Below are 144,179 nucleotides of genomic sequence, written 5' to 3' on the forward strand. Positions count from 1 at the left end.
CCAAGAGGAGTGGTGCCAGGGATCAGCACCAGATCTCCAGTGCTCCCCCACAGCCCGGTTCATCCTGTGCCTGCTCCCAGAACCAGGCCTCCTGTATGGTCTCCCCAACCTGGTGGGCCCTGTGGAAGCCCCACGCACCAGGCTACCTATACGTCTCCTCCCACCAGTGCTGATCCATGGCACAAAGCCTCCAATGATGATCCATGGCACAAAGCCTCCAGTATAATGTACGCTCACCACGCTACGCCTTGGTCCACTTCTTCCGACGGGCGCGACAAATATTACTACTCTGAAGCCAATCAGTAGAGTTCACAAACATAGCTGTTAGTCAACTGATCATCAAACCTGGGTTCAACTATTATTTCAAATATTTCAATTACTTTCACATAAATATTCAGATATTTGTTATTTGAAAAGACAAGTAGTTGAATATTGGCAGGTATTTTAAAATACCCATTACACAATGTATTTTAAAATTAAATTAAATTCTCCCATGTATATGAACCCAGGTCCTAGGAGTCTTTGAAAAAACTTTATTTGGAAATATGTATTTGAGAAACAAATCTAATAGTAGGCTATTTATTGAAGATATTTGAAAATACTTTCAAATACTTCCAATAGAAGTAGTTGATTATGGCCACAGTATTTGAAAGTACTCAAACACACAGAAAGTAAATATTAAAATAGCAAAATACATGTATTGATACCCAGATCTGGTAGTCATGCATAATCATCTTAGATTTTGTTTTTGTTGTTTGTGCCACTTGGAAAATAAGGTGTAATGCATTGTGAAACATGTGACAGTTATTCATCAGAATAATGCCATGTGTTAAGAGGAAAATATCACAGTATTTGAATTCTACAAATGATGCATAATTCATACCATTAAACTTCTCTTAATCATACCATTCACCAACCACTCCATCACCATCAATAGGTAATTACTGTTCTCAGAAACCCTTCCACAAACTGAAACAAATACTACAAAACAATCATTTTAAGCAGGGATGGGCAACTTTGATGGGGGTGGGGGCCACAAAACCCCCCAGAACTTATCATGATGGGCCGCAAAGCCCCTTTTTTTGTGCAGTTTTATAACTAACTTCCTGCCATTCTACACGTTTTGCCATAGGGTGGAGGCAAATTTTTTCAGTTTTTAATATGATAACTGATAATCAATGGGCCCCACCCTGGTCAGTAATTAGAACATTCTTACTACAAGTTTAGATAGCTGGCCACTAGACTAACTTAACAATTGAAAAAAAAAAGTGTTGCAATGGGCTAATTGAGTGGCTGCTGATGCACAACTACATTTCAAAATTGCACCTTGTGTATTCTATTATTTTAAGTTGAGATCCCGACTGAGTTCTTAAAACCTTGAAATTGGTCCTCGGGCCTACCAAAGGGGAGCCGCAGGCCAGTTGTCCATCCCTGATCTAAAGAGCCCAGGTAAATACCACACCAACTGTTATCCATCCACCCATCCCCCGCTCCACAGCAGGGGAAGGAAAAAAGGAACTCAAGGACAAGTTCCAGGCAGCTAGCTTGACCATTCAGCAGCTCTAACTTTTTCTCAGAATGAGTAGGAGTGGGAACACAAAGGCAACTCTTTGCCTTTTCTCACCATTCAATCCGGTGCCTCTCGCTTGCCGCTTATTGAATAGGGCCAGGGTCCTTCAACACTGTACTGTATTGCCTCCTGGGTGCTCTCACTCTCTCTCGCTAACTCTCTCAGCTCAGGTTACCATAGGAACCATGTGTTCAGCTAGCTAGTACACCACACAGGTAAGCACGACAATCTTTAAAAGCGAAATTAGGATGGAGGCTTGGCTGAATCAATATTTAATACATTAGACCATTGATAACAGTGAACAGCACTGGTCAATGTACACAGGGTATTGTACATACAAACAGTGTAGGGTTTGTGTGGGACCAAAAAATGGAATGGAACTACTTCAACATGGAAGTGACACCAACGACCAAGTGGCTTAAGTCCTATTTACAAAAGCACTCTGTAGACTCAGTTTTACTCTCTTCTATGTGGAGGGGGAGAGACACATTATCAGGAGTGCTTGGTGTACTTTTAGCGTGTCTTTAAGTACATGCTGTGTAGAGAGAGAGAGAGAGAGAGAGAGAGAGAGAGAGAGAGAGAGAGAGGAGGTGAAGGCTCGATCTTGTCAGAGCTATAACGTAAACCGAAAGACAAGTGATTTGCTGTGTAAGGCTATCTGACACCAGCTCTCAGCCATATGTCACTTACAATAGCTAGAAAATTGCTCTTCCGACAGTGCTATAGCAATTAAATCCGTTCTTAACGCTTGAAGTGATGCTCCAGGACCATACATTTAATTTCAGCCAGTAGTTTTGAAAGTGGTGCTCACGAGGAAAAACGCGTCCCTGTTTTGTGTGTACAACGTCATCCAATTGTGTACTATGCCATCCATTTAATTTGATATGTTACACCCTGCATCATTTTATTTTTTATTTTTTTATTTTTTTTCAATTCGTATGACACTGTATGTTAAGGATCCAATCCGTACAATATGTTATTAATTTGTTGTGCTTAAGAACCCGGACTGCATCTTTAAGATTTAAAAGGAGACCTGTATGTAAAATGAGGGTATTTACAAGCTTTTCTTGTAATTGCAATTAGGCCTTACCATCGAGAGAGAGAGAGAGAGAGGGAGAAAGAGAGGGAGAGGAAGAGGGAGAGAGGGATAGAAAGAGAGAAAGAGCAAAGTGGTGCAGTGGTATGGCTACCCCTTCAATAACAAAAGGGCCAAGACGTGTCATGGATGACTTGCTCGGATGACTTGAGTTTAATTGGTAGTTTATGCTATGACCTTCCTCTTCTGAGCACAAAAGCCCCTGGCATCTTTCACTTCTTAACACACAACCCTGTCTTAACCCTCTCACTGTCTCTTGCGCTCTTTGGCTTTCTCTCTCTCTCCTCTCTCTTTGCTGTATATACAGTGCATTCGGGAAGTATTCAGACCCCTTGACCTTTTCCACATTTTGTTATGTTACAGCCTTGTTCTAAAATGGACTAAATCATTTTTTCCCCTCATCAATCTACACACAATACCCCATAATAGCAAAGCAAAAACAGGTTTATAGAAATGTTTGCTAATTTATTCCAAAAAAACAAACAGAAATATGACATTTACATAAGTATTCAAACCCTTTACTCAGGACTTTGTTGAAGCACCTTCGGCAGCGATTACAGCATTGAGTCTTCTTGGGTATGACGCAACAAGCTTGGCACACCTGAATTTGGAGAGTTTCTCCCATTCTTCTCTGCAGATCCTCTCAAGTGCTGTCGGGTTGGATGGGGAGTGTTGCTGCACAGCTATTTTCATGTTTCTACAGAGATGCTCGAACGGGGTCAAGTCAGGGCTCTGGCTGGGTCACTCAAGGACATTCAGAGACTTGTCCCGAAACCACTCCTGCATTGTCTTGGCTGTGTGCTTAGGATCGTTGTCCTGTTGGAAGGTGAATCTTCACCCCAGTCTGAGGTTGTGAGCGCTCTGGAGCATGTTTTCATCAAGGATTTCTCTGTACTTTGCTCCATTCATCTTTGCCTCGATCCTGACAAGCCTCCCAGTCCCTGGCGCTGAAAAACATCCCAACAGCATGATGCTGCCACCACCATGCTTCACCGTAGGGATGGTGCCAGGTTTCTTCCAGACGTGACCTTTGGCATTCAGGCTAAAGAGTTACATCTTGGTTTCAAAAGACCAAAGAAACTTGTTTCTTTTGTGCCTTTTACTGAGGAGTGGCTTCCGTCTGCCAACTCTACCATAAAGGCCTGATTGGTGGAGTACTTCAGAGATGGTTGTCCTTCTGGAAGGTTCTTCCATCCCCACAGAAGAACTATAGAGCTCTGTCAGAGTGACCATCAGGTTCTTGGTCAACTCTCTGACCAAGGCCCTTCTCCCCCGATTGCTCAGTCTGGCAGGGTGGCCAGCTCTAGGAAGACTCTTGGTGGTTCCAGACTTCTTCCATTTAGGAATGATGGAGGCCACTGCGTTCTTGGGTACCGTCAATGCTGCAGACATTTTTTGGTACACTTCCCTAGATCTGTGCCTCGACACGATCCTGTCTCGGAGCTCTATGGACAATTCCTTCGACCTCATGGCTTGGTTTTTGATCTGACATGCACTGTCAAATGTGGGACCTTATATAGACAGGTGTGTGCCTTTCCAAATCATGTACAAATCAATTATTTACAACATGTGGACTCCAATTAAGTTGTAGAAATATCTCAAGGACAATCAACGGAAACAGGATGCATCTGAGGTCCATTTAGAGTCTCATAGCAAAGGGTCTAAATTCTTATGTAAATAAGGTATTCTGTTTTTTATGTGTAATGCTTTTGAAAAAAATTTGAAACATATGTTTTTGCTTTGTCATTATGGGGAATTGTGTGTAGATTGCTGAGATGTTTTTTATTTAATCCATTTTAGAATGGACGTAAAAAATATGGGGTCTGAATACTTTCGGAAGGCACTGTATATATTTAAATACAGGTGAAGTCGGAAGTTTACATACATGTATGTTGGATTCATTCAAACTTGTTTTTTAACCATTTTCCACAAATGTATTGTTAACAAACTATAGTTTTGTGAAGTCAGTTAGGACATCTACTTTGTGCATGACACAAGTACTTTTTCCAACAATTGTTTACAGACAGATTATTTTACTTAGAATTCACAGTATCACAATTCCAGTGGGTCAGAAGTTTAAATACACTAAGTTGACTGTGCCTTTAAACAGCTTGGAAAATTCCAGAAAATGATGTCATTTCTTTAGAAGCTTCTGACAGGCTGATTGACATCATTTGAGTCAATTGGAGGTGTACCTATGGATGTACTTCAAGGCCTACCTTCAAACTCAGTGCTTCTTTGCTTGACATCATGGGGAAATCTAAAGAAATCAGTCAAGACCTCAGAAAGAAATTGTAGACCACCACAAGTCTGGTTCATCCTTGGGAGCAATTTCCAAACGCGTTCATCTGTACAAACAATAGTACGCAAGTATAAACACCATGGGATCACATAGCCGTCATACCGCTCAGGAAGGAGACGCGTTCTGTCTCCTAGAGGTGAAAGTACTTTGGTGCGAAAAGTGCAAATAAATCCCAGAGCAACAGCAAAGGACCTTGTGAAGATGCTGGAGGAAACAGGTACAAAATAATTTATATCCACAGTAAAACGAGTCCTATATCGACACAACCTGAAAGGCCGCTCAGCAAGGAAGAAGCCACTGCTCCAAAACCGCCATAAAAAAGCCAGACTACAGTTTGCAACTGAACATAGGGACAAAGATCATACTTTTTGGAGAAAGGTCCTCTGGTCTGATGAAACAAAACTAGAACTGTTTGGCCATAAATGACCATTATTATGTTTGGGGGAAAAGGGGGAGGCTTGCAAGCCGAAGAACACCTTCTCAAATGTGAAGCACGAGGGTGGCAGCATCATGTTGTGGGGGTGCTTTGCTGCAGGAGGAAATGGTGCACTTCACAAAACAGATGGCATCATGAGGGAGAAAAATGATGTGGATATATTGAAGCAACATCAAGTTAAAGCTTGGTAGCAAATGGGTCTTCCAAATGCACAATGACCTCAAGCATAGTTCCAAAGTTGTGGCAAAATGGCTTAAGGACAACAAAGTCAAGGTATTGGAGTGGCCATCACAAAGCCCTAACCTCAATCCTGTAGAAAATGTGTGGCCAGAACTGAAAAAGTGTGAGAAGCAAGGAGGCCTACAAACCTGACTCAGTTACACCAGCTCTGTCAGGAGAATTGGGCCAGAATTCACTCAACTTATTGTGGGAAGCCTGTGGAAGGCTACCTGAAATGTTTGAACCAAGTTAAACATTTTAAAGGCAATGCTACCAAATAATACTTGAGTGCATGTAAACTTCTGACCCACTGGGAATGTGCTGAAAGAAATACAAGCTTAAATAAATCATTCTCTCTAATATTATTCTGACATTTCACATTCTTAAAATAAAGTGATGATACTAATTTACCTAAGACAGAGAATTTTTACAAGGATTAAATGTCAGGAATTGTGAAAAACTGAGTTTAAATGTATTTGGCTAAGGTGTATGACTGCTTTACACACTATAGGCATTCTCTCAACCAGCTTCATTAAGGAATTATTTTCCAACAGTCTTGATGGAGTTTCCACATATGCTGAGCACTTGTTGGATTTTTTTTCCTTCACTCTGCGGTCCAATTCATCTCAAACCATCCCAATTGATGCAGCACTCCGTCACTCTCCTTCTTGATCAAATAGCCTTTACACAGACTGGAGGTGTGTTGGGTCATTGTCATGTTGAAAAACAAATGATACAGTCCTGCTAAGCGCAAATCAGATGGGATGGCATATCGCTGCAGAATGCTGTGGTAGCAATGCTGGTTAAGTGTGCCTTGAACAACACATGTGGAGATCATCCGTTCACCTACTCCGCGTCTCACAAAGACAGACCAAAGACAGATTTCCACCAGTCTAATATCCATTGCTTGTGTTACTTGGCTCAAGCAAGTCTCTTCTTATTATTGGTGTCCTTCAGTGGTGGTTTCTTTGCAGCAATTCGACTATGAAGGCCTGATTCACAAAGTCTCTTCTGAACAGTTGATGTTGAGATGTGTCTGTTACTTGAACTCCGTGAAGCATTTATTTGGGATGCAATCTGAGGTGCAGCTAACTCTAATGAACTTATCCTCTGCAGCAGAGGTAACTCTGGGTCTTCCTTTCCTGTGGCGGTCCTCGTGAGAGCCAGTTTCATCATAGCGCTTGATGGTTTTTGCGACTGCACTTGAAGAAACTTTCTAAGTTCTTGAAATTTTATGCATTGACTGACCTTCACGTCTTAAATTAATGATTGACTTCTCTTTGCTTATTTGAGCTGTTCTTGCCATAATATGGATTTGGTCTTTTACCAAATAGAGCTATATTCTGTATACCACACCTACCTTGTCACAACACAACTGATTGGCTCAAACGCATTAAGAAGAAAATAAATGCCACAAATTAACTTTTAACAAGGCAAACCTGTTAATTTAAATGGATTCCAGGTGACTACCTCATGAAGCTGGTTGAGAGAATGCCAAGAGTGTGCAAAGGTGTCATCAAGACAAAGGGTTGATACTTTGAAGAATCTTCAATATATATACAGTGCCTTGCGAAAGTATTCGGCCCCCTTGAACTTTGCGACCTTTTGCCACATTTCAGGCTTCAAACATAAAGATATAAAACTGTATTTTTTTGTGAAGAATCAACAACAAGTGGGACACAATCATGAAGTGGAACGACATTTATTGGATATTTCAAACTTTTTTAACAAATCAAAAACTGAAAAATTGGGCGTGCAAAATTATTCAGCCCCTTTACTTTGAGTGCAGCAAACTCTCTCCAGAAGTTCAGTGAGGATCTCTGAATGATCCAATGTTGACCTAAATGACTAATGATGATAAATACAATCCACCTGTGTGTAATCAAGTCTCCGTATAAATGCACCTGCACTGTGATAGTCTCAGAGGTCCGTTAAAAGCGCAGAGAGCATCATGAAGAACAAGGAACACACCAGGCAGGTCCGAGATACTGTTGTGAAGAAGTTTAAAGCCGGATTTGGATACAAAAAGATTTCCCAAGCTTTAAACATCCCAAGGAGCACTGTGCAAGCGATAATATTGAAATGGAAGGAGTATCAGACCACTGCAAATCTACCAAGACCTGGCCGTCCCTCTAAACTTTCAGCTCATACAAGGAGAAGACTGATCAGAGATGCAGCCAAGAGGCCCATGATCACTCTGGATGAACTGCAGAGATCTACAGCTGAGGTGGGAGACTCTGTCCATAGGACAACAATCAGTTGTATATTGCACAAATCTGGCCTTTATGGAAGAGTGGCAAGAAGAAAGCCATTTCTTAAAGATATCCATAAAAAGTGTTGTTTAAAGTTTGCCACAAGCCACCTGGGAGACACACCAAACATGTGGAAGAAGGTGCTCTGGTCAGATGAAACCAAAATGGAACTTTTTGGCAACAATGCAAAACGTTATGTTTGGCGTAAAAGCAACACAGCTGAACACACCATCCCCACTGTCAAACATGGTGGTGGCAGCATCATGGTTTGGGCCTGATTTTCTTCAGCAGGGACAGGGAAGGTGGTTAAAATTGATGGGAAGATGGATGGAGCCAAATACAGGACCATTCTGGAAGAAAACCTGATGGAGTCTGCAAAAGACCTGAGACTGGGACGGAGATTTGTCTTCCAACAAGACAATGATCCAAAACATAAAGCAAAATCTACAATGGAATGGTTCAAAAATAAACATATCCAGGTGTTAGAATGGCCAAGTCAAAGTCCAGACCTGAATCCAATCGAGAATCTGTGGAAAGAACTGAAAACTGCTGTTCACAAATGCTCTCCATCCAACCTCACTGAGCTCGAGCTGTTTTGCAAGGAGGAATGGGAAAAAATGTTAGTCTCTCGATGTGCAAAACTGATTGAGACATATCCCAAGCGACTTACAGCTGTAATCGCAGCAAAAGGTGGCGCTACAAAGTATTAATTTAAGGGGGCTGAATAATTTTGCACGCCCAATTTTTCAGTTTTTGATTTGTTAAAAAAGTTTGAAATATCCAATAAATGTCGTTCCACTTCATGATTGTGTCCCACTTGTTGTTGATTCTTCACAAAAAAATACAGTTTTATATCTTTATGTTTGAGGCCTGAAATGTGGCAAAAGGTCGCAAAGTTCAAGGGGGGCCGAATATTTCCGCAAGGCACTGTATGTATGTATATCCCTCTCTTTCCTCTCTCTCTTTCTCTGACTCTCTCTTCTTCTCCCTCTGCAGCAGTGCTACATGCATAGTGTCTCTTGTCAATGTCACTATCAGGGGCTTTTTCAAAAGATTGAATTGCATGATCTTTGCTTGAATATTCAAATACTTTCCGTCTGCATTGCAATACTGAATCATTTTTTCCATCTACGGTTCATTTTCATCTCCAGAGTAATACCTACCGCACAGTAATTTATGTTTAAATATTGAATTTCACAGTGGTTATGTAGCCAGGCGGAGTTTGACCGAGAACACACTAGAGTGTGGTGCAGTACACTCAGCATCACAATGCTTTCCCCTACCAGATGCCCAGAGCATTGGCCTGACCCTCACCTTTAACCTCTAACCAATGACCGATGTCCACTCCACAGTGTGGATGGAACAGACTTGACTAGGGGATATACTGTATATGTTGTTATTGTTCCTGAGTTAGCATACTAATGGCCTTGAGATAGCTCTGTTGACCGTAGCAATTAACTCAACCCTTTCAGTCAGCCTCCTCTCGTCCACCATTCATTGCCCCTGGGCTGGCTTAGTGGGCGAGAATGAAGACATGCCAGCGTTCCACTTCTACTGCTAAAGGCTCTGACCTTGTGAAAGCAGGTTCAGGCACGCACACACACACAAGGGCATGCAAGAGATTGCATAATGGTAGTGTGATTGTGTGAGCAGCCACCAACCACATGCTGTGCAGTCTTAGAATTATGCCAATCATGACAGCCTGAAATATGGTGAGGGTAAAGGTCTAAGGATATAAGGAATAGCCCATGACATAGTAGAGCGATTGACAAGTGGATCGCTCAACAAGATAACTACACTGCTGTAACAGTAGGGGAGAGTGGGGTAAGTTGAGCCATTTTGTATATTGAGCATCACTCCGTCAAGGGAAATATAATATTATTTCTAACAAATGTATCTACATATGTTTCAGGATGTTGTGTATCCCGGGAAATAATGTGAATTCACGTAAACATTACAGTTTTGAAAACGTAGCTTGTCCAAAATAAAGTGGTCTCTTGGCACAGGTTACCCAGGGTATGGGGTAAGTTGAGCTGTGGAACAGGGTAAATTAAGCAGCCTATACATTTCTGTACTGAATTAAATATTACCACTATCTTTTTAAAACCATGTCTGTCTTTATTTCCCAAACACAATCACAGCTGCTGTTTTGTTTTTTAATTATTTTAAGCATCATTAAAACACAGGTTTAACCCCTAACAAAAACGTTTTTTACTTTTTTAAACACTTTTAACATGCGTATGGGAAGAAAACACTTACATTTGCTCAACTTGCCATTGACTCAACCATTGGCTCAACTTACCCCAAGGCAAACATTTTCATTATTTAGCCCAAACAGCTACAAGGATGGGGAAGGGGGATACCTGGTCAGTTGTACAACTCAATGCATTCAACTAAAATGTGTCTTCCGCATTTAACCCAACCCCTCTGAATCAGAGAGGTGCGAGGGCTGCCTTAATCGACGTTGACAGCGCCCGGGGAACAGTGGGTTAACTGCCTTGCTCAGGGCAGAACAACAGATTTTGACATTGTCAGCTCGGGGATTCGATCCAGCAACCTTTCAGTTACAGGCCCAATGCTTCTACCCACCTCTCATTTTGAAACTTATATGCTAGGTTTAGAACCTCATATCGAAGCTTATAGAGACCCCAACTAATGTATTGAACAATCTTTAAATTATCTAATTTGGTTTAGATACAAGCATCTTGAAACCTCTTAACACAATAAATTAATTTGACTTTTTTTTTTTTTTCAATGTGGTTTCTTCCTTCAAAGACTCCATGATATTATGTTATTACCCCAATCCCCTACATGAGAGAAAAACGTTGTCCTGCAGTTCACCTTACATACCACTAGACAGCGGTCTTTCCTCTCAAAAGGAAGGCACTGAAGTAACTGCATGAGCTATGACCACAATAACAAAGTACCATCTCATGGATAAGACTACCACACATTGGCAGATACTTGAACAGATTACACTCTGATAGAACTGAGCTCAGATGTGAATATTTATATGTGTCTGCAAGTCCAGGGGGGTCTTTCAGATAAGGCTTGCCCTGTCACACACACCCTCTCCTCCTCTTGGCATACAATGCCATGGGGCACAGATGTTATCTAAAACAGGATCTCAATCGTGTGGAATGAGAGAATCAGCTTTTGCGTCAACCACGAACAGCATTCTAACCAAATTGTTGGAAGCTGAAGTTGCATTTTAAATCATAGTGAATAAGCGATCCTAGATCAGCATTGCTACGCTGAAACGCTTTGTCAATACAGGCCATGGTCTAAAATGCAACATCATATTAATGGTGATCAGACCATTATCAGCCTGAAAATGTCATCCTGGCACATTTTTGCAAAAAGGTCAAATGTCACAGAAGCTGTCGTTTTTCTCAAAACATTGCAGTCAATGGGATTTGATGAGTGTCACAGGGTTGACGTTTTTCTCAACACATTACAGTCAATGAGGTTAGAGTTGAGCCAAGATGTGGAGATGAAGCAAGGGTTGAGCCGGGAGTTGATATTAAGCTAGGGTTAGGGTTGAGGCTAGGATTAGGGTTAAACCAGGATATGGACATGAAGCTAGAGTTGGGGTTAGGGTTAGGATTACGGTTAGGGATGAGGTAGGAGTGGGCATGAAGCTAGGTTTCGGGTTAGGGCTTCAACCCTAGACATAACCCTGACCTTAATCCAATTAACAATTCATGATTTTGCCCCTCCCCCCCACTACATGAAAGGTAGGCCTCACTTGAAGCCTGACCGACAGTTAATGTGCTTTTGAGTGACATCGGCAGAAGGGTTGAGCCAAGATGTGGAGACGAAGCAAGGGTTAAGGTTAGGGTTAGGGTCAGCGTTACAGTTAGAGTTGAGCCGGGAGTTGATATGAAACTAGGGTTAGGGTTAGGGGTTGAGGATAGTTTTAGGGTTGAGCCAGGATGTGGACATGAAGCTAGGGTTAGGGTTAAGGGTTGAGGATAGTTTTAGGGTTGAGCCAGGATGTGGACATGAAGCTAGGGTTAGGGTTGGGGTTGAGGATAGTTTTAGGGTTGAGCCAGGATGTGGACATGAAACTAGGGTTAGGGTTAAGGGTTGAGGATAGTTTTAGGGTTGAGCCAGGATGTGGACATGAAGCTAGGGTTAGGGTTAAGGGTTGAGGATAGTTTTAGGGTTGAGCCAGGATGTGGACATGAAGCTAGGGTTAGGGTTAAGGGTTGAGGATAGTTTTAGGGTTGAGCTAGGATGTGGACATGAAGCTAGGGTTAGGGTTAAGGGTTGAGGATAGTTTGAGGGTTGAGCCAGGATGTGGACATGAAGCTAGGGTTAGGGTTGGGGTTGAGGGTGGTTTTAGGGTTGAGCCAGGATGTGGACATGAAGCTAGGGTTAGGGTTAAGGGTTGAGGATAGTTTGAGGGTTGAGCCGGGATGTGGACTTGAAGCTAGATTTAGGTTTAGGGTTAGAGTTAGGGTTGAGCTGGGAATGGACATGAAGCTAGGGTTAGGGTTAGGGTTAGGGCCTCAACCCTAGACCTAGCAGTAACCTTAATTAATTTCCCCTCCCACCACTAGGTGTCAGAAAGGTAGTCCTCACTTGAAGCCAAGCTAGAGTTATTGTGCTTTTGAGTGACATTGGCAGAACGGTTGACAAAATTCACGCATGGGATCATTCAATAGACGCCCTCTCGGGAAAAGAGGGAGAGAAAATGATGGGGAATGAGAGAAATAAAAGTGGGAGAGTGAGGAAGGGTGAAAGAGGGGGAAGAGAGAGAGGGAGATGGTGAAAGAGGGATGGGGAGAGAGAGGAGGGAGCGAGACAAGGGAGAGTGTGAGAGAGAGATGAGAGGAGAGGAAGAGAGACTAGAGGGGGAGGGAGGGGGAGGGAGGAGGGAGGGAGGAGGGAGAGAGAAAGAAGAGGGAGAGTGAGGGAGGGGGAGAGAGGGAACAGAGAGACAGAATGGGTGAGAGAAGGGAGAGGATGGGATGGAATAAGGGGAGGGAGATAGAAGATATAAAATGGAGGTAGAGAGTAAGAGAGAGAGACATGAGATAAATGAGAAAAACGTCATGTGACACTCAACTTTTCCCATTGACTGTAATGTATTGAGAAAAATGTCAGCTACTGTGACGTTTTACCTTTTAGCAATAATATGCCAGGATGATGTTTTCCTATAATATTGTGTTGCGGCGATACCATATCTTGGTATTATTTGCAATTCATACACAGTTGAAGTCGGAGGTTTACAGTACACTTAGGTTGGAGTCATTAAAACTCGTTTTTCAACCAATCCACAAATTTCTTGTTCACAAACTATAGTTTTGGCAAGTCTGTTAGGAAATCTACTTTGTGCATGACACAATTAATTGTTATAATATACATTATTTCACTTATAATTCACTGTATCACAATTCCAGTGGGTCAGAAGTTTACATACACTATAAGTTGACTGTGCCTTTAAACAGCTTGGAAAATTCCAGTGATGATGTCATGAATGATGTCATGGCTTTAGAAGCTTCTGTTAGGCTAATTGACATCATTTGAGTCAATTAGAGGTGTACCTATGGATGTATTTCAAGGCCTACCTTCAATCTCAGTGCCTCTTTGCTTGACATTGTCATGACGTTGGCCTCTTTGGGTATAGCAAGCCCCATCCCCCTCTCCCTGCCTCCCCCTTGCCTCCTTCAACTAGGCTGCTGTGGTCAGAGAGAGGTCGTAAATTCCTGAGAAGACCCTGTCACATGGCCACATAGTATAAGAGGCAGAGTAGATTTTCATGGAGCACAAAGGAATTTCCTCCACCTCAGAGAACTTGAGGTACGAACAAATGTCATGTTCCAGAGAAAGTATAACAGATCGGTGAAGAATCCAGCTACGAACTGGTCCGTTTGTTACAACTTGGGGAAGCTCGTGGGAGACGGTGTGGCCACATTACCATTACGCTGTTTATATAATAGCCTCAGATATGAGGTTTACATTTAATTGTTGTATAATATGAATGAGTGAGTCTCATACTGTTTGTAAAAATTGTGTAATATGATTTTGGACTGTTTAATGACAGAAAATCCTATTTCCTTTTGATTTGAACTAAAAAAAAGAGGACCGCCCCTGAGCCCAGTTAGGGTCAGGCGTCCTGCGACAGCCATTCCGAATAAAACCCAACGTTGAGAAATTATCAGCAGACCATGTTTTTCTCCATTAGGAGAGAACAAAGGTTGTAAACCATTGCTGAATATTTTAACCATATCACGTGGTTAAACTCTTAGACTATCGATACCGACAGAATAAGAACAAGTCTTTGATATTAATTACTAGTCTGCAGCTAGGAATTCGGTATCATTGAACGCGAAGAACGACAACCGCCAAAACATCCATTCTATAACAAATGAATGAATGTCACTCTGAACCACCCACTATAACCATGACAAAGAGAGAGAGAGGATGAAACTCTCCAACTGAAACAAACTTTTCACCAGCGATCCCGACGACACACTGAGCGTAAATATATATATTGATTGCAATTGTCCCCGAATGATTGAGCGTTCATGTGCAAAGGATCAGCATTTCAATTGTTATAATTATCGCTCTGTAGTGACTTCTTAGTCAACCCCCACTTCCCCTTTTGTCTAACAAGCCACGATGCTGGTTTAGCCCACTAGGGCACATTCTAATTTCATATAACCACATTTACCTTGTTTGTTTGTTTGTTTGTGCATTTCTGTGAATTATTTAGTTAGTAATAAATAAATGATTTAAGACAATTGATGTATGGATGACTCATAGTGAAGACTGAGTTTGTGCAGATAACCAACAATTTACGATGTTTGGAACGAGACTAACGTGAGGTAAAGTAAATAATTCATTAATTCGAAGACTAATTGATCGGATAAAATATCTGAGACATTATTTTAGGAAATGATAACTTTGAAATCTGAATATTTTTCCCTGGTGCTCCAACTTCCTAGTAATTACGGTTACATGATTAATCAGTCTAATCGCGTAATACTAATTACAGAGAATTTTTGATAAAAACTATAAGTCTTCAGTTAATGATAAAGACACGACAACATCATGGGAAAATCTAAAGAAATCAGCCAAGACCTCAGAAAAAAAATTGTAGACCTCCACAAGTCTGGGTCATCCTTGGCAGCAATTTCCAAACGCCGGAAGGTACCGCGTTCATCTGTACAAACAATAGTATGCAAGTATAAACACCATGGGACCACACAGCCATCATACCGCACAGGAAGGAGACGCATTCTGTCCCCTAGAAATGAACATACTTTGGTGTGAAAAGTGCAAATAAATCCCAGAACAACAGCAAAGGACCTTGTGAAGATACTGGAGAAAACAGGTACAAAAGTATCTATATCCACAGTAAAACGAGTCCTATATTGACTTAACCTGAAAGGCCGCTCAGCAAAGAAGAAGCCATTGCTCCAAAACAGCCATAAAAACGCCAGACTACAGTTTGCAACTGCACATGGGGACAAAGATCGTACTTTTTGGAGAAATGTCCTCTGGTCTGATGAAACAACAATAGAACTGTTTGACCATAATGATCATCGTTACATTTGGAGGAAAAGGGGGAGGCTTGCAAGCCGAAGAACACCATCCCAACCGTGAAGCACGGGGGTGGCAGCATCATGTTGTGGGGGTGCTTTGCTGCAGGAGGGACTGGTGCACTTCACAACTTAGATGGCATCATGAGGGATTGAAAAGGATGTGGATATATTGAAGCAACATCTCAAGACATCAGTCAGGAAGTTAAAGCTTGGTAGCAAATGGGTCTTCCAAATGGACAATGACCCCAATCATACTTCCAAAGTTGTGGCAAAATGGCTTAAGGACAACAAAGTCAAGGTATTGGAGTGGCCATCACAAAGTCCTGACCTTAGTACCATAGAAAATGTGTGGGCAGAACTGAAAAAGCATGTGCGAGCAAGGATTCCTACAAACCTGACTTAGTTACACCAGCTCTATCAGGAGGAATGGGCCAGAATTCACCCAATTTATTGTGTGAAGCTTGTGGAAGGCTATCCGAAACATTTTTTCCATGTTAAACAATTTAAAGGCAATGCTACCAAATACTAATTGAGTGTATGTAAACTTCTGACCCACTGGGAATGTGATGAAAGAAACAAAAGCTGAAATAAATCATTCTCTCTACTATTATTCTGACATTTCACATTCTAAAAATATAGTGGTGATCCTAACTGACCTACGACAGGGAATTTTTACTAGGATTATGTCACGCCCTGTCCATAGAGAGCCATTGTTTCTCTATGGTGTAGTAGGTCAGGGCGTGACTGGGGTGTTCTAGTTTATTATTTATATGTGTCGTTCTAGTTTATTATTTCTATGTGGCGTTCTAGTTTTCATATTTCTATGTTGGTGTGCTTGATATGGTTCCCAATTAGAGGCAGCTGGAATCGTTGTCTCTAATTGGGATCATATTTAGGTAGCCTTTTTCCACCTGTGTTTTGTGGGATATTGAATTTTGTATTTTGAGTTAGTGTATGTAGCACCTCTGTAGTCACGGTTCGTTGTTTGTTTCTTGTTTTGTTTTATAGTTTCACTTTAATAAATTATGTGGAACTGTAATCATGCTGCGCCTTGGTCCTTCTCTACAAACGATCGTAACAGATTAAATGTAAGGAATTGTGAAAAACTGAGTTTGAATGTATTTGGCTAAAGTGTATGTAAACTTCTGACTTGAACTGTATACAGTATTATTGTAACATTCATTACTGTATGTTAGATTACGCACCAAGGTCATATGCTGATGTAGAGTGATATACAGTGATATACAGCATTATATCACTATGTGATATCACTCTGAAGCCACTCTCCTGCCTGCTAAACTGCCATGTTCCTACTACACAGTATGTGACTTCCCATTACACATGAAACGCCCCTCCATTCAGCCAGGATTAGGATGTAAACAAGTGGGTTTGTGACAATCTAATTTGCAGTCATCAAACTGCTATTGGAGTAATACATGTAATTTCAGCACATTACCATTTCCTGTTTACAATAATGGCTCCTCAGTGCACAGGCTCACGGGTAAATGCTCAGGCCTTGCACAGCTGGGATCAGATCATGGTCCAGTAGGTAAGCTTTAAAATAGTTTGATTTGGTATAGAAGTTGAAAATTGGCACACTTGTATAATTTTTCATGCTTAGCAAAAGCAGATATATTGCCATTTGAGCTTAGCCCTGGGTCGACCTGTAGTGACCCCTACAGGCCAATGGTGAAAATGCTTTTAACTATATTGATGTTTTGGGTAATGACTTCCCCTGTGTTGGGTCTACATGGCTCCAAAATTGCTTAAAATATTTGGGGAACACATTCAACCAACAACCAAAACCATATGACCTTTGTTTTGTCCTTTATGATTATAACAATTATTAAAAAATATCAGAAATTGCAGTAAAATGTTGATATTTTCCCTTTCGAAGTGATGTATTAATTACAAAGTTACCTTTGACACTCTAAAAAGATTTATAAGTGTTCCCTGACGATTACTGTTTAAAATTCAATGAAATATGATATGATTTACAGACAGGAAACCTGCTCTGTACACGTCACTCTAGCTAAAATCCCATAGGAATATCCAGCAGGGACAGAGGTAACCCATTTTAGCAAAATCCCTTTATGATGAGACCACACAACTTTTACAAAAAGCCAGGATATGTCTCAATAAAGATGTCCAGCTATAGCACCATTGCAGATTAAACCGATTACACTCGAAGGCAGCAGTTTTGCAAAGTGGCCACCAACCAGCTCCAACGGGCCAAATAGTACAGCTAGAGCAGTGTTTGTCTTATTCAGGCCCTCTGGTTTGACGATAAGATTGAGTGTGGAACAACTAACCAGATGCTGATGAATTGCTGTGTAATTACAATCCTCTACAATCTGTCAACCATACTGGGCTTAAACATCCACTTCCTGCAAATGTTCAGCTGACTATACTGTGCAATACCCAGAAAATAGCATGATTTGTTGGATAACTGTCCTACAGTATTTGGAAGCGTATTCCCTGTTTTCACTGTTCATATACAGTATCATCTATCAACCTTTATACAATTATCAACACAATACTTCATCTCTAATATGACAACAGCCCCACACTGTGAATACAGTATGACCTGAGGACTGTAGCCTACAGGAGAGACTACAGGCAGACAGCACCACACCACAAGGCCCCTCTCTCCCCACTGAGGTTCCAAGGGAAGCATTAACGTAACCTTGGTGAGAACATCATGGGGGACAGATAGATGATATTTTGGTGTTTGTCTTGGGAGACAGTAGGACGCTAGAGCTGTTGTTAAATCCTGGAAACCTTCCATGAAAAGGAGAATAAGAGTCTGTGGAATTTTGCCCCATAATTGCTTTTGTTTTGTAGATCAGCTTTAATATTGCAGATAGCTTGTGGGTTCTATCAATTGCTAGAGTTGTCAGGTTGATTGGGCAGGACTACACAGAATCCACAATTACTTAACTACAACTGCAGCATAACAACCTGAAGGTTTTATTTTTACATAGCATACACATATAACACTTTAGTTTAAACTTGTTAGCATATTTTCGTTGTCCAATATTAAAATCTCAATCAGAAATTAGACTCAAAAAGCGCTGAATCTGGACTAATCTGTGTGGTTCACACCATTGATTATTGCCTTTTCTCAGAATGGATGTGCTTAGTTAGAGTGGTGGTAACGCAGTCAGAATTTAGTAGACACTCTTCATTTTCATCCAAAAAAACAAAGTAGCATGGTCTTTTTTCTGGGAAAATGCATATTTCATAGTGACAAGAAGGGCAGGATTTGACAAAAAAAAATGTATGAATAATGCAATACTCATATACCAAAAGACAACATTACAGAGAGAAAACATCCGATTCTTATTCACTATGCATAAAGGCTTGCTGAATGTTTTTTTTAGCTTACCACCAAAAGTCTCCGACACGGTCTCTAGAACTCTCGCGGCTCCTCTACTGTCCTGTGCGTTCAGCACCTCGGACAGCGACCTCCGCGTGCTCTGTCCACTTCTCTGACACTGGGGCATGGTTGATCGAAGACTTCTCCGCTTGCTTCCGCTCCGGACGGACTGGCTTCGCTCGGGCTCTACTGATGAAGACACCTGCACGATGGTGTTGCTTGTTTTTGTCAACGCCGAGGTGACGGAGCCCATGGCAGCAGTGTTAACTTTATAAACTTGTTTCGGGAATCTAGCCTAATAAGTCTACCGCCTATTTTTCTAAAACTTTCGAAGTCTCCCGAGGCTATTTACTTTTCACTTCGTCGACTTGAAAATTGGCATGCCAAAACATCCTGTCCAACTCATGAGACCAAACTAACTGAGTTTTAGTCAGACAGACTGTTCTGTTGACTGACTTGTTGTTTTTAAAGGCTTCTCTTGCAACAGTCAATTGATGTGGTCTAGTCTATAGCCTAATGACTAAAGTTCTCCATCGGTTTTCCACATAAAACTCCTAGGGGAAGGAACTGACGCAACCAGAATCGTTCAAGTTCGGTTAAAAGCTCCACACGTTCAATTATTCACTTTATCGTCACGTTTCCATCAAATTGGCGACAGACTTTCATGCGAATATTAAAAAATCAGAATGAAACCTATAAAACCTTTCCCATCAGAGATGTGTTTCCATCAAATTAACCTGTTGTGGATACAAATCAGTACATGATGACGTAGTGGCATAAAAATAACTTTTGCCGTTAAATTCCCATGTAAGTCTACCGAATAAAAAATACAAGTTAAATGGGTTTCCATCGCATTTTCAACTCTACTGGTGGTTTCGTCCCCCAAAATTGCGTTATATAGCAAATGTGCCCAGACTAGTCTTGGCACATGCGCTCTAGCCAACTGATTGGCTACCTACAGTAGTGCGCAAAGCCACAGGCAGTAAGGGTGCCGCAGCACCCGCTGAAAAATGTGAATAAAAAACAAAAAAATACATTTAATTAGCAGACCCGTCTGTAACACAGTGGATTTTTTTTGCCTCCAAACTACCCGCACAAACTACTATGAGTACATGATGAGATTATTATGGATAATTTGTCAAATGGCAGCCAAGCATTGATCATCATGTAACCAGAATAAGACCCTCGATATTTATTGGAAAGCAGCATCAAGCTCAGCACCATACACTTCCACCACCCTGTGAAGTTCATCATAAATCATTTAATGTGTAGCCTAATGAACTGTCTGCTTTCCCGAGTCGTAGTGGGAGGACCACATACAGTGCCTTGCGAAAGTATTCGGCCCCCTTGAACTTTGCGACCTTTTGCCACATTTCAGGCTTCAAACATAAAGATATAAAACTGTATTTTTTTGTGAAGAATCAACAACAAGTGGGACACAATCATGAAGTGGAACGACATTTATTGGATATTTCAAACTTTTTTAACAAATCAAAAACTGAAAAATTGGGCGTGCAAAATTATTCAGCCCCCTTAAGTTAATACTTTGTAGCGCCACCTTTTGCTGCGATTACAGCTGTAAGTCGCTTGGGGTATGTCTCTATCAGTTTTGCACATCGAGAGACTGACATTTTTTCCCATTCCTCCTTGCAAAACAGCTCGAGCTCAGTGAGGTTGGATGGAGAGCATTTCTTTCCACAGATTCTCGATTGGATTCAGGTCTGGACTTTGACTTGGCCATTCTAACACCTGGATATGTTTGTTTTTGAACCATTGCATTGTAGATTTTGATTTATGTTTTGGATCATTGTCTTGTTGGAAGACAAATCTCCGTCCCAGTCTCAGGTCTTTTGCAGACTCCATCAGGTTTTCTTCCAGAATGGTCCTGTATTTGGCTCCATCCATCTTCCCATCAATTTTAACCATCTTCCCTGTCCCTGCTGAAGAAAAGCAGGCCCAAACCATGATGCTGCCACCACCATGTTTGACAGTGGGGTTGGTGTGTTCAGGGTGATGAGCTGTGTTGCTTTTACGCCAAACATAACGTTTTGCATTGTTGCCAAAAAGTTCAATTTTGGTTTCATCTGACCAGAGCACCTTCTTCCACATGTTTGGTGTGTCTCCCAGGTGGCTTGTGGCAAACTTTAAACAACACTTTTTATGGATATCTTTAAGAAATGGCTTTCTTCTTGCCACTCTTCCATAAAGTCCAGATTTGTGCTATATATGACTGATTGTTGTCCTATGAACAGAGTCTCCCACCTCAGCTGTAGATCTCTGCAGTTCATCCATAGTGATCATGGGCCTCTTGGCTGCATCTCTGATCAGTCTTCTCCTTGTATGAGCTGAAGGTTTAGAGGGACGGCCAGGTCTTGGTAGATTTGCAGTGGTCTGATACTCCTTCCATTTCAATATTATCGCTTGCACAGTGCTCCTTGGGATGTTTAAAGCTTGGGAAATCTTTTTGTATCCAAATCCGGCTTTAAACTTCTTCACAACAGTATCTCGGACCTGCCTGGTGTGTTCCTTGTTCTTCATGATGCTCTCTGCGCTTTTAACAGACCTCTGAGACTATCACAGTGCAGGTGCATTTATACAGAGACTTGATTACACACAGGTGGATTGTATTTATCATCATTAGTCATTTAGGTCAACATTGGATCATTCAGAGATCCTCACTGAACTTCTGGAGAGAGTTTGCTGCACTGAAAGTAAAGGGGCTGAATAATTTTGCACTCCCAATTTTTCAGTTTTTGATTTGTTAAAAAAGTTTGAAATATTCAATAAATGTTGTTCCACCTCATGATTGTGTTCCACTTGTTGTTGATTTTTCACAAAAAATACAGTTTTATATCTTTATGTTTGAAGCCTGAAATGCGGCAAAAGGTTGCAAAGTTCAAGGGGGCCGAATACTTTCGCAAGGCACTGTAACATAAAGTGGGGAGAACAAGTATTTGAGACACTGCCGATTTTGCAGTTTTTCCTACTTACAAAGCACGTAGAGGTCTGTCATTTTTTATCATAGGTACACTTCAACTGTGAGAGACGGAATCTAAAACAAAAATCCAGAAAATCACATTGTATGATTTTTACGTAATTCATTTGCATTTCATTGCATGACATAAGTATTTGATACATCAGAAAAGCAAAACTTAATATTTGGTACAGAAACCTTTGTTTGCAATTACAGAGATCATACGTTTCCTGTAGTTCTTGACCAGGTTTGCACACACTGCAGCAGGGATTTTGGCCCACTCCTCCATACAGACCTTCTCCAGATCCTTCAGGTTTCGGGGCTGTAGCTGGGCAATACGGACTTTCAGCTCCCTCCAAAGATTTTCTATTGGGTTCAGGTCTGGAGACTGGTTAGGCCACTCCAGGACCTTGAGATGCTTCTTACGGACCCATTCTTTAGTTTCCCTGGCTGTGTGTTTCGGGTCGTTGTCATGCTGGAAGACCCATTCACGACCCATCTTCAATGCTCTTACTGTGGGAAGGAGGTTGTTGGCCAAGATCTCGCGATACATGCCCCCATCCATCCTCCCCTCAATACGGTGCAGTCGTCCTGTCCCCTTAGCAGAAAAGCATCCCCAAAGAATGATGTTTCCACCTCCATGCTTCATGGTTGGGATATTGTTCTTGGGGTTGTACTCATCCTTCTTCTTCCTCCAAACCATGCGAGTGGAGTTTAGACCAAAAAGCTCTATTTTTGTCTCATCAGACCACATGACCATCTCCCATTCCTCCTCTGGATCATCCAGAAGGTCATTGGTAAACTTCAGACGGGCCTGGACATGCGCTGGCTTGAGCAGGGGGACCTTGCGTGCGCTGCAGGATTTTAATCCATGACGGCGTAGTGTGTTACTAATGGTTTTCTTTGAGACTGTGGTCCCAGCTCTCTTCAGGTCATTGACCAGGTCCTGCCGTGTAGTTCTGGGCTGATCCCTCACCTTCCTCATGATCATTGATGCCCCACAAGGTGAGATCTTGCATGGAGCCCCAGACCGAGGGTGATTGACCGTCATCTTGAACTTCTTCCATTTTCTAATAATTGCGCCAACTGTTATTGCCTTCTCACCAAGCTGCTTGCCTATTGTCCTGTAGCCCACCCCAGCCTTGTGCAGGTCTACAATTGTATCCCTGATGTCCTTACACAGCTCTCTGGTCTTGGCCATTGTGGAGAGGTTGGAGTCTGTTTGATTGAGTGTGTGGACAGGTGTCTTTTAAACAGGTAATGAGTTCAAACAGGTGCAGTTAATACAGGGATTCTTAAAGAAAAACTAACAGGTCTGTGAGAGCCGGAATTCTTACTGGTTGGTAGGTGATCAAATACTTATGTCATGCAATAAAATGCAAATTAATTACTTAAAAATCATACAATGTGATTTTCTGGATTTTTGTTTTCGATTGCGTCTCTCACAGTTGAATTGTACCTATGATAAAAATTGCAGACCTCTACATGCTTTGTAAGTAGGAAAACCTGCAAAATTGGCAGTGTATCAAATACTTGTTCTCCCCACTGTATCATCACTTCACTCCATGTTTACTTCGATATGATGGCTTTTATATTATATCAATATTTGCGCATAAAGGCATTTCCACTGCCATTCTCCACATAATTAATCTTACAGACACAAAATAACAAATTATGTGTCAGCATTTATATAACTGTACCAAAACTTCCTGTTTCCATCACAGCTGTAGTGATTTATTTTTTATAAGGGATGACTGTGGATGGAAACGTGATTATAGACATTTGTAAATTAGGTGAATGTATTTTCTTTTGTTATTCCCAGAGATCCAAGTAAATAAATGCAATTGTTATGTTTTTATTGTGGATGAAGGATGATATAAAAAGGTTGCAACTTCTGAACTTTTGAAGACCAATGTCATAATGTTGACAGTTTGGTATTCCTTCCTTCAGAAATGCTCCCCCTCAATTAAGATTGCATAGGCTATATTAGTAATTTTAAGAGGCAGGCTATCAAGGATAATTCTAGCTGTGATAAAATACCTTGAACTGTAATTAGGCCTACTGAGTGCTATTATAAGGTTGGCCCAGCAATAGGAGGCTTGAAAGGATTGAAACTAAGGCAGTGGTCATCACAAAATATGTGAAGTTCTGGGAGTTATAGCCATACTAATGCCGCATTCACGTGCTAGTCGGAACTAGGAAACTAGGAAACTCAGAAAAGTCTTACTTTGTAACTCGTTGTAGAAAGATTATCCAGAGTCCCAAATGAATAGTATCAGAATCAACTAATAGGAAGCTCTGAACAAATAATGTCTGTTCATTTTAACTCGGAGGTTCCGAGTTTCTGATAGGTTCAGAGTTTCCTGTCACATTCGTCGTGTGAAGGAGACCAAGGAGCAGCGAGGTATGCGTACATTCTCTTTATTAAAATAATGAACACCGAACAAACTAACAAAATAACAAACGAAACGTGAAGCTATAGAATATAGTGCTGACAGGCAACATTGTCTCAGATTGGGAACCATATCAGGCCAACATAGACATACAAAACCCCTAGACATACAAAACCCCTAGACATACAAAAAACTCTAGACATACAAAAACCTAGAGTACCCACCGTAGTCACACCCTGACCTAACCAAAATATATAGAAAACAGAGATATCTAAGATCAGGGCGTGACATTTCAGGTGAACAAAGCATTCATTTGAATCCCGGGAAGCCTTCTACAAGGTTGACGATGACATTAACCTCGCCCTCATAGTTGAGCCCAATTCTATTGGTGCTTTCAAGACAACTCGGAAACTCGGGACCTCCAAGTTTAAATTTGCTTATGTTGTTCGTGTAGAGCTTACTATTGGTTGATTCTGATACTCTTCAAGTGGAAAAATCTGAGCTCCTCTTTCTACAACGAGTTTCCAAGTCAGAAATGTCAAGTTTGCGAGTTTTGAGTTGTATTGAATGTACAGTACCATGTGAAAGTAGCCACCTCTTCTGCCTTACTTCCGTATCATGTCCCCTAATCTTTTGAATTGGCAAGATGATTACATCATTAAATTCACGAAAATGTGGTTATTTAAGATATACAATTACATTTGTGTTTGTGGATGAATTTACTTTTGCCAGATGCCTTTTATTAACTTATTGTGCTGAAAACCTTTGCGCTACGTTTTGCCCATTGAATACAATTCAAAAAGCCTACAAAAGTAAAACATATTAAAAAAATAAATAAAAAGCCTACTTCCAGGAAAACGATGCATCCATACATGCTTGCATAGCCTATTGTCCTTGGAATGAGCAAGTTTGATTCTCATGGCCCGATGCCCCGAGTGGGTGGACATATCATCTTACTACCAATGGAATTGTTAAGTTATGAAGCGAAGAGACACTGACACCAGAGTTAGTAGGAAATATGAATTACTTTATCTGGCTTCAACACAGTATTTATTAACTCGGTCACCTTGCGCCTCCTTATGGAGGGGGACTTGTAACTACTCCTACATCTCCCTTCCTTAAGGAATAACAGAAAACACAGAACTGCATTGTCTAAGATCAAATCGTCAACAACTGTAACAGTTCTTTGAACTAGCATTTCAATAAATGCCACAACTAACATATAAACAACATGTAGAGATCCAGTCAATTTTTTTCTTATTTTCTTTTCAAGAGAGCACATGGTACCTACTACCTGCAAATCTTCTCCATACACCTGGGACTTTATTCTGTCCCCATTCAATGTGTTTGGTGTGAACTATGGAGCTGTAAAGTCTTCACGGTAAGTGGGTGACAACCTAGTCCTCATAGAGTACGGTCGAGAGGGAGAACGTTATGGAGAGGTAATGGAGGGCTCTGCCTGAGCTGGGGGAGGCTCCTTGGAGCTCAAGTCAGAGGTTCCGTGGTGGCTCATTTTCTGTTTGGGCCAGTGTGAGGTGTCGGTGGTTTCTCCTGTCTGTCTGGCCATGAGTGTTTACTAGGATGGAGTGTGGTGTCTGCATGTCCTTGCACTGTACCTTTGTCCCGGATGTCCTGTATCCACACTGTAGTTCCTATGCATAGAGAGCTGAGGGCCTTTGCGCAATCTCGGCTGTCGGAGTGGTTAATTTGGTTGAGCTTAGATTGTCTGTCTTTGTCTGTAAACTCAGAAATATCTGGCCACCCTGGAGACAACTACAGTGTTGTGTTCGAGACCACCTAAATTGAGACAGAGAAACTACCTGCCCTCCAGGACACCTACAGCACCCGATGTCACAGGAAGGCCAAAAAGATAATCAAGGACAACAACCACCCGAGCCACTGCCTGTTCACCCCGCTATCATACAGAAGGCGAGGTCATTTTAGTGCATAAAACTTTGAACCGAGTGACTGAAAAACAGCTTCTATCTCAAGGCCATCAGACTGTTAAATAGCCATCACTAGGCGGTTTCCACCCAGATACGTAACCCTGCACCACATAGGCTGCTGCCCCATATACAATTGAAGTCAGAAGTTTACATACAGTACACCTTAGCCAGATACATTTAAATTCAGTTTTTCACAATTACTGACATTTAAACCTCGCAAAAATTCCCTGTCTTAGGTCAGTTAGGATCACCACTTTATTTTAAGAATGTGAAATGTCAGAATAATAGTAGAGAGAATGATTTATTTCAGCTTTTATTTCTTTCACCACATTCCCAGTGGGTCAGAAGTTTACATATACTCAATTAGTATTTGGTAGCATTGTCTTTAAATTGTTTAACTTGAGTCAAACGTTTAGGTAGCCTTCCACAAGCTTCACACAATAAGTTGGAAGAATTTTGGCACATTCCTCCTGACAGAGCTGGTGTAACTGAGTCAGGTTTGAACGTCTCCTTCCTCGCACACGCTTTTTCAGTTCTGCCCACAAATATTCTATAGAATTGAGGTCAGGGCTTTGTGATGGCCACTCCAATACCTTGACTTTGTTGTCCTTAAGCCATTTTGCCACAACTCTGGAAGTATGCTTGGGGTCATTGTCCATTTGGAAGACCCATTTGCTACCAAGCTTTAACTTCCTGACTGATGTCTTGAGATGTTGCATCAATATATCCACATCCTTTTCCATCCTCATGATGTTATCTATTTTGTGATGTTCACCAGTCCCTCCTGCAGCAAAGCACCCCCACAACATGATGCTGGGATGGTGTTCTTCGGCTTGCAAGTCTCCACCTTTTTCCTCGAAACATAACGATGATCATTATGGCCAAACAGTTATATTTTTGTTTCATCAGACCAGAGGACATTTCTCAAAAAAGTACGATTATTGTCCCCATGTGCAGTTGAAAACTGTAGTCTGGCAATTTTTATGGCGGTTTTGGAGCAGTGGCTTCTTCCTTGCCTAACAGCCTCTCAGGTTATGTCGATATAGGACTCGTTATACTGTGGATATAGATATTTTGTACCTGTTTCCTCCAGCATCTTCACAAGGTCCCTTGCTGTTGTTCTGGGATTGATTTGCACTTTTCGCACCCAAGTACGTTCATCTCTCGGAGACAGAACGTGTCTCCTTTCTGAGCGGAATGACGGCTGCGCGGTCCCATGGTGTTTATACTTGCGTACTATTGTTTGTACCGATGAGCGTGGTAGCTTCAGGCGTTTGGAAATTGCTCACAAGGATGAACCAGACTTGTGGAGGTCTTGGTTGATTTCTTTAGATTTTCCCATGATGTCAAGCAAAGAGGCACTGAATTTGAAGGTAGGCCTTGAAATACATCCACAGGTACACCTCCAATTGACTCAAATGATGTCAATCAGCCTATCAGAAGCTTCTAAAGCCATGACATTTTCTGGAATTTTCCAAGCTGTTTAAAGGAATTGTCAATGTAGTGTATGTAAACTTCTGACCCACTGGAATTGTGATGTAGTGAATTATAAGTGAAATAATCTGTCTGTAAACAATCGTTGGAAAAATTACTTGTGTCATGCACAAAGTAGATGTCCTAACCGACTTGCCAAAACTATAGTTTGTTAACAAGAAATTGGTGTAGTGGTTGAAAAACAAGTTTTAATGACCCCAAACTAAGTGTATGTAAACTTCCGACTTCAACTGTAGATAATTTGATATACTTTTAATGGACAAAAAGTGATTTTCTTTAAAAAAAACAAGGAAATTTCTATGTGACCCCAATCTTTTGAATGGTGGTGTATATACTGTATTCTATTCTACAGTATTTCAGTCTTTGCCACTCCGACTTTGCTCATCCTAATATTTATATATTCCTTAATTCCCTTCTTTACTTTTAGTTTGTGTGTATGGTTAGATATTACTGAACTGTTGGAGCTTGAAACACAAACATTTTGCTACACCCGCAATCATATCTGCTAAACACATGTATGTGAGAAAAAAAATGTTATTTAGCAAAAAAACATGATTGTTTGTCTCTGAAATGAAATCAAGGGATAACTTTCAAACAAATGTCTGTTATTGAACAACCCCATACCATGATTAGATATTGAAATCCTTTCTAGGGAGTTTTTCCTAGCCAACCTGGTTCTACGCCTGCATTGCTTGCTGTTTGGGGTTTTAGGCTGGGTTTCTGTACAGCACTTTGAGATATCTGCTGATGTACGAAGGGCTATATAAATACATTTGATTTGATTCTGATTTGATGTCTGTGAGTATAACAGAACTTATGTAGCAGGCAAAACCACGAGGACTAACCGTTCAGATTTTTCTTTTTTTTTTTAGGTCTCTGTCTGTTCAGTGTGTTCTCATTGGGAAACGATATTTCTTAGGAACTTGTTTTCAGTTCCTACCGCTTCCACTGGAGGTCACCAGTCTTTGGTTGAGGTTATTCCTTTGTGCAATGAATAAGTACGGCCATCTAGGAACTGGGTAACACTGTTGAGAGTTGCGCAAGACTTGAAAAGTAGCTTGGTTTGTTTTCTTCCTGTATTGAACACAGATAGACCCGTTTTCAATTTGATCAATTATTAACATTTAAAAAATACCTAAAGTTGTATTACAAAAGTAGTTTGAAATGTTTTGGCAAAGTCTACAGGCAACTTTTGAGATATTTTGTAGTGACGATGCGCAATTTGGAAGCTGTTCTTTTCTGGATCAAACTCGCCAAATAAATGTACATTTTGGATATACAGTGGGGCAAAAAAGTATTTAGTCAGCCACCAATTGTGCAAGTTCTCCCACTTAAAAAGATGAGAGGCTTGTAATTTTCATCATAGGTACACTTCAACTATGACAGACAAAATGAGAAAAAAAAATCCAGAAAATCACATTGTAGGATTTTTAATGAATTTATTTGCAAATTATGGTGGAAAATAAGTATTTGGTCACCTACAAACAAGAAAGATTTCTGGCTCTCACAGACCTGTAACTTCTTCTTTAAGAGGCTCCTCTGTCCTCCACTCGTTACCTGTATTAATGGCACCTGTTTGAACTTATCAGTATAAAAGACACCTGTCCACAACATCAAACAGTCACACTCCAAACTCCACTATGGCCAAGACCAAAGAACTGTCAAACTGCAATAGGTAAGCAGCTTGGTTTGAAGAAATCAACTGTGGGAGCAATTATTAGGAAATGGAAGACATACAAGACCACTGATAATCTCCCTCGATCTGGGGCGCCACGCAAGATCTCACCCCGTGGGGTCAAAATGATCACAAGAATGGTGATCAAAAATCCCGGAACCACACGGGGGGACCTAGTGAATGACCTGCAGAGAGCTGGGACCAATGTAACAAAGCCTACCATCAGTAATAGACTACGCCGCCAGGGACTCTAATCCTGCAGTGCCAGACGTGTCCCCCTGCTTAAGCCAGTACATGTCCAGGCCCGTTTGAAGTTTGCTAGAGAGCATTTGGATGATCAAGAAGAAGATTGGGAGAATGTCATATGGTTAGATGAAACCAAAATATAACTTTTTGGTAAAATCTCAACTCGTCGTGTTTGGAGGACAAAGAATGCTGCGTTGCATCCAAAGAACACCATACCTACTGTGAAGCATGGGGGTGGAAACATCATGCTTTGGGGCTGTTTTTCTGCAAAGGGACTAGGACGACTGATCTGTGTAAAGGAAAGAATGGGGCCATGTATTGTGAGATTTTGAGTGAAAACCTCCTTCCTTCAGCAAGGGCATTGAAGATGAAACGTGGCTGGGTCTTTCAGCATGACAATGATCCCAAACACACCGCCCGGGGCAATGAAGGAGTGGCTTCGTAAGAAGCATTTCACGGTCCTGGAGTGGCCTAGCCAGTCTCCAGATCTCAAACCCATAGAAAATCTTTGGAGGGAGTTGAAAGTCCGTGTTGCCCAGCAACAGCCCCAAAACATCACTGCTCTAGAGGAGATCTGCATGGAGGAATGGGCCAAAATACCAGCAAGTGTGTGAAAACCTTGTGAAGACTTACAGAAAACGTTTGACCTCTGTCATTGCCAACAAAGGGTATATAACAAAGTATTGAGATAATCTTTTGTTATTGACCACTTATTTTCCACCATTATTTGCAAAAAAAATCATAAAAAATCCTACAATGTGATTTTCTGGATTGTTTTTCTCATTTTGTCTGTCATAGTTGAAGTGTACCTATGATGAAAATTACAGGCCTCTCATCTTTTTAAGTGGGAGAACTTGCACAATTGGTGGCTGACTAAATACTTTTTTGCCCCACTGTATGTTCTGCGATTCATCTGATAGCATTGAGGACTTTACAATCTGGAATATTACCTATGTTAGGATACATCCAGACCAACCGAGGCACCGGGCCATGCAAAACAAACTTTCCCATTCCCACCTCAGGTTTGTCATTTCTTATTTGGAAAGAAGACTACAGCAAAGATGGTGGATGAATTATATCTGAGTCAAGCCGTTTACCATTGACAAAAATTGTCACAGTTCCGGTCTGCTTAAGGCATAGCTCTCCCATTTTGGAACCAATGCGATAGCAACTGGGTCCGGTCTGCTTAAGTCATTGACTATATCTGAACCAGAAAAAAAAATTGCGAGTGGGATGTTTCGTTTCCTCGTCCATCTCTGACTGCAGTTAAGTGAGTTCAATGGCTAATCTGGACTCAGTGGTAGATTTAACATAGTAAACTAATTTCGTATGGTATGTATTCATTTGTGGATGTCCAGTGGCAAACAATTATATTTTAAAAGTTTTAGGCCACAATAAACTTAATGTTTCACCGTATAAAAACTATCGGTTGATAAATATGCAACAGTATATATTATAGTAATGTGCGGAGACGTACTGGCAAAAGGAATGTGCCTTTATGCCTTTCCCGTCCACAAGTAAAAACTGGTTGAATCAATGTGTTTCCACGTCATTTGAGAATATTTTTTCTGCACACATTTGAACCTAAATCCAATGACATGGTGAAATGTTTTGATTTCACCTTGAGTTCACGTAGAGCAAAACTAGACAAACGAACGTCTGTGCCCAGTGGGAGGCTATCACAAAAATGACCATAGAATAAAGTGTGTGGATGCATGGATTATGTGAGCATCGCTAACATGTTTAGAGGGATGAATATGAATGACTAAGGTAGGCCTAGGTGTGGGTGTATGCGCTTTTACACAGCATTTTCCACTAGGAGGTAGTCAAAGACAGGAAATCTACTCAGGAACTACAGATTGTAGACTATCTGCACTACTTTTTGACAAAAGCCATATGGGCCCTGGTTAAAAGTGGTGCACTATAGGGCATAGCATGCCATTTGGGGCACAGACCTGGTCTCCAACACAATTTATGAACTACTCATTTACTCTCTGCCACACAGCAGGAGTATGTGGACTTATGTCCAGGCTATGTAGAGAATAGGGCTTAAATTAGCTCTCCAAATTTCCTGATACCAACACAGCATCACCAGTGGGAATGAAGCAGTCTGAAAACAGATCTAACCCACTGACCCGAAACAGCACCCTTTTGGGTATTTGGCCGTCTCGGCCCCAGAATACTCACAGGAATGTTACCCCCAAATAGAGGTCAGAGGGCCTATCAAGGGACTGAGCTCTTGATCCAGCTTTCTTGTGATTGGTGCGAAGGGACAAGGGTTAGAGTGAGGAAGTTTGAACTTCTTTCAAGCTCATGTTTGTTTGTTAGCATCCTAGTAGAGTGGAGACCATGGTTGTGTGCTCATTTCCCCCACCTTATTGCTAAGCTGCATCTTGCACTTACTGTATAGTGAATTCCTCGTGACCATTACCTACCAAATGCATGAGAACTCAATAGGGTAGACTGAACTCTACCCAGCTGTATTTAGCGCACTCATGCAGTTGTCTGGGGTTGTAGACAGCAGGGTTTGGGAAGTTGCCTTGTGCGTTAGCAGGACCTGCCATTACACTGTCACTTTTTGATAATGCTCTGTCACTTCCTCCACTGTAGCGGGCCAGGAGATAGGCAGAGGCAGAGGAAACAGATGTGGACTTGATAATTACCAAGAGGACAATTGTGTAGAGCTCTGAGGTTTCATGATAGTGTTTAAGTCCAAGTTTGAACTTTATAGTAGATAAATATCAATAAACAGCATACTAGCAGGGTTGAATTGGAATTTACCCCAATTCTCAAATGCACTCATGAAGTGGAGAATTGTTTAATTCAAGTTATGGAATTGAAATTAGAATGAATTGGAAAAACATTTAAATCTTTGGAATTCCATATTTTTACATTTCCCACAATGAAATGAATGCACTTAGTATCAAATATTGACTGCAGGATTTGTTTTAAATCATTTCAATTTATCTAAATCTCCAGTGTAGCTAGGCTGTCTGAACACTGACATGATCAGCCTGAAGGAATTGAATTTGAGGAATTGTCAGTGATAATATTGACTTGGGAAATGAATTCACCTAACATAGGAATCGAGACTGACCTGGAATTTGAATTAAACGGAATTAAACACTAAGAGTACTTTGGCCATTAAACTCGAAAAAAAAAAAAAAGGATAATTCAAGACACCTCAGAATAAATGTTATTTTCCTCAAAGCTTTATTGACTTACAGAAGCGTTGACAGTTGTGTTGGTCTTGTTTGTGTACATGAAACAGTGCTTCAATCCTTCCCATGATTTTGGTAAATTAGAATAGAAAAAAAAACAGCCATTGCTCAAAGTGTTGCTATGGTCTAAGTCTAACAGCGCAAGTGTAAACTAGACTCAGTGTGGTTGCATCACAAATGACACCCTATTCCCTTAGTGCACTACTTTTCACTAGAGCCCTATAAAAAGGTAGAGCACTATAACATAGAAAAAATAAGTGTCATTTAAGAATTGCCCAGTGTCTGTGGTCAAACAGAAACATTCAGTAAAGCTGGTTTCATCTCCTCTAAACAGTGTCTATCCTACCTAGCAACAACCCTACCAGATCAGCAAGTACCCTAACATGTCAAAAAGGCACTTTTAAAGCTGTTTTTGTTTAGTTTTACTCACAAACAGAAATATCCCATTTTGCTTTCTCCTCATCCCCAGACAGTATATTTCCCCCCCAGTATGCTGCTGCTAACTACTTTCTCTTCTCAATAGAGACATGCTATGTGATGTTCACTCCAAGTCATCATGGTTCTGGGTGGACTCATTGATCACCTGATGAGGAGAGGGAGGTTATAGTGAGTATGGCAACACTTTACTTGCAGCTTACAGGTATAACGCATTATAACTTGTCATAAGAATGTATGTGCCTTTGTGATGTCTTAGTATCAGGCCACAGTGGACTTGTGTCTAACATGAAAGTCGAACGGACAGACCTTCAACTCAGCCTTCACTGATGTTATGCATTCTTAATTCTATAGACTTAAATGGAGTCTAGTACTTACATGACCATCTCTAGTTTCAATGGTCTTGATCACAACCTTCTTTGACAGGTTGTCAATCATTGGTCTTGCCTCCAGCATGGATTCTGCAATGAGACAAAATATTGAATAGATAAATTGGATAATTGGATAAAATTATATTGAAATGTTCCACTCAGGCCTCCCGGGTGGCGCTGTGGTTAAGAGCGCTGTACTGCAGCGCCAGCTGTGCCATCAGAGACTCTGGGTTCGCGCCCAGGCTCGGTCGTAACCGGCCGCGACCGGGAGGTCCGTGGGGCGACGCACAATTGGTCCAGCGTTGCCCGGGTTAGGGAGGGCTTGGCCGGTAGGGATATCCTTGTCTCATCGCGCACCAGCGACTCCCGTGGCGGGCCGGGCGCAGTGCGCGCTAACCAAGGTTGCCAGGTGCACGGTGTTTCCTCCGACACATTGGTGCGGCTGGCTTCCGGATTGGATGTGCGCTGTGTTAAGAAGCAGTGCGGCTTGGTTGAGTTGTGTATCAGAGGACGCATGACTTTCAACCTTCGTCTCTCCCGAGCCCGTACGGGAGTTGTAGCGATGAGACAAGATAGTAGCTACTAAAAACAATTGGATACCACAAAATTGGGAAGAAAACGGGGTAAAATTTCAAAAAAAATAAATACAACACTATATTAACCTTTCTAGTGAAATGAATTATTGCATACAACCTTTATGTCGCCATATAAGCGGTTACATGCCATTACATAATTTCTTTGAGAAGGACTTTCAGAATCCCATCTATCCATAATTGAAAGGCTCAACTGCATCACTCGGAGGTTATATGAGGATAGTGCCGCTGGTTACCTGGTGAAGTTGTCAAGCTAGTGTTAAATATATCCTCATGAGTAACACAGGAGGTAGTGAGGTAGTGCTCTGTTCTAAAGCGTTAAAGGGAACCTACCTCTCAGGTTAAATGATGAGAAGTTGGGCATGGGAGTGGTGATTCTAGGAGGGATGAAGAGACAGAGGGGGTAGGAGAGAAGGAAAAGCGCATTAGACACAGCTTGACGTCTGAAGTTGAGAAACTGGCATGCAAACCACTGAAACACTAATCTTCCTTACAGGCCCGTTTAATACGCTTATCTACAGTCCAGAGGAGAACACAAGATAAAACCTGTTTGTTTCAGTCTTGACTCATCTGTCTCTTGTATAAGCCACCATAAACACCGAAATACACGTATTGTGGACAAACACCAACAGGCAAATACATTTCCCTATATACATACACCCACCTCCCCCTTTCCCCCTCATTAACTCTACTCCCTCATTCTCTGCCCTCTACTTTCTCTGCTTAGGTCACCTGCTCCCCTCTCCCTCCAGCAGCTTGGTAAGCATCTGTCCATCATGACCTCACCTGCTCTCTTCTCCCTCCAGCAGCTTCCTGTAGGTGGCGATCTCTATGTCCAGGGCCATCTTGACGTTGAGAAGGTCCTGGTACTCTCTGAGGTGACGGGCCATCTCATCCTTCATGTTCCTGATGTCATCTTCCAGGCGAGAGATGGTGTCCTGGAAGTTATTAGCCTCGCAGCCAAAGCTCTCCTCCAGCTCCCTCATCTGACGCTCCATGGACTCATTCTACACATAGGTTGATAAGAGATGACTGATCGTCTCAGGTTAAATTACGCTATGCGCTCATATATAGGTTTCCCCGAGATGTGGCTGTAGGAGTCTAAGTAAATACATAGTAGAGACAGGAAGGGACTAGCGCCAACAAGCCAGGTCATTGTCTGAGGTAAAGGGATGCTACACATTTCAAAATTCTCTGCAAGGACACTTCCAGAAATTCCATTAACATTGTATTGCATCTGGGTTGTTAAAGTCAAGTCTTGGGAGGACACCAGAATGCACTCAGTCAGCAGAGGTGGTTTTGCTAGTCTATTTTTTGCATTCAACCACTCATTGCATTAAAGTTGCATTTCATCTGACTAAGCACAGGAGATTCTGCCAGTACTCCTCACTCTAGTAGTACACTACATTTCCTCTGGAGTGAGACGTCGGGTTTGCTGGAGACTCACGAGCGAGGCCCTTTGCTCCACTAGGAGCTGAAAGGAATAAGGCCAAGTCAGTCAATAGAGGAAGTGAACAGGGAAGGTACTTACAGTTCCTTTGAGAGAATCCACCTCACAGGTTAGGGCCTGTACCTGACGCCTGTACTCGTTAGCCTCCTGCTTGGCCTGCCGGATGGCATCGGTGTTACGGTTTGCAGCCTCAGACAGGTCAGCAAACTGAGGGGGATGGGGAGAGATAAAGATAGATGGGCGTGGGAAAGAGAGCGGGCAGAGGCCTTGTTAGTCATCATTGGAGATTAAGGCTTTTTAATTAGCCTTAATTGATGTGTGGGAGTCTGAGGCAAGGGGATATAGACAGAAGGTGAGCGTGAGCAAGAGAGGGACTTGTGAGAAAACTCTGCTCTACTCCTGAACCCTGAGATTAAAAGCTGAACGCTCAGCCTCTTTCTCACCCTGGCTGTAAGCCCAGACGTTTAGCCTTAACACAAAACAGGCAATTTGTCTCTCGCTCTCTGAAAACACTTCTACAGCATTAGAGAAATCACTTTGTATGACCTTTTATCCAATACTCAAATGTTTCCATTTAGTTTTCCATGGAGAAGATCAATATGCTTTAGAGCAATGCACCCTGCGGTCACTCACAGACCATTGTCATTGACTCAGTGAGTGGTCAGCTGTCCACTCAATCCACTGAGCCCTACAGCACCATCTGGCCTGTTAGGAGACTGAAAAGCTAATCCTACAAGGAATAGCCCCGCTAGACATTTCTCCTCCGTCATCCCTAGAGCGATCACTGCTGCACCTGCACACCAGAACTGCTACTGTGCTTTGTCATGGTAGGACAGCTTTGGATTCATAAAACAGTTAACTAAATAGCATTTGCAATCAATCTTCAAAGATTTAAAACCCTGATGTTGTTCGGCTCCATAGCAAGACACTAGCCTACTACGTCCTCTCAAAGTATAAACTTTCATTGTGATTAGTGACAGACGGGGCCAAAGAGACACGAAGCCAGTGTGAGGGATTGAACGACAGGTAGAGGACAGACAGTGTGAGGGGGACACAGATGCATCCCAAATAGCACCCCCATTCAGTGCACGACTTTTGACCAAAGCCATTTGGGACACGACCATAGTGTGAGTGAGGGGGTACTGACCTTGGACTTGTACCAGTCTTCAGAGTCCTGGAGGTTCCTGCTGGCCAGGGTCTCGTACTGCACACGCACGTCCCTCAGGGCAGCCGTCAGATCAGGCTTGGCCACATCCATATCAATCTGGACATGCTGATCCTGGATCTGTGCCTGCAGCTCAGCAACCTCCTACAGAGTGGATAAAGGAGAGGGACGGTTACAATACTGACTCTTAGATCAGAAGGTTACCTAAATGGCTAACGTCCAATAATGTAGCGTGGTCACAGATGTTTGTTACAGTATACTCAATGTAGATGGGTTGTTGAGTAACTTGAGATGTATATTCAGCCAAACCTCTTCAAAAGGAATATTTCAAATTGATCTAAGTCTTTGATCCACCTGCCATGCATTTATCCTCTAGACAGTAAATCCCAGACTTCCGATCCGCTGAGAGTGTGTAATCACCATGGCAATGACCCTGCTGGCTAGGCCAATACCATGATCCTCTTAGGCCTTGGTGACGGCGGAGGTGGCCGGACACAGACTGTCCGAACTTGGCACAGGTGGGGGTGTAAGGTTAGATGGACAGACTGTTAAGTGACAACACCATGGTCATCTGTGATGTCTGTCAGGACAGGTGAAACACTTGGTCATTCAGCTTCCTAATAAACACTATCCATTGGGACAGGTGTGGGTGTCAGGTAAGGTTGGAGAGGCAGGTGTTAACCACTGTCATAGTCTCACCTCATCATGCAGCTTCCTGAGGAAGATGATTTCCTCCTGAAGAGACTCCACCTTCCTCTCCAGGTCCAGACGAGCAAGGGAGGCATTGTCCACATCCTACACACAGTAACATTTTTGTACAAAGTTTTACATCACATACTAGATCCCGTACAGTGGCATTGCAGAAAATAGTGGTCCACATGGAATAAATGGGCCACAGTAGCACAATTGGTGGAGGATGGCACTTGCGATGCCTGGATAGTGGGTTCAAACCTGGGCCCACCTGTACATAAAATGTTTGGATAAGAGTCTAAATGGCATAGAAAGAGTTTCATGCCAAAAATCTACACATTTTCACAAATGTTGGTATATTAACCTTTGTTCTTTAAATAATTAGATAAATGTTTTTTTCACTCATGGGATGGGGTTGTTCAATGACATGTATTCGTTTGAAATCACTTGAGGGTTTCATGTCATATCAAAATGCTATATCCACCTCACTGAAAGAAAAGTTCAGTCAACTGTAACAAATAACTAATTTTCAATAAAGAAATGTACAAATTATACACGTGACAATTTGATATAATTCAATAATGTCACGAGTCATTTAGCAGGTGGTCTTATCCAAAGGGATTTACACTAAGTGCATTCATCTTAACATCGATCGCTAGGTGTGACAACCAGAGTCAAAAATACAGGACACAAAACATTCCATGTCAGGTAAACAATGGCTATATAGCATTTTGCCTAAAAAAAAAAAAAAATGCACCTAAAATCTGTATCTATCTAGATATATAGATTTTTTTTTTTTTTTTTGCACACACATGAAGCAATAATTTGATGAAAAAACACATGGTGTGTTTAAAGCATTTTGGAAATAAACTAATATATTATAGAATATACCTTTAATCAATCTTCCAAATCCAGAGACATGGTCTCCTTACCATGTCTCAGGTAACTTCTTTATAATGCATTGTATTACACCCACATTTTTCACATCTTGAAGGCCTGTCAGTGCTGATCATCTTGAGCCAAACTCCCAGCTTCCTGTATACCATGGCATTAAATCACAGAAGCAGTTGTTTCCTGTATTTAAAAACCCTAATGAAGAATAAGTGAACAAGCAGCATAATTACTGGGGGAAAATAATCAGATACAAAAATTATTTAAAAAAAACAGCCTCATGTCAATAAAGCTCAATTTATAAGTATTCCCAGCATAAGTGCGTTACTGCTGGACACATACAGATTGCTGGCCTCTCGTCTCTGTCACCCTCTGGCCCGGATGTGGAGAGCCCTTGTTGCCAGCGCCAGATGTACTTTAACAAACACCGTCAGTTTGTCTGCTGCCTGCCGGCCGACCAGTGTGCCGAGGTCAGTCAGTGCCGCTCACCCACCCCTCATCCCCACCACTGGTACCACCCACCCAGACAACAGCTTGCTTTGTCATTTAACCCACAACCCCCCTCTCCATCGCCTCATCAACAGAACAGAAACAATGGCATTGGAGAATCAGCTTTCCTGCCATAATTTCCGACTGGGACAAAGCTGTCCATTGAGCTCATTTTAAAACACAGACAGTGACACAGTGGCTGGCCCGGACCAGACCGGGCCTGGATGGAGGAGAGCTGCTGTGGACCATCCTCTGTTCAGTTCTGACAGACGTGTCAACAGCTGGGTTCTTGTAAAATTATATTTGACAACCTCACCCCACTAAGTGTTCCCACTGGCAATTCCCCAAGGGGAGAACAAAGGGACTAAAAACACAATGAGGCTAGAAAGTGGCATCTTGATAAGGATGAGGTATATACATAATTCTAAGAATAGGGATTAGGTTGCGTATATGTTATCAGGGCGCTCCACTTGAGTTCATGTTCTCGCCAAAACAAAGTTGTATTGCTCATTTGAATGGGACTGCATTCTGAATGGGGAGCCCACTGAGGTGTAAGAGAGGATCGATAACCACCAAGGTCCTCAGTAACAAAGCTGCTCCTCACTGCAAAGCCACCAAATTCATGAAAACCAATGGAGATGTTATCTAAATCCCCAAAATACCTTCTAAAATGTCTAGAGTAACACTTGAGTAGCCAGCATGAGTGGAAAGGCACAATCATTCAAATGTAAACTGCACACACTTCCCTCCCTGAGTGAACAGCAAAAACGTTTTTATTTTACCAGGGCGTGCCACTGAGACCAATGTCTCGTTTGCAAGGGAGCCCTGCATCTTACAATTACATACACACACTCGTGTCAAAATGATTTGTCAAATGGAGTTGGTTGCAACACACCCAACATGGCTGGCTGTTCCGAGAGGTTGTCACTGGAGGTGAAACCTCTACATGGGACCTATGCTACCACGCAAAGCAACATCAACAGGCATGAAGTTTATCTTCACATTTCAAAATACATGCTTTAGTAGGAAAAAACAATCACAAGTACTCAGTATGAAATTAACAGGACTGTGTAGTTAGTTTACTGTTGAAAATAAAGAGATGGTGTCACACGTATAAAAATAATGTTGTGTTCACACATTTTTTAGATGAATGAAACAAATGAAGGAGTACTGTGAATGGGACTTTCTACCATACCTGTCTGAAGCTCTGCAGGTTGTGCTCCGCTTCCTCTTTCTGGATCATCTCATCTTGGAGCCTGAGAATAGCATTGGAGTGTATTATATAATGCATTTCAATTGCCACACCCACATTTGGCGAGGAAGTCCTGGAGTATGGAAGGCCATGGTGCAACTCTTGAGTTCGACTGTAATATCACCATAACATCTAGTCTTTTATCTGAGGTTACTTTCACCAATAACTTACTCTTTGCAGTCGGCTACAACGTTATATGCCTTCTTTGCCATATGTGATTATCTGAAGTACAAGAAAGGAAAATCGTTCCCCTCTCTTTAAAAACAGCTAAAATAGTCTAATGGAAAGTTGCCATTGGAAGAATGAGCTCATTTAAGTATTTCGTGATTGCATAATATGTTCAGTGCAAAACTGCATCCAGGCCTTGAACAAAACAGCTAAAGCTATGACAGTGAAGAGCGCTTAAAAGCCCGTAATCTGCGTGTAGTTCTGGGGCTGTGGGCTAATGGCTTTACAAAGAACTAAAGAATGCATGAGCCGTTGCCAAGAGAAACATTTTGGTGGAATTAATTCATGTATTCCAACAAAGGTCTGGAGGAACAAAAACTGAAACGGGACGTGTAGTGCATTAATAGCTCATATAGTGCTTCAGAGAGGGGGGGGGGGGGCATTTATAGAAAATTAAATACAGTCGTTGCCTACTTCTCTCTGAGCCTCTCGATGTCCTCTCCCATGTTGTCCCGGTCCACTTCGACATGGGCTTTCTCATTGGTGAGCTGGTCCACCTGCCTCCGCAGATCCCTCATCTCATCTTCGTACAGATCCCCGATACGGGACGCGCCTTTGCCCTTTAGCTGCTCCAGCTCCGCTAACAGGATCTTGTTTTGCTGCTCCAGAAAGCGCACTTTGTCGATGTAGCTGGCGAACCTGTCATTGAGGTGCTGCATCTCCGCCTTCTCGTTGGTCCGGTTGGCTTTGAACTCCGAGTTGATGGCATCGGACAGGGCGAAGTCCACAGTATCCGACGAGAGCCGGGGCATCGGGGCGCTGCTGCGAAGTCGGACATTCTTGGAGGCGTAAATGCTCGGCGGAGCGGAGGAGACGCTGTAGGACATCCGAGAGGAGCGCACCGGGCTCGAGTACTGGCGGCTAGACAAGGTGGACCGAGCCATCCCGACACTGGGCCGTCCTTCGCCGCCGAACATCCTCTTGTAAGAGGATGAAGAGGTGGTTTGCCTGCTGGTTGTCCGGTTCATATTGTAATCCTTTGGTCCCTAAGGTTTATTCTTTCTTCAAAAAGCGGTGTAAATGCCTTCTCTCAAATTGGACTTCCACTTCAGTGTGTGATGAAACCTCTGAACAGTACTACCCCAGCGAGAACTCTGCAGTTGACCAATGTCGGATTTTATAGTCCACTCCTTTATGCAAATCACATGTGGGTGTGATTGACGAAGGCCGGAGCCTACCAGTGAAAACACTGGTATGCGCGCTCATGGCATCAGGCCATTCTTCTATTGTCCGGTAGAGCCTTTTGTTCGGAGGTTGTTTTTTCCCAGTTGCCATTTGGAAAAAGCCAGGACACATCCACAGAGACACAAAAAGTGTTTACTGATGGACCTTACTGTTTTAAATATAGACTTCGCATGCAAGGGTGTGCCGTCGTGACATCCTTTTAAGCATCCATTTATGGATATTGTTATCTTCTGGTACAACATTTCTTTCAAAAACTGATATTGGTCACATCCTTAACTTATTCATTACAGGGCCCATAATAAAAATTACATTTGCATGGGATTGCCAAGAATACAGAATTATGCAGCCTAAATAAATAATTGACGGAACTATGTGATTTGGCTTTTCTTCTACATTTGATATGTATCATTAGGCTACCCACCAACATGTATCCAACATGAGAGTCAAGGTTGATAAAGAACTGAATGGCACTCATTATTCAGATCAAAGTTGACTCCCCCTTCCCCCACCCCATTTTATATGTGTTGCTATGGGAATGTGCATATTTACCTCACAGACTTGACCCTTCCCTCTGGAGGGTTTTATAAGTGCACACACACTATAGCCTGCATCTCATCTTAATTTCTTTGTGTTGGGGGAAAAGGTTTAGGTTTCGTATTGCAACATTCCCTCTTGACATGAAAACTATTCAAGCTGACTGTTTCCTGATATAGCATGTGTCTATTTTAGCAAGGTAGAAAAGTATTTCAGGCAGGTTTTAGGATATAATGTAGACTTAATTATAATAAAATACAATAGAACAGAATATAATAGAAAATCACAATTTTTTAACTAATGACATTACAGTGTATTACATATTTATCAACCGCATGTCGCCTAATATAATTAACAGCCTAACTATCTACACAGTCTTTACAGATAATGTCTATGCAAATGACATAGTACGCAATTAAGTGCGCCTGCGGAACTTTAATATCCGGAACCTTTCTTTTAGTACTCTACTCTGATCGGAAACGCACCAGTAATGCTTGTTTACAATGTGTATGCTGTTAAACCTAGATAGCTCAACTAGGGACCAAACATGGAAAACCTCAGAGTACTAGAATTGTACAGCGGAATCGGAGGAATGCATTATGCATTAACGGGTAACGTTATGTGAAATATGTAACTGTTAGCTAGTCACTTGTGAGTCTGACTTGTCTTTTTGTGTCCAAGCATGCTATAAAATGGCTAGCCGCGTCCGCTAACGGTAGCAAGTAAATGGTTTTCTTACTGTTGATAGCTAGCTAGCGTTATCTTGTTCTTAATTCGAGAGCAAATACTAAGTTATTGTTTGCAAAGATGACTGGAAATGGATTTGTAGCTAGCTTCTCGCCTAATAAATCTCGCTAATTTACCCCAACTTTCGCTCATGCTCAATTAACCAAGGTTAATAGCACCTGTCCAGCCAACTAACCCTTTTTAATTCCAATAAAGCAACTTTTTCTTGAAGTGTGCACTCGTTCACTACTCCCCACAAATCTTCAAGCATTGGATTGGTGGAGGCATAGTGGACTAAACTCCACTCCATGGTGAAAGAAGTTTCAACTGTGGAGTTTATTTCGTTAGTGGAAACATGGCTAGCGGGAATGTCTACCATATTTCTTATACCAGTCATTTCCTTTCAATTTAGTGAAAGGAAGTGAACGAGTGTACGCTTTGCTCAGGCAGTGACGTTAATTTGGAATCCGAAGGTTGACGCAGCCTGTCATGCTTTGGCTTTCAACAGGTGTCACTGTCGGTATTCATAAAGTCTATGGGACAATACCTGTTGATCGTTAGATTACCAGGCTCATCAGCTAACCACTAGACCTTAGTGCCTACTGTTGTAAATTAGCTGTCCATCTTTTTATTTTGTTATTTTTATTTAACCTTTATTTAACTAGACATGTCAGTTTTTCATGTTGATTTACACTCCTATTTCTTTCTCTGTGCAGAGAGTGGTGTGGCAGCAAAGGTGGTAGCTGCAGTGGATGTGAACACCACAGCCAATGAGATCTACAAACACAACTTCCCCAACACTCCTTTACTTCCCAAGACCATAGAGGTGAGCACTCTTAGACCTGTCATTGAGGTCCCGGGTTCACAAGAGTTGCCATACTGCATTCTTAACCAACAGGCTACACTTCTGGGGCACACTTAACCAAAGGAAATAAACAATTTAACTGAAATTGTCAGCTCATGTTAAGTCACATACACCTGCACTTTGAGAGACATTCAAAGTGCCAAGGCTAAAATTAAAGGATATGAAAATTCTTACTAAAGTCTCTCAAACAAACAGCGATTTTAGGTTAAAGAGATTATCTGCTACATTTGTATACTTTTTAGCCAATAGATCTGAATGAGCCAAAAGTGCTCCCTGAATATTGTGTACTACTTCACATATGTGCACCACATCAATACACTCTCTCGCTCACTCTGCTGTGTGCATCTTGCTAGCGGTCACTCAAATGGTGAGGGGCTGATGTTCGTTGGCTAGAATTTGAATTGCTAGGGGGCTGGCCCACATGGGGGAAAAAGAAGGGTTGTCTGCTCTGTCAGCATCCAGTCAGTCATGATGCACAACTTGCACTGTCTTCCTAATAATATAAAATAGTCAAGCAGTTATAGGTCTATGTGTCACTCTCTTCAAATTAGCCCAGACAAAATGTAGGGAAAATGGCACAGCTTCCAGAAAAGCAGTCACTTTCAAACTAGGGATTTCATAAATTATGAACTACACATTGACACATCCAGCCCAAAGCGGGTGGTTTAAAAAAATACTTAGTAGTCGCCAAAGTTCCAGAACATTTATTTTAAGCTGTAACCTTCTAAATGTTGTCTTCGTTTCAAAAGGAAGCACTTTGCTGACATGTGTACATAATTCAGTGATTTCACTGTTACTATTCGTAGATGAGTTTAAGTGATCTTTGACCTGGATAATAGAAACCAACATGGAATTCTTGTCAATTAGTCTAGTCCTTATACAAGAGTAGCTGTTATTGACACAAGATTGTTAATTTGGATAAATATGCTTTATTAATAGTGGGGGCGTACCACAAAATGAATGTCTTTCGTGTCCATTTTATATTTGAAGTATTGTGATATTGTGCACAAATATTGCATTTTAAAAGCCTGTTATATTAAATGAAGCGCCCTTTTTAATATAGACCATATGGCTAATTCAATCAGATTGTTATTATAAATATAGACTTACTAAAGTGTCAAAATTCCGCATTTTGACATGTCCCTCTCTGCACCCTCTGTTACTACTAGGAAGATTTGAACCCACTTAACCCTAACATTTCTCCATGTGTTCAACATCATTGTAAAGCTGTGGTTATTTTGTTGTTTTGACAGTCATTTATGAAGATTCTTATTTAGGCTATTTCATGTGATTAGCCTACTGATTCATTTACTTCTGTCCCTAATTTTAAGGCAAACCCTGTGAACTGAACTCTCTTTTTAATATGGAAACTATTCCTTAAAAAATAAAATGATGAAGAAACATTGATCATCTAATATTCGAATCATAGTGTAAAAGCTGGTGAGCTGGTTCTGTTCTTTTTGGCCATTTTCTGTTTTGTACTGGAAAACCCAGCGGATCGAGCATAACACATCAACCATGTTGCGCATAGATACAAGCTAGAAATGTTTTAACAATTACATTTCTTTGTGAAGCTTGCATTCAATTGCCACTTCCTGCCCAACCTTCCATTCCCCCTGTCACAAGGGGATTTATGGCTGATTTATGAGGAAATTGTCAACCTTATTACTTTATTTGGCACTTACTATAGTCATTCTTTATTTAACCTCTTGAGATGGGAAAACATGTTTTTTTATTAAATTAAACATGTGCTCTTTATGACAGAATGTAAAAACTATGTGAAATCCAAAGTTTTTTCAAAATGTCTCAAAAGGCACTGACTTGGTGGAAGACCCATTGAGAGAGGGCCTACTCCTTTAGTGTTGCATAGTCTAGGATGTATTTGTTTGTTTATCTTTTCCCCACATAATCCCATGACTTGTGTTTTAATAGGCTGTTTGAGGTCATTTAGTAACTGAGGAGCAGGTTAAGTGAGGGGTAAAGGTTGTGTGCTCTGTCAGCATCCAGTCAGACATGATGCACAACTTGCACTGTGTTCCTAACAGGATAGAATATTCATGCTGTTATAGGTCTATGCGTCACTCTTCAAATTAGCCCAGAGTTTCAGTGAAAGCAGAAGGGCAATTCCGTGGTAAAGGAATTATGCTGAGACTTTGTTTTTGTTTTTTTCACTTTAAAATATATACCAAACAAAAAACATTGATTTTAAAGTTTAAAAACCATAGAACTCTGCACAATTACTATTATAATTACTAACACATTTTACCAAAACACATTTTAATTAAACATTTTATATATATATTTTTTTATATATACACTACCGTTCAAAAGTTTAGGGTCACTTAGAAATGTCCTTGTTTTTGAAAGAAACTGTCTCTAACCAGAATAGAAAGAGGAGTGGGAGGCCCCTGTGCACAACTGAGTAACAGGACAATAACATTATAGTGTCTAGTTTGAGAAACAGACGCCTCACAAGTCCTCAACTGGCAGATTCATTAAATACTACCCACAAAACACCAGTCTCAACATAAACGGTGAAGAGGCGACTCCGGGATGCTGGCCTTCTAGGCAGTTTCTCAGTCCAGTGTCTGTGTTCTTTTGCCCATCTTATTCTTTTCTTTTTATTGGCCAGCCTGAGATATTACCTTTGTCTTTGCAACTCTGCCTAAAAGGCAAGCATCCTGGAGTCACCTCTTCACTGTTGACGTTGAGACTGGTCTTTTGTGGGTACTCAACTGGTCTAAAGAAGGACGGTTTATTGCTTCTTTAATCAGGACAACAGTTTTCCGCTGTGGTAACATCATTGCAAAAGGGTTTTCTAATGATCAATTAGCCTTTTAAATTGATAAAGTTGGATTATCTAACACAACGTGCCATTGAAACACAGGAGTGATGGTTGCTGATAATTGGCCTCTGTACGCCTATGTAGATATTCCATTAAAAACCATCCGTTTTCAGCTACAATGTTAATGTTGTAAATGACTAATGTCTACACTGTATTTCTGATCAATTTGATGTTATTTTAATGGACAAAAAAATCACTTTTTTTTCTCCCAAAAACAAGGACATTTATAAGTGACCCCAACCTTTTGTGTGTGTATGTATATATATATATATATATATATATATATATATATATATATATATATATATATATATATATATATATATATATATATATATAAATAAAAAGAAATGTGCAGATACAAAGTTTGGTAACAGAATAACATTTAAGGAGATTTTACCGTAATTCTGTTACCAAACTTTGCATCTGCATTTACTGTGTACAGTTTCAAAGTAGGCCCAGTCATTTTGCATAGAGTTGTATGGTTTGTTAATCAATATTTTTTGTTTGGCATGCATGCTTTTAAAGTGACTAGGCCTGCTTCCCTTTCCGTAGAATTGCCCAGAAGTAAATGGAAAGGATGTTGTTGTAGTGTCTTAAATCCAGGGACATAACCTTACCTGAAGGCAATATAAAGGCTCATAAGCCTGAATGCTTATAACACATTACACAGCAGTATACCTGCAGGCTTTTAGTATGATGTTACCAAATATTTTATTGGTTGTAAAAATAGAGATGAATGTTATGTGCATACCACTGAGAGTTAATGGTTACACACAGACTTACACTGAGTAGGTTTCCATGACATAGACTGACCAGGTAAAAGCTATGATCCCTTAGTGATGTCACTTCAATCAGTGTAGATTAAGGGGAGGAGAATGGTTAAATAAGGATTTTTTTTGTTGTTGCCTTGAGACAATTGAGACATGGATTGTGTATGTGTCCTATGCAGATGGTGAATGGGCAAGACAAAGATTTAACATAAGTGCCTTTGAATGGGTTATGGTTGTAGGTGCCAGGTGCACCAGTTTGTGTCAAGAACTGCAAAGCTGCTGGGTTTTTCACGCTCAATATTTGTGTATCAAGAATGGTCCACCATCCAAAGGACATCCAGCCAACTTGGTACAACTGTGGAAAGCTTTCAACACCTTATAGAGTCCATGCCCTGATGAATGAGGGTGTTCTGAGGGCAAAAGGGGGGTGCAACTCAATATTAGGATGGTGTTCTTAATGTTTTATACATACATGCATGCATGCATACATACAGTTGAAGTCAGAAGTTTACATACACTTAGTTTGGGGTCATTAAAACTTGTTTTTCAACCACTACACCAATTTCTTGTTAACAAACTATAGTTTTGGCAAGTCGGTTAGGACATCTAGTTTGTGCATGACACAAGTAATTTTTCCAACAATTGTTTACAGACAGATTATTTCACTTATAATTCACTGTATCACAATTCCAGTGGGTCAGAAGTTTACCTACGCTAAGTTGACTGTGCCTTTAATCAGCTTGGAAAATTCCAGAAAATTATATGGCTTTAGAAGCTTCTGATAGGCTATTTGACATCATTTGAGTCAATTGGAGGTGTACCTATGGATTCAAGGCATACCTTCAAACTCAGTGCCTCTTTGCATGACATCATGAGAAAATCTAAAGAAATCAGCCAAGACCTCAGGAAAGAAAATTGTAGACCTCCACAAGTCTGGTTCATCCTTGTGAGCAATTTCCAAACGCCTGAATGTACCACGTTCATCTGCACAAACAATAGTACGCAAGTATAAACACCATGGGACCACGCAGCCGTCATACCGCTCAGGAAGGAGACGCGTTCTGTCTCCTAGATATAAATGTACTTGGGTGCGAAAAGTGCAAATCAATCCCAGAACAACAGCAAAGGACCTTGTGAAGATGCTGGAGGAAACAAGTACAAAAGTATCTATATCCACAGTAAAACAAGTCCTATATCGACATAACCTGAAAGGCCGCTTAGAAAGTAAGAAGCCACTGCTCCAAAACCGGCATAAAAAAAGCCAGACTACAGTTTGCAACTGCACATGGGGACAAAGATTTGTACTTTTTGGAGAAATGTCCTCTTGTGTGATGAAACAAAAATAGGACTGTTTGGCCATAATAACCATTGTTATGTTTAGAGAAAAAAGAGGGGTGCATGCAAGCCAAAGAACACCATCCCAACGTGAAGCACAGGGGTGGCAGCATCATGTAGTGGGCGTGCTTTGCTGCAGGAGGGACTGGTGCACTTCACAAAACAGATGGCATCATGAGAAGGGAAAATTATGCTTAGTCGCAAATGGGTCTTCCAAATGGACAATGACCCCCAAGCATACTTCCGAAGTTGTGGCAAAATGGCAACAAAGTCAAGGTATTGGAGTGGCCATCACACCCTGACCTCAGCCCTATAGAACATTTGTGGGAACTGAAAAAGTGTGTGCGAGCAAGGAGGCCAACAAACCTGACTCAGTTACACCAGCTCTGTCAGGAGGAATGGGCCAAATTTCACCCAACTTATGGTGGGAAGGTTTTTGAAGGCTACCCAAAACGTTTGACCCAAGTTAAACAATTTAAAGGCAATGCAACCAAATACTAATTGAGTGCATGTAAACTTCTGACCCACTGGGGATGTGATGAAAGAAATAAAAGCTGAAATAATTTTTCTCTATTCTTACATTTCACATTCTTAAAATCAAGTGGTGATCCTAACTGACCCAAGACAGAGATTTTTTTTCTATGATTAATTGTCAGGAATTGTGAAAAACTGAGTTTAAAGGTATTTGGCTAAGGTGTATGTGAACTTCCGACTCAACTGTGTGTAATACATATATATGTCGAGGTCTGTAATGTTTATCATAGGTACACTTCAACTGTGAGAGACGGAATCTAAAACAAGAATCCAGAAAATCACATTGTATGATTTTGAAGTTATTCATTTGCATTTTATTGCATGACATAAGTATTTGATCACCAACCAACCAGTAAGAATTCTGGCTCTCACAGACCTGTTAGTTTTTCCTTAAGAAGCCCTCCTGTTCTCCACTCATTACCTGTATTAACTGCACCTGTTTGAACTCGTTACCTGTATAAAAGACACCTGTCCACACACTCAATCAAACAGACTCCAACCTCTCCACAATGGCCAAGACCAGAGAGCTGTGTAAGGACATCAGGGATACAATTGTAGACCTGCACAAGGCTGGGATGGGCTACAGGACAACAGGCAAGCAGCTTGGTGAGAAGGCAACAACTGTTGGCGCAATTATTAGAAAATGGAAGAAGTTCAAGTTGACGGTCAATCACCCTCGGTCTGGGGCTCCATGCAAGATCTCACCTCGTGGGGCATCAATGATCATGAGGAAGGTGAGGGATCAGCCCAGAACTACACGGCAGACCTGGTCAATGACCTGAAGAGAGCTGGGACCACATTCTCAAAGAAAACCATTAGTAACACACTACGCCGTCATGAATTAAAATCCTGCAGCGCACGTAAGGTCCCCCTGCTCAAGCCAGCGCATGTCCAGGCCTGTCTGAAGTTTGCCAATGACCATCTGGATGATCCAGAGGAAGAATGGGAGAAGGTCATGTGGTCTGATGAGACAAAGATAGAGCTTTTTGGTCTAAACTCCACTTGCACGGTTTGGAGGAAGAAGGATGAGTACAACCCCAAGAACACCATCCCAACCGTGAAGCATGGAGGTGAAAACATCTTACATCTGTAAGAAGCATCTCAAGGTCCTGGAGTGGCCTAGCCAGTCTCCAGACCTGAACCCAATAGAACATCTTTGGAGGGAGCTGAAAGTCCGTATTGCCCAGCGACAGCCCCGAAACCTGAAGGATCTGGAGAAGGTCTGTATGGAGGAGTGGGCAAAAACCCCTGCTACAGTGTGTGCAAACCTGGTCAAGAATTACAGGAAACTTATGATCTCTGTAATTGCAAACAAAAGTTTCTGTACCAAATATTAAGTTTTGCTTTTCTGATGTATCAAATACTTATGTCATGCAATGAAATGCAAATTAATTACTTAAAAATCATACAATGTTATTTTCTGGATTTTCGTTTTAGATTCCGTCTCTCACGGTTGAGGTGTACCTATAATGAAAATGACAGACCTCTACATGTTTTGTAAGTAGGAAAACCTGTCGATTTTGCAGGTTATCAAATACTTCAAATACACGTTCTCCCGTGTGTGTGTGTGTGTGTGTTTGTGTGTCCCACACAGTGGGGCAAACAAGTATTTAGTCAGCCACCAATTGTGCAAGTTCTCCCACTTAAAAAGATGAGAGGCCTGTAATTTTCATCATAGGTACACTTCAACTATGACAGACAAAATGAGAAGAAAACAAATCCAGAGAATCACATAAGTATTTGGTTACCTACAAACAAGCAAGATTTCTGGCTCTCACAGACCTGTAACTTCTTCTTTAGGAGGCTCCTCTGTCCTCCACTCTTTACCTGTATTAATGGCACCTGTTTGAACTTGTTATCAGTATAAAAGACACCTATCCACAACCTCAAACAGTCACACTCCAAACTCCACTATGGCCAAGACCAAAGAGCTGTCAAAGGACACCAGAAACAAAATTGTAGACCTGCACCAGAATGGGAAGACCGAATCTGCAATAGGTAAGCAGCTTGGTTTGACGAAATCAACTGTGGAAGCAATTATTAGGAAATGGAAGACATACAAGACCACTGATAATCTCCCTCGATCTGGGGCTCCACGCAAGATCTCACCCCGTGGGGGCAAAAGGATCACAAGAACGGTGAGCAAAAATCCCAGAACCACACGGGGGGGACCTAGTGAATGACCTGCAGAGATCTGGGACCAAAGTAAGAAAGCCTACCATCAGTAACACACTACGCCGCAGGGACTCAAATCCTGCAGTGCCAGACGTGTCCCCCTGCTTAAGCCAGGCCCGTCTGAAGTTTGCTAGAGAGCATTTGGATGATCCAGAAGAAGATTGGGAGAATGTCAGATGAAACCAAAATATAACTTTTTGGTAAAAACTCAACTCGTTGTGTTTGGAGGACAAAGAATGCTGAGTTGCATCCAAAGAACACCATACCTACTGTGAAGCATGGGGGTGGAAACATCATGCTTTGGGGCTGTTTTTTTTTTTTAAAGGGACCAGGACGACTGATCCGTGTAAAGGAAAGAATGAATGGGGCCATGTATCGTGAGATTTTAAGTGAAAACCTCCTTCCATCAGCAAGGGCATTGAAGATGAAACGTGGCTGGGTCTTTCAGCATGGCAATGATTCCAAACACACCGCCCGGGCAACGAAGGAGTGGCTTCGTAAGAAGCATTTCAAGGTCCTGGAGTGGCCTAGCCAGTCTCCAGATCTCAACCCCATAGAAAATCTTTGGAGGGAGTTAAATGTCCGTGTTGCCCAGCAGCAGCCCCAAAACATCACTGCTCTAGAGGAGATCTGCATGGAGGAATGGGCCAAAATACCAGCAACAGTGTGTGAAAACCTTGTGAAGACTTACAGAAAACGTAAAGTATTGAGATAAACTTTTGTTATTGACCAAATACTTATGTTCCACCATAATTTGCAAATAAATTCATTAAAAATCCTACAATGTGATTTTCTGGATTTTTTTTCTTCTCATTTTGTCTGTCATAGTTGAAGTGTACCTATGATGAAAATTACAGGCCTCTCTCATCTTTTTAAGTGGGAGAACTTGCACAATTGGTGGCTGACTAAATACTTTTTTGCCCCACTTTATATGTGTTTGTGTGTGTGTATATATATATATATATACATATCACACACACGCACACTTTTTTTTTTTCTCATTTTGTCTGTCATAGTTGAAGTGTACCTATGATGAAAATTACAGGCCTCTCATCTTTTTAAGTGGGAGAACTTGAACAATTGGTGGCTGACTAAATACTTTTATATTTATATATATATATATATATAGTTGCTTTCATAATCAGTCTTATATACCGTAGCAATGGCTTACATACAAAGCTGTCAATCAGTCATAATTCCATAGCACAATCACAGCTTTGAGTAGAAGATGAAACGCTGTTTTTTTAATCAATTAAAACAAAAAATGTATCTGTCATTTTGTGTAGCTTCAAAGTATTTTGGTTTTGGTTTCAGGGAATGACATTGGATGATTTCAACAAACTGGCGTTTGATATGATCTTGATGAGCCCACCATGCCAACCTTTCACTAGGTATGTGCGTGTGTGTGTGTACACATGTCCCTAAGACCTGGTGTTAGCATTTACAGATAATCTCTGTTAGTTCATAGATGTGTTGATGAAGGGACACTGCAATCGTCTTCCTCTCTTTAGGATTGGGTTACAAGGTGACATATCTGACCCCAGAACCAAGAGCTTTCTCTACATCCTCGACCTTCTACCAAGGTTAGACACATACATTTACCCTCCCTATTCATCTTTCCACTTGGTCACTCTTTCCAAGGCCTTGTTTGTTTTATAGGTAGCCAATAGGCCTACTCTGTTTTGTACTATTTCTAGCCATAGGATTGAAGTTCATTCATTCTTTTCCTCCACTGTAGTTACTCAGTTTCCCCTCTTTGTTGCCTAGCTAGTAGCTATTTCTGGAGTCATTAATTCAGATCCTGGCCACTGAAACCATTGTTCGACACCATCGTGAACATGTAATTTTCTTACTCATTACATTCTGTTCATAGATAGACTGCTGTAATAATATCCTGTTGCATATTGCACATTCAGAGTGTAATAATATTAGCATCAATATGAATTCACCTCTCTGAATTATGTCTTTATTTTAATGAATAAATACATGCTGTGTGGTTTGACCCTCATCTTTCCCTGTAGGCTCATCAAGTTGCCACGCTTCATTCTGCTGGAGAACGTGAAAGGTTTTGAGACGTCCTCCGCCAGGTAACCATGGAGACGGGAGTCCCCTGCTCTGGAAGGTCGCCATGGTTACACTGTTAGTGGCCAATGGGGTCCCGGGACAAGCTGTGTGTTTAGCCTTTCTCTGTCGCTGTGGATCAGATCAGTGTACAAAACTTTCTCTGAGCACCAGAGAGCCCACTTCTCTACTAAGCCCTGTAGGCCTATACATTTTTCAGCTAAATGCTATTTTTTCCATTTTGGTTACCACATAATTTCTCTAGAGCCCCTTTACTTTTCAACTGTCATGTACAGTGCATTTACTACAGTCTTGTAAAAAAATATATATGATCTTACGTTGTCTGTGCGATGGCAGAAGGTTTGCCAAGAGTGATGTCTGAATAGTTTTTTCTACTCTGCCTAGAGACTCTTTGGTGAAAACGCTAAAGGAATGTGGATACAACTATCAGGAGCTCATGGTTTCTCCTACATGTGTAAGACATCCCCTTTCTTTACATTTGCTTACATTGAAATGATGAGCAGCATAGTGAGCTTACACATCTTCATTCTGTCTATCTCTGTTCACAGCTGGGGATGCCCAACTCCAGACTCCGGTATTTCATGATTGCCAAAGCACCACCAGGATCTTTCTCCTTCCACACCACTTCAGAGGTGGGGCTCGGACACCTTAACATTAATCTGTATTATGTTATGGATAGGATGTACCTAACTACATGTACTGATGTCTACTTTGCATTCCTGAAAGACAGTAGCTTCATACAATTTGTGGGCAACATTGTCTTCATATACATTTTGTAGACAACATCCTGGTTTTATGTCTTTGTCACCACCAAGTAAATAATGTGAGGTAAACTTATTTCCTCCCATGACCAGATCCAGGAAGGTTTCCCGCAACCTGCAGACAAGGTCTTATTAGAGCCCAGTTCTCCAATCTCACCTAGTCCTACTTCAACCGCCTACCAAGAGGAAGAACACAAGGAAGATGAAGGTGGTATCCTGTACAAGCTGGAGCGGGCTCAGGATGCTGAGAGGAAGAGCAGTCAGAACAGAGACCAGTCCCTCAGACAGATCAGTGTCTACCTGGAGGACCAGGGAGAAGGGGAGATGGAGCAGTACCTCCTTCCCACGAAGACCTTGCTGCGCTACGCTCTGCTCATGGATATAGTCAGGCCCACCTGCAGGAGATCTGTCTGCTTCACCAAAGGGTATGGCATTAAGCTGCGCTGGAGCATAGACACAGTAGGGTTTTTTTTTTCCTGGATCAAAAAAGGCTTTAAGTGGTAAGCCCGTCGGTGCAGCTGAATTTCAGAGAACGTTTTAGAGGCCCCCATCTTGGCGGTGTAGTGACTTTTAGGAATTTTTAAGCTTAATTTCCTGCATTTCAAAACATTTCTCCATAGAGCTGAGAGACATTTTTTGCAGCTTTTAAAGGAATTTCCTGCAATTCGACAGTCTGCTATGGAGCTGAGAGAAAATGTTGCAGTTTTAAAGGTAGTCTTAGTGATATGACGTAGATGCAGAAAGTAAACAGCATAGTGGGTCAATTTCTCCGCTTTTGGTCTCGTGGCTTCCACTCTAAGTGTGCGAACCCGTACACATAAATCTCGCTCATCTCAATATCTGCAGTGCTGCTTGTGGCAATGTCATTTCGCTGAGTCTACCGTTAAACCTAATTTCCTGCAGTTCTATGCATTTTGCCATGGCTAATGCTGTGTACATTTGCTCAAACATAACAAAATCTATACTGCTAAATTCATTGTTCTGGGAATTTTCAATTCTCCCTGATTGTTCGTTTTCAAAGAATATATTATATAAAATATTCAGGTTCATTATCTTCTACATACATCAAATCTGGTTTTAGTCATTTTAAATTTACACTGAAAGCGTTTATCCATCCCCATTATTCTAATAACATTTAATTAAAAAAGTATATATATACAGTGCCTTCGGAAAGTATTCAGACCCTTTGCGTTTTTCCACATTTTATTACGTTACAGCCTTATTGTAAAATGTATTAAATAAATACATATCCTCAGCAATCTACACACAATACCACATAATGACAAAGCAAAAATGTTTTTTGTAAACCGGTCGAACATCTCTGGAGAGACCTGAAAATAGCTGTGCAGCAACACTCCTCATCATACTGTACCTGACACAGCTTGAGAGGACCTACAGAGAGGAATGGGAGAAACTCCCCAAATACAGGTGTGCCAAGCTTGTAGCGTCATAGACCAAGAAGACTCGAGGCTGTAATCGCTGCCTACGGTGCATCAACTAAGTACTGAGTAAACGGTCTGAATACTTATGTAAATGTCATATTTCCGTTTTCAATTTTGAATAAATTAACAAAAAAATTACATGTTTTTGCTTTTTTATTATAGGGTATACACTTTAGAATAAGGCTGTAACCTAACAATGTGGAAAAAGTCAAGGGGTCTGAATACTTTCCGAAGGCACTGAATATATTTATTTCACACTGTTTGCACTTTGGCGACCCGAAAAAACACTAGGCGGCCCGCCGAAGGATTTCGGTGGCAGAAAAACAGTGTAGAGTAGCACAGCTTTACATCATACTCTCACTTAATCTAGCCTGGGATAACATGCATTTTACCCTACATGTTTTCCATGTGTTGGTATCGTTCTTGTGTAAACTTTAGTATTTGCTGATTTTGTGTCCCCTATTTTTCCACAGCTATGGACACTACGTGGAGGGAACAGGCTCTGTGCTTCAGTCCTGTATGGAAACCGATGTAGGTTTTTGACCTTACAACCTTACACAAGCCACACGTGTCTTCTAATAGATCACTTAGCCAGCTTATGGATACGTCCACCCTCGCAATGTCTAGTAGGTCTTAGACCTGCCTAGCTGCTCCATTACCTGTCTCAATGTGTACATTTAACATGACAGGAAGCAGAAGCGAGCAGGGTGTTGCATGTGCCTAGGAGAACAGGGTGAGCTCTGCCCTGACAGATATATTCTTTGTTTTGCGTTTCCCCTCAGATGGAAGCAGCGTTTAAGTCTCCGGAGCGTCTGTCTGATGAGGAGAAACTAAATCAGCTGTCCAGGTTGAAGCTCCGCTACTTCTCCCCCAGAGAGATAGCCAACCTCATGGGCTTCCCCAAGCACTTCAGTGAGTCATACACACCCATAAGCCAATAACATAAGACGTCTATTTGATTAGTTAGTCGATCAAGAATATGTCCAATCAAATGCAGTACAAAACTCCATAAATCATAGGCCTTATACTGTAGGCCATGTGAGGACCTTACTCACAAAGTGCTGAAATTAAAACTAGCCTGCAGCCTACACTAGTTAATTAGTTTGTCGTCACAGCAAACACAGCACGGCTAATGCCTAGTCTTCTGCGCTTGGTAGTTTGCTCCATGTAACCAGGTTAGTTACGGTGAGTGCTAAGCCTAGTTGGCTGTTGTGTTTTTCTGTGCAAAGGTTTTAGCGTAAGGAGCTTTCTGGGTTGGTGATATAATTAGAGAGTAGAGGACGTAGGAAGCCGGCCAAGGTAACAAGATGAGAGAGACCAGAGAGTAAGGGCCTGAGGGCTAATGGGATGACAAAAGAAGGGATCTTAATACTAAGCTAACATATGGAATTGTTTTAAGGTGGTCATTTCATGGATAATTTCATTTTTGGACCCTTTTAGGTATAAAAAAATATATATAGATATGTTTGTTTGGGTTAAGATACAGAATTTGGCCTTTACTACTATAGAAACGCATCGACTAAGACATTCATAAATGGCAAAATAATTAGTTGAAAAATAAATCATAAGGAATAAGGTTTTGAAGTGTCTGTCTTTTTCTAGGAGATATAAGGAAGCTCAGGAAATATACAATTTAATTTGTAAACATACAAACCCCTTGACTTTCCACATTTGTTACTTTAAAGCCTTATTCTAAAATGTATTAAATTGCCCCCCCCCCCTCAATCTACTCACAATACCCCATAATGATAAAGCCAAAACCTGTCTTTGCTAAATGTTTGCAAATGTATTAAAAATAAAACACTGAAATATAACATTTACATGCAGTACCAGTCAAAAGTTTGGACACCTACTCATTCCAGGGCTTTTCTTTATTTTTACTATTTTCTACATTGTAGAATAATAGTGAAGACAACACAACTATGAAATAAAACCAATGTAATCATGTAGTAATCATGTAGTAACCAAAACTGTTAAATCAAAATATATTTGAGATTCTTCAGAGTAGCCATCCTTTGCATTGATGACAGCTTTGCACACTCTTGGAATTCTCTCAACCAGCTTCATGAGGTAGTCACCTGGAATGCATTTCAATTAACAGGTGTGCCTTGTTAATTTGTTGTATTTCTTTCCTTAACGTGTTTGAGCCAATCAGTTGTGTTGTGACAAGGTAGGGGTGGTATTCAGAAGCTATCCCTATTTGGCAAAAGACCAAGTCCATATTATAGCAAGAACAGCTCAAATAAGCAAAGGGAAACGACAGTCCATCGTTACTTTAAGACATGAAGGTCAGTCAAATTTGTTTCAAAAGTGCAGTTGCAAAAACCATCAAGTACAATGATGAAACTGGCTCTCATGAGGACCGCCACAGGAAAGGAAGACCCAGACTTGCCTCTGCTGCAGAGGATAAGTTAGAGTTAACTGCACCTCAGATTGCACCACAAATAAATGCTTCACAGAGTTCAAGTAACAGACACATCTCAACATCAACTGTTCTGAGGAGATCGCGTGAATCAGGCCTTCATGGTCGAATTGCTGCAAAGAAACCACTACTAAAGGACACCAGTAAGAAGAAGAGACTTGCTTGGGCCAAGAAACACGAGCAATGGACATTGGACCAATGGAAATCTGTCCTTTGGTCTGATGTACAAATTGGAGATTGTTTGGTTCCAACCACTGTATCTTTGTGAGATGCAGAGTAGCTGAACAGATGATCTCAGCATGTGTGGTTCCCACCGTGAAGCATGGAGGAGGAAGTGTGATGGTGTGGAGGTGCTTTGCTGGTGACACTGTCTGTGATTTATTTAGAATTCAAGGCACACTTAACCAGCATGGCTACTATAGCATTCTGAAGTGATACGCCACCCTATCTAGTTTGCGCTTAGTGGGACTATCGTTTGTTTTTCAACAGGACAATGACCCAACCACCTCCAGGCTGTGTAAGGGCTATTTGACCAAGAAGGAGAGTGATGGAGTGCTACATTAGATGACCTGGCCTCCACTGTCACCCGACCTCAACCCAACTGGGATGGTTTGGGTTGGACCACAGAGTGAAGGAAAAGCAGCCAACAAGTGCTCAGCATATGTGGGAACTCCTTCAAGACTGTTGGAAAAGCATTCCAGGTGAAGCTGGTTGAGAGAATGCCAAGAGTGTGCAAAGCTGTCATCAAGGCAAAGGGTGGCTTCTTTGAAGAATCTAAAATATATTTTGATTTGTTTAACACCTTTTTTTGGTTACTACATGATTCCATATGTGTTTATGGTGTTGATGTCTTCACTATTATTCTACAATGTAGAAACTAGTCAAAATAAAGAGAACCCTGGAATGAGTAGGTGTGTCCAAACGTTTGACTGCTACTGTAAGTATTCAGTAACAAAGTATTCTTTGTTGAAGCACCTTCGCGCTCGATGCACAGCTATTTTCAGGTCTGTCTAGAGATGTTCGATCGGGTTTAAGTCTGGGCTCTGGCTGGGTCTCTCAAGAACATTCCTAGACTTGTCCCAAAGCCACTCCTGCATTGTCTTGGCTGTGTGCTTAGGATCATTTTCCGGTTGCTTAGGGTCATTGTCCTGTTGGAAGGTGAACCGAACCCCCCCCCCCCACCAAATCTAAGCGCTCTGTAACAGCTTTTTATCAAGGACCTCTTTGTACTTTGTTACTTTCCCTCGATCAGGACTAGTCGCCCAGTCCCTGCCGCTGAAAAACATCCCCACAGCATGATGGCTCCACCACCGTAGGGATGGAGCCAGGTTTCCTCCAGACGTGATGCTTGGCGCTCAGGCCAAAGAGTTCAATCTTGTATCTCATGTTCTGAGAGTCCTTTAGGTGCCTTTTGGCAAACTCCAAGTGGGCTGTCATGTGCCCTTTACTGAGGAGTGGCTTCCGTCTGGCCGCTCTACCATAAAGGCCTGATTGGTGGAGTGCTGAGAGATGATTGTCCTTCTGGAAGGTTCTCCCATCTCAACAGAGGAACTCTGGAGCTCTGTCAGAGTGACCATAAGGGTCTTGGACATCTCCCTAATTGCTCAGTTTGGCTGGGCAGCCAGCTCTAGGAAGAGTCTTGGTGGTTCCAAACCTCTTCCATTTAAGAATGATGGAGGCCACTGTGTTCTGGGGGACCTTCAATGTTTTGAAACTACAGAAATGGCTCAAAACTACTTCCTTTAGTTTGTATGTGTTACCTTCAGACGAGTCCCAATCACACATGGGGGTCGCAGAGCAAAACGGAGAGAGTCACCCCTGGCCTACAAAGGTTTGGCCTTTTTTAGGACATACCATTCGGACGCTACAGATGTTTTCGTGGGAAAATGAGATGAGATGTCTCATGGTCTGACAAACACAGCTGTAGCTTGGCCACCTTCCACCACAAATGTGGAAGATCGACATAGGCGGATTTGGTGGATTGAGACGCAGCCCACATTTTGATGGTGTTTTTTTCATTATGTTCCTTAGACATGTGTCAATAGACTCTCTCTTAAGGATTTTAATGAGGTATGTGCATTCTCATAATACTGTTTAGTCACTTGACAATATTGGGAAAAACTAACCTGAAAATAAGTATCTGTTTAGTCTTGTTCATAGGATAATATGTGACGTAATGATTTTGTGTTGTTTTTTTGCAGCTGTCCCAAAGAACATTTCCACCAAACAGCAATACCGAGTCCTGGGGAATAGCCTGAACGTACATGTGGTCGCCCGGCTCATAGAACTCTTGGTATCCTAACCAGGCATATGCAGCTCGTGGTATCCTAACCAGGTGTATACAACTCATGGTATCCTAACAAAAAATACTATCTGCCTCGGGAAAAATACTGTTTTCCAGTGTATGTTTTCTAACTGAGATAATGTAGCCACAGTCTGTCTGTCCTACAGTCCACAGTTGATCCAGCGGGACAAGTTGCATTCTGTATTTATTGACCAAACTGTGTAAATGATGTTCTACTCGACATGGATTGGAATCATGGAATCAACCTTTGCAGATGCCTTTGCTAACTGAATTAAATAAAATGTTTTTTGTTACATTATTTTGTTCTGATTTTCTCAACTTGTATGTATTGTGATGGTACTTCTTTTTGGCAGTAATTATGAATATGATTTGAGCCTTTCTCGTTTGTCAAGGAAGTTCAAAAACCTTTCATCTTTTATACATGAGAGAAACTCCTCATCTCATTCGGACCGTACACTCATTTGAACCATACACTAAGGAATAAGCGTCAAACAGCCAGGTCCCTGCATGTGTTACTGTTAGCTAACTAACGTTCACCCCAGCCTATCCTTAACCTCTGGTTATTCATCTCTTAAATCATGTGATGGCTCGTGTCAGTCACCCAATAAAAGGACATAACCGGTATATAATTGTGTTTAAAATGCCTTCCCCCTTTCATCGTTGAGTAGGTTTGGGTGTTTTATGGTTCTATGTCGCTGCCAATGCCTGCTTCCAGAAGAAGACCAGTAGGGACAAAGTGCACCCCTGTCCTCCCCTGTCCCTTTCTAGAGGCATTAGTGTTATATCAGATCTGTACGGCAGTATAGTGTCTGAAGAGCAGGTGTCCAGGGACCAGACTCTCTCAGCATGGCTCGGAAACAGCAGCTCTCCTGGTTGCTCTTCGGCCTCCTCTTCCTGGTTGGACTACAGTGTGACCAAGGGGAGCACGCCGCCCAAGGACCTCGCAGCAAGAGGGACATCAGTAATGACCAGTGAGTTTGGTGATGAAAGAGGATTTTAGTGATGGCCAGTGGTTGTTGGAATTGTGGTTGTAGTTTATTTTGTTAATCTGCAGGAATGCAGTGTCTGATAAAAGCAGTTGTGTAATGTAATAATTATCTAAAGTGATTGAATTTGTTACATAAACTTTGCATTATTGCAACGGGTAGAAATGTAGTTATCGGGAAATATGTTCGCTTCAGTCAAGCAACTCTGATCTTCGAAGCTCAACCAAGCATCACCTCCAAAGGGTGCATTTAATCTATTGCTATTGGAGAATGAGCTCATTTGTCATCGAAATCCCCCCCCCAAAAAAAAATTAACAGCATTTAGTGCCTAACCTACATGCTATATCATATCTTCTGTATAGTGGTACGTGTTGTGTGTATATACAATTAAAATGTTGATACATTAAATCTGTTCACATGTAAATGAATGTTTTGAAATAAATATCTGGTCCTCCTAGGCCACGCATGGTATCAGAGAACGGTCACCTGGTCTTTTCCACCCATAACAAAGAGATCCGCTTCCAGACCTCAGGGTCAGGCAGTGTCAAAGTGGGAGATGAGGACCTCACTCAGCTGATGAGTCAGGTACACACACACGCGAGAGAAAGTCTTAAATGGATAAACATATCCACATTGACAGACAATTTGTACAAATGTTTTCATGTTTTGTACCATCTTTTCGAAAGGCATCCATCTTTGTTAGTTTTTTTTCCAGCTAAAGTTGTAGAAATCCTATCAGATCAAGTGGTGGATATCTCCATAGATATGGTAATTGGAACATTGGGAAGTTATTTAGTTTTCTTATCCACTTATCTTGTTCACGTAACTATCTTTAGGAAAATATGTCCAAAAAGCACATTCTTCAAAATATTCCATCTGTTCAGGACTTTGTTCTGTCTCTCAACATCTCTACAAGCGAGTGTTTTCACATGATACTATGAATCATTAACAACTTAGAAAGAGCAGACTCTGCAATTCAACCAGCATTTGACCAAAGATCAAAATGTATTAATATCTAATTTTATTGTAGCATGGTTATTACTCTTTAAAAACATGAATTTAATAATGAAGAAACATGTAACATCAAAACTTCCATACCAAGTCTTCTTTACCTCTTACTTCATATCATTTCAGATCAAAACCAACAAAGCTGACATCGACAATATAAAACAAAATGGAGGTGGAACGTCCCCTGATGTCACTAACCAACTCAATACGCTCAACACAAAGGTGTCATCACTTGAAACTAAAGTGACAGCACTAGAACAGGTAAGTACAGTAGGGCCTACTTCTTACATGTTACATATTGAGTATGATGAATCTTACTCTTATAACAAATAATCATTTCCCTAACTCCAAACTCCTTATCCTCTTCCTCTCACCCTTACCCGCTGCCTCTGTCCTCTCCTTCTCTCTCCCTGCCTCTCCAAGATGGTCCAGAGAAAGACATGTACCAGTAATCCCTGTCAGAATGGAGCCACCTGCCTAGACCTGCTGGACTCTTTTCACTGCATGTGCCCCAGCAACTGGGGGGTAAGTGGACACTGAAGTTGACACGGAGTGAGAGAGAGTGTGCTTCGAAGCTGCATGTATGTGTTATTCCTGTTTAAATCTGGTTTTGTGTGTCTGCAGGGTCCCATCTGTGCTGTGGATGTGAATGAGTGCCAGATCTTTGTTGGGACCTCTCAGGGATGTCAGAATGGAGCCACTTGTATCAACACCCCTGGATCCTTTACGTGAGGCCACACACACACACACTGAGACACACACACACACACATACACACACAAACACTGAATCTGTCTTCTTGTATTTCTCTTCCAGTTGCACCTGTTCACCAGAGTGGTCTGGTACCCTGTGTACAACCCGCTATGACGACTGTCAGGGTGCTACCCAGGACCTGTGTGTCCATGGGACATGCATCGACGCAGACAGAATCACACCGAACGTGGTAACTGTCAATCATCATTCAACAGTGGTCTCCTATTTGATTTCATGGATCTCATCTGTATAAAAACCGAATTGTCCGATTTTCTTTTACTTAGCTGTCGCCTGCCCTGTTTAACTAGCCAAAGATACTTTCATTTAATTAATGAAGACTGTCTAGACAAGGTCATTTATTTCAGCCAACGTCTTCACCCTGGTCCCTTGGCGTCAAACAATTAGTTTAATGTGATAAATGCCCTGTGAAGAAAGCAATTACTGGATTAGATTTAGCACTGCTAGCTACCATAGCCTTAATGTTTATATCATTTTATTAGAGTAGACTAGAGCAATGAAACACTTATTTTTCATAGTGATGATAGATCTGAGACCTGGTTTTGAGTAGTAGGGACCGATCCATTACCACTAGTACAGTGCTGGTGGTCTTACACGGGAGTAGCTATGACCATTTACCCCTTGAATATCGAATCAAATCAATTATTTATAGGCAAAGATGCCTCTGTCCTCTTTTTTTTTTTATTTTAAAGGCCCTTTGCTAATCTTATTGAGTCTCGGCTCAGTAGGCCATGATCGTCATGGAAATAGAATGACTCTAGAATGACTGTATTTCTATAACGCAGGTCATTTCACATTATTGATTCACTACTAGTGCATCTAAATGTGCTCGGTACACATTCTGTACATATTCTATTCATGGGAGTTGACATTAATCCAGGCCATGCCATGTTTTGTTATTTCCTTCCAGCCCAAGTTTAAGTGTGTTTGTGATGATGGTTGGATGGCCCCAGCCGGCAACCCGGCCTGTATCTCAGACGTGGATGAGTGTAGCCTTGCCCAGAAGCCTTGCTCCACCAACCCCCCTGTGACCTGTTACAACACCCAGGGATCCTTCTACTGCGGCTCCTGTCCTGCTGGTGAGAGCCGCTCAGTGCTCACAGTTTCCTTATCATCAATGGTATTGTGCATTAGGTCTGAGGAAACTGATGTTTGCTGACCCAAAATGGCTGTCATGGTTGGTTACCTCCATGTGGTTGCCAGATGGATGCTTCTTCCATCTTCCAAAATAGCATGTTTTGATCTTGAGTCGAAGTGCTCTCAAATTCAGTTATACAAGAGTACTTCTTAAGACAAAGACATTGCTCCAGCAAATCTGTACTTTACTGTATTTCTAGGGTTTGAACTTACAAGAAGTACAAGAAAGCACAAGATTTGCGATTCGTGAGCGTTATTGAATATCATTTGGAAACGGCTGTCCTTAGCTCCTAGCGGGACTGCCCCTCTCAGGTGATACTCTGACATTAAGGGATCTGGGTCGTATTTCTTTACTCTGGGAACAGCCCCATCGTGATTAACTGAACTCTACAGAGGAACACAGGCTGTTCTATGTGTGAAGATGTGTGGATCTTTATGATGCTTTGTGTGTGTGTGTGTGTGTGTGTGTGTGTGTGCATCAGTAAAGAATAAATGTTATGCTTGCTTGTATATCATTACAATAAACAATGCATCTGTAAACTAAATGTGAATGTTAACCTTGAATAATATGCCACTGCCTAACTGTGTAATAAACAATGATTTCCTGTATTACAGTAAATGTCCTTAGCACTGTTTGTTGTGCATTCCCCCAGGATGGCAGGGCAACGGCTACAGCTGTCTGGATGTGAATGAGTGTTCCATTAATAACGGAGGATGCTCCACTACTCCCATGGTCCAGTGTCTCAATACCATGGGCTCCTTCCACTGTGGAACCTGTCCTCCAGGTACCATTATCTGTATCTGGAGGACTGTCTTCTGGATCCTCTTCTTTCTTTACCTTCCTCTCTGTACTGTTTTCTGGTATTTTTCTAGGAGTTAGACAATGTTTTCTGTTGCTACAACTGATCTCTGGGTGACACATACACAACATTTAGACCAACATGGTCTTACTCAGGTTACTGTAAGAGTGTCCGTACACAACCCTTGGTTTGAAAGTCAAAACTGAGCTGGTGGATTTGGTGTACCACAGAAGAAAGCTGTCCTTGTTTTCCTGTCCGTGGTTACGGCGGATGCCAGCTGGCAGGTGGATGCTAGCTGACTCCTGGTAGTTTTCAGTAATATAGCTCTGATGAAAAGCAGATGCCTGACTATGTAGTGTGTTCAGCGCTAGCCCCATTCAGAGATCTCTGTGTGTATACCCCTCTGGCTCAGTTTCTGTCTCTCTCGTTTTCAATCTCACTTTGTCGACCTCTCCTCCGTCTGTCCCTGTCTGTCTCTCATAATTTGTCATTGTGCTCAACAGTATTTTATGGCCCTTTTTTATAATTCAAAATCTTGCTTTTTGACTAATGTATAGACCCACTGGTTCATTGGTGGATTGATTGATTGGTTAATTGATTGATCTGTATCCAGGCTATGAAGGAGATGGGAGAACCTGCACTCAGGCTAACATCTGTGCTAATAACAATGGAGGCTGCTACCCCCTTGCTACCTGCTCTTCCACTCCAGGTAAACGTGCACACACACACACACACCTACCTTTACGGCACCTAATGACCACTGGCTGTGAGGATAAGACAGGGCCATTATAGCAGGCGTTGACAGCTCTGCTCTCTCTCACCTCCCGATGGCTGACATCCACTACGAAGACATTGTTACAGCCAGGAGACTAGATTATGAAGCTATCTTATGAGTAGAGGCTGTGAGTGCTGAGAGAGCAGAGACACCAGAGATCAATGATCTATTCACCTATGGGAGGAAATGTAGTATACTTTTGTTGCATGGTAGTTAGGGAGATTTGGTTTATTTCTCTAACAAATTGTCCTTGTTTGTGCTGTATCCCTTATCCCTCATCTTTATACCCACTCCAGTAAATGCCCTGTGTCTTTTAATGTTATGGTGAGTGAGTTAATCAGGTATCCTGACTATGTCTCTGTGCTTCCAGGCTCCACCCTCCCAGTGTGCACCTGTCCCCCAGACTACACAGGAAATGGCTACGGCCCAACAGGATGCACCCAGAGCAGCAATATCTGCCAGACCAACAATCCATGTGTCAACGGACAGTGTGTGGTGAGCGTGGGTTACATGGGACTCTAGCAGCTTCACAGTTTCTCAGAACCAGGATTTTACTCCTTAACCTATGATTAGTCCAGTTTTCATCTATACAGTATATTATTTAAGCAGTAAGGCATGAGGGGGTGTAGTATGTGGCCAATATACCACGGCTAAGGGCTCTTCTTATGCACGACGCAATGCGGAGTGCCTGGATACAGCCCTTAGCCGTGGTAAATTGGCCATATACCACAAACACCCAAGGTGCCTTATTGCTATTATAAACTGGGTACCAACGTAGTTAGACCAGTAAAAATACATGTTTTGTCATATACGTGGTATACAGTCTGATATACTACAGCTGTCAGTCAATCAGCATTCAGGGCTTGAAAAAACCCTGTTTATAATTGGGTTTTGGTAACATTTTTGCTGTATCCCCCCAGCCTACTTCCAACGGGTATCTCTGTACCTGTAGTCCTGGCTGGGGAGGGGTGAACTGTGACCAGAATGTCAATGAGTGTGCCAGCAACCCATGTCAGAACGGAGGTACCTGCAACGATGGACTCAATGGATTCACCTGTACCTGCACTGACCAGTGGACAGGGCCAACCTGCCAGACCGCACAGCAAGGTGTGTGCATGTGTTTGTGCCGTCACTGCTTTGCATGTATATCTGTGTCTTTATGGAATGATAAAGAGAAATGGACTTATTTCAGGGCGTTTTGCTGTGTTTGTACAGTGTGTGTACTGTGTGCTTCACTTACCTGTGTGTGTGTGTGTTGTCAGTGTGTGGAGGCTACCTGACTGGCCCGGCTGGTACATTCAGCTACCCCAACACCCCTGGTAGTGACCAGTATGACCACCAGGTCAGCTGTGCTTGGGTCATCAGAACAGACGTCAACAAGGTCGGTGTAATCTAATGCCACACAGTCACTTACACGCGGCAGGTCCTGGACCAGACTACACATGACAAGACTGGACTCACAGTCTAACAAAGAGTTTGGCATATGCTGTTACATCAGTAGTAATGCAGTATCCCATGGAATAAGCATTTGTTGATTTGAATGCCTAACAATATGTGACATTTGTTCTATTCATTGTGCACGCCAAGTAGCTGTAGAAGATGAGTGAGTACAAGAGAAGTGGAATAGTTCTTTAATGCTGTGTTAATACTGTGGTGTTAATTTCTTCCCAGATTCTACGGATCACCTTCCCTCACTTTGAGCTGGAGAACAGTGCCAACTGCAACTTTGACTTCCTTCAGATCCACGATGGCGAGAGCGCCTCGGCCTATCAGTTAGGGAAGTACTGCGGTACCAGCTCCCCCGCAGAGCTCTTCAGCTCCCACAATGCATTGTACTTTTGGTTCCGCTCTGACCATTCCGTCAACGCAGGCGGCTTCACTGTGGCCTGGACCTCACAAACACCAGGTGTGTGTCTGTGCTTGTGTGTGCCTGTGCGCGTCTGTGTTAGCAAGAGACCTAGACAAAATGTATTATTTGCAGTCTACCTGAAATAGCTTAGTCAGGCGTTAACCATGTGCAGTCCTCTCCTCACGGCAATATGTACCTGTTTGTTCCACCTCCAGTATGTGGCGGGGAGTTGACCGAACCCTACGGTAACATCAACTCACCTGGTTACCCTGGCAACTATCCACCCAACCGCGACTGCTATTGGACGGTTGACGTGGCCCCCGGCCTGCTCATCACCTTTGCCTTCGGAACCCTCAGCCTGGAAAACCACCCTGACTGTAACTATGACTACCTGGAGGTGAGGCAGGCAACATGTCCCTTCAGCTGTGGAATATATATATATATCCCCACACATTATGTGAATATTAAGATTTTAAATGTTCATCCGCAACTGTGAAAGTTCTAGGTCTGTTACTGTAATGGTTGTCTGCCCTTGGTTCTGTGTTCTAGATTCGGGATGGTCTACTCCCAGAAGATACGGTTCTAGGGAAGTACTGCCACAATGTGTCTCCCGCCCCTCTCCAGACCACGGGACCTGCAGCATGGATCCGGTTCCACTCGGACTTCTCTAACTCTGACCGTGGCTTCCACATCACATACACCACCTCTCCATGTAAGAGATCTCTGTCATATCAACTACTGTTAACAACTGACCTTTGATAAGGATATGATTATTACAAGGATTCTCTATGTTTTGCAATGTCATATGCAGCTTTTCTTGGTCCCAGATCTTTGTGCTGTTTTGCTCATTCCTATGGTCATTCCATAAATTCCATAAACATCCCAAAGTGGTCTGGGACTAGGCTATTCTAAAGGATCTCCCTCTCCAACTGAAGGTCATGTGTCTGTCTCTCTCTGTTCTAGCTGACCCTGGTTGTGGAGGAACCTTTACAGAGAGCGAGGGCATCATCATCTCCCCCAACTGGCCCAATAACTACGCCCACAACCGCCAGTGTGTCTACGTCATCCGCCTGCCGGCCAATGAGATTGTCTCGCTCAACTTCACGCACATGGACTTGGAGTCCCACAGCGGTTGTGCGTTTGACTATGTGGAGGTACAGTAGTGTGTGTGTTTTTGTTTATCTATCCTTGTGGGTACCAGAAGTCCTCACAAGGATAGTAAAACAAAGAAATTCTGACATTTGGGGACAATTTCCCAGCCCACAATGAAAAATGCTAGGTTAGGTTTAGGATTAGAGTTAAGGTTAGGGTTAGGCATTACAGTTAGGTGTTTAGGGTTAGAAGTTTGGGGGGGTAAGGTTAGGGTTATGGTTAGGTTAAGGGTTTGGGGTTAAGGAAAAAATGATTTTTGATGGGAATAAATTATTTGGTCCCCACAAGGATAGCAATACAAAACTGTGTGTGTGCATGTGTGTGTTTGTGATTGAGATTGTTGGTGATGTCAAGGTGCTTTGTCTCTGGGAGGGGGATTAGCTATGATGTGTGTACCTGTATCTCTGTGTCCTCGTAACATTGTTCGTGTTTGACTCTCCTGGTTGTGTTTCCCAGGTCCGTGACGGTTCCACAGAGACAGACCCTCTGATTGGGAAGTACTGTGGCAACACCATCCCTGCCCCCATCCTGTCCTCCTCCAATGCTCTCTGGATCCGCTTCAAGTCTGACGGATCAATCACCCGGGCCGGGTTCAGGGCCACATACGAAGTCGGTGAGAAACACAAGCGCTGTCTAACCACACTAGTGGCAAAACACTGTCTCTTCACTGTCTTGTCACTGGAAAACCCCAACAAACCCAAGCTCTTCAGATATGCCAAAAAAGCATGACCCAGTGACATATAGGTTTACTGATAATGTACTGCATCCATGTAGTGCTTCTCACGAGGTCTCCAGGCAGTTAAAATCTCTAGTCCTCACGTCTCCCCGATCTCTACCTCTGTAGTAATCACATTTCAGCACAGCTGCCCCGCAGAGCTTATTGAAAGTGTGAGGCTTTTATGTGAAGGATAAAATGGGTTGTGTATTCAGCTTCTTCTGCCCCCTCCCCCACCATGCAGCTTTGTGTGTGTGTGTGGCCATCTCATATGTCTGTATGCCTGGCCTGTGTGTTATTTAACAGCTGCTCGAGAGAGAGAGAGAGAGAGAGAGAGAGAGAGAGACTGAGGTTATATCAGCACAATTGAGTTATTGACATAGTCGTGTTCTGTTCAATGTTCTCTACCTCTCTTATTGAACCCTAAGTCTTCCTGCGGCAATGGCAATCTCTGGTGATTAAACACACTCTTGACGCGCACCGTGAATAGTGTGTGTGTGCACTTTAATGGCCCACCCTCCACTCCATCTTCTGCACCTGGAAATGGCCTGTCAGACTGGACTACTTAGTGTCAAAGTTCTCAATGCTGGTTCTCTTCGCTCCGGATTTGCATATACAGTATGTGAAGTGTAACAGTTGTGTATGGTGATCTGAGCCAAAAGACCATTTACAGTTTTGTCATTTAGCAGGCTCTCTTACAGGTCCTTACAGTTCATTTTCATTATCTAGCCACTGGTTTGCAGTCCATTAGAATTAATTAACTTGACCTCCTTTTCCAATTAGTTTGTGCATAGCCATCTAGAATTGTCTCAATGGAGTTCTCTCTTTCCCAGGCTGTGGTGGCACCTTATCTGGGACAGGTCAGATCCGGTCCCCCTACCACCCTGATGCCTACCCCCACAACAAGGAGTGTGAGTGGGTCATCAACCAACCACAGGGCTACGTTGTCACCCTCAACTTCCTCACCTTCGACATCGAGAGTGGCTCCTGTGTATATGACTTTGTTGAGGTATTCAAAATTCACTCCAGCCTTTCATTCTTGAATTCTGCCTCTGATTGTCAAACATTGTCAATGAATATACAGTACCAGTCAAAAGAGTGGACACCTACTCATTCCAGGGTTTTTCTTTATTTTTACTATTTTCCACATTGTAGAATAATAGTGAAGACATTAAAACTATGAAATGGCACATATGGAATCATGTAGAAATTCCCCCCAGAAATGTCCAGGAACTTGCAGGTGCCTTGGTGGAAGAGTGGGGTAACATCTCACATCAAGAACTGGCAAATCTGGTGCAGTCCATGAGGAGGAGAAACACTGCAGTACTAAGTTTAGCTGGTGGCCACACCAGATACTGACTGTTACTTTTGATTTTGACCCCCCCTCCCCTTTGTTCAGGGACACATTATTCAATTTCTGTTAGTCACATGTCTGTGGAACTTGTTCAGTTTATGTCTGTTGTTCAATCTTATGTTCATACAAATATTTATGTTAAGTTTGCTGAAAATGAATGCAGTTGACAGTGAGAGGACGTTTATTTTTTTTGCTGAGTTTGTTTACATTGCCAAAGCAACTGAAATAGATAATTAACAAAAGTGAAATAATATACCATATACAATATATACCATAAAAAAATTGCAATAAACATTACTCACAAAAGTTCCAAAGGAATAGAGACATTTACAAAATGATGGCTATATATGTTGTGCAAATAGTTAAAGTACAAAAGGGAAAATAAATAAACATAAATAAGGGAAAGGGGGACCCCTAGTCAGTTGTACAACTGAATGCATTCAACTGAAATGTGTCTTCCGCATTTAACCCTTAACCCCTGTCGTATTATCAATGGTGTTTGTTCTTCACTGGTTGCCCTTTTCTTGTGGCAACAGGTCACAAATCGTGGGTCTGTGTAATCTGAGGGAAATATGTGTCTCTAATATGGTCATACAGTTGGCCGGGGGTTAGGAAGTGCAGCTCAGTTTCCACCTCATTTTGTGGGCAGTTTGCACATAGCCTGTCTTCTCTTGACTGCCAGGTCTGCCTTCAGTCGCCTTTCTCAATAGCAAGGTTATGCTTACTGAGTATGTACATAGTAAATATTTCCTTAATTTTGGGTCAGTCACGGTGGTCATGTATTCTGCCACTGTAGGGCCAAATAGCATTCTAGTTTGCTCAGGTCTTTTTTTGTAAATTCTTTCCAACGTGTCAAGTAATTATCTTTTTGTTTTCTCATGATTTGGTTGGGTCTAATTGTGTAGTTGTCCTGGTGCTCTGTGGGGTTAGTTTGTGTTTTTGAACAGAGCCCCAGGACCAGCTTGCTTAGGGGACTCTACTCCAGGTTAATCTCTCTGTAGGTGATGGCTTTGTTATGGAAGGGTTGAGAATCGCTTCTTTTTAGGTGGTTGTAGAATTTAACGGCTCTTTTCTGTATTTTGATCATTAGTGGGTATCGGCCTAATTCTCCTCTGCATGCGTTTGGTGTTTTACGTTGTACATGGAGGATATTTTTTCAGAATTCTGCATGCAGTCTCAATTTGGTGTTTGTCCCATTTTGTGAATTGTTGATTTGTGAGAGGACCCCAGACCTCACAACCATAAAGGGAAATGGGTTCCATAACTGATTCAAGTATTTTTTGCCAGATCCTAATTGGTATGTCAAATGTTATGCTACTTTTGATGGCATAGAAGGCCCTTCTTGCCTTGTGAAGGATCTAAGAGACAGCGTTGTGGATGTTACTTGTGGCGCCAATGTTTAGGATGAGATATATATAGTTTTCTTGTGTGCTCTAGGGCAACGGTGTCTAGATGGAATTTGTTTTTTGTGGTCCTGGCAACTGGACCTTTTTTGGAACACCATTATTTTTGTCTTACTGAGATTTACTGTCAGGGCCCAGGTCTGACAGAATCTGTGCAGAAGATCTAGGTGCTGCTGTAGACCCTCCTTGATTGGGGACAAAAGCACCTGATAATCAGCAAACAGCAGACATTTTACTTCAAATTCTAGTAGGGTGTGGCAGGGTGCTGCAGATTGTTCTAGTACCCTTGTACTAGTCAGTATATATGCAAGAGAGTGGGGCTTAAGCTGCATCCCTGTCTCACCCTAAGGCCCTGTGGAAAGAAATGTGTGTGTTGTTTTGCCAGTTTTAACTGCACACTTGTTGTTTGTGTACATTTATTTTATCATGTTTAATCCCCAACACCACTTTCCATCAATTTGTATAGCAGACCCTCATGAAAAATGTTCTTTCTTTATTTCTTTCTCTCTCTCGCGCTCTTTCTTTCTCTCTCGCGCGCTCTTTCTTTCTCTCTCTTTCTATCTTTCACTCCTCTCTTTCTTTCTTTCTTTCTTTCTTTCTTTCTTTCTTTCTTTCTTTCTTTCTTTCTTTCTTTCTTTCTTTCTTTCTTTCTTTCTTTCTTTCTTTCTTTCTTTCTTTCTTTCTTTCTTTCTTTCTTTCTTTCTTTCTTTCTTTCTTTCTTTCTTTCTTTCTTTCTTTCTTTCTTTCTTTCTTTCTTTCTTTCTTTCCCCCCCCCAGGTAAGGGACGGCTCCACGGTGAGCTCTCCTCTGATTGGTACATACTGTGGCAACACCATGCCAGCCATGCTCCAGTCCACCCAGAGGTCCATGTACATCCGCTTCAAGACTGACTCGTCTGTCTCCAACCATGGCTTCACCGCAGCCTATGACTCTGCTATGGAGGGTAAGCCCCTGGCACTCATGAGATATGTAGTTTATTCTGCCTTAACTTAAAGCTCAAGTATCTAGTAGTGTGTATGTGTTGTCAGTGAGTGGTATCTGTGAGCCTATGTGTCCTGGGACAAATCCTTTGTCTCTGTATAATATTTAAAAAAATATATTAATTGTGTTGACTATGAATGAGGTGTAAAAAGAATAGTAATTTTGAGCCTGTTTCCCTGTTTGATACCACGATGCCAGGTTGTGGCGCTACTCTTAATGCCCCATCGGGCTCCCTCACCAGCCCTGGCCATCCCAACAACTACCCCCATGGAGCCAACTGCACCTGGTACATCTCTGTCGCCCCAGGCAACCTCATCCGCCTGTCCTTCACCTCCTTCAACATGGAGTACCACATCAGCTGTAACTATGACTACGTAGAGGTGTATGACAATGGCACCGTGGCGACTGGGACCAAGCTTGGCAGGTAGAGTACAGTACACGCAAACAAACCCATGTCAAGGTTTTAAGAACCCGTGGCAATATGGTGATTACCATAAAACATGTTAATGTGTGTGAACCTTGGCATGATTCAAAGTCAATATGCACTCTAGAAGTGATTCACTCTCGTGATAATTTACTCCCAACTCGACATCAACTCAAACTTCAGTTAACTTCTGTTGATTGTTTGGGAAAGAATAACCCTTTTTTCCTCCTCCGCATGCGGCCTATCTCTTTCCAGGTACTGCGGTCGGTCCGTCCCTCCCTCTCTGACCAGCACAGACAACCTGATGACTGTCCTCTTTGTCTCCGACATCAGCCTAGCAACCGAAGGCTTCTCTGCCAACTATGTCTCCATCGATGCCACCACCGGTACGGTTACCCTCGGCAACAAGAAACATTACGGTTACCTTTGGCAACCGCTATTTCCATTTACAACCCCCCCCCCAACAACACATTCATTCACAGAATAAGTCACATAACATCTGTGATATATGAGGGTTAGGAAGAAGGAATCACCGCCACTACGAGTACTGTTACCTTCAACAACATCAAGAATTCAAATTAACAGAAAAATAGAAAATATTTTGTCACATAAAATAGATGCGATACCAGGGTTAGAGGGGGTTCAAACCTTTATAACAAAATAAAGAAAACAAAACAAGAAAACATACAGAAAAGATGGCAGTAGTAAAGTAGAAGATTATATCCGAGTTTGACCAATGCTTTGCCTCTTGCTTGAATGGTACTGTAATTTACTGCACACAACATTACCCCTTTATGGTGTTTGGTGTTATGGTGTTGAGGTCTGGTACTGCAAGACTAACCTTATGTTAACCCCATCTTTCCCCTCATATTCACTAAATCCTATTCCTCTCATGTCTTCCCCAGACTGTAGTGAGACTTTCACCTCCCCTACAGGAGAACTCAGCTCTCCTAACTTTCCCAGTAACTACCCCAACAACCGCCAGTGTATCTATAAGATCATCGTTGGGGTCAACATGCAGATCATGCTCAACTTCACTGACTTTAATATGGAGGGCTCACCACCCAACTGTGCTTTCGACTATGTAGAGATCAGGTGAGCACCCAGTCATAACGGGCCTGATCTTATTCAGCTGTTACAGGAGGATGTTTGTCAGTTGTATGATTCAATTTCACTTGAGCAGTCATTTTGGTGTAGTTAGCAGCTAGCCAGGCAAGAGAACCCATGCCAAAGTGAGTGACTGTGAAACCAATGTACAATAATGTGATTAGAATCAAATGAGAACTATGTCAGCAAGCGTGACGAGACGAAAGCTGTTAATATAGCCAGCAACTTAAATGCCACTATTTGTATCTCCCACTGTTCTCTCTGTCCCACAGAGATGGCGGTTATGAAACCTCTCCTCTGATTGGCAAGTTCTGCTCCAACCAGAGGCCTCCAATGATGGTGTCCCATAGCAACCGCCTGTGGCTCATGTTCCGTTCTGACTCCTCTGCCACCTTCCCTGGCTTCAGGGCACACTGGGACGGCACGCAGACAGGTGGGTGTGTGGGAGAAATGTCTATTTCATTAGCATCATCTTCAACAGGTATTGTGATACATACCCTAAAATGTACTATACTTGAACTACTCCAAATCTTAACTCCATCCCTCTGTTTGTACCTCTCTCCTCCTATTCCTCTCCTTTTGTTCATGCCCTTTCCCAACCTAGGCTGTGGAGGTACTCTGACCACCAGTTCGGGAGGGTTCTCCTCTCCTAACTACCCCCTACCCTACCACACTAACGCTGAGTGCTACTGGCTGATCAAGGCCGGCGCTGGGAGCCTGATCACTCTCAGCTTTGGTGACTTCGATCTGGAGTCCAGCACCAGCTGTACATATGACTACCTGGCCGTGAGTACAGAGCACTGTTCAAGGTTATCACACCCACATAACAGTCAGTCAGTACAAACTGAAATTGAACAGGAGAGACCATATGTGTTTATGACGTTGCTGAAAGAAAAGCATATCCCTTGCCCCTTTCGATATCTAACATAATGTCTGTCTGTCTGTCTGCCTGCCTGCCCATCTGTCCGCCCGTCTGTCCGTAGGTGTACGATGGGAACAGCACTAATGCTCCACAGCTGGCCAACCTGTGTGGGTCTCAGTTGCCCGCCCCAATCAACTCCAGTAGGAGTGAGCTCTATGTGAAACTACGCACAGACAGTGTCGTCGCAGCTGGAGGCTTCGTGGCCATGTACACAACCAGTGAGCATCTATCTCTCTCTCTCACACACACACACACACACACACACGCACACACACGCACACGTCTAGCTTTACGCAAATATACCTCCCCAGTAGCCACTCCATGTAATTGATGTGTCCTAATGGAGCTGTTGGGTGATTATAAGCCATCTGGCTTTCCAAAGACATTCAGCCATCTCTGTTTGCTGCTTGAGCTGGTACGCTCATGTTGATTTTGTTATCATTTTGTAGGTTCCATTTTACTTTCTTGTTATCCAATTTGTACATGTTTACTTTGACATAGTTACATTTGAATCTTGAGATACAGTAAACCTTACTACAGTTCATGCCGTACCATACCTAAGAGGCTTGCAAGTGGTATCCCAGGGTGCCTTTTGTTTGGTTTCCATAGAAATGGGTTTAGGGAACGCACTCTTGAGGTTCGAGAGGTGAGGAGACCGAGTTGCCAGAGGTACTCGCACTACAAAAGAATGTCAGAGTGGGGACTGGCTTTTGTTCTTATTGTCAGTGTTGTCAAATGGGCTTTCTGGAAGTCATGATGAAAGAACAAGAGGTCACTCTTAGTGAAGTCTATCTTGTTTTGTTTCTGTCACAGCGCTTTCCAATTTGGCCCTGGACTCATGTTCTCATTCTGTCCCTGGAACACTAATTGTCACTTAGGTTTATACAGAGAGGTCAGCTCTGCTCTGAAGATTTATTTAGTTATTCCTGGAAAAATAACAAACGTTCAGTTTGACTCTCAGTTGAAAAGTACAACGTTTGCCTTTTTGTTGGCTCTCATGCTTAAGCTTGACATTTCTGTCCTAAAACACAATGTACATTTATTTCCTTTTAATATTGGAATATATTTTGGTAACAAGCAAATATATCCTTATATCACCATGAAATCTAGTAAATGGAATACTGCTAAATTCACTAAACACATTACTATGAGCTCACTCTCTGTCTTCCGTAGACTGTCAAGGTGTGCTGATCGCCAACCAGGCGCGTGGGGAGATTGAGTCTCTGAACTACCCCAACACCTACCCCCACAACTCCATGTGTAGCTGGACCATCCAGGCCTCCATGGGCAACACCATCAACTACACCTTCATGACCTTTGACCTGGAGGGGACCAGCGTCTGTAGTTTCGACTACGTCAAGGTGGGTGGCGTCCTTTGGGAAACAGTGCAAGATAATGTGATGCTAGTGCGGTTTAATGAACTCTAATCAGAGTAGCATCATAACATTTGGAAACTGAATGGATCTAAATGAAAGAGGTTGAAACTGAGAAACTGTCCCTGTTGACCTGGCCTGAGCTTTCTGTTCTCCCGGATGACATCACTCCAGGAAAGGCATCGTCAGGTCAGGAGGTCAGAACCCCCTTCATGTGATTAGTGTTGCGTGTTAGTAGTCATTGGTGATGGGTTGGCCTATTCAATTCTGGGAGGAAGTATCAGTTTCCTCCGCTGTGCTCTACTGACTCACCACATGGACAGGGAGCAGGAGACAGATGGACCTCTGACTCAGCTTATACTCTGGAGATAGTGTACACAGTGACTGGTTCTCACTACATGCATCAACACTTTTGACATTACCTGATAGGTGTGAGTTTTGATGCAATCTTTAAAATATGTTTCTTAGTGAGAAGTTGGATTTCAGCTCTCTCTCCTCTGTACAATAGTTACTAGTGTCCTGGACTGAGCTGAAATAGAATGTGACTGAAACCTGCATGGGAAGTAGTTGATAGACAGTTTCCTGTGATCTGGACAAGTTCTCACAGGTTTTCTTCAGGGGTTCATTTTGACATGATTTTCAAGGAAGACCTCATTTCTTAGAACATGCTACAAGGCGGACCTTTCATGGCTTACATAATACAAGTGAGTTCTATGGCTCTTCATCTAACTCACTCACTGGAAATAAATGTCTTTGTGGAAACAAAATAGTGCTGTTTTCAACTCGCCCCCTGGTCACCATGACAACCCCAGCACACATGGATGACATCATGGGCTCTTGTAGTTAAATAGACTCATTCTGTGCGGGTCTAGATTTCCTGGAGACTGGTAATTCACCTCCTCCTGCTGCCCCTCCTATTTGGCTAGGCTGATCTCACCACTGTTTTTGTTGCCTCTACTCTATTCCACAGACCTGCAACTTTATGGTGCCAGTCTAAGTATTTTACTCATAGAACACTGTATGGCACAATTGACACCCCTATGGGCCCTGGTCGAAATGAATGCCAAACATTTTATAATTTTCAGTGTACAAAACAGAAATGTCTCGTGAAGATTGTCATGACATTGTACTCTCAAATAATGTTGATTGTAACGGAGGGAACAATAACCTTGTTGCAAATCACCAATAACACATTACACAATCGTAATTCAACTCTGTAGTGATATTGGTCTGCGTTGTCCTTTAGTCCTCACAGTATATCCACAGGCTTATGGTAATCTTTCTGTTTGTTTACTTTTGGATGTAATGAATCTGAGATGTCAAGCTTTGTATTACATGAAAGGTCATATTCTTCATCCTCGTCATTACCTGGTCTAACATCTGACCTCTAACCCCCATAGAATGTATGGCCTGGTTAGTGCAGAGGAGGTAGAGTAGGTTAACATCAATAACACAGAGGTCTTAACAGGGAATGATTCATCTATCCAGCTTTAATTTCACCTCTTCAATCTTAGGCCTCTAAATCCATTCACTGACATGTAGACATACAGTGGGATCCATAATTATTGGCACCATTGATAAAGATGAGCAAAAAATACTATATCAAATAAATAACACACATACTGAGCTATAGTGTATGCTAATAACATTTGGACAATTATAATATGTTATACTAATACAGTTGGTCAGTGAAATAGATTTGATTTAACAAGTAATAAAAATGAAACTGTCTAAAAAAGATGGGTACATTTTTAACACCCGTTTTCAATACTCTAGCACCTTACCCTTGCGAGGATAATGACAATGAGCCTTTTTATTTAAAAAAAAATATGAGCTTGGAGAACACATTGGGAGGGATCTTAGACCATTCCTCCATAATGAATCTTTCCAGATCCTTGATATCCTTTGTCTGCGCTTATGGACTGCCTGCTTCAATTCAAACCACAAGTCCGGAGTCTGTGATAGCTATTGGCTCGTTTCACCTCAAAAAGCACAAGAAAGAGGATGTCTGACAAGTAGTATGGAGCTGTGGCATGGAGTATTGTTTCTTCATCCTATGTAATGTATTCTCAGTGAATTTGGTGAGTTTTTAGGCACATAGGAGTCTTAGGACACATCTCCTTCGCATAGAGTTAATCAGGTTGTTGATTGTGACCTGTGGAATGTTGTCCCACTCTTCAATGGCTGTGCGAAGTTGTTGGATATTGGCGGGAACTGGAACATGCTGTCGCACACATCGATCCAATCTTTTTCACAACGTTGACATCAACAAATCGCTCACCCACACGTCACCATACATGTGGTCTGCAGTTGTGAGGCCTGTCAGACGTACTGCCAAATTCTCTAAAATGACATTGGAGGCGGCTTATGGCTGAGAAATGAACATTCAAATCTCTGTCAACAGCTTTGGTGAACATTTCTGCAGTCAGTGTGCCAGTTGCACGCTCCCTCAACTTGAGACATCTGTCTCAGTTCTTCAAGCTTTGTCAAGTTGGTTGTTGATCATTGCTAGACAAACATTTTCAATTCTTGCCATAGATCTAAGTCAAACTGTAACTAGGCCACTCAGGAACATTCAATGTCGTCTTGGTAAGAAACTCCAGTGTATGTTTGGCCTTGTGTTTTAGGTTATTGTCCTGCTGAAAGGTGAATTTGTCTCCCAGTATCTGTTGGAAGGCAGGCTGACCCAGGTTTTCCTCTAGAATTTAGCCTCTTCTTAACTCTATTCCGTTTATTTTAATCCTGAAAAACTCCTTAGTCCTTGCCGATGACAAGCATACCCATAACATGATGCAGCCACCACCATGCTTGAAAATATGAAGAGTGGTACTCGGTGATGTATTGTGTTGGATTTGCCCCAAACATAATGCTTTGTATTAAGGACATAAAGTGCATTTCTTTGCCACATGTTTTACTGTAGTGTTTTTATTGTAAACACTTTGCATGTTTTGGAATATTTTTTTCTGTACTGGTTTCCTTATTTTCTCTCTGTTATTTAGGTTAGTATTGGGGAATAACTACACGTTTGTTGATCCATCCTCAGTTTTCTCCTACCACAACCATTAAACTGTAACTGTTTTAAAGTTACCATTGGCCTCATGGTGAAATCCCTGAGTGCTTTCCTTGCTCTCTGGCAACTGAGTTAGGAAGGACGCCTGTATCTTTGTAGTGACTGGGTGTATTGATACACCATCCAAAGTGTAATGAATAATTCACCATGCTCAAAGGGATATTCAGTGTCTGCTTTTACCCATCTACCAATAGGTGCCCTTTGCGAGGTGTAGGAAAACCTCCCTGGTCTTTGTGGTTGAATCTGTTGTTGTTCGACTGAGAGACCTTTACAAATAACTGTATGTTCGAGTTATAGAGATGAGGTAGTCATTGAAAGAGAATGTTAAACACGTATTATTATACTCTATTATACACTATTACACGACTGTGTGGCCAGGTACGACTCCAACACCATCATTAAGTTTGCAGATGACACAACAGTGGTAGGCCTGATCACCGACAACGACGAGACAGCCTATAGGGAGGAGGTCAGAGACCTATCCCTCAACGTAACCAAGACTAAGGAGATGATTGTGGACTACAGGAAAAGGAGGACCGAGCACGCCCCAATTCTCATCGACAGGGCTGTAGTGGAGCAGGTTGAGAGCTTCAAGTCCCTTGGTGTCCACATCACCAACAAACTAGAATGGTCCAAACACACCAAGACAGTTGTAAAGAGGGCACGACAAAGCCTATTCCCCTTCAGGAAACTAAAATATTTGGCATGGGTCCTCAGATCCTCAATAGGTTCTACAGCTGCAACATTGAGAGCATCCTGGTTGTATCACTGCCTGGTACGGCAACTGCTCGGCCTCCGACCTCAAGGCACTTGAGAGGGTGGTGCGTATGGCCCAGTACATCATTACTACCTCAATTAGCCCGACTGCCAGTGCCCCCACACATTGGCTACCCGGACTATCTGCATTGTGTCCCGACACCCACCACCCGCCAACCCCTCTTTTACGCTACTGCTACTCTGTTTATCATATATGCATAGTCACTTTAACCATATCTACATGTACATACTACCTCAATCAGCCTGACTAACCGGTGCCTGTATATAGCCTCGCTACTGTTATAATTCACTGTCTTTTTACTGTTGTTGTTTATTTTCTTACTTATCTATTGTTCACCTAATACCTATTTTTTTACTTAAAAATGGCACTGTATTCGGCACATGACAAATATTGCACACAGAGTGAGTCCATGCAACTTATTATGTGACTTGTTAAGAACTTTTTTTACTGCTGAACTTATTTAGGCTTGTAATAACAAAGGGGTTGAATATTTTGCTTTTCATTTTTTATTAATAATTCCACTGACATTAGGGGCATTGTTTCTAAGCGAGTGACACAAAATCTCTATTTAATCCATTTTAAATTCTGGCTGTAACACAACAAAATGTGGAGAAATTCAAGGAGTGTGAATACTTTCTGAAGGCACTGCCCTTCTTAGATTAGACCCCCTCCCCCCCAGTTTCCACCTCCCTTTCAGGCCTCAGAATATGTCAGGATTCATTCATCTCATCTCCTCTCTCCTCCCCTCTCTCTGTTCTGGTCTGTTACATAAGAATACACCATGCCAAGACAATGGAGCTTATTGTTGCATTGTCACCACCTCACCACTATACTAACACATTATGTTTACAATAGGAAGCCATATTTCAGGTTATTAGTACATATGTTTGAATTTATATACATTTCCTGTAGCTCTGAAGTCCCGTGAAGCTATCCAAATATGTGTATGCTTGTATTTGTAGCTTTATTCTAATATTTATTCAGTTTTCTCAGAATAGCTAACAGTTCCTAACCTGTTTTGATATTTTCCCCAGCTGTACAATGGTCCCAATGATCAAGCCCCTCTGATTGGCTCGTACTGTGGGAGCACGCCCCCTCCGGCTAACACCACGACTAGTTCCTCCCTTCATATGGTGTTCCACACTGACTCCTCAATTGCCATGACGGGCTTCCAGATGCTCTGGTACCAGAACGGTGAGACCACAAACACAACCACAACTAACTCTTGTACCACAACACAATCACAATACGTAATAAGTAATAGAACAATAACAACCTTACACAACAAACTGTCTGTGTCCAAAATGGCACCCTATTCCCTTCATAGTGCAGTACTTTTGACCAGCAAAACCCGCCCATCTGGCACTCCAGGTAAGCTAGAGCAAATATTTCAAATAGTATTTAAAACCAGGTCTGACTGTTAGTATGAATATCACGTTTTACTAGCTAGATTGGAGAGGGACCACAAATACCCCCCCCTTCCTCTTACTGCTGTGTTCCATTATGATGTCATCTGTTCCTACTCTTCACTTCTTTCCCAAACAACTGGGAACTCCCCCTGCCCTCACTCCCACATAGGAAAGGGCCTGGCCCAAACACCCAGTGTTACTGGACGATTCATTGTAAATAGGCCTAAAGTACAGCCAAAGTGGTCTGTGTTGAATTATTTAGTATAAGACTGAATGGAGGGAATTGGCAAGAGAAATTGTCAAATGTGACTGCTTGTGGTAGAATATGCATTTGTCATAAAATACACTCCTAATTTAAAGTAATCCCATGTTTCAGGGATATTCAATGATTTACAACACAGAGCTAGCCTGTGGAGCTAGCCTGTGGAGCTAGTCTGGGAAGCTAGTCTGGGGAGCTAGTCTGGGGAGCTAGTCTGGGGAGCTAGTCTGGGGAGCTAGTCTGGGGAGCTAGCCTGTGGAGCTAGTCTGGGGAGCTAGTCTGGGGAGCTAGTCTGGGGAGCTAGTCTGGGGAACTAGTCTTGGGAGCTAGTCTTGGGAGCTAGTCTTGGGAGCTAGTCTTGGGAGCTAGTCTTGGGAGCTAGTCTGGGGAGCTAGTCTGGGGAGCTAGTCTGGGGAGCTAGTCTTGGGAGCTAGACTGGGGAGCTACTCTTGGGAGCTAGTCTGGGGAGCTAGTCCAAAGGAAAAGTTAGATCAAGACTACCTGGAAAGCTGTAAGAGGCTTATGGAAGATAAGAGATGCCACAAAGTTTAGAGGCCAGCATTCCTGTTAATTTTTCATCAAGTATTACACTCCAATTTTGTTAATATTGAAGAAGTTGTAATTAGCTCGAAGTCGTTTACAGCTTCATTGTTTGTGCTCTTCATTGCACAATTATGGACATTTGCATTCCCATTTGCAACACATGCAGTCTACACACAGTATCATTTTTACAAATTGTTCACTAGCCATTCGGTCCCCTGCTTTTATTTATATTCCACAACACTGAGATTTACTGAGTGAATAGCAGGATGACATTGATGTTGCTGAAATTATCTTGATCGTCATAGACCTAACACATTGATAATATACAGATCATTAATAACAATCCTAAATCATAATTTGACAGCTTGTGAATACGGTATGCTCGGGGGATAATACTGTACGATTTGGAATGGAAATGATACTCACAATCTTTAAATAAAATAACTGTCATGACCACAGACTCGGTAAATGAGATTGTAGAATGCAGGTAACAATGTTACCTGCATTCTTCTTCAGCTCCCCCACCTGGCTCTCCATATCCCTGAGCTCAGCCATTGTGATGCCCAGTTGGGATGTAAGACCTGGAGAAATATGAATAGCAAGCTTTCAAGACCGATTATTGAAAGGGCGTAGTGCAAATCTATGAATTTCGTATTACCTTCATTCACTGTCTGTAGGGTAGCCACTGTAGACTCCGCCCCTGTCAGTCTGGCCTTCAAGTCCCTGAGCTCAACCACTGTGGTGCTCAGTTGGGATGTAAGCTTTAGCGAGCTTTTAAGGGCCATCGTTTGAGACATTAAAGACCTTAACCATAATGGACAAAACAGCCGAGCGTTAAGGTGAGCTCAGTTTATGAATCAGCCATTTTTGAATCCATTATTTATTTTTAAAAGAGAAAAATAACAGGTCTAACGGTTTAAATAGTCTATTAATTGATACCTTTGATTTCAGTCTGTAGGACAGCCACTGTAGACTCCTAGCTGCTTAGCTCCTCCTCAGTCGCTTTCAGCCTGGCCTCCATTCCTTCTATCTTTATCAGTAAAATAAATGTCAGGCTGGCAGCTTCTCCCTGAGTCTTCTAGGATTTGACTATTAGCTTCCTGACTTTCTGCCCTCTCTCCCTCCACATGTATCTCAGAAGTGATCTCAATCCCTGTGAATATGCCCTCGATCTCTGCCCCAGTCCGACCACCACACAATAACACCAACAGAGCTGCAACACCCCTCATTCTTTACCTGGACTCTCAACGTCGTTAGCCCTCCTATGTTGAGCCCACTAGGATCTTCCAAGCCCTGTAAACACATATCCGTGTGAAGTGTTTAGTGAGGTCCATGTGTCTTTATGGAAAAATAGGACATGCTCTGGCAGTCAAGGTTTTGGGGAATGTGCATCTGTTTGGTTAATGTTGCGTTGCCAACTCATGTGAACGTGTTATCATCATGGTTAATCTTGTTCATGTTTAATATTGTGACAACAGCATGACTTTTGCAGGAACATGTTGATGATCTAGTTTGTTGCCCCCTACTAGAGGTAAATTGCTCTGTGTAATTACATTGGTGTAGTATGGTAACACCACATACAGTATGGACAGGATCTGTTTAGTTGGTAATCAACTGTATAAATACTGTATGAAATTACACACCTTAATGACAGGTGGATTGTTGTCATGATTAGTCTCTGTGACCAACACTAACCAGCATCTCTTTCATCTTTCCTATCACTGTGTCCCAATTACCTCTTTCCTCCCATCTTGCACTTGTTCACTTCAATGATTTGAAAGGACTGGTATAGCAAATATGGTGGAAACTCCAACTAACCCATAGCTTCAACAATCCAATGCTTTTAGATGTGTGGGAAGTGGTGAGCAAGTATACACTTCAGGTTAAAGGAGAGATTAGTGGGACCCACCCCTTTTCTCCATCAGCCTCACTGACTCAGTGTGGCCCCCTACAGGTTGTGGTGGGGATCTGTCTGGTCCCACGGGTTCCTTCAACAGTCCAGGATACCCCAACAGATACCCCGACAACAGAGAGTGTTTCTGGTACATTCAGACTGCCACAGGAAGCAGCATCACCATTACCATCTATGAGTTTGATGTGGAGTACCACCCTGACTGCAACTATGACGTACTGGAGGTAATGTGTGTGGTGTGTCAATGTGTGTGTTGGTGTGGCTCTTAGGGAGTATATATTTGATTCTGCGTGATGTATGCCAGAGTTGTGTTGTGCTCCCTCCTGTGCTAGCTGTACCCAGAAGGCCTAGCGCAGAGTAGCTCACGCCAGTGGAATGCTGACTTCCACCAGACAGAACAGTGAATGGAGCCAGTGGGGCAGAAATGACCTGGAAATCACAGCTTAGGGAGCTAGCTAGCTGGCCTTTTTCTGGTCCAACTGTACCCAATGCTGGACTAGCCCCGACCACTGTCAAACTACCCACAATCCTAAATGCTGGTGCCACACCCTAACGTCCCACAAATGTCACTTCATCATCATGTGGTTATCAGCTGCTTCTTCCTGTCCTGTAACTGACCAAAGATGTTTGTTATTGAGGAAACCATCTGTAATCCAGCAACACATGTGAAGGATGGTCTGACAATTAGCTAATTTGATTCCCTTATGTCCTATTTTTAAGCCAGACAAATGAGCATAGATAAGGATATGAACATAGTTAAGTGATAACCTCAGCTCTAAATATGCAGTGACAGTCCGAATATGCATTCTGTAGGGTCTTTGTTCCCTTCAATGGCCCGTTGTTGCTACATCAGGTTGTATGTACACTGAGTGTACAAAACATTAGGAACAACTTCCTAATATTGTGTTGCATCGCCTTTTTGCCCACAGAAAAGCCTTAATTCGTCGGGGCATGGAATCTACAAGGTGTCGAAAGCGTTCCACAGGGATGCTGGCCCATGTTGACTCCAATGCTTTCCTTTCCACAGTTGTGTCAAATTGGGTGGTGGACCATTCTTGATACACACAGGAAACTGTTGAGTGTGAAAAACCCAGCAGCGTTGCAGTTCTTGACACACTCAAACCGGGGAGCCTGGCACCTACCACCATACCCCTTTCAAAGGCACTTCAATCTTTTGTCTTGCCCATTAACCCTCTGAATGGCACACATACACAATCCATGTCTCAATTGTCTCAAGTCTTTAAAATCCCTCTTTAATCTGTCTCCTCCCCTTCATCTACACATATTGAATGGAACTCTGGTCACTTTAATGTTTACATACTGTTTTACCTATTTCATATATATATATACTGTATTCCAGTTCAACTTATGCTGTATATATACTGTTCTATCCAAGTATTCTTCAGATATACTACATATTATATTGACATACTGTCCATAATATCTATACATCCCATAACATTAGCACATTGCTCACACATTGCTCATACTACAATAATTCTTCATTCCATTATTTTACTTATGAGTCTAGTGTGTATGATTAGATATTACTGCACTGTTGGAGCTTGGAACACAAGAATTTCACTAGGTCCAGACCTGTCAGCTCTCTGTCCACCACCACCATTTAACTGTATCTTCCATACCCCTTAACACCTGAACCTCTAACCTTTAATCTCTAACCCCTGTCTTTCCACAGGTATACGGAGGCCCTGACCTTTCAGCCCCCAGGCTGGCCCAGCTCTGCACCACCACCTCCAGCCCCCTCCAGGTCTCCAGCACAGGGAACATGGTCACAGTCCGCTTCAAGTCTGACCCCTACGTCAGTGGCCGAGGATTCAATGCCAGCTGGGTCGAGGTCCAGGGAGGTGGGTGATAGTGGGCTGTAGACGCATACTGTACTGCACATACACACAGGTTTTCACCAAATCCATCTTCCTCCCCCCCTCTCCTCTCTTCCTCCCTAGGATGTGGAGGTCCGATCAAGGCCCCCAGTGGAGAGATCCACTCCCCCAACTACCCCGCCAACTACCCCAACACGGTGGACTGTTCCTGGACCATCTCAGTGGACGTAGGCCACCGGGTCCTCTTCAACTTCACTGACCTGGACATAGAGCTCCACTCCACGTGCCAGTGGGACCATGTAGCTGTGAGTGACTTACTTTCTGAATGATAACGTGTGTATGGTATTATTACTCCTGGGATGAGGAGGAAATGAGGAATGTGGTTCTAGTGTCTTTATGCCAGTATCTCTCTCAATGTCACGGCGTTGGCAAGTCCACACTAACAGATGTCAAGGTCCTCTGAAAGAAACTTGGCATCTGAACACTGAGACATTCTATTGAAATATCAACCTCTGTTCTGAGGGCAGTTTCCAATCTGTCCCTCCCACTGCCTCTGCCGTTCAAAGTGGCCTTTGTTACCATCTCCCCCCCCCCCCATCACAGAGAGACAAAACGCGAACAGGCCAGAGCTCTTTGTCTCTCTGTGGTTTGGCCGTCTTCTTGTCGTCTTCCAGGGCCCATTGTTAACACAGTGAAGGGCAGATAGTACTACTGAAATGATGTGAATGCTAACACCCTGATGTCCCTCTGGTCAAGTACCCTAGTTGTCGGTGACAAAAGCTAGTGCTACAGATTCTGTTCAGGGAAACAAGTAGAATTCAGTCTATGCGAAAGAGCATTCAGTGTGTAAGATACAAGCTGCTATGAAATACTGCGTTGAGGTAGCCAACAGAATAGTTATCCTTTGAAAAGCCCCTGTATGAGTCAGGCAGGTAGCCTAGTGGTCAGAGCGTTGGGCAGTAACCGAAAGGTTGCTAGATCGAATCCCCGAGCTGACAAGGTAAACATCTGTCGTTCTGCCCTTGAACAAGGCAGTTAACCCACTGTTCCTAGGCCGTCATTGTAAATAAGAATTTGTTCTTAACTGACTTGCCTAGTTAAATAAACATTAAAAAAATTTAATAAAGAGCTGGTGAATGTAATTTTTTCACTTCATTGAACTACAGGAAACAGAAATTATTCCATATTTTCCATTCTGAATATCAACTTCTCACCTTTACGTTCCGTGTGTGTGTGTGTGTGTGTGTAGATCTATGATGGACCCAGTATATCTGCTCCGCTGCTGGGTCAAGTGTGTGGTCAGACACGGCCCGCCCCCATCACCTCCACCCAGAACACCATCTTTGTGCGGTTCAGGTCTGATGCCAGCCTCAACCACCGGGGCTTTGCCGCCACCTTCTCCGAGGGTGGGTCATCAGCACAGCTGGCACGGCAATAGATACAAATATTGATACATATACTTTACCTCTCTTCTCTCTTAGCCGTTATTGAGACAATGAACACATTTCTAGTTTATTATAAAAATATTTATGTGGACGAAGTCTGTTCCAACATTGAAAACATATGTTTATAAAACACATTTTGTTATAAAAGTGTAGATTTTGGTTTGGATTCTTATTGGTAAGAAACTTTTATTTCTCTCAGCTTGTGGAGCCACCTTCTTGACAGATGACGTGGGTGGAGCCATCGCATCGCCACGGTACCCTGCTGTTTACCCAGCCAATCAGAACTGCAGCTGGATCATCAAGGCTCAGTTGCCATGTGAGTTAGCCAATCACACCACAGATATACACCACTCGATCCACTGCACTACAACTCCCATTCATTTCAATGGCCTGCCAGCTTTGGTATTTGTATTAACCAGTGATACTTTGTTTTTATATTGCAATGTAATTGATCTGTAACAAACTGAAGTGATGCTGTGTCTTGTTTTCTCTTTCCACACTCTACCCAATGCACAGTCAACCATGTGACCCTGTCGTTTACGGACTTTGAGCTGGAGAGTCTCAACTCCAACTGTTCCCACGACGCTGTGGAGATCCTAGATGGAGATAACTACATGGCACCAGTCATTGGTACGGTCATGTTACAGAAAATAAGCAATATAAAATAATACAGATCAGTGCTACACAGTGGATACTGGTCCTCTGAGGCTACATACTATAGAATAATATTAACAAGAACGGGATATAACAAGGACTGTGTAACCCTTTACACTCCTAACTGTATACGGTTGAAAATGGCAGATTTGAGCACTGATCACCTCCTAAATTGGTACGCTGTGGCTGTACCGTAACATGCTCATAAAAGCAAATTCCCACGAGTGTGAAGGTTAATGTCATTGTTGCAGCACGTGGCCTTTAACATGAAAAAATTACTGTGTGGTAGTATTACTGATTACTACTTCAACACAATGATAGATGACGTTTTCCATGTTAGTTGTGGTGATATTTATTTTCCCCTCAGGTCGTTACTGTGGCACTGAGATCCCTCACCCAGTCACATCGTTCAGCAACGCCCTGGTCGTCAACTTTGTCTCTGACTCCTCTGTCGCCATGAAGGGCTTCAGAGCAACCTACACTGGCTCCACCTCAAGTAATGCGTCTATTAGTGGGACCCAATGGTTGTGTCACATAAGGTCTTAAAGTACCTTCGGAAATTGAGTTTGATTCCACACATCTACTGCTGCCTATCGCCTATCTTTTTGGAAATCTCCATATCATCTGACAGTGATCAGTTCTGACAGCGACTAACTCTTAACCCTCCTCTCACTAATCCTAACCCCGTCTTCCTCTCCTAGGCTGTGGAGGGGACTTGCTCATGGAGACAGGGGCCTTTAACAGTCCTAACTACCCTGATGCCTACCCTCCCAACGTGGAGTGTGTCTGGACCATCACCAGCTCCCCCGGCAACCGCCTCCAGCTCTCCTTCATGTGAGTCTCCTATACTTATTGCACGGGTTATGACATGGGATATTACATGATCAAATGCCTCCATATGGCATCTTCTACATATTCTGAATATTTATTATACTGATATTACATGATCAAATGCCTCCATATGGCATCTTCTACATATTCTGAATATTTATTATACTGATATTACATGATCAAATGCCTCCATATGGCATCTTCTACATATTCTGAATATTTATTATACTGTAAGACATTAAATAATATGTTCTTTCGCCATGGAATAAGTTGTAAATACAGTGGTTATAACAGTGTTATTACATAGGTCGTTACACATCAATGACTAAGCTAATAGTTATTATTTACTTCTCCTGTGCCAGTATGTTCCAGCTGCAGCAGAGTTCTGACTGTAACAATGATTACCTGGAGATCCGGGAGGGAAACTCCACAGGCGCTCTGGTTGGTCGGTTCTGTGGGGTCTCCCTCCCCTCCAACTACACGTCTCTGATTGGCCACATCCTGTGGGTCAAGTTCCGCTCAGACTCCTCTCTCAGTGGAGCTGGATTCAGAGCTACCTTCTCCCACTGTGAGTGTGTGTTGGGTTTTTGTGGGCGCGTGCATGCGTGTGTTCTACTGAGGGCCGTAGTGTCTTATTGTTCAACCCACTCTCTCGATGACACAATGCATCTCTTCAGATGCTTTCTCCGTTCTGTTAACTCCATGCCCAGCATCACATCTCTGTCGATGCTCTATCTTCTTCTACTGATGCACATACGCTTTCAATGACAAGATACAGTACTTTGGCTTTAGATGCATCCAGCCATACTCGGTATGCTAAACACAGGACATGTGGTCTCGCCTTCTCCAGTGTATGGGAATGACATCACAGGTACATCAGGACAGATAGCGTCTCCACTGTACCCCCGGACGTACCCCAACAACGCAGACTACCGCTGGACCATCACTGTACCTGGAGACGACTACGTACAGATCCACTTCCTAGACATGGACATCGAGGACCTGTACGACTGCTACTATGACCAGCTTAAGGTGTGCGTCGTCGAGGCGACTGATTCTTTTGAAATGACAACCTCTTCCTTCAATAGAATTCAAAACATCCCCCAAAGTCATCTTCGTTTTGATATTAGGAAATGTTAGATCACGATCATCCTTGAAAAACTCACTGTGAACATGAATAATAAAATACCAATGTTATATAAGAACATCATACCGGGAACCATAAACCATTTGGCCAGTCTTTTTCATAACCTCTAACCTCTCTGTGTGTGGTCAGATATTTGATGGGCCCAACATCCACGCCTACTCCCTGGGGAAGTTCTGCGGTCTATCCCTGCCCGCCTCGGTCAGTAGCTCCGGCAGCACCGTGACTCTAGAGTTCCAGTCGGACACTGTGGTGGGGGGAAGAGGCTTCCTCATTGAATGGTCAGCCATACAGAGCTCTGGACCCCTGCCCACCATAGCACCAGGTGTGTGTTTAAGCCAGTGAGTATTTGTGCACATGCCCGTGCACCCATCCATGTGTGTTACTATACTGATTTCTATCTCTCTCTCTGTGTGTAGGTGCCTGTGGGGGGGCTCTGATGCCAGGCGACAGCCCCAGGTTCCTCTTCTCCCCCGGCTGGCCAGACAGCTATGACGCTAACCTGGAGTGTACCTGGGTCATTCGTTCCCCTAACTCTATTGTGGAGTTCAACCTGCTGTCTATGGACATGGAGGACTACCCCACCTGCTACTTTGACAGCCTGGTCATCAGGGATGGTGAGTGAGAGAGAGGCCTGGATCCTGTTCATTAGGCCACACTGTAGCAAAAAATCAAGTATTTCTTATTGGACAAAATCAGATAGTGCCTGTTTGTTTCACTCTGTGTTCTGTTTCGTGCAAACTGAACATGACCATGGTTTAGAGACCTTTATACTAGACTACTGGTTAATCAGCTTTGTGTGAAGCGTAAAACACTGAGGTTTACTTTCTAGTGTCTGGGAGACCGTATGTCACAACCAGTGTGTTTATGTTTTAGCTAAGCAAATGGACACATCTCCTCAGTGAACACTGCATGTCCTTTCCTTTGTGTTCCTAATGTTTACCCCATTGTGTGTTCTCCTCCCCCAGGTGAAACCAACCTGTCCCCCCTGCTGAACACTGTGTGTGGCCGTGAGCTGCCTGGTCCCATCCACTCTACAGGGGACTCCATGTTCCTCCGCTTCACCTCAGACAGCAGCGTCTCCGGGAAGGGCTTCAATGCTTCCTACTCCAAGGGTGAGCTCACTCACAACCCTCTCTGAAGCAATCCAATCACTGGAGGTTGTTGACCCTGCTAACTTGGTTGACATGTCATGTCGTTTACCCTGCTAATGTGTCATCGGTTCACATCTCATTCTCTTAACCTTGCTTGTGTCTTATTGGTTAAAATCCCAGGCTGTTGATTTCATAATGGTTTATATCATAGGTTTTTGATCTTCCTGGATTCTGTTTCTCTATGACTTTGACAAATGCAGATAATTTTTTATTTCATAGAGGATGATATCATTGACTGTATTTATCTAAAGGAAAAATAAAACTCTCAGTATCTCTTTGACAAGTGACAATAAAGTTATTGTTTTGTAATTCTCATTCTAGGTTGTGGTGGTCTGCTGCACGTGGACAGGGGTGTACTCTCCACCCCGCGGTACCCCGAGAACTACCCGTCCAATCTGGACTGTAGCTGGCACGTGATGGTGACCCCAGGCTTCAGAGTGTCTGTTAACATCCAGAGCCCATTCCAGGTCCAGGGCTTCGGCACCGCCTGCAGCTCTGGAGACTACCTAGAGGTAAGATACAGTGCATTTGGGAACTATTCAGACCCCTTGACGTTTTCCACATTTTGTTCCGTTTCAGCCTTATTCTAAAATGTATTAAATTGTTTCCCCCCTCATCATTCAACACACAACACTGACAAAGCAAAAACAAGTTTTTAGAAAAGAAAAATGAAATATCACATTTATGTAACTATTCAGACCTTTTACTCAGTACTTTGTTGAAGCAGCTTTGGCAGCGATTACAGCCTTGAGTCTTCTTGGGTGTGACGCTACAAACTTGGCACACCTGTATTTGGGGAGATACTCCCATTCTTCTCTGTAGATCCTCTCAAGCTCTGTCAGGTTGGATGGGGAGTGTCACTGCACAGCTATTTTCAGGTCTCTCCAGCGATGTTCAATCTATTTCAAGTCCGGGCTCTGGCTGGACCACTCAGGGACGTTGTCTTGACTGTGTGCTTATGGTCGTTTTCCTGTTGGAAGGTGAACCTTCGGTCCAGTCTGAGGTCCTGAGCGCCCTGGTGCAGGTTTTCATCAAGGATCTCTCTGTACTTTGCTCCGTTCATCTTTCCTTCGATCCTGAATAGTATCCCAGTCCCTGCCACTGAAAAACATCCCCACAGCATGATGCTGCTACCACCATGCTTCACCGTAGAGATGGTGCCAGGTTTCCTCCAGACGTGACGCTTGGCATTCAAGCCAAAGAGTTCAATCTTGGGTTTCATCAGACCAGGTAATCTTGTTTCTCATGGTCTGAGAGTCTTTAGATGCCTTTTTAGCAAACTCCAAGTGGGCTGTCATGTGCCTTTTACTGAGGAGTGGCTTCCGTTTGGCCACTCTACCATAAAGGCCTGATTGGTGAAGTGCTGCAGAGATGGTTGTCCTTCTGAAAGTTTCTCCCATCTCCACAGAGGAACTCTGGAGCTCTGTCAGTGACTATTGGGTCACCTCCCTGTTCTTGGGGACCTTCAATGCCTCAGACATTTTTTGGTACCCTTCCCCAGATATGTGCCTCGACAACCCTGTCTCTGAGGTTTACGGACAATTCCTTCGACTTCATGGCTTGGTTTTTGCTCTGACATGCATTGTCAACTGTGGGACCTTTTAATATATAAAGACAGATGTGTGCCTTTCCAAATGTCCAATCAATTAAATTCACCAGAGCTGGACTCTAATCGAGTTGTAGAAAAATCTCAAGGATGATCAATGGAAACAGGATGTACCTAAGCTTCATTTCGAGTCTCATAGCAAAGGTTCTGAATACTTATGTGGCAGACCACGTGTAACAACACCTGCACAGGATCGGTACAGCCGAACATCACAACTGCGGGACAGGTACAGAATGGCAACATCAACTGCCCGAGTTACACCAGGAACGCACAATTACTCCATCAGTGCTCAGACTGTCCGCAATAGGCTGAGAGAGGCTGGACTGAGGGCTTGTAGGCCTGTTGTAAGGCAGGTCCTCACCAGACATCACCGGCAACAACGTCACCTATGGGCACAAACCCACCGTCGCTGGACCAGACAGGACTGGCAAAAAGTGCTCTTCACTGACGAGTCGTGGTTTTGTCTCACCAGGGGTGATGGTCGGATTCGCGTTTATCGTCCAAAGAATGAGCCTTAGACTGTGGCCTGTACTCTGGAGCGGGATCGATTTGGAGGTGGAGGGTCCGTCATGGTCTGGGGCGGTGTGTCACAGCATCATCGGACGGAGCTTGTTGTCAATGCAGGCAATCTCAACGCTGTGCATTACAGGGAAGACATCCTCCTCCCTCATGTGGTACCCTTCCTGCAGGCTCATCCTGACATGACCCTCCAGCATGACAATGCCACCAGCGATACTGCTCGTTCTGTGTGTGATTTCCTGCAAGACAGGAATGTCAGTTCTGCCATGGCCAGCAAAGAGCCCGGATCTCAATCCCATTGAGCACGTCTGGGACCTGTTGGATCGGAGAGTGAGGACTAGGGCCATTCTTCCCAGAAATGTCCGGGAACTTGCAGGTGCCTTGGTGGAAAAGTGGGGTAACACCTCACAGCAATATCTGGCAAATCTGGTGCAGTCCATGTGGAGGAGATGCACTGTAAATGTAGTTGGTGACAACACCAGATACTGACTGTTACTTTTGATTTTGACCCCTCCTTTGTTCAGGGACACATTATTCCATTTATGTTAGTCACATGTCTGTGTAACTTGTTTAGTTTATGTCTCAGTTGTTGAATCTTGTTATGTTCATACAAATATTTACATTAAGTTTGCTGAAAATGAACGCAGTTGATAGTGAGAGGACGTTTCTTTTTTTGCTGAGTTTATATAGTGAATGAACCAGTCTCCTAAATAATTTTGAAAGTCACAGTTATATACTTCACTACACATAATATACCACACCTTGTTATAGCCAGGAAGAGTGATTTGCTCTGACAGATTCAATTTACCCAGGGAGTGATATGGATTGTAACATGACCCTTACCCCTTTGTGTGTGTGCGTGCGTTACTGTGTGTGTGTGTGCCCGTGTGTGTGTTCAACCCGCCGCCTGTCTGTCTTAGTTGAGGAACGGTCCGGATGCCTCAGCCCCCTCTCTGGGGGGTCGTCTGTGTGGCACCAGCCCCCCTTCCATCACCCAGACAACAGACAACAACCTCCACATACGATTCATCTCAGACGCCACCAACGAGGGCAGTGGCTTCAAGCTGATCTTTGAGGCCCACAGCCAGGGTGAGACTGTAATAACAGTAAATTGTTATAAAAAATGTTTATAACACAGACAATCAATGGTTTAGATAGAAACACTGTAATGTATATTTTTACATGATTGAGACATCACTGTATTTTGTGCTTAAGAGCATAGAAGTCAAAGTGTATGTGAGAAAACACCTTCTGATTTCTAGATTTTCCTAATCACGTGCATTTGCTCTCCTCCTGTAGCTTGTGGAGGAAGCATTGTGTTGAGTGACTCAGACCCTCCAGGCTATATCACATCACCCAACTACCCCCAGAACTACCCCCAGAACATGGACTGTATCTGGGTCATCACCGTGCCCAACGGGGAGTCTGTCCAGATCGACTTTGACAATGAATTCGACATCGAGCCTACGTCCAAGTATGAAAATGTCCCATTTGATATCATCGTCATGTTGTAATTCTTTATCATGTTTCTTTTTACTTGTACTTGTTATAAGTTCTTATGTCATGTTTCTTATATATGAGTACAGAACACCATATGTTTCTTATATATGAGCACAGAGTATAATAGGGTTTCTAATAGATTGGATCCAAGAGCTATATTGTACCATTCTGTTGTTAAATTTTTTGAAGAAAACAATTTCATGAGATTTACCCCCAATGTTTTGTCATCAGCTGTTTCTATGACTACGTTGAGCTTCGTGATGGTGCCACCTCTGACGCTAACTCCCTCGCAAAACTATGTGGCAACACCAGGCCCTCTACCGAGCATTCCACTGGCTCCACCATGTACCTGCGCTTCCGCACAGACAACAGCATCACACACAAGGGCTTCAAGGCCAAGTACTCCATCGGTGAGTGTGTAACTGGAACAGAATCAACCCACTCCGCCACACTCTCTAGTACAGTCTCGCACACGCTCCCACACTCACTCAAATACACTTCACCACCTACAGAGAACATGAACCCTTTCAGTGGGTATGTTACAGTATCAAACATATCTCAGAAAGCAGATGTATTTCGCTGCCTCTTCTACAAGATCCAGGAGATACTTGGAATGACCCGGATCTCAATCTGAGTTTTTTTTTGTCTTTTCAATCTAACACAGCCACGTGTGGAGGCACATACACTGGCCAGAGTGTTAACCTCAAGAGCCCAGGTTTCCCTGCGAACTACCCAGATAACTTATCCTGTGAGTGGTACCTGGAGGGCCCTACAGGACACTACCTCACCATCCGCTTCAACAACTTCAGCCTTCAGAGCACAGTAGACTGCAGCAGTGACTATGTCGAGATACGGGAGTACAATGCCTCAGGTAACCTGTTCTATGTTTACGGATTCTTGACATGTTTCTAGCAATGTTCTGCCTAAAAAATGAAAACGGCGTGTGCACATAGTTGTGTCCATATCTCTTTTCTAAGAAGTCTAATTCAGTTTGTCAATTTGTGTAATTCATTTTGTCTAATGTGATGAAATGAAAGTTGACAAATGTGTTGCCGGTATGTCCTGTTCCAGGGCGCTTCCTGGGAAAGCATTGTGGGAACAGCATACCTAGCCCTATGGAAACAGGAGACAGCTTTGCTTATGTCAAGTTTGTCAGCGACAGCAGTGTAAATGCCCCTGGATTCACTCTGTCCTTTGTGGGCAGTGTGGAAGGTAAAAGTCAATTCATTTAAGACTTACAGTGCATTTGGAAAGTTTTCAGAACCCTTTACTTTTTCCAAATTTGGTTACGTTACAGCCTTATTCTAAAATGTACACACAGTACCCCATGATGACGAAAGCAAAAAACTATTTTTAGAAATTTTTGCAAATGTATTACAAAAAAAAAAAAAAATGATATCACACATTCAGACTGTTTACTCAGTACTTTGTTGAAGCACCTTTTGGCAGCGAATACAGCATTGAGTCTTCTTGGGTACAAGCTTGGCACATCTGTATGTGTGGAGTTTCTCCCATTCTTCAGAGACTTGTCCCAACACCACTCCTGCATTGTCTAGGCTGTGTGCTTAGGGTCATTGTCCTTTTGGAAGGTGAACCTTCATCCCAGTCTGAGGTCCTGAGTGCTCTGGTGCAGGTTTTCATAAAGGGTCTCTCTGTACTTTGCTCCGTTCATCTTTCCCTCGATCCTGACTAGTCTCCCAGTCTTTGCCGCTGAAGTTCCACAGAGAAACTCTAGAGCTCTGTCAGAGTGACCATCGGGTTCTTGGTCACCTCACTGACCAAGGCCCTTCTCCCCCGATTGCTCAGTTTGGCCGGGTCTGCTAGCTCTAGGAAGAGTGTTGGTGGTTCCAAACTTATTTCATTTAAGAATGATGGAGGCCACTGTGTTCTTGTGGATCTTCAATGCTGCAGAATGTTTTTATACCCATCCCCAGATATGTGCCTCGACACAATCCTGTCTCGGAGCTCTACGGACAATTCCGTCAACCTCATGGCTTGGTTTTTGCTCGGACATGCACTGTCAACTGTGTGTGCCTTTCCAAATCATGTCAATCAATTGAATTGACCACAGGTGGACTCCAATCAAGTTGTAGAGACATCTCAAGGATCATTAACGGAAACAGAACGTACCTGAGCTCAATCTAGGTGTCTCATAGCAAAGGGTCTGAAATACTTATGTAAATAAAGTATCTGGTTTTATTTCTTATAAATTAGCAAAGGTTTCTGAAAAGCTGTTTTCGCTTTGTCATTATGGGGTATTGTGTGTAGATTGATGAGGAAAAACAAGATTTTATCTGTTTTAGAATAAGGCTGTAACGTATCAAAATGTGGAAAAGGGGAAGGTCTGAAAACTTTCCGAATGAGCTGTGTGTGATTTCTGTGTCATAGCTTTGTGTAGTATTGGTATTAGCAGTGAAAATGACTGACTGACAGTAGAAGTTAATAAGCTGTGTTGATGTTAACAACCCGTTCTTTCTTTCTCATTCTTTCCGGTCCTGTCCCCCTACAGTGTGTGGAGGTGAGCTGAACGCTCCCTCGGGGACCATCTCGTCCCCTAACTATCCCAACCTGTACCCTCACAGCCGTACGTGCCGTTGGGAGATCACTGTGGTCCCGGGGAGAAGGGTCACTCTCACCATTAACGACCTTCGGCTGGAGGGCACCAGCAGCAGCAGCTGCTACGCCGATTATGTGGATGTAGGTCCCACTTATCTTTCAGCTTCTCTTCTTTTAGGTTCACTTTTTCATCCTTTAAATCGGTGTGTTTATTTTCTTTTCTCATTTGCCTCTTGCTTGCTGTGCAGTCATATCATCTAAGACTAAAATCTACTCAATCCTTCTAGCACATACAGTGCCTTGCGAAAGTATTCGGCCCCCTTGAACTTTGCGACCTTTTGCCACATTTCAGGCTTCAAACATAAAGATATAAAACTGTATTTTTTTGTTGAGAATCAACAACAAGTGGGACACAATCATGAAGTGGAACGACATTTATTGGATATTTCAAAATGTTTTAACAAATCAAAAACTGAAAAATTGGCCGTGCAAAATTATTCAGCCCCTTTACTTTCAGTGCAGCAAACTCTCTCCAGAAGTTCAGTGATGATCTCTGAATGATCCAATGTTGACCTAAATCACTAATGATGATAAATACAATCCACCTGTGTGTAATCAAGTCTCCGTATAAATGCACCTGCACTGTGATAGTCTCAGAGGTCCGTTAAAAGCGCAGAGAGCATCATGAAGAACAAGGAACACACCAGGCAGGTCCGAGATACTGTTGTGAAGAAGTTTAAAGCCGGATTTGGATACAAAAAGATTTCCCAAGCTTTAAACATCCCAAGGAGCACTGTGCAAGTGATAATATTGAAATGGAAGGAGTATCAGACCACTGCAAATCTACCAAGACCTGGCCGTCCCTCTAAACTTTCAGCTCATACAAGGAGAAGACTGATCAGAGATGCAGCCAAGAGGCCCATGATCACTCTGGATGAACTGCAGAGATCTACAGCTGAGGTGGGAGACTCTGTCCATAGGACAACAATCAGTCGTATATTGCACAAATCTGGCCTTTATGGAAGAGTGGCAAGAAGAAAGCCATTTTTTAAAGATATCCATAAAAAGTGTTGTTTAAAGTTTACCACAAGCCACCTGGGAGACACACCAAACATGTGGAAGAAGGTGCTCTGGTCAGATGAAATTGGTTAAAATTGATGGGAAGATGGATGGAGCCAAATACAGGACCATTCTGGAAGAAAACCTGATGGAGTCTGCAAAAGACCTGAGACTGGGACGGAGATTTGTCTTCCAACAAGACAATGATCCAAAACATAAAGCAAAATCTACAATAGAATGGTTCAAAAATAAACATATCCAGGTGTTAGAATGGCCAAGTCAAAGTCCAGACCTGAATCCAATCGAGAATCTGTGGAAAGAACTGAAAACTGCTGTTCACAAATGCTCTCCATCCAACCTCACTGAGCTCGAGCTGTTTTGCAAGGAGGAATGGGAAAAAATTTCAGTCTCTCGATGTGCAAAACTGATAGAGACATACCCCAAGCGACTTACAGCTGTAATCGCAGCAAAAGGTGGCGCTACAAAGTATTAACTTAAGGGGGCTGAATAATTTTGCACACCCAATTTTTCAGTTTTTGATTTGTTAACAAAAGTTTGAAATATCCAATAAATGTCGTTCCACTTCATGATTGTGTCCCACTTGTTGTTGATTCTTCACAAAAAAATACAGTTTTATATCTTTATGTTTGAAGCCTGAAATGTGGCAAAAGGTCGCAAAGTTCAAGGGGGCCGAATACTTTCGCAAGGCACTGTAATCAGCCCGGTCACATCCATGGTTCTTTCCATGCTTCCAGTATGACTTCATTGGTTCTAATGCAGTTCTAATTGTTCTAACTGGTTCTGATGGCGTGGTTCTCCTCCCTCAGGTGTTAAACGGCGTGTCGGTAACCGCCCCTCATATCGAGCGGCTGTGTGGCACTGTGCCAACAGGCTACCAGGTTAAGTCGTCGGGCAACACCATGACTGTAGTGTTCCGTACCGACTCCTCTGTCTCCAATGGAGGCTTTACAGCTACCTACTCCTCCAATGAAGATGCATGTGAGCACAGCTTTACTACTCTCCTCTCCCTCGCAACTTTCCCCAGGGTGTTTAGTATAAGATCATGTTTTCTCAGGGTTTAGTAAGGGTTAATAATAAAGGCGGCCATTACCGTTTTGACCTCTTTCCAAGACATTTAAAGACACTTTTAATGCAAAGCATGTCTTTAATGTGTGAAGTGTGTTGCCATCCTCATAGGGATGTTAACATTTGGATTTGAATTATCAGAACTAATCTCAAGGGAAATATCAAACATTTAAAATACCCTTCAGTGCTTTCTTGTTCTAAACCTCTATGTCCTTCTCCATAGTGTGTGGTGGCATCCTCAGTGACCCAGCTGGAGGTAACTTCACCTCCCCGGGCTACCTCACCTCTAACTACAGCAACAACCTGAACTGTGAGTGGCTGATCCAGAACCCTACACAAATCAACTCGTCCATCGTGGTCATCCTAGAAGACCTACACCTGGAGAACCATCAGACCTGCGAGTCCGACTACATAGAGTTCCGCCTCGGTGAGTCACAATGCTGGATGTGTCGTTTTGCTAATTGAAGAATGTTTGTGTTCGTATCCAAAGTAACTACTCATTGGGGCGGTTTCACAGACACAGATTTAAGCATAGCCGTAGAAAAAAATATATATATATTTTTGGCATTTAAATTTTACCCCTTTTTTCTCCACAATTTTCAATCTTGCCTCATCGCTGCAACTCCCCAACGGGCTCGGGAGAGGCGAAGGTGTAGTCATGCGTCCTCCGAAACATGACCCGCCTAACTGCACTCCTTAACACCCGGCAGTTTAACCCGGAAGCCAGCCGCACCAATGTGTCGGAGGAAACACCATTCAACTGGCGACCGGGGTCAGCCTGCAGGCACCCAACTCGCCACAAGCAGTCGCTAGACCGCGATGAGCCACGTAAAGCCCCACCTGCCAAACCCTCCCCTAACCCAGATGACGCTGGGCCAATTGTGTGCCGTCCTATGGGACTCCCGGCCACGGGCCGTTGTGGCACAGCCCGGGAATGAATCCAGGTCTGTGGTAACTCCTCTAGCACTGCGATGCAGTGCCTCAGACCACTGCGCCACTCGGGAGGCCCTAAAAAGCACTTTTAATGGAGATTCTTCATTGAGTTTGCTTTTTATTCCAGGACTAATCGTAATCTGTGTCTGGGAAATTTCCCCTAAGTGATAAAGACAAGTGATTATGTGCCTAACCGTTCTGTAACTGATCCCCATAAACAGGCTGTGTAACTGTGTGAATGTTGTGCATCTTCCCTTCCTAGGTGACTCTAGCGGGGAGCTGCTGGCCCAGTTCTGTGGCCAGACCACTCCGATGATTCCCCTGGTGGTGTCCACCCCTGAACTCTGGGTCCACTTCCAGACCAACCAAGCTATAGGAGACCTGGGCTTCAAGGCCAAGTACTTATTCTCCGGTGAGCTTAGCCCCATCTCTCACGTACAGTTCCTCAATGTCTCTAAACTCAACATCATGTGGTCCAAGCACCACTAGTTTTATTCTGAGGGATATCAGACACAGATCGATGCTCCACTAAGGCATCAAGATATGAAATGTAGCATTACAATCTTCATAACCTCTCCATCTCCCTATATAGTGTGGTGGTTGGTAGACTGGGGGAAGGAGGTATAATCCTGCCTCAAACATTTACCTTTTTACTCAGCCATTGTGTCTAGCTCCTAACCTCTACCTCTGTCTCCTTACCTCCCTGTAGAATGTGGTGGTTGGCAGACCGGACAGGGAGGTGTAATCTCCAGCCCTGCCTACCCTAACCTCTACCCCAGCCCCAGTCGCTGTACTTGGTTACTGGAGGCCCCTGAGGGCCACACCATCACTGTGAGTAGTAGAGAATCCCTCAGCAGCATGTCCTGGAGCTGGGTTAAATCTTGTGTGTGTGGTTTGGTAGCTAAAGTTAGCTACATAGCTAACACTGTAAGACTAATATCAATCAGCATGTGAACTAGCTAGCTAGCCATATTGGGAAGTGAAGAGGATTTGTGATGCGTTTCTCTAATGTCTTCTGGTAGATGGTGTGATTGTTATATTTGTTTACCTGGATGGTCAATTTCTTAGGTAATAGTGACATTAATAGTAACATTGATGTAGTGTATGGTATTTATGCAGAGCTGGTGCTATAAATTGGATGGTATAATATAAACTCAACTTGTGCAACACAAACAGCCATCACATACCATACAGATTTACCTTAAAAACATTCAAACCACCCCTCCATTTACCCCCTGTTGTCCCCCTCAGCTCACCTTCAGCTACTTCAACCTGGAGCCTCACAATACCTGTGGCTGGGACTCTGTCACCATCTTCAACGGGGGCTCCCCAGGGTCTCCTGTGATTGGCCAGTACTGTGGAACCACCTCCCCAGGAACCATCCAATCAGGGTCCAACAAGCTGGTGGTGGTTTTCCTGGCCGATCACTCAGTGTCCAGAGGAGGGTTTGTGGCCACCTGGTCAACTGACTCCTCAGGTAGGCTATGGGACAATGAGTGACCAGGATGTCGTCTTGCCCAGGGTTGAGGTCAACTCAGGGAGTTAACAAAAATTAAAAAGCAAGGATGGAAATCGGACTTGGAATTTCAGTTTACTTTCTGGATTAACTGAATTTATATGGAATTCACCCCAGCCCTGGTCTTGGGATTGTTCTGTGATGGTTGTGTGATATGTTGTGAAAACATGATGCACTGTTGTATCCCTACAGGCTGTGGAGGAGTGATACACGCTGACACTGGTGTCATCAAGTCTCCCAACTACCCCCAGAACTTCCCTGCCAACATTGAGTGTTCCTGGACCATCATCGCCCACGAGGGTAACCACCTGGAGATGAACTTCAACTCTGACTTCCAGATCCCTGATGCCAACGGGCAGTGTCAGAGCAGCTACATCAAGGTGAACACACACTATTGAACCCCCTAGCTCCTACACTTGCTTGATAATATTGCGCCCTCTATTAAAATATCCTTTGGTATTGCAAGGTTGATGCTCCGCTGACATCATATGACTAAAATAATGAACCCAAGGAGTGGGAATTATTTTGTATAATGGTTCTGTGCAGGGGTGTGTGGTACGCCACTGGTTCTGTGGTCTGCTAGCTGCAGGGTGTGACAGCACTGATCCAGTTGACATCATCACTCCCTACTGTACAGTACATACTGAACATAACGTCTGTTTGTTACTATCTCTGTCATATTACCTGTAGGTGTGGTCAGGTGATAGTGAGACCGCTGATGGACTGCTAGCTACAGGTTGTGGTACCACCGCCCCAGCCCCCATCATCGCTCCCTACAACACCATCACCACTAGGTTCCAGTCCACTGGAACCCCAGGAAGAGGCTTCTCAGCCAACTACATCACACGTGAGTAGAGTACTACTAGTGTCTGTTAGGTACACATTTACAGTCGTAATATATCAGTGTATTTTAACTACTATAAAGTTCTGTCTGTTGGCGTCTTCTCTCAGGGTGTGGAGCTAACTTCACTGCCCCCACCGGCCGGGTGGTGTCGCCCAACTACCCAGCCGACTACCCCTTATTCTCCGACTGTAGTTACCTCATAGACGTTGGACCCCAGACTGTTGTCATCCTGGAGTTCCGCACCTTCCAGGTAGAAGGTAAGAAGAAGAACCATCTAAATGGTCATCTTGGCTCTCCTGCAACATGATAGATGTGTAACAACTGCACAAGAGATTTGTCTCTTGCTCTTTGCTGTTGAGAAAGTCCACCCGATATGCTGCTTCCGAATTGTGTGTCGCTTAGTCTACCTTCAAATCACATTCATAATACTATGATTCATTTGACAGTTATTTTCCCCCCATGTTGTCCTAGCCTGTGTCCTTTGTGTCCTGTCCTAGCCCACTCCACGTGTATGTTTGATGGGGTGAAGGTGTATGGTGGTACCCACCCTACGGGGACCCCTGTGGCCACAGTGTGTGGCAGCTCCATCCCTGGGCCCTTCAGCACCCTGGGACCCATGCTGGTCAACTTCTACTCCGACTCCATCATCAACGACAACGGCTTCCTGGCTGAGTACAGAGCTATACGTGAGTTTCATGCTTCAAGTCTGAGGCCCAATTCTAAATTAACCCTTGGACCCTAAGCCATCTACCAGAGGTGTCCATCTACCAGAGGTGAGGAGAGTTCCTAACTACCTACAGAGGACTGGAGTTTGACGCATTTGCTGTATGCACTTGAAAAAATCTGAGAAGATTTTATTTGTGTAAGCAAATGTGGTGAAACGACCACCTAGCCTACAAAAGGCAAGGGGGAGCTATTACCATGTTGAGTATCAATGCATTCTGACCCTGACTGGGTCTGTCTGAGCCTCTGGGCTCAGAGTTTTGGGCTTTTGGCCTCATAGTTCTGGGGTTGTTTACCATTAAGAGGGGAATGCTGCCGTTGCGCTGGCGGTCCATTCAGACCAGTGGAGAATGTGAGGAATGGAGAGAGGCTGCGCTTTCTAACAATTAGAGGGGATTTGAGAGGAGAAGAGGGCTCTGGATACAAGGCCACAGCAGATGGATACCAGGCCAGGGACAACACATACACACAATAGACCCACACACACACATACAGTGCCTTCAGAAAGTATTCACACTCTTTCCAAATGTTGTTGTGTTACAGCCTGACTTTAAAATTGATTAAATTGCATTTATTTTGGTCACTAGCCTACACACAATTATACCCCATAATGTCAAAGCGGAATTATTATTATTATTAAATAAGGTAAGCTGAAATGTCTTGAGTCAATAACTATTCAACCCCTTTGTTATGGCAAGCCTAAATAAGTCCAGGAGTAAAAATGTGTTTAACAAGTCACATAATAAGTAGCATGGACTCACTCTGTGTGCAATAATAGTGTTTAACATGATTTTTAAAAGTCTCTGTACCCCACACATACAATTATCTGTAAGGTCCATCAGTCGAGCAGTGAATTTCAAACACTGATTCAACCACAAAGAAGGGCACCTATTGGTAGATGGATTAAAATAAATGAAAGGCAGACATTGAATACCCCTTTGAGCAGGGTGCACTTATGAATTTCTCTATTGGATGGTGTATCAATACATCCAGTCACTACAAAGATACAGGCGTCCTTCCTAACTCAGTTGCCGGAGAGGAAGGAAACCGCTCAGGGATTTCACCATGAGGCCAATTATAACTTTAAAACAGTTTAATGGCTCTAATAGGATAAAACTTTGGATGGCTCAACAACATTGCAGTTACTCCACAGTACTAATTTAATTGAAAAAAAATGTATATATATATTTCAAAACATGCATCTTGCTTGCAACAAGGCACTAAAGTAATATTGCAAGAAATGTGGCGAGACAATTCACTTTTTATCCTGAATACAAAATGTATTATGTTTTGGAGCAACAATACAACACATTACTGAGTAGCACTCTACATATTTTCAAGCATGGTGTTGGCTACATTATGTTATGGGTGTGCTTGTAAACATTAAGGACTGGGCAGTTTTTCAGGATAAAAAAAATGTGTAATGGAGCTATGTGCAGGAAAAATCCTAGAGGAAAATCTGGTTCAGTCTGCTTTCCCCCAGACACTGGGAGATGGGTTCGTTCACCTTTCAGCAGGACAATAACCTGAAACACAAGGGCAAATCTACGCTGCAGTTGCTTACCAAGAAGACAGTGAATGTTCCCGAGTTGCTGATTTACAGTTTTGACTTAATTAAATCTACTTTCATTTTCAACAAATTTGATAACATTTCTAAAAACATGTTTTGACTTTGTCATTACAGGGTATTGTGGTAAATGGGTGAGATTGTTTTTGTTTGTTATCCATTTTGAATTCAGGCTGTAACACAGCAAAATGAATAAGTCAAGGGGTATGAATACTTTTCTGAAAGCATGCACACAGGCGCACACGCACGCACACACACACACCCTTCAATTCATAAGGATTCAACTCTGACCTCTGTAATATTCAGACATGCAGCCTGTCAGACAGAACAGTAAATACGTATCATCATCAGTAGCTAAATGACTCAGACGGGCACCCACACACTTCAGACAGGGCAGCCATTATAGCCTCTATAATGGGGGAGACACCACTCCCCATCAAGCCTTTTAGATGATTCATGTCTGGAGTGGCAGGGTAAACGTGACTGGCTGCACATTGAAAGCTCAGAGTAGTCAAAAACAAAAAGACTTATTGCTTTATTTTTTTGCATGCTTCATAATGAAAACAGCTCTTCTCTCAGAAACCAAGACACACAACAAAATACAGTCTGAAAATAAACCGAATTCATTTAAGTAGGATTCATTCAAGTATATTTAGTTCAAGTAGCAGAAAAAGGGGGAGGAAGGAGACTAATTAAGGGATTGGTGTTTCTGGTATGGTCAGAATGGTATTAATCAGTGTTTTTTTTTTTATTACTATTAGCATGTGGAGGTGTGTTCAACAGCACTTCTGGTACGGTCAGCAGCCCGGCTGGCATCGATAACTACCACCACAACATGAACTGTACCTACCACATCGTCGTCACTGAAAACAAGGTCATCAACCTCAAGTGAGTCCAAGGGACATGCTGCTTTGTCTACTAACCCAGAGAAGGTCTAATAATGATCAGAAAACCAACACAATCCATCATCATTCAAAATAAGAACAGGGAGCAAATGCAAGGCTTAAGCTGAAGTGTTGACTTAGCCTAAAGCACATACAGAGTGCATTCTTAGCTAACAATAAGTACCTCATGTCTGTAGTGTAGTAAGATCATTCTGATTCTGAGAACAGACCGTCTCATGTCCCCCGTTTCCACCTGCAGGTGTTAATGCCTTTGTGTCACACCATAACCCCCACACACAGAGAGAGAGAGTGTGTGTGTGTGTGTGTGTGTGTGTGTGTGTGTGTGTGTGTGTGTGTGTGTGTGTGTGTGTGTGTGTGTGTGTGTGTGTGTGTGTGTGTGTGTGTGTGTGTGTGTGTGTGTGTGTGTGTGTGTGTGTGTCCCGGTGTATGAGGAAAGATTTCCTCTATGGACCAGGCACCTAACTCAAAACAATTACTTTCCTCCTAAGGGACAATCTGTGCGTGGCAGTGCTTTAACAAACCCACATGAACAGGTTGACACCTCTTCCAGAAAGTCGTGTCAGGCTTTAAGTGACCTCCACATCTCCTCAGATGTCCCATTACCCTCTGCCTCTCCTTCCACCAATCAGGTGGAACACCTTCCATCTGGAGGCATCGTCGTCCTGTCGCTATGACTATGTGATCGTGTACGACGGGCCCAACGCCATGGCTCCTATAATGGGGCAGTTCTGTGGCACGGAACTCCCGCCCAACCTCCAGTCCACAACCAATCAGATGTTTATCGCCTTCACGACCGACTCATCCGTGTCTGGGATTGGCTGGAGGGCCACCTACATTGAGACTCTGGGTAGGTCATCTTACACCTGGCTTCTCTATTTGTCTATTTTAAAACAGTGGATGGTGTTACATTTTTCTTATCGAAGTGTCCCAGACACGATATGGGCTATTTGAAAACAACGGACTGTATCTATATGAAAGATGGGTACATATCTTACATTGTCCTATACTTATTCAGGCCTCAAGCTACTGTCGACGTTCAGTTAATATAGTTTGTTTTAGACTCACTCTAGAGAAGTGAGAGGCCAGGATTGTTGTTCTACTCTCTCCAATATTAACCCACATGTCTTAAATCGCTATGTGGGGAGTGGGGGGCTGTACATTCCCAATGACTGCCCCGCTGCGCATAAACAGCCTTTTGTCCATCCGATGGGCAGGGGGCCAGCCAGCCATATTAGTGTACTCAGACCAGGACAAAAGAGAGAGTGAGAGAGGCATTCTGCATGCATCAAGCTAGTGAATAAAGGGCGTGAATGTGAGATATATATATATATATATTTTTTTTTTTATCTCTTTTGCCATTTATTTTTAATGCATTTTATCTAGTTGATTAGTGTTTGATAGTCCAGATACAAATGTCTCTATAAAGTATAGAGAGGGTTGATTTGTGTTTGATAGTCTACTGTAGATACAAAAGGCTCTATAAAGTATAGAGAGGGCTGAAAAAGAATCCAAGATTCCGTCATTGTCATAGAAGAGAGCCATGGTGAATCACCCCACTCTGTGTTACACTTAAATCAATCTCCAGCTGTGGGTTACCCCTGTTTCCCATGGAGCAGAAGGCCATCCGAGGGATGTGAGCAGCTGAACAGACTGGGCAGAGGGGGAAGATTTATGACGGCGCACACAAACACTCCTCTGTCTCTGGGAATGTTGGGAGTTCTATAGGTTTTAACACATTATGTTCAGTGTTCACAGCATACCCCCTCAGAGCTCAGACATCCAGTCCCTCAGTTAGTTTTGATGCATACAGCAACAGCAGGAGGGACAACTGGGTAAATGGGGACATGTGATATCTTGATGTGATATTAAATATCACTTGATGGGTGGATACTCAACAAGTACTGTTTTGAATGTGTACCACCCTTGTTTGATGATGTAGGCCCATACATGTGTAGTAACAGCCTTCTTTGAGAATTCATGGATATTTAGCGCTATCTGCTGTTCACTTCTGGAAGCCTGCATGAGAACTCCCAAAGCCCACACGGTATATCATAACTCTTTATCACATATGCCCATGTATTCCTCTACCCTCTTTCACTTTTTTCTTCCTCCCCTGTCTCTCTCTCCAGGCCCGGCACAAGGTTGTGGGGGTTATCTCTCTACACCTATAGGGATGTTTGGCTCTCCGGACTCTAACGGTGATGGGAACTATGAGTACAATATGGACTGCCTGTGGACTATCACCATGCCCATCAACAAAGTCATTAACCTCACCTTCTCCTCGTTTGAACTGGAGGGAACGTCTACATCTACCTGCCATTACGACTACGTCAAGGTTGGGAGATCTAGCATTCCTTCCATTCATTTGTTCACTCATTCGTTTATTTGCTCTCTCGTTTGTTCGTTCTTTCACTCATTCATCTGCTCTCTCTCTTTCTTTCTTTCTTTCTTCCCCCCTTCTACCCTTCACCATCAGATCTTTGACGGAGACAATATGAACTTCCCTCTGGTGGGGACGTACTGTGGACGTGATGTAATCCCGGGACCCTTTGTGTCTGTTAGTAACTTCCTGACTGTACACTTCGTCACTGACAGCTCTATCAGCTACAGGGGCTTCAACGCCACCTACAGGGCACAGGACAGTAAGACACCCTTTGATCTATTCCCTTCCTTTCTTTCTATAAAAGTTCACCTGCCCTGCACTCATTGGCTAATCCATCACACTATTATTAATACAAACATTGAACACATATTTACAGTACCAGTCAAAAGTTTGGACAAACCTACTCATTCAAGGGTTTTTCTTAATTTGTTACTATTTTCTACAATTTAGAATAATAGTGAAGACATCAAAACTATGAAATATCACATATATGTGCAGTAACCAAAAAAGTGTTACATTCTTCCAAGTAGCCACCCTTTGCCTTCATGGCAGCTTTGCACACTCTTTGAAAACTCTCAACCAGCTGCATGAGGTAGTCACCTGGAATGCGTTTCAATTTACAGATATTCCTTGTTAAAAGTTCATTTGTGGATTTTCCTTCCTTTGTGCGTTTGAGCTAATCAGTTGTGTTGTGACAAGTTAGGGGTGGCATACAGAAGATAGCCCTATTTGGTAAAAGACCAAGTCCTTATTATGGCAAGAACAGCCCAAATAAGCAAAGAGAAACTACAGTCCATCATTACTTTAAGACATGAAGATCAGTCAGTCCGGAAATTTCAAGAACTTTGAAAGTTTCTTCAAGTGCAGTTGCAAAAACCATCAAGCACTATGATGAAACTGTCTCTCATGAGGACAGCCACAGGAAAGGAAGACCCACAGTTACCTCTGCTGCAGAGGATAAGTTAATTAGAGTTAACTGTACCTCAGATTGCAACCCAAATAAATGCTTCACGGAGTTCAAGTAACAGACACATCTCAACATCAACTGCTCAGAGGAGACTGCGTGAATCTGGCCTTCATTGTCGAATTGCTGCAAAGAAACCACTACTAAAGGACACCAATAAGAAGAAGAGAGTTGCTTGGCCAATCATGGTGGAAATCTGTCCTTTGGTCTGATGGGTCCAAATTTGAGATTTTTGGTTCCAATCGCTGTGTCTTTGTGAAATGCAGAGTAGGTGAACGGATGATCTCTGCATGTGTGGTTCCCACCGTGAAGCATGGAGATGTGATGGTGTCGGGGTGCTTTGCTGGTGACACTGTGATTTATTTAGAATTCAAGGCACACTTAACCAGCATGGCTACCACAGCATTCTGCAGCGCTGCTCCATCCCTTCTGGTTTGCGCTTAGTGGGACTATCATTTGTTTTTTAACAGGACAATGACCCAAAACACACCTCCAGGCTGTGTAAGGGCTATTTGACCAAGGAGGAGAGTGATGGAGTGCTGCATCAGATGACCTGGCCTCCACAATCACCAACCTCAACCCAATTGAGATGGTTTTGGATGAGTTGGACCGCAGAGTGAAGGAAAAGCAGCCAACAAGTGCTCAGCATATGTGGGAACTCCTTCAAGACTGTTGGAAAAGCATTCCTCATGAAGCTGGTTGAGAGAATGCCAAAAGTGTACAAAGCTTTCATCAAGGCAAAGGGTGGATACTTTGAAGAATCTAAAATATATTTTGATTTGTTTAACACTTGTTTTGGTTACTACATGATTCCATATGTATTATTTCATAGCATTGATGTCTTCACTATTATTCTACAATGTAGAAAAAAGTAAAAAATAAAGAAAAACCCTTGAATGAGTCGGTGTGTCCAAACTTTTGACTGGTACTGTATATTAATTGGCGTGTGGGTATTGCGATTCACAAGACTGTGTGTGTGTGTGTGTGCGTGTGTGCGTGCGTGCGTGCTCGTTATCCAGGACTCTGCGGAGGCACTCTGAACGCTACAAATGCGGTCCAGACCATAACATCTCCTATGTACCCCAACGCCTATCCCCCGTTCATCTCGTGTCGCTGGGTCCTGGACGCCCCTCCTCAGGAGAGTGTTAAAGTAGCCGTACAGCAGTTCAACCTGCAGCCCAGCCAGAGCTGTAACACCAACTTCCTGCACATGAGTGACTGGCCTGTGGTGAGACAGGCTAGCCAATTTTCTGTTGTTGCTTTTTTATGTGTTTTTTTTTGTACAGAGTGTTCTTGGGTCACTTGAAAGTCACCTACAATTGAACGTTTTATTATTTACTTAAATTTGTAGGATTCTACTACTCTAGATGCCAGCTCTTTTAAACTGTTAACCATAACTGTGACAATAGCCGAAACCGTTAGTGTACTGACAGGCATACTTGCACCTCCTTGTGAAGCTGATACGTATTGCATGTCAGGACTGGGAATATTATTTTAGAAAGTCTTCACTCTATGAGTCTCCAAAAAAGACTTACTCTAATGCCCTTAATCATTCTGTATTGTGTGTTTCACAGGGAGACTACGGACAGGCACACAAGTTCTGTGCTGCGGACCACATCCCAGACTTCTACAGCTACGGGAGGACCATGCACATCGTCTTCAAGTCTGACGCCTTCATCACCGGCAACGGAATGAGTCTGACCTATCAGGTGGCAGGTATGGTGAAAGCAGACTTCCAACCGTTAAGAGGCTCCCTCTTACCCTATTCTCCTTTTACTAGTGACTTATTTTAAACATCTGTGTTTGTCCCATGTCTTTATCTTTAATGTATTTGTCTGGTGTTTTCTCCCTTGTCTGATTATTCGTCTCTCCTGTGTGTTCCTCCAGGTTGCAGCAGGACCTATGAGCAGGCCTACGGCTACCTGAAGAGCCCCGACTGGCCTAACATCTACCCCCACAATGTCGACTGTACCATCATCCTCATGGCCCCCCAGAACAACTCCATCTCCCTGTTCTTCAACAGCTTCAACCTGGAGTCCCACTCCACCTGCAGTTATGATTACCTAGAGGTGAGGACACAGACTGGCTCAGTCTGCCACTTGGCGTGGTTGAAATTCTCTCCTGACAGTCTGTTCTAAGTGATTTTTTTTATGCCCATTTTCATATCTTGGAATGTTCCATTTTGATGGCATTTGGATGACCACATAAAACATTATTTAGCTGCTTTATGAATTCTGTGTATCCCAGTCAGTCATTCCTTGGTGTTGTATGTTTATCAAAGGCAACGTCTCGTCCCTGTTCCTCAGGTCCGGAATGGCAGTACAGAATCTGCCCCACTGTTAGGAAAGTACTGCGGGTCCACACTTCCCAATCCTATATTCCCGGGCACCAACCAGCTTTACATGCGCTTCAAGAGTGACTTCTCTGGTGCCAAGGACGGCTTTGAGATCACCTGGACCTCTTCTCCAGAGGGTGAGTGATTTAACCCTGTAGGGTGTCCCCACCCTGAAAGACAAGAGACACATTCCTAGTCCTAAACCATCTCCTCCTTCTGTAGTTGACCGTATGATGCAACTGAGGCAATGGTCAAGATCTATCCATTTCTAATGACAAAATAGCTGTTTGGTTTATTAAAAAAAGAGCCTACCAAAAGGTTCTAACAGTGTATCTGTAGTACACAATTGTATACGGGGATATCAACAGAGAAGTTGCTCGCTTTTATATTGTAGGTGTGGGTTTGTACAGAATGTGTATTTTCATGTGTGTTTTCTCCCCAGGTTGTGGAGGGCGGTTATACGGAGACCACGGCTCGGTGACCAGTCCTAACTACCCTGGCAACTATGCCAACGGTACCCACTGTGAGTGGGGCATTAAGGCTCCTAATGGGCGTGTGGTGACTGTCACCTTCGCCCAGATCAGCATTGATGACCCAGGAGACTGCCAGAACAACTACCTGAAGCTGTTTGACGGGAAAGATGCTAGCACTCCTCCTATTGGCCCTTACTGTGGAGCGGTACGTAACATAGGAATTCATATTTAACTTTAGATGACTTTGTTGATTTGTTTCCATTTTATTGTGGGGAACGTAGGTATCATCGTACTCAACCTCAAATGGTCTTATTTTGGTGCGATGAACCAATAAACAATGATGTTCAGAAAATGAACGGTGATTCGCACTAAAAAATAGACCACTTATTTTTCCTTGCTTTTCATCGGGCAAACGAGAATTAATTGACATTTTATTGAGGAACAAAAGAGCATATCTGGATAATGTGGCATTTGTAAAAATGTATCAATAGCGTTTATTATACAGCTAATATACAGATTATAACATACGATTAATGATTGTTGTCATATAAGGGCAAGGGTTCCGTTTTTCTCCCCTAACCCTCCCTTCTTTCTTGTCATTCAAAGGAGACGAATATCGCTCCGTTCACAGCATCCTCACACCACGTCTACGTCGTGTTCAACGCCCAGTATTCTGTCCTGCCTTCTGGGTTCAGGCTTACATGGAGCAGCTGAGAGGACACACACTCACCACATGCTTGTTTACAGATTCTCTAATCATGCCAGTGCAACTGGACATCTGCCACAAGATCTTAGCAGACCAATTAAATGTAAATAATGAAAAAGCTCTAAAATTGGACCATAGAATGTTTGAATCATCTGTTTGTAGATAATTTTCGAAAGAATGGCAAATATGTATTTCATGGAGTTGCAATTGGGTAATAAATTAATGTATTTTTTCATCTTTGATGTGCCAGCCGACATAGCAACCTTTTAATAAAAGTTATGTTTTAAATGTATTATGTGGGTATCTATCTTACAGGGCAGCAGTTGTATTGAATTGTAAATGCATGTATTACATCAGGAGACAACTTTATGACCAGACTGACGTTCCACATACACATATTATTAGTGGAATGTATTTGGGTTCTGAGAAGCAACAGTCGTGCAAAACATGAAACAAGCTCCTTTTTCATTGGTAGGGATCTCTCTTAAAATACGTACATCTCTTAATCAAAAGATGTTGTTGGTATACACTGAGTGTACAAAACATTAGGGGCATTAGGAGCATAGATGAGGATACGATAACCTCAGGTCTAAATATGCAGTGACAGTCCGAATATGTATTCTGTAGGGTCTTTGTTCCCTTCAATGGCCCGTTGTTGCTACATCAGGTTGTATGTACACTGAGTGTACAAAACATTAGGAACAACTTCCTAATATTGAGTTACCCTCAGAACAGCCTTAATTCATCGGGGGAATGGATTCTATATGGTGTCAAAAGTGTTCCACAGGGATGCTGGCCCATGTTGACTCCAATGCTTCCCACAGTTGTCAAGTTGGCTGGATGTCCTATGGGTGGTGGATCATTCTTGAAAAACACAGGAAACTGTTGAGCGTGAAAAACCCGTTCTTGATACACTCAAACCGGTGCGCCTGGCACCTACTACCATACCCTGTTCAAAGGCACTTTAAGATTTTGTTTCTTGCTCTTTCACCCTCTGAAAGGCACACATACACAATCCATATCTCAAGGCTTAAAAATCCTTCTTTAATCTGTCTCCTCCCCATCCACACTGATTTTGGAGGTGACGTCAATAAGGTCTCAGAGCTTTCACCTGTGTCCAACTGGTCAGTCTGTCTTGGAATAACAGGTGTTAGTGTTTTGTACACTTCTATGATGTTAATTCCATTAATCAACAGGAACATTTTGGCTGACCCTTTTTGCTCACATTTTGTTTCCCCCCTATACACACACATGCATACTCCCCAAACACACACACCTTCTACACAAGCTCCCTGTCAGTGAGTGTGTCTAATTCCATCAGTTATTAGACTGTCTAATTTGAGTGGAGTTTCAACCCCTCTGGCTCTGCTAGTGCTCCTGGACACGCCTCAACTGACATGACACCTCTGACAGCCCTGATCAAACAGACAGTAAGAGAGAAGGAAAGAGGGGGATAGTAAAGAGAGATAGGAGAGAGGGGGTAGCAGAGAGCAAGAAAGAGGGGGCAATGAGAGGCTGAGAGAGAAAGTAGAGGGGGAGGGAGGAGAGAGATGGATAGCGGAGAAGGAGAGAGACAGATTGATAGCCGGGAGAGAGGGATCAGAGTAAATGCTGTCAGAACCAGACTTGCACAGACAGTGCTAATATTGTTCTGACAGCTATGGGAGAAAAGGATCAGGAAGGCTAGCGCTCTCAGGGGAGTAAGAATGTTCTGAGGGACTTAAGCGGTATTATTCTGCAGGAACCAATAAAGGGGCACCAGAAATGCAGAGTATGTCACTTAGCGTGTACAGGTAAAGTCTCCCACAGCAGTTCTACAGACAAAAGCCCAGGTAAACATTTACATTTTAGTCATTCAAGACGCTCTTATCCAGAGGGACTTACAAGAAGTCAATCACATGTATTCATAATACCCTTTTTACGTCAGCAGTTGTCACAAAGTGTTTATACAGAAACCCAGCCTAAAACCCCAAAGAGCAAGCATTGTGGTTATAGTCACCAACACAAAGCCTGACAGCGCCATACCCACAAGGACAATGCTATCCAGGTTAGCATCCATGCCGTCCAGTCCGGGAACCACAGGATGGAGGGGGTCTAGGCCAAGGCAGAGGTTGATCTTGCCCCCCACATAGAGCGTCATACTGATCAGGTCGTTTTTGCAACACAGCATGAGGCCTCGCTCTCCGATCAGCTGCTTGTTCTGGTTGTAGGCAACAGTAAATGCAATGACTAGAGAGAGAGAGAGATTGGGGAAGTGTGAGGTGCCCTCTTACACTCAGTAACTTGTTTCACCTGTAGCTGCAATGATTGCAGCAAAGCATCTACCATCACATCACACATCACGCTACCCTTTGCTGCCTCAGGACCAGGACGACTTGCCTTAATAGAAGGAACCATGAATTCCACTCTGTATCAGAGAATTCTACAGGAGGATGTCAGGCTATCCGTCTGTGAGCTCAAGCTGATGCGCAGCTGCGTCATGCAGCAAGACAATGATCCAAATAACACAAGCAAGTCTACATCAGGGTGGCTGAAAAGCAACGCATTTAATGTTTTGGAAATCCAGACCTAAACCCGATTTGAGATGTTGTGGCAGGACATGAAACGAGCAGTTCCTGCTCGAACACCCACAGATGTCGCTGAATTAAAGCAGTTTTGCATGGAAGAGTGGGACAAAATTCCTCCACATCGATGTGAGAGACTGATCAGCAACTACAGGAAGTGTTTGGTTGCAGTCATTTCAGCTAAAGGTTATTAAGTGTAAGTGGGCAACTCCTTTTTCACACAGGGACTTTGGGTGTTGCGTAACTTTGTTTATAAAATAAATGAAATAAGTATCCACATTGTGTGTTACTTATTCACTCAGTTTCCCTTTATCTAAATTACGTTTTGGTTGAAGATCTGACAAAATTCAGTGTCAAAAATGTGCAAATACAGAGACAATCAGAAATGGGGGAAATCGGAAGTTTACATACACCTTAGCCAAATACATTTCAACTCCGTTTTTCACAATTCCTGACATTTAATCCTAATAAAAATCCCTGTTTTAGGTCAGTTAGGATCACCACTTTATTTTAAGAATGTGAAATGTCAGAATAATAGTAGAGAGAATGATTTATTACAGCTTTTATTTATTTCATCACATTCCCAGTTTTAAATTGTTTAACTTCTGTCAAACATTTCGGGAATCCTTCCACAATTTTCCCACAATAATTTGGGTGAATTGTGGCCCATTCCTCCTGACAGAGCTGGTGTAACAGAGTCAGGTTTGTAGGCCTCCTTGCTTGCACACGGTTTTTCAGTTCTGCCCACAAATGTTCTATAGGATTGAGGTCAGGGCTTTGTGATGGCCACTCAAATACCTTGACTTCGTTGTCCTTGAGCCATTTTGCCACAACTTTGGAAGTATGCTTGGGGTCATTGTCCATTTGGAAGACCCATTTGCAACCAAGCTTTAACTTCCTGACTGATGTCTTGAGATGTTGCTTCAATATATCCACATAATTTTTTTCCTCATGATGCCATCTATTTTGTGAAGTGCACCAGTCCCTCCTGCAGCAAAGCAACCCACAACATGATGCTGTCACCCCCGTGCTTCACGGTTGGGATGGTGTTCTTTGGCTTGAAAGCCTCCCTCTTTCCCCTCCAAACATAATTATGCCCAAACAGTTCTATTTTTGTTTCATCAGACCAGAGGACATTTCTCCAAAAAGTACGATCTTTGTCCCCATGTGCAGTTGCAAACCGTAGTCTACGTAGTTTATGGTGGTTTTGGAGCAGTGGCTTCTTCCTTGCTGAGCAGATTTTCCCATGATGTCAAGCAAAGAGGCACTGAGTTTGAAGGTAGGCCTTGAAATACATCCACAGGTACACCTCCAATTGACTGGAATTGTGATACAGTGAAATAATCTGTTTGTAAACAATTGTTGGAAAAATGACTTGTGTCATGCACAAAGTAGATGTCTTAACCGACTTGTCAAAACTGTAGTTTGTTAACAAGAAATATGTGGAGAGGTTGAAAAACGAGTTATAATGACTCCAACCTAAGTGTATGTAAACTTCAACTGTATGTATTTCACAGCACGGGAGCTAGAAGAACGTCTGAAAGTGAGCTTACAATGTAGCCAGTTCATAACTTGCTACATCATCACACACTTAGGCTACAGTAAATGAAGGCAATGGAACGTCGAAGCACAATTCGAGTTAGCCGGTAAGTTCCGGGTTTGCAATGAAAATGCTTATTTTTTTCTTTCATTCTTTTTTCTTTCCTTCATATTTGTCTCCTCTTCATAATTTGGGTTGTTGTCCTCTGGATTGGTCATTGCCTTCGATGGTTCGAATCGTCTTTCTCAAAGTGCTTCAGAACTTTGTCTGACATGATTGCCAATTGGACAAGTGTAGGACTTGGTTGTAGAAATGTGCGTGATAGATGTTCTATAATGAACGCGATCCAATGCATAGCTTAAAGTCAGAGAAACATTTTAATTTAGTCTAATTATGCATTAATTTATTTCAGCCCTGAAAACAGGCCTAACCCCCATAGACTCGTTTATAACGTTAAAAACATCCCCCGAAACTTATTGTAAAAAATGTAAAGAAAATTAAACACACCAACAAAAGATAACGTGGGTTGAAAAGTGATGAGGAGTTATTATGCACTCTCCAAAACATTTCAAAGCATGGGTAACGACTATTATCTTCGTAAATCCATCCGGCGTGGACACCTACTGCGTCAACAGGTTTAACTCAGCGCTACAGAAGGTCGTTAATGAGAAGATGTCATCAATCTTTGATGAGAAGGCCATTGATGAAAAGGCTGCCCAGCCCCAAGAGAGCCCTGATGATACCACAAAACAGATGTTTGGAGGAGGAGGAGGACTAGAAGAAGAAGTCTAAAGAAAATAAAAATAGGTCTGAAAATAGTGAGGAGGAAAAAAACGATGTATTTATTTTTGACAGCTATGAAGTTGCAGGTTCATAGGTCCATGCCTTGCACATATGGTTCCACAGTTATTGTATCTGAAGATAAAGCTGGAATTCTGACCATGGGTAATTAAGGTAATTAAGTAATTAAGAGAGGGGACAACAAAATGTGTCAATATCAAACTGAAACTACAGTGTGTGGACATCATATCCACCACAAAAGTATTGTTATACTCAGTGGTGGAAAAAGTACCCAATTGTCATACTTGAGTAAAAGTAATTAAAATAAAGTTTCTCAAGTTAAAGTGAAAGTCACCCAGTAAAATACTACTTGAGTAAAAGTCAACAACATCTGTTGTTTGTCATGTAGACTAAAGGGTGTGTATCTTTGCTATAAAAGGCCATGGTATCTTTTGTCATTGGACTCTCAACGAATCACCTAGGGGGGGTTTGTTGACAAGCTCCATTACTGCAGTAATTAAACAATAAAGTTGGATTGTTTTGAAGAAATCTAAAAGTCTCTCCTTTTGATGACAATAATTCCACGACGCTCCTTTCATATTTTCATGAATGTAATCTATGGACATATTGGCTATTGGTGTGATGACTCCCCTCAACCTAGCATAAGCACCATGGACACAGCTTTTAACCTTCTACCCATTAAGCTTTTCCATTTGCAGCCAGGCGTCCCTTGCTGAGTCTGAGTACCACAAAATATTAGCATTCTACCAGGCTATCTCTTTCTCTATGGCATTGGTTAATCGGATAGGGTGTAAATGAGGCCCTGTGGTCTCATCATCTGACCCATTATTACCCTTGCTTCTTACCTTGGCCCTCTTCATGCTTTCTTTAATAGACGCTCCACTGCTTTCATGATCTCTCTTTCTATGTCTTTCCACTACAGACCATTCAGATCCTTGACCCTCATCCTCCTGCTCCATACCAAATCCAAATCTCTTCATTCAAAGACTCAATCATGGACACTCTCACTGACAGATGTGGCTGCTTTATGTGATGTATTGTTGTCTCTACCTTCTTTCCCTTTGTGCTGTTGTCTGTACCCAGTAATGTTGCTACCATGTTGTTGTCATGTTGTGTTGCTACCATTATGTGTTATCATGTGTTGCGGCCTTGCTATGTTGTTGTCTTAGGTCTCTCTTTATGTAGTGTTGTGTTGTCTCCCTTGTCGTGATATGTGTTTTGTCCTATATTTCTATGTTATTTTTAAATTTATTTTTGTTTTTAATCCCAGCCCCTGTCCCCATGGCAGGAGCCTCCCTCTGCACCGGTGCCCTGTCCAGGCATGGTGTCCAGTCCAGCTCCAAGGCCGGAGCCTTCCCCTGCGCCGGTGCCCAGTCCAGGCACGGCGTCCAGTCCCGCTCCAAGGCTGGAGCCTTCCTCTGCACCGGTGCCCAGTCCGTCACGACGTCCAGTCGGAGGGGGGGGGGGGGGGGGGGGGTACTGTCACGCCCTGACCATAGAGGGCCTTTTTATTCTCTATTTTGGTTAGGTCGGGGTGTGACTAGGGTTGGTAATTTAGGTTGTTTTATTTCTATGTTGGCTGGTATGGTTCCCAATCAGAGGCAGCTGTTTGGCGTTGTTTCTGATTGGGGATCATATTTAGGCAGCCATTTCCCCACTGGGTTTTTGTGGGATCTTGTTTATGTGTAGTTGCTTGTGAGCACTCCATAGCTTCACATGTCGTTTGCTCTTTATTGTTTTTTTTTTGCGTTTCACGAATAAAAAGATGTGGAACCCATATCACGCTGCGCCTTGATCCGAATGTTATTTTGACGATCGTGACACATCATTTACAAACGAAGCATGTCTGTTTAGTGAGTCCGCCAAATTAGAGGTAGTAGGGAGGACCAAGGATGTTCGGTTGATAAGTGCTTGAATTTGACTATTTTCCCGTCCTGCTAAGCATTCCAAATGTAACGAGTACTTTTGGGTGTCAAAGAAAATGTATGGAGTAAAAAGTACAGTATTTTCTTAAGGAATGTAGGAATGTAGTGAAGTAAAAGTAGTCAAAAAATGTATAGTAAATTACAGATAACCGACAACTACTTAAATAGTACTTTAAAGTACAGCCTACTGGTTTTACTACTTGGTATTGAGATGTGTAATAAACCAATAGGGGTGTATATAGTAATTTAAGTAGTAATAAGTGATAGATTGGGACATACAGTGCCTTCGGAAGGTATTCAGACCTCTTGACTTTTTCCACATTTTGTTATGTTACAGCCTTATTCTAAAATTGATTAAATTAAACAAAAATCCTCAGTAATCTACACGCAATATCCCATAATGACAAAGCGAAAACAGTTTTTTAAAATATATATTCGCAAATGTATTAAAAACAGAAATACCTTATTTGTCATTATGGGGTTTTAAAACAATTTAATCAATTTTAGAATAAGGCTGTAACGTAACAAAATGTGGAAAAAGTCAAGGGGTCTGAATACTTTCCCAAAGGCACTGTATACCACCCCTACCTTGTCATTAACACAGCGCGCATCCAATCTTCTGTATACCAATCTTCTGTATACCACCTTGTCACAACACAACTGATTGGCTCAAAGGCATTAAGAAGGAAAGAAATTCCACAAATTTACGTTTTTTTTTTTGTGGTATCCAATTGTTTTTAGTAGCTACTATCTTGTCTCATCGCTACAACATGCTCGGGAGAGACGAAGGTTGAAAGTCATGCGTCCTCCACAACCCAACCAAGCCGCACTGCTTCTTAACACAGCGCGCATCCAACCCGGAAGCCAGCCGCACCAATGTGTCGGAGGAAACACTGTGCACCTGGCAAACTTGGTTAGCGCGCACTGCGCCCGGCCCGCCACAGGAGTCGCTGGTGCACGATGAGACAAGGATATCCCTACCGGCCAAGCCCTCCCTAACCCGGATGACGCTAGGCCAATTGTGCGTTGCCCCACGGACCTCCCAGTCATGGCCGGTTACGACAGAGCCTGGGCGCGAACCCAGAGTCTCTGGTGGCACAGCTGGCGCTGCATTACAGCGCCCTTAACCACTGCGCCACCCGGGAGGCCTCACAAATTAACTTTTAACAAAATACATCTGTTCACTGAAATGCATTCCAGGTGACTACCTCATGAAACTGGTTGAGAGAATGCCAAGCTGTCTGCCTTCCAATAGCTAATATCGTTGTCTCCCTTGTGCGCACACACAAGCACAACCTTCTTTCATCTCATGTTTTTTTCTCTCTCCTTTTTTGTATGTGAATTTAGTAAAGTTAAATATTTTACAGTGCAAACAGAGAGTGGCCCTGAATCCCAGGTTTCTCCCCGGCACACAGTGAAGGCAAAGTTCATCTGTACTGCAAGCATCTGTTGCCTCTCACCGTCCGCCAAATATAATCAGTCTATATATAGAGGCCTCTGTTTTGCTATAGAAATCACCAGCCCCAGCCTACCCTGAAGAACAAGGGCACAGAAAATGAGAGGGAAAGAGTGAAAGGAAGAAAGAGAAAGGGTGGGAAGGAGTGAGAGAGAGAAACACGACTCAGGGAGTGTTGTCGTCAACCCAACACAGCCAAGCAAGAAGAAAGTAGCACTCAGCCAGGGGAGCCCTCTAGGTTTACCTCCTCCTGTTCACGCCTGTCAGGGTGTTCTACGCTGGAGGAAGAGCAGGAGGAGGACGGGGAGGAAGCTCAGGTTGCAGTGTATTGTGTTATGGTGCCGTGTCTGAGCCAAGACACTAGGAGCCAGGCCAGAGAATGTGTCTCCCAAGCAAGGTAATGCTAGGAAGGTATTACTACTATAGTGGGCTAGGAGACAGCAGCTGCTATGGACTTTACTGACTGACACCTGCCCAGGAATTCTACTACTATTGTGTGATGTATTCTTAAATTCTGTTTATCATCATGTGAAAGAAAGAGAAAAGTTATTTGAAGGAAAGAAGCATTCTTCGTTCACCGTTATGCCCAGTTTTGGTTGTTTTCAAAAATGATTTGTTAATGAATGATTAAATTGACTATTGTTTAACCCTCGATCCAATAGATAGCCTACATATGGGTCGTCACTAGTGACCACAGCCAGAAAGTCAAGGTTAAAATCTGATTTTAAACCTAACCCTAACTTTAACCCTAACCTTAACCACACTGCTAACTTCATGCCGAACCCTGACCTTAAATTAAGACCATAGCTAATTGTTGTTTTCATACATTTTTATGACAGCGAATTTTGACTTGGTGTCTGTGGCAACTAGCGGCACTGCACAGCAATGAACATAGAATAAGTATTTATAAATTGGGAAAAACACAAATAGATTAAACAGAGTTGTTCGATATATTGTTTTATAATAACCTGTAGTTTTTATAATAATAGCAATATAATAATTCAGAAATAAAAAATTAAATAAAGGAAGTCGTATTTTATTTATTTGGTTGAGGAGTTAACAGTCCAATTAACACACACACACATATACATATATATATATATATATATATATATATATATATATATATATATATATATATATACACACACACACACTGATTATAAACTGTTCATTATCACAGATTATCACAATTTAGTTGAACCCTAACCCTGTTCAAATCAGTAACATGTTGATTATTGCTTATTCAAATGTCTATGCGAGCGTTCATGTAATTTTTACAATGTAGGCTATCCGATACAGTCAATGATACGTCGGATACAGTCTACACTGTAGAAGATACTGTATAATAATTTTGCGTCGTTCGCTACATTGTTTCACTGCGGAGCATATTTATGTTGCACCATCCTTCTATCCGATTGGCTGAATAAGGACAACAGAGCATTCAGTTAGGATATAACCGTGGATCCAATTGGATATCCTTGTTAACGTTCTCTTTTTTTCTCTGGGATTGTGGAAAACGATTGGATGGAAAAGGGAACTATGCTCGTAGAATTTTTGGGAGACCTTTGGGTTGTAGGAAGTGCCCTTTTATGGCATGCAGAACATTTTACAGATCATCGCACATCAACTTCCGGTTGGGTGTGTTCAGACGCTTAGTCTAGGAAGTAAATTGGAAATATCTCTCCTTTTAACACAATAATTGTTCACGGAATTAATACCAATCGAAAGGTAACCATTTCCGACATACAATGGACGGTTTTCTAACTTATTTTACTTACGCTAGCCTATTCCATATTATCTGCAGTCAATCTAACTTTCTTGGCCATGTTCATAGAAAGTAGGATATCCTGCTCATTCAACCAGGAAAAAGTAGCAACTCAACTAACTCCTTGACTTTCCCCTGGTTACGTTGTAGAAAATGTCCAAGTCTTTGAAGAAAATCGTAGAGGAGAGCCGGGAGAAGAATATACCCGAGGTCGATATGTGCGACAGGGGTGTATCAAATATGCTGGACATTCCAGGGTTATGTGAGTAGGGGCCTACCGTTGCTGTTTAATACCATTATCTTCTCTTCAGAAAACACTTGAATATGGCTTGCTGATGAGTTGACAAGTAGAATCAGGTGGACTTGTCTGGGGGTACTCGAGGACCAGAGTTGGGAAACTGGGGATAAGCGAGGACCGGAGTTGGGAAACGTTTGTCTAGCCCTGAATTCCTATTGGTTGACTCTGGGGATTATACAGTATTAGGCCTATATCAACATCAGGCTGATGATGTAGCATATAGATAGGAAGCAAAGCAGTGCCTTTGTGATCACACTTTTGTGTGATCTGTTACTTGGTTGATGTTTGGATTTGGTCAAATTAATAATAATTATAAACGGTGTAGCCTACAAACTGCTGCATGCCTTATGCATCTGTTGGCAAAACAGTATATTTTTATTATAGGATTGGTCAGACTCTTATATAATTGAACAGGGAGTTCATTTTCGGTCACACTTTACATGACAGTGTCTATGTTACTGTATCTAATCAGGCCTGTTATTCCTGTAAGTACAGTTGTAGTAAGTAATTCCTCAGATAATGCTGGTTCATGTATGACATATCCTTTGTGTTTTTACTTTGCAGTCACGCTGTCCAACATTACCCAGCTGGTTCTGAGTCACAACAAGCTCACAAGTAAGTTCTGACTGTTTATCTGTTGTTTATTCCGCTGTGAAGCAAGCAGACTTAGACCCAATCATGTCCCTTCAGTATTCTCCACTTTGACAGACAGATGTCTCAACCAATGTTCCCTCCCATTGTTTGGGGCACTGAGCAAATTTTGGGTCTTGTGAGCGGAAACTTGAACTTTGAGAGAATTTTGTGCAACTTACAGCGCGTTTACAGTGAACACTGAAGCTGTACTCTTACAGTTTGACAGTAGCCAATAGGCTATTGTGGCTATTTGAGGACAATGTAGGCCAACCAACAAAACCAATGGAGCGACTCCCAGAACATTATCACATGGAAATAGCTTTTGATTTCTATGATATAGCCTACAGTAGCCTATATGTGGTGTTCAATGCAGGACTACATTGCATGATACTTTTTTACATTATGAAGGGCTTGACATTAATTAATGATTGCTTACTTGGTCTGTAACACCATGGGCCAATTAGGTGACTGTAAAATGCATTGTGTTGAATGATGCAAGAAACCACTTTACAAAGTAAAATGTATTATTATTACCATACAGAGAATTAGACAATGTAGGCTACCCCTCTGCCTCTTGGTTTATTTGCATGTTCAAATCTGTCTCAAAATACAACACTGGCCCTTTAATTAAGACATAAGCTTTTTACCTGACTGGCTTTTCAAAGAGCTCTTGAAATGTAGCCTACACATTTTGTGCTCAGTGACGCGCGGCTCTGATCTGAAAAGAGCATTCACTTGTGGGTGATTGAAAGACCTCTCGCGGACTACACACGCCAATAGAATCCTTCTCCGTTGCACTCTGGCTCTGCTTACAACAAAATCACACACACAATCTTGCAAAGTTAGATTTTTGGTTTGTTGCATTGAAAAGGGGCTGATATAATGTTGATTCGATCACAGAAAAAAAACTTTGGATCTGTATTGTGCAAACTAATGGGGCGAACTCAGTGAAGCTCAATCTTCTCTTGCATCTCTGTGCGGCCTGACGTTTCTTCTGTTTGCCAGTCCTGGAGGAGGTGCGTAGCTGCGCAGGTGGGCCGCATAGAGGGAACATTTGTTTCAACCCTAGTTTCTGTCCGATTTGGACATACTCTGAGTGTACAAAACATTAGGAACACCTGCTCTTTCCATGGCATAGACTGACCAGGTGAAATATTTGATCCCTTATTGATGTCACTTCTTAAATCCACCTCAATCACTGTCGATGATGGGGTGGAGACAGGTTAAAGAAAGATTTTAAACGTTGAGACAATTGAGACATGGATTGTGTATGTGTGTCATTCAGAGGGTAAATGGGCAAGACAAAATATTTAAGTGCCTTTGAACGGGGTATGGTAGTAGGTGCCAGGCGCACCGGTTAGTGTGTCAAGAACTGCAATTCTGCTGAGGTTTTTCCCTCTTAACAGTTTTCTGTGTGTATCAAGAATGGCCCACCACCAAAGGACATCCCTTGACACGACTGTAGGAAGCATTGGAGTCAACATGGGCCAGCATCCCTGTGGCACACTTTCAGCACCTTGTAGAGTCAATGCAGTGACAAATTGAGGCTGTTCTGAGAGGGAAATGCAGTGCAACTTAATATTAGAAATTAGTTCCTAATGTATTGTACACACTATACACGTAGGTCTAGGTGGACAGTTTATTAGGTACATCACCCAGTTCACAAAAATGGTTTGCTGCTACAGTCATGTGACCGTGGCTTGCTATATAAAGCAAATGGACAGGCATCAAGGCATTCAGTTACTGTTCAATTGAATGTTAGAATGTGCAAATTTAGTGACTTTGAGCATGGTATGTTCGCCAGTGCCAGGTGCGCCGGTTCCAGTATCTCAAAAGGCCGACTTTTCATGCACGACAGTGTCTAGGGTTTACAGAGAATGGTGCGACAAAAAAAAACATTCAGTCAGTGGCCGTCCTGTGGGCGAAAACAGCTTGTTGATGAGAGGTGGAAGGAGAATGGCAAGAATCGAACCAGCTAACAGGCGGGCCACAAACGGGCAGATAACGGAGCAGAACGGCATCTCGGAACGCACACCTTGTCAGTCCTTGTCACGGATGGGCTATTACAGCAGACGACCACACCGGGTTCCACTCCTACCAGCTAACAACAAGAAGTGGCTCCAGTGGGCACTCGATCACCAACACTGGACAATTGAGGAGTGGAAAAACATTGCCTGGTCCGACGAATCATGGTTGCGTCATGCTGATGGCAGAGTCAGGATTTGGCGTAAACAGCATTAATCAAATCAAATTTATTTATATAGCCCTTCGTACATCAGCTGATATCTCAAAGTGCTGTACAGAAACCCAGCCTAAAACCCCAAACAGCAAGCAATGCAGGTGTAGAAGCACGGTGGCTAGGAAAAACTCCCTGGAAAGGCCAAAACCTAGGAAGAAACCTAGAGAGGAACCAGGCTATGTGGGGTGGCCAGTCCTCTTCTGGCTGTGCCGGGTGGAGATTATAACAGAACATGGCCAAGATGTTCAAATGTTCATAAATGACCAGCATGGTCGAATAATAATAAGGCAGAACAGTTGAAACTGGAGCAGCAGCACGGTCAGGTGGACTGGGGACAGCAAGGAGTCATCATGTCAGGTAGTCCTGGGGCATGGTCCTAGGGCTCAGGTCCTCTGAAAGAGAGAAAGAAAGAGAGAAGGAGAGAATTAGAGAACGCACACTTAGATTCACACAGGACACCGAATAGGACAGGAGAAGTACTCCAGATATAACAAACTGACCCTAGCCCCCCGACACATAAACTACTGCAGCATAAATACTGGAGGCTGAGACAGGAGGGGTCAGGAGACACTGTGGCCCCATCTGAGGACACCCCCGGACAGGGCCAAACAGGAAGGATATAACCCCACCCACTTTGCCAAAGCACAACCCTCACACCACTAGAGGGATATCTTCAACCACCAACTTACCATCCTGAGACAAGGCTGAGGATAGCCCGCAAAGATCTCCGCCATGGCACAACCCAAGGGGGGCGCCAACCCAGACAGGATGACCACATCAGTGAATCAACCCACTCAGGTGACCCACCCCTTCCAGGGACGGCATGAGAGAGCCCCAGTAAGCCAGTGACTCAGCCCCTGTAATAGGGTTAGAGGCAGAGAATCCCAGTGGAAAGAGGGGAGTCCATGGCCCCATCCTGCCTGGTGTCAACGGTACAAGCTGGTGGTGTAATGGTGTGGGGAATGTTTTCCTGGCACACGTTACGTCCCTTGATACCAATTGAACAGCATTTCCATGCCCTGAAGAATTCGGGCTGTTCTGGAGGGTTTCGATCTGGTACTAGATGGGCGTACCTAATAACCTTGCCACAGTGTATATTATTGAAAGAGTTATTTTTACAAAATTACATGCATACACAGCTATGAATGGGAACGCAAGGGTGTGAAATTGTGCTTATTACCACTAGAGTGCACACTTGTGCTGTAGTACTTACCTTAAAAGGCTCACTTTCCGAGATGAGCATTGGAGACCAAGGCCTTTGTAGTCAGCTTGAACAACGAAAGTCAGTTCACTTCTCTGTGTTTTAGCTGGGGGTGTTTTACAAAGTATGCATTTACTTGAGGATTTTTATTTGGGATCTCAAAGCCTAGGGTTCATGTGTGTTATGAGTAATTTAAAGAATAACATAATTTAAGTTGCTAATATGTTTATTACGTTATTACGCTGTTATTGCATTAATATGACATAAAACCAGGTAACATAGCAATGTAATCACAAAGAATGAGGCAGAGAATCATGTCTCTCTGTTAACGTGTGTATCATCTGTACAAGAGTCTGTAGTTAATTTTGGGACAAGCCCACTAGGGGATACACTTGAAACAAATTAACAAAAAAAAATCACAAGATCTCTCTTGGCATCTTCAGTCACTACTCCAGACACCAGCTCCAAGTTCACACCTAACTACCTGCATCATGTTGGCACATTGTTTATCTCATACTGCTGGTATCTTGAGTTTCCTGTTCTGTTCCTCACCCTAATCCCCATTTTAAGATGTCACACATTGAGATTACATCCATTATACATTTCTCTCTCCATGCTATTTATAGCGGAAGATCAGAGACTTGTTTTTGGAATAGCTAATTACCATTATCATCCATACCCATTTACCTGCAGGTGTTTCAGGTGCGACCATCTTATCCGCCGTCTGTTGGCAATAATGTTCTTAGCTGTATTTATTTAGTTTTTACACAGCAAATCGCTGTATTGTGAATATGGAGCTGTGGTTTATGGCTTTACTCTTCGTCTTGCCGTACCTCTACTGGGTTTTTCCCCTCTCTCCCCTCCGTGGCTCTGATCTTGTCCTGCCTGCTTTAAAGCGCTCCCAGATATAAAAGATAGCGTGCCGTCTTTTTGAACTTTTCAAGGTAGTCAGATATTACAGTGACATTTGGAAAGTCTTTCATTAGAGAGGAGGAAGAGGAAGGTGACGAGAAGGGTGATCTGGGTGAGCAGGGTGCTTACTTAGCCTATGGGAGGGAGAGAGAGCAGCGTAGGAAGGGAGAGAGGCTTAGGGGGGGGGGGGGGGGGAAGAGGGGAAATGAGATGGCTGTTGCTGCTTAGCCAAAGGTTGGGACCGTTTCCCTGACACGTCTCTCCCCTATTACCATCAATCTATTTATCTGATCATTAACAACTCCCGAGTGTCACAGGGTCCCCATGCAGGCTGCACCAACCTGAACCCAGCCGCCTCCTCTCACACACACTCAAGGGGCACCCACTTAATACCACACACTTAATATTACCCACTTAATACCACACACTTAATATCATACGCACACACACTATTCTCTCTCTTACTTGCTCTCTCTCCCTCATTTATCTCCATTGAGACTAGCAATTAAACAAAATTAAGCAAAAAAGTGTTATCTGTAGTACGAAATCGTATCGTCTTCAGCATGTCTAAGAGTTTAACTTTACTCGCATGAATACAGGGCAGGTGTAGTAAATGAATAGTGTGTAAAGAGATCACTGGAGTGTTGTATTGATTGAGGCGTAGGCCTAGATCTGCGTGGCCAGGTCCAGTACTCTGTGACCCTATGTTCACTCTGCATTGATTCAGTGGACATTCACAGATCTATTGAGACTGAGCCTGAATGGAATTGATTTTGTGGTGCGGGGTAAACCACTGGGATAGATGGAGAGAAATGGACTCTAAAAGTCCAGGGATCGGAATCGAGTCACGATTTTTTCACAGCTCGGGACTCCACTCTAAATCAATCAGTGATGACATGGATTCAGACTGGACCGGTTGTGACATGGACTTGGATTCAGACTGGACCGGTTGTGACATGGACTTGGATTCAGACTGGACCAGTTGTGACATGGACTTGGATTCAGACTGGACCGGTTGTGACATAGACTTGGATTCAGACTGGACCGGTTGTGACATGGACTCGGATTCAGACTGGACCGGTTGTGACATGGACTCGGATTCAGACTGGACCGGTTGTGACATGGACTCGGATTCAGACTGGACCGGTTGTGACATGGACTTGGATTCAGACTGGACCGGTTGTGACATGGACTTGGATTCAGACTGGACCGGTTGTGACTTGGTTGACAAAGTCTCTCTCCCTGGTATACTTTTAATTCCACATGCTACTAAGCTTTAGTTACAGACTACAGAGATTACACACACACACACAAGCACTAGGGCTGGGAATTGCCAGGGACCTAACAATACAACATTGTCACGATACTTAGGTGCCGATACGATAAGTATTGCGACTCATATGATTGTCACAAGTCTATATTTACGGGAATCGATATTGTGATTTGATCTTCCAATCATATTGCTCACTATATGACTGCTGCAGAGAGTGAAGAGAGAGGGTGAGAAAATTAGTTTTGATCAGTCATGGAAATAAGTGCTGAAAACAAACATATTGGCTCACTATTTAAAAAGAAGATGGAGAACAATAATAATATTAATATAATAATATTGTGGTATGTAACTGTAACAATTATGTCTCTCATCACTGAAAAGCAATCCCCTAAAAGACTAGCCTTTGTGACATGTTGTCCCTGTGATATGGAAACGGTATGGCAGGGACACGTTCAGTCACCCTGATCTCCCCAGGGACATTCCTGTCAGGTCCACCTGTTCTGTTTGTGTACCCCCCCCCACCCCCCATCCCTTCTTAACCAACGCCTCCATTGATCAGGCCTCTAATCGGATAGAGGCATCATCTCATTATCTCCCTATCGATCTCTGTCCACCTCTCAAAAATTGACTCGTGGAGGGGAGGAAAGGATGAGGAGCGGGAGGATAAGGGTGAGAGGGGAAAATAGGGGGAGGTGTAGGAACAAAAGAAATGGCCCCATCATTAAAATGTCAAACCTCTGCCCTGATTGCCCTGGCCATAGAGCAGCTAAATGAGCCATCAAAGACATACAGGATGATAATTGGCTCGTTAAGACGCTGTACCATCAGCCTGACTATAGTGGTTCTTCAGCTGGTCGTAGTTTGACTCCATGGTTGTGTTTTAAAGTGATGAAAGAGTATGCAATGTTCAATAAGGCTGGGAGGAAGAAATACTGGTGGTCTGTATTTTTATTCCATGTTTTGTCTCTCTCTCTCTCTCTCTCTCTCTCAGCCATTCCTGCCAACGTGGCTGACTTGAAGAACCTGGAAGTTCTCAATGTGTTCAACAACCAGATAGAAGAGCTGCCCACTCAGATCAGCAGCCTGCAGAAGCTCAAACACCTCAACCTTGGGTAGGCCACCGAGTGTATTTTTAAAAAATATTTGTATTTTCTGTCTTGTGTGTGTGCGACTGTGGCTCTTCAGCTATGCCACTCCTTCATCCTCATTCCAAGCTCACAAAGCCTACGTTGTCAGACAGGTGAGAGAAAGGGGGAAACTGTTCATTTGAACACTTGTTTATTTGCGGGTCTCTCTCTTCCCCTCAGGACATGGCTGTATCTCTGCATTCAACTGAATTGCTGTTGTCAGGGCAGGGATCCTGTTATTTTCTCATCTCCGTTTGTGACACAAATCACTTCACCCCTGTAATTTACCCTTAACGCTTTACCCATCACTTCACATTCACATAGTGGAATAAACCATTATCAACCAGTATGCACACATTTATCCTAGAACAATTTAGATCACACATCTGGCTAATCAGTGTAAGAATACGAGCGTATGCCATCTCTTCATATGGTGAAAAGTCGATCTATGTAATGCCATAATAAAGACTGGCAGAATTTACCAGATTGCAATAGGTTTGATTTGATTAGATTGAAGGACTATAGAAGACAGCAAGCTATGTTCCCTAACCTATACCAGTATGCCAAAGACGACGAATCCCAAACAATTTCAGTTCTCAGGTCAATTTATGCACAGCACAAAGGGACAAGGCTAAACCTAAGACTGGTGTGCGTGAGGAACGGTGTATAATTAGCTATTTGCCAAGACAACATCGAGAGGCTCAGAGACAACTTCATATCGTGTATTTCTGTCCTCTGTGAGCACTTAAAGGTGGAACACAACCTGTTTCCTACTCTCATCCTCTCGTCCAGAACTTGACATTAATGCTTTTCCTTTTGTCTGGGACAATTACAAAAATTAGTTGGACAAGAAGAATATAGATTTAAGTTGTCAAAATGGACACAAATCACAATATCAAACAATTACTCAGATCACAGGCCAATTTTGGAATAACAGTCAAATACATTTTTCATGTACATATATAAAAAGGCTACAAAGTTTAGGTGATAAGCACATTGGCTACAGCCTCATGTCCAAACCGATGCCGACATGAGGGAGGCGACGGAAAATGTAGCCAAACTTTAATGAGACTTTTAATTACACAGATATCGGCTAAACGCCAGTCACGTTTGGCCAAATAGAATGGAGGATAATTCACATTAACGTCTGTCGACGTACTGGAGGCACGGTTCATTCAGATGTAATGGTTGAGTGAAGGTTTGTGCCTGTTGCGCCCCGCACCTCACCCACCTTGAACCTGGGTGGAGGCGGGCAGCATTTCAAAACTATTCCACCGGAAACGTAATTGTTTTAAAACCTGCATGTTTTATGTCATTTTACGATGCATGTCTTGTTTCAAAGTAGCCAAATTATGAGCATAGAAATGTTGAGGGAATTGTTGTGTCTGTAGGTTTTCAAATCAACGTTATTTTATTGTCCAGCAGCCAAAGGCAATAGTCCTAGTCAGTAATCCATCACGCTAGTTGATGCATCTTTTTACATTTTCCTTTTCTTCATTTCGAATGGATATTTGTGCGTGGGTGTGCGTTTGAGAAGTGTTTTCTGCTAATTGCATTTTGGAACGTTCGCAAATAGCCTACAGCCATGTGTGCATTGTTGCGCTTTATAATATGAAGAAATAAAACTCTATCAACATTTTTTTAAGCTAAACGGTCTGATCTGTTGCATCAGCTTCTTTTTTTACATTTTATGTGCAGTGGTTGTATGAATTTTGGATCTGTCGTTCCAGAACTTTCCAGAAACTGTTTTGAACCCTAGACATATACAAAAGTAATTGGAATGTTGAAATATTTTAAAAGCTACCCAGGGTGGCCAACCATCCGCCATGAGAGCCTTAAAGGGACTGTTGTATTCAGAGGCTTGAATATGTAAAGATGCCAATCGGCTGTGTAGCCTATATTCCTGTCTGATTCTCTGGTAAAAAAAATATGTTAATGCATTTTATTTTGTAGAGTGGTTCCTTGCGTCTTAAAATGATGTCAGAATAGTGTTACAGGTCTTCTTTTAAAAAATGTAAAATTTATTTTGGGACAAGTGACTTGTGCTTTTGGACAGGTAAAAAAAATCTACATGTCCTACTTGAGAGTTTTCTCTTTTCTCTTCCTATGTTCTACTCCAGTTCAGTCACAGCCCAAATGTGTGGAATTAACAGTTTGCCCGCTACAGTTTTAACCCCAAATACCTTTTGTGGGCCCCCCTGGCCACTGAAAGATGGGGGCTGGCGATAAGGGATTGGTCTCAATGTCACGCGGGATTACCAAAGTTTTTACAATCTCCTCCACCGCTCTGACATTCTGCGTCTCTTATGGATTGGCTGTCAGCTGCACCGTCTCCCAACCATAATCTAGGAAACATAAGCCTCGCAGACGTATTCAAGACCCACTGTCCCTTTCAGCGCGGTGTGTGTACTCTGTACTGTGTGTGTTTGTGTGTGTGCAGGCGCATTTGTGTGTACCTACCAACCTGATCTCATTTGTCAAAACAATCTCTGCCTCCCAACCTGTAATTGCCTTGCAAACATATCCTGGCGTCGCAGAATCAATTTTTTTTTGCTTTTCAAATCCGCCCTGAAAGCAAGGCGCTCCACTGTGTTCCCTGTGTCTTTGAGACGGCCTAGCCTCTTGTGGTGTGTGTGGATATTGATAATGTAATACCTGGAGATGTATAGACTGAGGCTTAAATGGTTGGGCTCAATCAGGACCTGATCTCCGGCTAGGCCCAGTGACACCTTGATCCTCTCCTTCTTCCTGAGCTCATTCTATAGAATCCTTAAACAGTTCTGCCACTATCTATAAGAATATGCCTAACAGAAGGACTATATGTGACCTTGCATGCAGAATGTGAGATTACACAATACAATTGAAGAATGAGTTATTTCTCCCAAGGTGAGCGCCAGCTAGTATGACAAAAGAATGACTCTGCGTTCACTGTACATTGGATTTACTGTAGAAATAATGTCACAGGCTCAGGAAACCGATGTCTTCACCATTAGACCAAGTGAAAATGTCCTCTTGTGCTGAGGGTGACACTGATTTTTCTTCAGTCGAGGACTACCTCAGGAAATGCCGTTGTAAAGCTGTGAGTTGGTTTAACTCGTTGTTTTCTAACTGTCATTATGCGTGCAGTATGAACAGGATGAGTGCTCTGCCCCGAGGCTTCGGGTCCCTGCCTGCTCTGGAGGTGCTGGACCTGACCTACAACAACCTGAACGAGAGCTCACTGCCCGGCAACTTCTTCTACCTCAGTGAGTCACTCTCTCTCACACACACACACACACACTGCATCGCACGCACACACGTCCACAGAAACCTGTGAAGAAACACACACGTGTACTCAAGTGCGACTGAAATATTTCTCCTGTCACCACACGCTGGGCAGACCACCATTCTTATTACTGACTCAAGCACATCATCATCATGGGCCTCATCTTTCCAATCAACTCCTCCATTCCATCCATCACCCTGTTCTGGTAATTGACGCGCTCTCTCTGATAAAAATTTAAAAACAACTGAAAAGGGGATGTCTTCAACCAAGACCTAAAGTGGGAGAGAGAGAGCTAGGAAGGAAGAGGAGAGGGAGAGATGGTCTCCCCATCTCTGACTGTTTCTCTCTCTGAGGCTGCTGTGCTAGCTCTACTAATGGCCTGTTATTTTAATACTGATGATGACATAATGAAAGCACTATTCACACAGCAATCAGCGCCATTTTAATCTTACCCCCCCCACCTCGCACACTACCTCCTCTCCTCCCCACTCCATCTATCAAAGCTGGAGGAGGCTACGATGCCCAGACACACACACACAGATCGCTACTAATTCCCTGCCCAAATTAAACAGCCACTGATTAATGAATGAGGTGCATATGATTAAAGACAATCAGAGATACAAGAAGGAGGATATGCACTTTCATTATTGCTATTAGAAGCCTTTAATGTGGCTATTTTTGGTATTTTACTTTGCTCCAAAGGATCTGCTTCCCTTAGAGTGACATACCAGGAAGTATGCCTGTCTGTCTGGATGTCTCCCCAAATCCCTGATGGAAGAATAGTGTCAGTGAATCTGAAGATTACCCTTTTGGTCTAGTCTGTCTCTCTGTTTGGGTGTGTTTCTGTGTGTGTGTGGGTGTCTCTGTGTGTGTATGTGTGAGAGAGAATGAGAGGCAGTGTGAGCTGCTGTCTTCCAGTGTGTCAGTATGTGTGTTTGTTTATATAGACCACCCCCCCCCCCCCCCCCCGACTAGACAAGCAGCAGTAAATCTATGTTTGACCCATGTGTGTGTCAGCTGCCCAGAGCTTGCAAACGGTTATTAATCAGCCGTGACTGGTCTTATTGATCACGCTTCGGCCTGGTTAGGACTGAAAGTCCAGTGCGCACACACACACTAACCAACTCCTGTGTAAATTGCAGCTACCCTGCGTGCACTCTATCTCAGTGACAACGACTTTGAGATGCTTCCTCCAGACATCGGCAAGCTGGGCAAGCTGCAGATTGTGAGTCATTTATCTAAATATCTCCCTCTGAATATCAGTGGTCTCCTTTCTCTCCTTCGTATTGCTTGGTTGGTTCCTTGTATTGTCCGTCACCTAGAACTGCCTTAATACAGGAGTGACGGTTCCCCACAATAAGGACTTCAAATGGCATGTGTCTCTCCTATTGTGATGTCTCAAGATTTTTTATTCTGATTGTAGATGGGAAATCATTGTTTAGTATACAGTTGAAGTCGGAGGTTTACATACAGTGCCTTGCGAAAGTATTCGGCCCCCTTGAACTTTGTGACCTTTTGCCACATTTCAGGCTTCAAACATAAAGATATAAAACTGTATTTTTTGTGAAGAATCAACAACAAGTGGGACACAATCATGAAGTGGAACGACATTTATTGGATATTTCAAACTTTTTTAACAAAAAATTAGGCGTGCAAAATTATTCAGCCCCCTTAAGTTAATACTTTGTAGCGCCACCTTTTGCTGCGATTACAGCTGTAAGTCGCTTGTGGTATGTCTCTATCAGTTTTGCACATCGAGAGACTGGCATTTTTTCCCATTCCTCCTTGCAAAACAGCTCGAGCTCAGTGAGGTTGGATGGAGAGCATTTGTGAACAGCAGTTTTCAGTTCTTTCCACAGATTCTCGATTGGATTCAGGTCTGGACTTTGACTTGGCCATTCTAACACCTGGATATGTTTATTTTTGAACCATTCCATTGTAGATTTTGCTTTATGTTTTGGATCATTGTCTTGTTGGAAGACAAATCTCCGTCCCAGTCTCAGGTCTTTTGCAGACTCCATCAGGTTTTCTTCCAGAATGGTCCTGTATTTGGCTCCATCCATCTTCCCATCAATTTTAACCATCTTCCCTGTCCCTGCTGAAGAAAAGCAGGCCCAAACCATGATGCTGCCACCACCATGTTTGACAGTGGGGATAGGTTGTGTTCAGGGTGATGAGCTGTGTTGCTTTTACGCCAAACATAACGTTTTGCATTGTTGCCAAAAAGTTCAATTTCATCTGACCAGAGCACCTTCTTCCACATGTTTGGTGTGTCTCCCAGGTGGCTTGTGGCAAACTTTAAACAACACTTTTTATGGATATCTTTAAGAAATGGCTTTCTTCTTGCCACTCTTCCATAAAGGCCAGATTTGTGCGATATACGACTGATTGTTGTCCTATGGACAGAGTCTCCCACCTCAGCTGTAGATCTCTGCAGTTCATCCAGAGTGATCATGGGCCTCTTGGCTGCATCTCTGATCAGTCTTCTCCTTGTATGAGCTGAAGGTTTAGAGGGACGGCCAGGTCTTGGTAGATTTGCAGTGGTCTGATACTCCTTCCAATTCAATATTATCGCTTGCACAGTGCTCCTTGGGATGTTTAAAGCTTGGAAAATGTTTTTGTATCCAAATCCGGCTTTAAACTTCTTCACAACATTATCTCGGACCTGCCTGGTGTGTTCCTTGTTCTTCATGATGCTCTCTGAGCTTTTAACGGACCTCTGAGACTATCTAAGTGCAGGTGCATTTATACGGAGACTTGATTACACACAGGTGGATTGTATTTATCATCATTAGTCATTTAGGTCAACATTGGATCATTCAGAGATCCTCACTGAACTTCTGGAGAGAGTTTGCTGCACTGAAAGTAAAGGGGCTGAATAATTTTGCACGCCCAATTTTTCAGTTTTTGATTTGTTAAAAAAGTTTGAAATATCCAATAAATGTCGTTCCACTTCATGATTGTGTCCCACTTGTTGTTGATTCTTCACAAAAAAATACAGTTTTATATCTTTATGTTTGAAGCCTGAAATGTGGCAAAAGGTCGCAAAGTTCAAGGGGGCCGAATACTTTCGCAAGGCACTGTATATTGACTCCAACCTAAGAGTATCTCGTTTTTTTTCAACCACTCCACAAATTTCTTGTGAACAACCTATAGTTTTGACAAGTCGGTTAGGACATCTACTTTGTGCAGGACACAAGTAATTTTTCCAACAATTGTTTACAGACAGATTATTTCACTTATAATTCACTGTATCACAATTCTAGTGGGTCGTAAGTTTACATACACTAAGTTGAATGTGCCTTTAAACCGCTTGGAAAATTCCAGAAAATGATGTCATGGCTTTAGAAGCTTCTGATAGGCCTTGAAATACATTCACAGGTACACCTCAGGCTAATTGACATAATTTGAGTCAATCTTCAAACTCAGTGCCTCTTTGATTGACATCATGGGAAAATCAAAAGAAGTCAGCCAAGACCTCAGATCTTCACAAGTCTGGTTCATCCTTGGGAGCAATTTCCGAACACCTGAAGGTACCACGTTCATCTGTGCAAGCAATAGCACGCAAGTATAAACACCATGGGACCACGCAGCCGTCATACCGCTCAGGAAGGAGACGCGTTCTATCTCCTAGAGATGAACATAGTTTGGTGCGAAAAGTGCAAATCAATCCCAGAGCAACAGCAAAGGACCTTGTGAAGATGCTCTAGGAAACAGGTACAAAACTGTCTACATCCACAGTGAAACGAGTCCTATATCGACACAACCTGAAAGGCTGCTCAGCAAGGAAGAAGCCACTGCTCCAAAACCAGCATAAAAAAGCCAGACTACAGTTTGCAACTCCACATGGGGACAAAGATCGTACTTTTTGGAGAAATGTCCTCTGGTCTGATGAAACAAAAATAGAACTGTTTGGCCGTAATGACCATTGTTATGTTTGGAGGAAAAAGGGGGAGGCTTGCAAGCTGAAGAACACCATTCCAACCATGAAGCACAGGGAAGGCAGCACCATGTTGTGGGGGTGCTTTGCTGCAGGAGGAACTGGTGCACTTCACAAAATAGATGGCATCATGAGATAGGGAAATTATGTGGATATATTGAAGCAACATCTCAAGACGTCAGTCAGGAAGTTAAAGCTTGGTCGCAAAGGGGTCTTCCAAATGGACAATGACCCCAAGCATACTTCCAAAGTTGTGGCAAAAGTCAAGGTATTGGAGTGGCCATCACAAAGTCCTAAACTCAATCCTATAGAAAATTTGTGGGCAGAACTGAAAAAGCGTTTGTGAGCAAGGAGGCCTACAAACCTGACTCAGTTACACCAGCTCTGTCAGGAGGAATGGGCCAAAATTCACCCAACTTATTGTGGGAAGGTTACCTAAACGTTTGACCCAAGTTAAACAATTTAAAGGCAATGCTACCAAATACTAATTCAGTGTATGTAAACATCTGACCCACTGGGACTGTGATGAAAGAAATAAAAGCTGAAATAAATCATTCTCTCTACTATTATTCTGACATTTCACATTCTTAAAATAAAGTTATGAACCTAACTGACCTAAGACAGGGAATATTGACTATGATTAAATGTCAGGAATTGTGAAAAACTGAATTTAAATGTAGTTGGTAAGGTGTATGTAAACTTCCGACTTCAACTGGATGTGGATGAATGTCTTCTGTGCAAACAGTACACATTTAATGTTTTATATACATTGACCTCATCCAGAAGACGAGGTCAGTACAGCTGCATCAAAGCTGGGACCAAGAGACAGAGGCTGATTTTCAATCTCAAGGCCATCAGACTGTTAAATAGCCATCACTAGCACATTAGGGGCTGCTGCCTATATACATAGACTTGAAATCACTGGCCACTTTAATCAATTGAACACTAGTCACTTCAATGATGTTTTCATATCTTGCATTACTCATCTCATATGTCTATACTGTATTCTACACTGTTCCACTGTATCTTAGTCTATGCTGCTCTGACATTGCTCTTCCATATATTTATATATTCTTAATTGCATTCCTTTACTTATATTTATGTGTACTGGGTATATGTTGTGTAATTTGTTAGATATTACTTGTTAGATATTTCTTGTTAGATATTACTTGTTAGATATTGCTGCGCTGTCGGAGCTAGGAACATTTCGCTACACACACAATAACATCTGCTAAGCACGTGCATGTGACCAATAAAATTTGATTTTATTTTATTCAGAATGTATAAATCACTATTTTCCTCTCTCTATCGCCCCTCTTACTCCCTTTGTCTTTCTCTCTCGTCCTTCATCTCTCCCTCTACGTCTCTCTCATTCCCCCCCCCCCCTTCTCACCCCCTATCCTCCTCTCCATAGCTGAGTCTGAGGGATAATGACCTCATCTCTCTGCCTAAAGAGATAGGAGACCTAGCCCAGCTCAAAGAGCTCCACATTCAGGGCAACAGGCTCACTGTGCTGCCCCCTGAACTGGGTAAGACTGACCACACGAACACACTATTGCACACAGACACACACACAGTCACTGTATGTGGGCGCAGGTGTAGTTGACTGCTCCTCTGGTTGGCTGGCCTCTCCCAGCATCGCCCCACTGCCCTCACCGTCCCACTGTGTGTGTGCGCGCGCGCGCATGTGCATGCCCCAGATGGCATGCTTCACAGATCCACAAACCCATGAACCCCCACAGAGGTCACCAGGGGTCGACCCTCTCTCTGACAGCCTGTAGAGTACAATGTGTGGACCCTCGCCACTGGAGGTTCTGCAGCTCAACCCTGCTCCGTTTACGAAACTGAAACACCTTCCAATACAAAGTAAATATTTTCATCAGTTGGTAAAAACCAAAAAAGGGGATGTCTTCAGCCAAGACCTAAAGCAGAAGAGAGAGAGTTCAGGAGGAAGAGGAGAGGGAGAGATGGTCTCCTGTTTCTCTCACTATGTGTGTAGAGCTGATTAGAATCTCCCTGTCACGGCTCCCTAATCCCAGTGTCTCACTCCTCTGGCCTTGTTAGGGCCACAGCTACACCACCAGCCAAAAGAGAGGATGGGGGAGGGAAAGCGGGAGGGAAAGAATGTTAGAGAGATGGAGGGACGGACAGGCGGAGGGAGCGACTGAGGGACGGGGTGCTCCAGAGATGGAGGGACGGACAGGCGGAGGGAGCGACTGAGGGACGGGGTGCTCCAGAGATGGAGGGACGGACAGGAGGAGGGAGCGACTGAGGGACGGGGTGCTCCAGAGATGGAGCAGAGGAAAAGAGGGGGATGAGGGGAGAAAGAGATGAAGAGGGAGTGGCCCCTCTAACAAGGAGCAGCCGAGTGCACAGGGGAAGTGCAGGTTTGGGGATAGAAGATCGGGCATTGTAGCTGTCGAGACCACACTGGAGAGAAGAAGGACTAACACCGACCTAATCCTGTAACTAGGGGAGAGGGATGATGGAGTGGTGGGAAGGAAAGGAGGATAAATAAGGGCGATGAGGTTTCAAGTGTATTTCAGACAGATTATTACAGTTTAACCATACTGTAAAACCATCAAATCATTCAGTCTCTGAATTCAACCCTAGTTTGTTCTCACACAAAAAAAATCCAGACAAAGCTGAAAGCAAAGAGTTGATTAAGAAGAGCAGTGAAATTGTAGATTCTGTACAATTATAGACGAACAGCTGAACAACCCTAACTGACTAGTTAGCATGGGGCTGCTGGTGTTGGCTTGCTCTGACCAGGCGTAACGTTGGGGTTGGGGGACCTAGGGGTTTTAGGTTTTTAGGCCCAGACAGCTCTCTCGGTGCTGGGCTAGTCAGATGTGTGTTAATTGGTCTCTGAGGTGCTACCATCGACCACATTAGCACCGTGACCCGTCGCCCGCGCCACAATGTTGTCAGAACGTTGTTCACTCTTTCGCCCTTTCTCTCCCTCTTTCCTCGCTCCTCTTCTCCCCACACCTTCATCTCTCCACCCGTTGACCTCTTCTCCCTCCCTCCTTTCCTCTCTGACACTCTTTTCTATATCACTCAATCTCCTAATCTCTCTCTGTTCATCCCCTCTCTCTCTCTTCAGGTAACCTGGATCTGACTGGGCCTAAGCAGGTGTTCAAGGCTGAGAATAACCCGTGGGTGACCCCCATTGCAGACCAGTTCCAGCTGGGAGTCTCCCATGTGTTTGAATACGTCCGCTCTGAGACCTACAAGTAGTAAGTAGTCTAATCTACAAACACCCCTACACTTACAGCAGTAGTGGACTCACTGACTCCAAACTACTGAGGGAGAGGGCTCTAAGAGGAGAGAATGGGACGTGTGTGTGTGTGTGTGTGTGTGTTAAGGACTTTAATTCGTGTGACTGTCTGTGTGTCTCCCTCTCCCGCTGGTCTTGTGGCTGTATCATGGTGTTGTTGGACCCTCACCCTGCCCTGCTCTCTCCTGGGCCCTCAAACCTTTACTTCTCATTAGGGACAGAGCGAGGGATGCGTGGATCCTCTGTCCTCTCCTTCCCTCTTTTCTCGTTCTGTCCATTGAGCTACTGGACTGCCACTTCAACGCAGTCCTCCAGCCGAGACCCACTCACTCTTATAGACCTGAGGGAGTTTGTCCGTTCCTCTACGGATGATGTACAGTAGCTTTCGCTTTCTGTTGCGTTGTCCTCCTGCTCAGGGCTCTATGGATTTCCATCCCAATGTCAGGTGTAAAAGGGGGATAAATAAAGAAGCGTATGATGTCACTTCCTGCATAATGGCGGATGTCTCTAGGCTCTGACCCCGGCACCAGCTGTCTACGTCCCAGACTCTCTCAGTGCCAGCTGGAGGAGGAAGGTGATACAGACCTGTAAGACTTGGCCATTGGTGGGAGGCAATGTTCTCTCTAAGCCACGCACCTCCTCCAGGACTGGCAAACAGAAGAAACGCCAGCCCACGCAGAGATGCAAGAGGAGATTGAACTTCACTGAGTTCGCCCCATTAGTTTGCACTATATAGATCAACGTTTTTTTCTGTGATCGAATCAACATTATATCAGCCCCTTTTCAATGCAACAAACCAAAACAAATCTAACTTTGCAAGATTGAGTGTGTGATTTTGTTGTAGGCAGAGACAGATTCTATTGGCGTGTGTAGTCCACGAGAGGTCTTTCAATCGCCCACAAGTGAATCTGCTTTTCAGATCAGTGCCGCAAGTGTGCACATTTGTTGATATTCTTTGCTAGTTAGCAAGTTAACCCAGTTATAGATAAATATAGGGCAGCAATAGGGAGTTAGTTTGGTGGGAGCTACCCAGAGACCAGAGCTAACAGCATGAAATAACACTCCCAACGACAGCACAGCCCTGTCTGACAAGCCCTGGAGCTGTCGATGTCTGCTTTGAGTTACCTCTACTGTCTGTTCACTGCTGAGCCCATCTTTACTCTAAAACCTCGCGCTCACACACACACACACACTCTCTAGTTCTCTCTTTCTCTCTCTGTGTCTCACTCTCTCTTGTAATATGTTTTTCTGAGACTTTTAAAGATTTCCTGTGTGTGGATGGTGAGGCTAATTTTAGTCCTCTTATAGAGGGCAGTTTTATTTTGGAGTCTTTGTTTCTGGAACAACCCAGTCAGGTCATTCTAGTTAATGTCTGTCTGTCTAGTTGGTTCTATTAACCCAGAATCAGATCAATTACTATGACGGGCTTGAGGCATTCATTTTGTCTGTCTGTGACTGGGGACTGGTATTGTAGTACAGTATCGGCCCATTCCAAAGCTATTTACGCACTTAAACATTATCTATGCATTTGAAACCCGTAGTTTTGGTTTGTACTGTACCAGGTATGTTCTTAGATGGCACAGTTGAACTAGCCATGTCCATTGCTCTATGTACTGTACCTAACTTCTGGGCTCCCGAGTGGCTCCCGAGTGGCGCAGCGGTCTAACGCTTCGATCACACCAACACCGTCATTACATTTCGCTACACCAGAATTGCATTAATTTCCAATGAAACACTGCGTTTGCCTTGCAGCGTTGCGTTTACCGAGGCAGCGTTGCGTTTGCCGAGGCAGCGTTGCGTTTGCCGAGGCAGCGTTGCGTTTGCCGAGGCAGCGTTGCGTTTGCCGAGGCAGCGTTGCGTTTGCCGAGGCAGTTGCAGTGTGTTCTGTGTGGTGCATACGTTGGGTTTATCGAATGCATGTGTCAAACTGTGTAGACAGCTTGACAGAAATGGCAGCAGAAGGTGAATGAGGAACTATTGTTGCGTACATATTCAGATGATGCTGCATGCTATTTTGCGCAAGGACTCTGGCAGTGTATTCGAAGCGTAAGGCACTGCATCTCAGTGCTAGAGGCGTCACTACGGACCCTGGTTCGATCCCGGGCTGTATCACAACCGGTCGTGATCGGGAGTCCCATAGGGCGGTGCAAAACTGGGCCAGCGTCGCCTGGGTTAGGG

The 144,179-nt window shown here is 42.9% G+C and overlaps 4 protein-coding genes across 4 annotated transcripts in view; 3 read left to right on the forward strand and 1 right to left on the reverse strand.

Moving 5' to 3' along the window:
- Window positions 1–32,734: 32,734 nt before the first annotated feature.
- On the reverse strand, window positions 32,735–41,391 carry vim (vimentin). The gene is given in 9 exon segments (NM_001124729.1): window positions 32,735–33,342; window positions 33,573–33,655; window positions 34,492–34,535; window positions 34,945–35,165; window positions 35,690–35,815; window positions 36,756–36,917; window positions 37,473–37,568; window positions 40,039–40,099; window positions 40,738–41,391. Coding segments are annotated over 9 exon segments (1,389 nt in total). The 5' UTR covers window positions 41,292–41,391; the 3' UTR covers window positions 32,735–33,300.
- Window positions 41,392–42,450: 1,059 nt separating this feature from the next.
- On the forward strand, window positions 42,451–60,605 carry trdmt1 (tRNA aspartic acid methyltransferase 1). The gene is made up of 11 exons (XM_021620558.3): window positions 42,451–42,653; window positions 43,485–43,594; window positions 52,610–52,686; window positions 52,807–52,878; window positions 53,317–53,382; window positions 53,762–53,831; window positions 53,926–54,009; window positions 54,232–54,563; window positions 56,054–56,111; window positions 56,363–56,492; window positions 60,204–60,605. The coding sequence occupies exons 1-11, from the start codon at window positions 42,590–42,592 to the stop codon at window positions 60,302–60,304; spliced, it is 1,164 nt and encodes a 387-aa protein (XP_021476233.1). The 5' UTR covers window positions 42,451–42,589; the 3' UTR covers window positions 60,305–60,605.
- cubn (cubilin (intrinsic factor-cobalamin receptor)) lies at window positions 60,400–114,071 on the forward strand. The gene is made up of 66 exons (XM_021620557.3): window positions 60,400–61,278; window positions 61,752–61,878; window positions 62,428–62,562; window positions 62,725–62,826; window positions 62,926–63,029; window positions 63,118–63,244; window positions 63,983–64,151; window positions 64,863–64,994; window positions 65,623–65,718; window positions 66,155–66,279; window positions 66,705–66,891; window positions 67,047–67,165; window positions 67,456–67,690; window positions 67,849–68,030; window positions 68,183–68,345; window positions 68,597–68,787; window positions 69,242–69,398; window positions 70,334–70,509; window positions 73,035–73,200; window positions 73,437–73,662; window positions 73,918–74,048; window positions 74,568–74,757; window positions 75,042–75,202; window positions 75,374–75,555; window positions 75,753–75,909; window positions 76,865–77,052; window positions 81,947–82,106; window positions 85,078–85,259; window positions 86,732–86,900; window positions 87,000–87,181; window positions 88,126–88,282; window positions 88,521–88,637; window positions 88,838–88,951; window positions 89,343–89,471; window positions 89,677–89,809; window positions 90,169–90,374; window positions 90,657–90,838; window positions 91,083–91,275; window positions 91,370–91,567; window positions 91,919–92,065; window positions 92,426–92,616; window positions 95,150–95,318; window positions 95,529–95,703; window positions 95,961–96,139; window positions 96,394–96,600; window positions 96,801–96,941; window positions 98,239–98,426; window positions 100,172–100,343; window positions 100,654–100,857; window positions 101,626–101,775; window positions 102,073–102,194; window positions 102,615–102,840; window positions 103,072–103,259; window positions 103,570–103,726; window positions 103,831–103,980; window positions 104,221–104,409; window positions 106,775–106,901; window positions 107,548–107,765; window positions 109,048–109,253; window positions 109,395–109,560; window positions 111,285–111,493; window positions 111,840–111,981; window positions 112,153–112,334; window positions 112,572–112,737; window positions 113,043–113,278; window positions 113,680–114,071. The coding sequence occupies exons 1-66, from the start codon at window positions 61,154–61,156 to the stop codon at window positions 113,785–113,787; spliced, it is 10,890 nt and encodes a 3,629-aa protein (XP_021476232.3). The 5' UTR covers window positions 60,400–61,153; the 3' UTR covers window positions 113,788–114,071.
- A 9,350-nt stretch (window positions 114,072–123,421) lies between these two features.
- rsu1 (Ras suppressor protein 1) overlaps window positions 123,422–144,179 on the forward strand; it is a 36,742-nt gene continuing 15,984 nt past the window's right edge. The window contains exons 1-8 of the mRNA XM_021620560.3: window positions 123,422–123,796; window positions 123,984–124,095; window positions 124,696–124,746; window positions 131,381–131,501; window positions 134,643–134,761; window positions 135,924–136,006; window positions 140,136–140,250; window positions 141,828–141,960. Of these exons, the coding sequence (XP_021476235.1) occupies window positions 123,987–124,095; window positions 124,696–124,746; window positions 131,381–131,501; window positions 134,643–134,761; window positions 135,924–136,006; window positions 140,136–140,250; window positions 141,828–141,960 (731 nt within the window). The 5' untranslated portion in view covers window positions 123,422–123,796; window positions 123,984–123,986. The remainder of the gene's footprint in view (window positions 123,797–123,983; window positions 124,096–124,695; window positions 124,747–131,380; window positions 131,502–134,642; window positions 134,762–135,923; window positions 136,007–140,135; window positions 140,251–141,827; window positions 141,961–144,179) is intronic.

The sequence above is a fragment of the Oncorhynchus mykiss genome, chromosome 11 (genome assembly GCF_057628025.1).
Source record: "Oncorhynchus mykiss isolate SJ-2025 chromosome 11, ASM5762802v1, whole genome shotgun sequence".
Taxonomy (NCBI): Eukaryota; Metazoa; Chordata; class Actinopteri; order Salmoniformes; family Salmonidae; genus Oncorhynchus; species Oncorhynchus mykiss.

Coding starts and splice junctions, on each gene's coding strand:
- trdmt1 (XM_021620558.3), top strand. CDS start 42,590: ATGGAAAACCTCAGAGTACTAGAATTGTACAGCGGAATCGGAGGAATG. Junction 43,595..52,609: donor TACTTCCCAAGACCATAGAG/GTGAGCACTCTT, acceptor TTTTGGTTTCAG/GGAATGACATTGGATGATTT. Junction 52,687..52,806: donor CCATGCCAACCTTTCACTAG/GTATGTGCGTGT, acceptor TCCTCTCTTTAG/GATTGGGTTACAAGGTGACA.
- cubn (XM_021620557.3), top strand. CDS start 61,154: ATGGCTCGGAAACAGCAGCTCTCCTGGTTGCTCTTCGGCCTCCTCTTC. Junction 90,839..91,082: donor GCTACTATGACCAGCTTAAG/GTGTGCGTCGTC, acceptor GTGTGTGGTCAG/ATATTTGATGGGCCCAACAT. Junction 96,140..96,393: donor CAAGGCCAAGTACTCCATCG/GTGAGTGTGTAA, acceptor AATCTAACACAG/CCACGTGTGGAGGCACATAC.